We start from the raw sequence: 144,179 nt of genomic DNA on the forward strand, positions 1-144,179 counted from the left end.
CATCGGGCCCTTCGAGGCATCTGATGCTTCTGGATTTGGAGTGTAATCCTCTCCTTCTTTCTCGTGATGATGTATCTCTTTATCTGTTGGTGGCCATCCCTCCACACGTCTTCATCTTCTGAGGAGATGCTTTTGTGTCCATCACACAGCTATCTCTTACTATTGGACAGAGTGGGGAGGAGGCAGCCAATGTGTTTCCCTTTTTAAGTTGTTTCTCAGTGGCATACACTCCCACTGCCTCCTTCATTTCCTCTTCCTCTCTATTCCGTCTCTTCAGGTCGAGGTTGCTGTGTGAACTAAAGGGAGAGGCTTAATAGGCTGGGGCTACTTTCTCTGTAGCCTCGGAGGCTGATTGGTGACCTGATAGAAGTTTATAAGATCATCCGTGGAATGGATAGGGTAAATAGTCAAAGTCTTTATTCTATGCTAGGGGAGTCCACAACAAGAAGGGCAGAGGTTTAAAGAGAAATTTGATACCTTCAAACGGAACCTAATTTGTATTTTCCACATCATACTCCATTTGCAGTCTCTTTACGAATTTGGTTAACCTGCCAATATTTCTCTGTAGACGGTTGGTAATCCTCTTGCAAATCTTCAACTCCACTTTCTTTCTGTCGTCTTCAAACTTGCCTACGGTAGATCCATCTTCTTCCTCCAAGTCATAAATATCTTGTAAGCAGTTGTTTGCCCTGTGAAAACCCAATGATCACGAATTGCCAATCCTAAACAGATTCATTTTACCCCCCCCCCTGTTTCCTGTCCATTATCCATATCGTATCCCCACTGATGTACTACCTCGAACACAGTGGGGTTTTATCTTCTGATTTAACCGTTTGTGAGGTACCTTTTACAAAATTTCCAGGCAGTCCAAGTTAAATATATCTGCTAGCTCCCCCCATACACTGTAGTTGAGATTTCTTCAGAAAAACCTTATAAATTAGTCAGACATGATTTTATTTTCCTGATTTCACTGCTTGACCTTCTCCTGTGAATCCTTCCTTATCTCCCCGTTTCTATTTTCAATCCCAACGTGTTTACCTTGAACGACAAGAGTGTTGAACTACAGCGATAATGAATTCTTGTCTGGAGCCAGAGTGCAAACAGAACAGTGGCCAAAACCTGGTTGACGAGGGGAGTTAGAGGTAGTAATGGATGTAAAACAAGCCGAAGAAACAAATAGAGCTCTGACAATTGGGATCACTTTAGATGTCAGCAAATGAGGAGAAAGGGTTTGATTAAGAAGAGGTAGAATGGAGTGTGAGAGTAAGCTGAGATCATATCAAAGTAAACTTTTCTCGATAAGGTTCTATCAGTATTCAAAGAAAACAAAATTGTTGAAAACCAACATAATTCCTTGACATTCAGAAATGGGCAAAAGTACAATGTGGAGAAAAGAAGTGACTGAGAAACTAAAATCAGGCTTTGAGTCATGGGATCATAAACATGTACAGTACAGAAACAACTCGGTATAACACATCGATGCCGACCACATATAATAAATTAACCCAGTCCCATTTGGCCGATATCCCTCTAAAGCGCTCCTGTTCATATACCCATCCAGATATCACAAAGGAGATCATGACTATCATACCCAAAACAATGGAGAAAGCAGGTGATAGAACCTTCGCTTCTTTTTGTTTATATTTTCATTGAAACTGGTGTGAACTGTAAACTTCTGTCCGAAAATAACTTGTGGCCTTTGAGACAGCTTGTGGCCAAGGGAACAGACCAAAACAGATGTATTTGTTTGCAAGGACAGAACCGGAGGCTAATCGTAGGATCAGATTGATTTTTATAAACAGAGAGACCACCGAGAAGAGTATTGTTTTTTAGCAGATAGCAGAAGGAGGCTGTTAATGAGATCCCACAGACAGGGGAATAGGTTCTCGCAATTCTGGACGGTACCGTATGCTGAAACAGATGGTAATCTTTGAGTTGCGATTGAATCCGCAGGAAGATGTTGGCTGTCAGGGTGGAGCCAGACATTAGTTAAATTCCGTTGCCGTTCAATTTTCTCTGTGCTGAAGTTATCGTGCATTTAATAAATAGTTACTTTTTTTGTTAAGATATAGAATGGGCATCTGGTATTTAATTACTCGAAAGTACTGGAACTGATGTCTTAAAATCTGATTCAGAAATATTCGCGTAATTACTGGTTTCTTGCCCCACACTCTTGTCTTTTTTAATTTGCCTAGAGTGTTCCGGGTGTGTAGGCTAGATGCATTATCTAGAGGAAATGTTGAGTAATTGCTGTAGGGGAGTGAGTCAGGGTTTGATACTCTTCAGAGGTTCGGTGTGAACTTGTTGGGCAAAATGGCCTGTTTGCCCACTGTATGGATTCTAATTCTTCAATTAAAAATAATTAATATATGTTCATATTAACTTCTATTAAAACACCTATATAAAATATTGGTATCCAATCAATTACATCTATAGTTTGTCGGTTAAATCCGTTATAATGTATCTGCTATTACAATCCTACGATCTGCAACATGTACGATGTGCAAATTAAGAGTCTGTAACATGAGACTCCAACGGAATAGTCTCATATTTTGTTTTTAGTTCGTTCCAAGAATGTAAGAAGATATTGATCTGTGTATGCAATGTCTCTGCCACATTGTTCATGACGTACACATTAAAATCGTGTCAAGCGAGTACCAAACCTAATAATACCTTTTTAATCATAGAGTTTTTTCTTTGACGGCTATTGAGTCTGTTTGAAAAGTGACCAATTGGCAGTTTCATTCCATCATCACCTTCCTGTAATAGCACAGCTCCAATCCCTGTGAGACGAGCTTCGATGGCAACTTTGAAGAGTTTCAAAATTTTCTGTGTAGCTAAAACTGAACGGTGGTGAACATTTTTCAAAACTGTCAAATACCTCCCGGCATTGTTCTGTCCACCGAAACACTGTTCTTCTTCAGCAAATCGGTTAACAGTGCCATGACACTGCTGACGCTTGCAGCAAACTTCCGGATGATGCCGCTTCATCCTAAACGTTGAAGCACGTCTTTTCTCGAGTTTGATTGGGCAAATTCCTCAACGGCCTTCACCTTTGCTTTCCTTGGGTTTGACATTCCGTGGCCGATGTAATGTCTGAAGAACGTCACTTCTGCTTTCGTGAATTCCGTTTTGTTTAAGTTTGAAACTAGTTTTGCTTCTAGTTTTGCTTCAAAGAGCTCTGCCAATTGTACAATGTGGTCTTTCCAGGACTCAGGAAAGATCACTGCATTGTGCAAATAGACTGCACAGGTTTTAACCCAGCCACAAATCTGTTCACGAATCTTTGGAATTTGACTGGTATATCTTCATTCCGATAGACATTGCTTTGAATTGATATCGCCCATTTGGGCAGACAAACGCAGAAATTTCTTTCACTGTCTCTGATAAAGGTACCTGCCATAACCACGCAGTATGTCCAACTTTGTGATTTAACTGGCTTGTCCAATTTTAGAACATAGAACATAGAACAATACGGCGCAGTACAGGCCCTTTGGCCCTCGATGGTGCACCTATCCATCCCACCTAACCCCACCTAAGTCTTATACAACTGCAACATGACCTCAGGACTCCGGAACTCAATTCCTCTGCCAATAAAAGCCAGTACGCCATATGCCTTCTTCACCGCACTATTTACCTGGGTGGCAACTTTCAGAGATCTGTGTACATGGACACCAAGATCCCTCTGCTCATCCACACTACCAAGTAACAGACCATTAGCCCAGTATCCCATCATTTTGTTACTCATACCATAGTGAATCACCTCACTCTTACCCAAATTGAACTCCATTTGCCACCTTTCTGCCCAGCTCTGCCGCTTATCTGTATCCCGCTGTAACCTGACACATTCTTCCTCACTGTGAACAACTCCTCCGACTTTTGTATCACCTGCAAACTTGCTCACCCAAACTTCGAGACCCTCCTCCAGGTCATTTATAAAAATGACAAACAGAAATTGTCCCAAAACAGATCCTTGCAGAACACCGCTCGTAACTGCACTCCAAGATGAACCTTTACTATCAACTACTACCCTCTGTCTTCTTCCAACCAGCCAATTCCTAATCCAAACCTCCAACTCACCCTCAATGCCATAACTCTGTATTTTTTGCAGTAGCCTACCATGGGCAACCTTATCAAACGCCTTACTAAAATCCATATCCACCACATCTACCGCTTTACCCTCGTCCACCTCCTTAGTCACCTTCTCAAAGAATTTAATAAGATTTGTGAGCCACGACCTGCCCTTCACAAAACCATGCTGACTATCCTTGATCACATTATTCCAATCCAGATGTTCATAAATACTATCCCTGACAATTCTCTCTAAGACTTTGCCCACAACAGAAGTGAGACTCACCAGCCTATAGTTACTAGGGTTATCCCGACTACCCTTCTTGAAGAAAGGAACCACATTTGCTATCCTCCACTCTTCTGGCACTATTCCTGTAGACAACGAGGACATAAAAATCAAGGCCAATGGCTCTGCAATCTCCTCCCTTGCTTCCCAGAGAATCCTAGGATAAATGCCATCAGGCCAAGGAGACTTATCTATTTTCACCCTTTCCAGAATTTCCAACACCTCTTCCCTACAGACCTCAAAGCCATCCATTCTAATTAATTGTGACTCAGTATTCTCGTCGGCAACAATGTCCTGTTCCTGAGTGAATACTGACGAAAAGTAATCATTCAGTGTCTCCCCAATCGCTTCAGCCTCCACCCTCAACTTCCCACTACTATCCTTGACTGGACCTATTCCTAACCTAGTTATTCTTTTATTCTTGACATTCCTATAGAAAGCCTTTGGATTTTCCCTAATCCTACCAACTAAGGACCTTTCATGTCCCCTCCTTGCTGCTCTTAGCTCTCTCTTCAGGTCCTTCCGGGCTACCTTATAACTCTCAATCGCCCCTATTGAACCTTCACTCGTCATCTTTACATAGGCCGCCCTCTTCCCTTTAATAAGGGATTAAAAATCCTTATTAAACCACGGCTCCCTCACACAACACTTTCCTCCCTGCCTGACAGGTAAATATTTAGCAAGGACACTCAATAGTTGCTACTTGAACAAGCTCTACATATCAATTGTGCCCTCGCCTTGAAGCCTACGTTTCCAAGCCACGCATCCTCAGTCGTGCCTCACCGCAGCATAATTTCCCTGCCCCCAGCTATAACACTTGCCCTTCAGTGCACACTTATCCCTCTCCATCACTCGAGTAAAAGTCACCGAATTGTGGTCACTGCCCCCAAAGTGCTCAACTTCCTCCAATTCTAACACCTGGCCTGGTTCGTTACCCAGAACCAAATCCAGTATGGCCTCACCTCTTGTTGGCCTGTCTCCATATTGTTTCAGGAAACCCTCTACACACATTGGACAAACACCGACCCATCCATTGAACTCGAGCTATAGCTTTCCCAGTCAATATCAGGAAAGTTAAAATCCCCCATAACAACCACCCTATTACTTTCACTCATCTCCTGAATCAGTCATTCTCGCAATCCTTTCTTCTAAGTCTCTAGTCCTATTAGGAGTCTTGTAGAAAACTCCTAACAGGGTGACTTCACCTTTCCTATTCCTAACCTCAGCCCAAACTACGTCAGATGGCGAGTCTTCATCCATCGTCCTTTCCACCGCTGTAATACTATCTTTGTCAAGCAATGCCACACCTCCCCCTCTTTTACTCCCATCTCTGACCCGACTAAAACATTTAAACCCTGGAACCTGCAACCGCCAATCCTGTCCCTGTTCTACGCAGGTATCCATAATAGCCACAACATCGAAATCCCAGGTACCAACCCACGCTGCAAGTTCACCTACCTTATTACGTATACTTCTTGCATTGAAGTATACACACTTCAAGCCACTTTCCTGTTTACAGGCACCCTCCTTTGAGATTGATGCCATATTCCTAACCTCCCTGCACTCCAGGTCTTGCATCCTAAAGCTACAGTCTAGGTTCCCATGCCCGTACCCCCCAGACCACAAGCAAACCTCCCCCCAAGGATACTGGTGCTCCTCAGGTTCAGGTGTAGACCATCCTGTTTATAGAGGTGCAACCTTACCTAGAAAAAACCCCAGTTATCCAGAAAACAGAATCCCACCCTCCTGCACCATCCCTGTCGCCACGCATTTAACTGTTCTCTCCCTATTCCTCGACTCTCTATCACGTGGCACGGGTAACAAACCAGAGACAACAACTCTGTTTGTTCTAACTCTGAGCTTCCAACCTTGCTGCCTGAAAGCCTGCCGAACATTCTCAACCCTCCTCCTACCTATGTCGTTGGTGCCAATGTGGATCACGACTTCGGGCTACACCCCCTCCCCATTAAGGACCCGGAAAACACGATCAGACACGTCAAATACCCTTGCACCTGGGAGGCAACATACCAAACGTGAGTCTCTCTCGCCCCCACAAAACCGCCTATCTGTGCCCGAACTATCGAGTCACCAAATAACTCTTGCCCTGCTCTTCTCCACCTTTCCCTTCTGAGTAACAGGGACAGGCTCCGTGCCAGAGGCCTGAACCCCATTGCTTACCCCTGGTAAGTCCCCCCCCGCCGATAAGTATCCAAAACGGTATATTTGTTCTTGAGGGGAACGGCCGCAGGGGGTCCCTGCACTGACTGCTTCCTCCCAGTTTCCCTTACTGTCACCCATCTGTCTGCAAGCTTTGGAGTTACTACTTCCCTAAAGCTCTGATCTTTGACCCCCTCTGCCTCCTGAGTGATCATAAGTTCATCCAACTCCAGCTTCAGTTCCCTAACACGGTCTTGGAGGAGCTGGAGATGGGTGCACTTCCTGCAAGTGTAATCAGCAGGGACGACCATGGCATCCCTCACCTCAAACATATTGCAAGAGGAACATTGCACTGCCTTCACTGCCATCCCTCTAATAGTAACCTGTATAAAAAAAACTAGGTCTAAAGAACAGATCAAGCAAAATGCAGCACTTACCAACTTACCACAACGGGTCTTATTATTAGGTTAGAGGAGGAGGGCGGGTGGGAGACACTACCACTATAGTGCCTCGGGTTCCTCTCCTCCGCCCTTTTATAGGGAAAAAACCCTACCCAGGTAAGCTTGCGCAACACCAGCTTTCGGGTCCTGGCTGCCCCTCTGGTCGTCGTCACTTCCCCCTGCTGCTCCCGTTCTTTCTGTAAAGAGACAAAAAAAAACACCGCTGCCCGCTACCAGTAAGTAATTTTAAAACAAACGGTCTTACCTTAGATGTCGCCTTCCAGGTTCGTTTAAACTCAGCTGCTGCTCGCAATCTCTACATTCCTACAATCTCACTGTTGGATACGAATTCAATTTTGTTAAAGCATTTAACTTCCTATAGTCTTCACAAAATTGTTGAATCCCGTCAGGTTTGCGAACTTACCTGATCAGTAACTCCACTCGCTCTGAACTTATCGATGGTAACTTCATTGAGCATCGCCGCCACTTCCTTCTGGACCTGTCTGGCTTTGAAAGGCTGGAGCTTATAGTGATGTTCTTTTCAGAGAACAGCATTTCCTACACCTACCTCATGTAAAGTAGCATTAGTCTTCTCTACTTATTAGTGCAAATGTCCTCATACTGCTCTAACAAACATTTCAACTGTTTTCTTGGCTCCTGAGACAGATAGTTTAGTCACCTGTCCAACTTCTCAAGAACGTCCTCATTATTTAATATATCTTGAGGCATATTAAATTTCTCAACACTTGGATTTGATTCCTCACTCTGTGGGGCAGTAAATAACACATTTTTCTCCAATTCCTTCTCTCTATTATGATAAGGTTTCAACATGTTCACATGACATACCTGACACGGTTTTTTCCCCATCTGGCATCTTTACCAGGCAGTTCACCTGACTCAGCTTTTTCTCAATTTGTTCAGGACCACGAAATCTGGTTTTGAAGGGATCTCTTATCGCTGGTAACATACTAATATGTCATCCCCTTGGGAAAAGATATAAATATCAGTGCTTTTATCTGCCACATGCTTCATTCTGTACTGTGTCCTCTGTACGTGCTATTTACCTCACTCACCTACTCACATTTACTCTCCCTCACCTCTGATACGTAATCCAAGTGTGAGATGTCTGACTTTGGTCCTGTCAATTTCTCTTTAATAAATGTGAAAGGGCCTCTCACTTCATATCTGAATATTCATTCAAAGTGAATAAACTTCATTTGGGGTATCTCTTATGGCAAACAGTACGAATAGAATACGGCTATCACAATAATTCGGGTAATCTTGAGAGTATGCTCTCAACAACTACTTCAGGGTCTGATGCCACCATTCTCAAGCTTCCTGGGATTCAGGATTATCCGCACTTGATTTAAAGTTCTCTATATCTAAGCTATCCATGACTTCCTTAAACAGCCTAGGAGTAAAATTAGACTCTTCTTCTGACTGAATCTCTCTGGGTCGCCCATATTGCATGAAGAATGCTAATAACTCCTCAACCACCCTTTTTGATGGAATACTCTGTAATGGAGCTGCCTCCAGAAATCTTGCAGACAAATCTGTTATGGTTAGCAGGAACTGGTTTTTCCACTTCGCTCTCCGGAGGGGACCCACACAATCAATCATTACCCACGTGATTAGTTCTCCAAATGCAGGAATTGTCAACAGAGTTGCTGGTTTTATTACTGCCTGTGGCTTACCTACCATTTGGCATGTCTGACATGTATGGCAAACGTTAACCATATTCTTGTACATTCCAGCCTAATAGGAATGCCTTTGTGCTTTAGCCTGAATCTTTCATACACATAAGTGACCTCCGACATTAATTCATTTATTTCCAGGAACAATTCCTCTTTGTATGGTTCTGCCAACACAATCTGTTTCATTTCAGCCCCTTTCTCCTCTGCACTAACCACCTCTCGTCTCAACTTACATCTTAGGATGCCATCTTTCAAATAATGACTCTCCGGAATATTCTCTGCTTCCTTGTCTGAGTACACATCAACATAAATGCATTTTATTGTCTCGTCTTTCTGTTGCAAGTTTCTGAGCCTTTCATTTCTTTCTGACCCTCTAACTGCCCAGGTATTTTCTGCAGCATTACGTCAAACAGGGTGTCTGCTAACTGAACCTCTTCTCCTTCATCTTTCTGTTTCGTTCTTGCTTCATGCAGTGACTCATGATAGTGGATTCTTGTTACTTCACCGTCTGAATAAATATACCAGAGCATTTTTCTTTTCACTCCTCAGTTCCCTGGTCTTTGTTGCGCTTCTCCACAATAAGGTGTATCATTTCACCTTAAACCCTGCGAAATCGGCAGCAATAGCAAACTGGATTCCTGATATTAACATTCCGTCAGTCACTCCCACTATTACTTCCCCAGTCGTGATTTGGCACTACAACCAGATGTTACACAGGGGAGTGCTATGTTTCTGTCCATCTATCCCATAGATTACCACTCTCTTGGGTAACAGGTCAGAAAGAGTGCAAATGCATTCATCTCTTACTATTAGAGACTGGTGACATCTTGTATCTCCCAAAATTACAACGTCTTTCCCTTCTATTTCTCTGTTTTTTTCTGACTAAACTTCACCCACAGAGGTGAGTACTTTATTGAGACCAGGTACTTATTCCATACTCTTTCCCTGCCGAGGCTCTGCATTGTCCTGCAGGTCCGAGACGTTTTTGGGGTATCCTTGACTACTTTTACTAATACCACAGGCTTTGCTTCTTCTAAAACATTTTCTCACAGTGCCATTCTTCAATGACCAGCACTGTGATTTTACATGTCCCGCTTTCTGGCAGTGAAAGCACCTTTTCCAATTGCTCTTCTGAAACCACCGTCACTGTATTTTGCGTGTCCCACTCTATTACAGTGAAAACACCGGCGGCCTTTCACCTCCTTTCCACCCTCTTGGTCTTCATCTTTTGACCTGTGGTAACAATTGCCAGTGTAGTCTATTCTTTGTTAGTGTAGCATCTCTCCTCCCAACATATGTCCCTCACAATGTACAATTCTTGCTAGAAGCTAAATCGTGTTTTATGCACCAATGTGTATTCATCTGTCATCTCTGCTGCTCTTCTCACTTTCTGAACATTCTGTTCATCCACGTAAATTCTGATAATCTCTGGAAGTGAGTTTTTAAACTCCTCCAGCAGAGCATCAAAGGTCTTAGCTATTTTGAAAGTCCGCACCCATCATTCAAAATGACCACATTTACTTATTTCGGTCTCAACATAAGTCCTTATCAACATAATTCCTTCTTTATGTTTCTGAACCGCTGTCAATAACTTTCTCGTACCAGAGTAGTTTCTTTAACCGCTTTATAATCGATTGCCCCCTCATCTCACCTGCTGAAAATAACGCACTAGCTCTGCCAAACATTTTAGTCGGAACCAGAATTACCCACACAACCTCTGACCACTCCGTCTGCGTAGCCAATTTTTCAAACGAAATAAATGAGGTTTCAACCTCTTTCTCATCAAAATGTAGCTGTTTTAACAATTTAAATATCACTGCCTTCTCTCTTCATCACCATCCTGTTAACTTTACTTACCTGTCTAAGTCACAACTTCTGACGTTCAAATTCTGGCTCCTTTTTCTCTTGCTTTTCTCCCTTTTTCTCTCTGCCTTTCTTCTCTCTTTTTGCTCAGCTCGGAACCTTCTCTCTCTGTCGTTTTCATCTCTCCTTCTTTCTTCTCGACGTCTTTATCTTTCTCTCTCCCTTTCCCTTTCCACTTCCTCTCTTTGCTTCTGATCTAACTACATTTTCCACAATTGTAATTTAAGTTTTTCTAAGTCTACTGCGCTTGTCTGTTTCTCTGACACCTTTAAGTGTTTGAGAAACTCCCTTAAAATTTCAGCTTTCCTTCTGTCCTTGGTCAAACTAAACTCTCTTGTCGTTGCTAATTTTAAAAGCATCGTATTTTTATGTCCTTCTAAACTTTCTTGGCAAATATGGGAATCTTCTTCAAACCCCAGAAACTCTTAAGCAATCCACAGAGCAAATTTTCTCACTTTTAATTTAACCAAACACAAGTCACCGAAATTAAACAATCTAAGACCGTAATCGACAACTGTCTCAATCTGCTGGTATCTTTTCTACCCTAAATCGGTTCAAATCTGTCCAAATCTCAGACTGGATCTGGCAAAAACGACGAAATACTGGACAAGCTCCCAAATTGTTACAACACAGTGGTGAACCCCTCTGCTAATTAAATCATACACCCAGAAAGGTTCACCCCGCCTCGTCATCTGCTCAAGTATGATTGACAACGAACTCACTTCCATGACTTAAAGATAATAAAAACCAATTTAGTCTTTAGCGCTAAAAATGAACATTAAATAACAATGATTTACAACTGTAAAGCTTCTTTCTCTTAAAAGCTTGTTATCCATCCCTCACTCTCCGTCAATATACTGATCCACAAAAAAAGATTTCCTATGAAAATCATGTCAATTTAACTTTCAAAACCAGGCAGGGTCTGTCATCGTCAGTGTCTATATTCTTTCAGCAGATCTCCCTGTGGAGCCTTCAGACATTTGCTGCAAAGATGATTCATGTGAAAAAGACACCTTTGGTAGAAAATATTTTGGATAGCAGTTTCTCTCTAGATGGCAGTTTGTCGCTATCGCTCTGGCTTGAACAATGTCTATTTTTTGTGTTTTCCCAAAAGATCAGATCCTCTTATTGGTTCAATGTTGCCAAAACATTAAAATTCAAATACTTCTGTATTTTAGTATTGTGTGACATAGTTTAAACTGATTGGTGAAACTTAAACTGTTGTGAACAACCAGCCAAATGTTACATATTTTCAATTTTCCCGTACACTCTGAGACGGCTGGTCAGTCACATGACAGTTGTCTGCAAACTCTCACTGCCAAAACAGCTTTCTCTCTCTCTTAAATGTACAGTACATGCGTTCAACTTGAAAACAAATAGGGAAAAACAAAAAACAATTCTGACAGGGCAGTTGAGAGTCGATGTCCATTTGAGTGCAGCACCGATTGATCAGAAAGATATCTGGACAGCAAGGGTTCAATGATGAGGGAGTGAAATGTTCCAAACCAAGAGTTGAACTCCTCTCATTTAGAAGTGTCTGAGATGCGTAAAGTTTTCAGCAGATCTGTAGTGATTGGAGCTTATGTCACCATTGAGGGTATTTTTCAGTGACTTATTTTAGTTCTTTCAATCATTACCTTAATTGGATAAGTTGTATTTGATTCAGAGGTTGTATGCATGCAAGGTGAGGAATTTTATTGCGATGTGGGATTTATTAAACCCAACAATTTGTCGTCTCCATCAACCAACCACCGTCCCTTCACAGAACAGCCATTGATAACCAGGGAAGCCACATCCCAGTGTTGAGGAGGACATTTCTCCGAGAGACTCTCAAAAACTGGAATTTAATTTCCAAATGGACCAAGGCAAGTGAAGGGTTGCACTGAAATAAAATGAGATTTCAAAGTTGGATAGATGGTGTTGGGGTATTATTGCTATTATATCTGTTGGAACAGTGTCTCAGTGATCAGACCTGCCACCTCATTGGGCCAGCAGGTGGGTTTGGGTGGGATACCCTTTGCAGGGTCGGTGTGGACTCCATAATAATGGACCTATAGATCTTCTTCCGCATTGTAAGGATTCCAAGATTTTATTCAACATGCATTTTCAAACGTTTGTCTTTGACTGATCGAGATCTGTATCATCCAATAAACCTTAGTTCTAAAAATACTCTTTGTCAACGTGGAGTTAACACACTGCTGTCACCTGTTTGCTGAAATTATTAGCTAAATGAATTGAACAACATTGTAATGTAGCTGTCCCCCAAACGATGCCAGCAGATATAAATGAAAGGCTTTGACATTATGTCACCTCGGTATTGAGTACAGAGAGTTTGCCTGCACAAAGAGATTCATGCAAAAAATGACGTTCTCAATTTATCGTTCCTGGGGAATATTTTACGTGCTAACTTGGTTTAACTGCCAGACTCTCCCAGAGATCAATTCACTGAAGTTTACGATTTCTTGCCTTACCTTGACACTCTTGTGTTCAAAGCCAGTGTCCTTCAAAGTGGAACTTTCTCCTACTTTTCACCCAAGTCGATCTATGGAAGCTTTTTGAGCTCTCTCTGGTTGCTACTCTCCCAACCCTGTGCTGGTTTTAGCCGCTGACAGTCCCCAGTTGATTTCCTATTGTGGATCTTTCACATTACAATTCACTGGGAGATCAAATTAGGACAGGTCAGGAAATGTGACAACAGTTGACGGTGTGAAGTGGAATTTCATTCTCCTGGGATCCCTGACTCAACAACCTGTGTTTCTGGAAAATTGCCAGAGATTTGGCAGAAAAGGAATGCCTATCTGAAGGTGACATGCAGTGAAACCATTTTCACCTAGAGGATGGTGGTGATCTGGAAGCTGCTGACCAGTTTGGTGGAAGAGAACCTCAATTTGTTTAAACGGATCTTGGATCAGCACTGAAAGTGCAATGATCGTAACAATGATTGTCACATGCTAGTGCTGCATTGGGATTTGAAATGACTGCGAGTGTCATATCCTAGACAAAATCCACTAAATGGTCTCAATCTGTAATGTAACCATTCTATGATGACATGGTACTCTCTACCCAACCTGCCCTAGCATCTGCAGTCATTGTTTTTACCTATGTCACATACTGTCTGAATTCACAGAGCAGGGCTGGGGCTCCATCCTCCCACAGATCACCCATTGTCTGATCTCACTGTGTGGTGGGGGGAGGGGGTGGACACACATGTCTGATCTCAATGGCAGGAGTCACACACTGTCTGCTCAGTTTAATTTTAATGAACCCCTTTTCCTGAAATCACTTTTTTCAGGAGTCCTGACCAGCTACTCTGTCCTACTATCAAAAACAGACTATTTTTATACGCAGGTTTACAAAGACGTTACTGTCACAAACACAAAAATTAACAGAACTTGACAGATAATAGCAAAGCTGAAAAGGTGTTGCTGGAAAAGCGCAGCAGGTCAGGCAGCATCCAAGGAGCAGGAGAATCGACGTTTCCGGCATGAGCCCTTCTTCAGGACAATAATTTAGGAGAGAAGTGAATGTCATACCGAGTTTTGTTCCAAGATCAGAAATAAACATTGTTTAATAATTTCACAAAGGAACAGCTGTGAATGTTATCACTCAGTATCATTTATACAGATTCGCTGATGTTAAGGCAAATGTTCTTAATTATCTTATCTTCCCTTGCCATACTAGTTTTTAGTGTGCAGCAGATGTTTTCTATAATTCAAAATTAATTCAGTCTAAATGTTTAAGGATAACTTTTAAGGCTATAAACTCTGATCTCACAGAGGCTCACACACTGATCTCACTGGGAGGGGGTCACACACTGATCGCACTCGGAGGGTCACAAAACGTCTGAAGTCACTATGGGGATCACACACTGTCTGATCACATTGAGGGAGGGTCACACACTGTCATTCTTGCTGGGTGGGGGTCACACACTATCTAATCTCATTTGGGGGACCTGATCACTGTCTGATCTCACTCTGTGGGGTGTCACAGCCTGATCTCACTGGACGGGTCACAGAGTGCTTGATCTCACTGGCGCAGTGTCATACTCTGATTTCATGGAGGAGGGGGCAAATTGTCTGAACACATTGGGGTTTCAGACACTGTCTGATTCTACTGGGGTGGTCACACACTCTCTGATCTCACTGGGTGGGGTGTCACACTCTGATCTCACTGGAGGGGTCACATACTGTTTGATCTCACTAGCGGGTCACACACTCAGTGTTGGAGCTCACTGAGGGGGTCGCACATTGATCAGTCTGGGGGGGCACACACTGTCCAATCTCACTGGGGGGGGTGGTCACGCACAGTCTTATCACACTGGCGAGGGCGTCACACACTGACTGATCTCAATGGGGGGGAGGTCACACAGAAAACTGTTTGATCTCACTGGGAGGAGGGATCGCACACTGATCACACTGTGGGGTGTCACACCCTGTCTGATCACACTGGGGAGGGGTGCCACACTGTCGGATTTCACCGCGGTGGGGTGATAGACTGCCTGATCTAACTGGAGACGGTGTCATCCACTGTTTGATCACATTGAGGGAGGGTCACACAGTGTCTAATCTCACTGGGGTGGGGGTTGCTGTCTAACACACTGCCTTATCACACGGGGGAGGGTCACACACTGATCTTACTGTAGGGGGTGTCACACACTGTCTGATCTCGGGTTGGGGGAGGCCATACACTGTCTGCTCTCATTTGGGGGGTGGGGGCGATCTCATACTGCCTGATCTCAATGGGGAGGATCACACACTGCCTCATATCACTGTGGGGGAGGGGGCTCGTCACATACTCACTCACTGTCTAATATCACCCGGGGGGGGGGGGGGAGGAGTGCACACAGTGCCTGATCGCACTGGGAGGGGGGTCACACAATGTCTGACCACATTGCGGGAGGGTCACACATTGATCTCACTGGGGTGGGGGTCATTGTCGAATCTCAATGGAGTGGGTCACACATTATCTTATCACCTAGTGAGTCTCACAAAGTCTGATCTGACTGGGGGGGTCACACACTCACTGACTGTCTAAACTCATGAGGGGGGTCACACAAGGTCTGATCTCTCTGGTGAAGTGGGTCACACTCTGTCTGATCACACTGGTGGGGGGGTCATAGTGTCTAATCTCACTGTGGGGTCAGTGTCTGATCTCACTGAGGGGAGAGATCGCACAGTGATGACACTGGGGGATGTCACATTCTCTGATCTCAGGAGTTGTCACACACGGTCTGATCTCACTAGTGGGTCACACATTCACTCACTGTCTAATCTCGGGGGGATCACACACTGATGTCACTGGCAGGAGGTTTGTCACACTCTTCTCACTGGGGGGCGTCACACACTGTGTGATCTCACTAGCGGGTCACACACAGTGTCAGAGCTCACTGAGGGGGTCGCACTCTGATCACACTGGGGGGGTGGTGTCACACACTGTCTGATCTCTCTGGGGAGGAGGTTGGTCACACACTGTTTGATCTCACCGGGGGAGTGGTGTCACACATCGTCTGATCTCTCTGGGTGGGGGTCACTTTCGAATCTCACTGGGCGGAGTCACACACTGTCTGACCACACGGGAGCATCACACACTGATCTTACTGGAGGGGGGTCACACACAATATTATCTGATCTCACTGGGGGGAGGGATCGCACACTGATCACATTGGGGGGATGTCACATTCTGTTTGATCTCGGGGAGGTCAAAAGCTGTCTCATCACACTGAGGGCTGGCGGGTCACACACCATCACATCTCACTGGGGGATGACACACAGTCTAATCTCACTGGGGGAGGGACACACACTGATCACACTGGGGGAGGAACACACACTGATCACACTTGGGGTGGTCACACACTGTCTGATCTCTCTGGGGAATGGTGACACAGTGTCTGATTGCACTGGGGGAGGGTCACACACTATTCGCACTGAGGATGGTCACACACTGTCTGATCTCACTTGGGGGGATCACACACTGATTTCACTGGGAGGGGGTTGGGTCACACACACTGATCACACTGGAGGCATCACACACCGTCTGATTTCAATTGGGGGTGTCACACACTGTCTGATCTCTTTGGGGGGTCTCACACTGATCTCAGGGGGTTTCACACACTATCTGATCACAATGGGGGTCGTAACACAACACTGTCTAAGCTCACTGGGGGGAGGGATCGCACACTGATCACACTGGGGAGTGGCACACACTGTCTGATCTCAGGGGGTGGGGCGATCACGCACTGTTTGATCTCACCCAGGGGGTCACACTCTGTCTGATCACAATGGGGAGGTGGGGTGTCACACAGCATCTGATCTCACTAGGCGGGGTCACACCATCTGATTTCACTGGGGGAGGGGGTCACATGCCGTCTGACCTAACTTGGGTGTAACACATGTCTGATTGCACTGGGGGGGGGTCACACACTGGCTGATCTTGTCGGGGGGAGTCACACACTGACTGATCGCACTGGGAGGGGGCATACACAGATCTCACTGGGGTGGGGGTCACTGTCTAATCCCAATGGAGGGGGGTCACACATTGTCTTATTATACAGGAGGCACACACTGATCTTACTAGGGGGTCACACACACACACGGACAATCTAATCTCACTGAGGGGGGTCACACATAGTTTGATCTCTCTGGAGGCGTCTCACACTGATCTCAGGGGTTGTCACACACTATCTGATCACAATGGGGGCGTTCACACAAGACTATCTGATCTCACTGGGGGAGGGATCGCACACTGATCATACCGGTTGGGTCACACAGCGTCTGATCTCACTGGGATGTGGGTTCACAACGTCTGAGCTCACCGAAGGCGGGGTCACATACAATCTGATCTAACTCGGGAGGGTGTCACACACCATCTGATCTCACTGTGGGGGGTGGGGGGGGGTCACACACTGTCTGATCTCATTGGGGGCGTCACACACATCTGATCACATTGGGGGGAGGGATCGCACACTGATCACACTGGGGCAGTGTCACATACTGTTTGATCTCGGGGAGATCAAAAGCTGTCTCATCACACTGAGGGGTAGCGGGTCACACACCATCTCATCTCACTGGGGGATGACACACAGTCGAATCTCACTGGGGGAGGGACACACAGTCTAATCTCACTGGGGGAGGGACACACACTGATCACACTTGGGGTGGTCACACACTGTCTGATCTCACTGGGGAATGGTGACACGTGTCTGATTGCACTGGGGGAGGGTCACACAGTATTCGCACTGAGGATGGTCACACACTGTCCGATCTCACTTGGGGGGGTCACACACTGATCTCACTGGGGGGGGGGGGATTGGGTCACACACTGATCACACTGGAGGCATCACACACCGTCTGATTTCACTTGGGGGTGTCACACACTGTCTGATCTCTTTGGGGGGTCTCACACTGATCTCAGGGGATGTCACACACTATCTGATCACGATGGGGGTCGTAACACAACACTGTCTAAGCTCACTGGGGGAGGGATCACACACTGATCACACTGGGGTGGTGTCACACACTGTCTGAACAAGCTGGGGGCGGGGTTCACAATGTCTCAGCTCACCGAGGGCGGGGTCACATACTGTCTGATCTAACCGGGGAGGGTGTCACACACTGTCTCATCTCACTGAAGGGGTCTCACACCGTCTGATCTCACTGGTGGCGGGGGTGTCATACTGTCTAATCTCACTGTAGGCTCACACACAACACTGTCTGATCTAACTGGGGGGAGATTGCACACTGATCAAACTGGGAGGTGTCACAAACTGTGTGATCTCAGGGGGTGTCACACACGGTCCGATCTGACAGAGGTGGGGTCACATACAGTCTGATCTGACTGGGGAGGGTGTCATACACTGCCTGATCTCATTGGGGGGTGGGGGGAGGCGGCGGGGGTCACATTCTGTCTGATCTCACTTGGCATTAGCCCACATCCTGTCTGATCTTACTAGGGTGTCACACACTGATCTCACTTGGGTGGGGTGACTGTCTAATCTCACTGTGGGGGTCACACAATGTCTGATCACACTGGGGGAGGGTCATGCACTATTTGCACTGAGGAGGGTCACACACTGTCTGATCTCATTTGGGGGGGTCACACATAGTCTGATCTCACTTGGGGGGGTTCACATAGTCACTGCCTAATCTCACTGGGGGGCTTACACTGTTTCATTTCACGGGGGGAGGGTCACATACTGTCTAATCTCACTGGGTGATCACATACAACATTGTCTGATCTGATTGGAGGGAGGGATCGCACACTGATCACATTGGGGAGTGCCACACACTGATCTCTCTCGGGGGGTGAGTCACACATTGTCTGATCACATTGGGAGGGGGGTGGGTCACAATCTAATCTCATTGGTGGTGTCACACACAACATTTTGTGATCTCACTGGGGGTAGGGATCGCACACTGATCACATTTGGGGGTGTTGCATACTGTCTGATCTTGGTGGGGGGGGTGAGGGGGGAGATCAAACACTGTTTCATCTCACCGAGAGGGTCACACACTGTCTCGTCACACTGGGGGGTGTTCACACGCTGTTTGATCTCACTGGTGGGGGGTCACACACTGATCACACAGGGAGGTCACACACTGATCACACTGGAGAGGGATTCATACACTGTCTGATGACACTGGGGTGGGGTCACACTGATCACACTCTAGGGGGTCGCACACTGTCTGATCTCATTTGTGGGGCTCATACACTGTCTGGTTTCACGGGGGGGTCACACACTGATCACACTGAGGGCGGGTCACACACTGATCACACTGAGGGGGTCACACACTGAACTCACTGAGGGGGGTCACACACTGAACTCACTGAGGGGGGTCACACACTGATCTCACTGAGGGGGGTCACACACTGATCTCACTGGGGGGGTCACACACTGATCTCACTGAGGGGGGTCACACACTGATCTTACTGATGGGGGACACACACTGATCTTACTGAGTGGGGGGCGTTATAAACTGTCGGATGTTTATAATTTAGCTCCAAAGCCGCACCCAGACCTCCCTTCGCAGTTCATGTGTTAAGTATAGAACATTAATGCAATATATCACCACAGTGTTAATCCAATAAACCATTCACACTGTCGCTCTAACTGTGAAGATTAAATACATTCCTCACCGTCACCAACGAACAAAATACGGAAGTGCTTCACCTCTGGTAACTGCGCATGCTCTAAGCATCGCGCGGGCTCAGCGGTTCTACTGTCACCACGCGAGCCGCACCGCCCACGGGAAACAACGGGGATCCGTGAAGATTTGGAGGTGCTGGTGCGGGACTCGCGTGGAGGAGGTTAAAAATCTGTACAGTGCGCATGTCCGCCAACACCCCTTGGACGCGCGGTACGGACAATGGGCGTTCCCGGAGCGAGTGTGCGTGAGTATAACCCACGACCTTTATTCATAAACAATAAGTTGATGAGGGGACATCTCGCCTGCGAGGTCTCAACATCAAGCCATAACGACCTTAAATCCTTATGCACCCAGTCACCCAAATATGACAGCAGGGTGCCTATTTGATATCTCTTCAGATCAAGGAGGTCCACCCCGTTTCCCCCACCCCATATCCTGCGGAAGTTGCAGCTTGGTAAACTTAATTAGGGGGCGCCTACGGCACTAAATAAAGGTTCCAAGCTAACTGATAAACCTCCACAGCAACTGTCTGGGTAACAACAACAGGAGCATCCTGATAGAATACAACAACTGAGGAAGAACATTCATTTTAATCAGAGCGATACCTCCTAGCCACGATAGTGGTAGCACCTCCCACCGCTGCAAGTCCTGCTTTATCTTATCAACCAATTGCACAAAGATAGCTCTGTGCAGCTGATGGAAGCCCAGAATGGGTTTTTCAGATTGCTCTGCCTTCTCCACAGTCTCTCAGCGTCTTTTCTAATCTCAAGTCACAAATGACTTTCTTCAGCTGACCCTGCTTTCAAGGATGTTTTGTCTGCCATTCCTTTTGTCTGGAGTATTAGATAAACTTTCCATGGTAGTTTTTATGGATTGATGGTGCTTTCTCTGAGAGATGAATGTTGTTCCCTCTTCAGATGGCAGTTGGCTCTCCACAATATTCCAAATATCGCGTTTTTATATCCTTGACGATCTATTAATTTCTTTACAATCTGATTGGTTTGAGGCAGTCAAAGCCATCAGATTTAAATTTAATCGGGTTTTGGAATAGAGGACCTAGTCTAAATTAATTGCGAATATTCAAGCTGGTTGCTGTAACATCAAGACAAGCCTAAGGTTTCCAATCACACAACCAAATAATACATGTCAAAACTGTGTGTAATCTGCAGCTGCTTGCAAATGCATTTTTCTGTATTAATCTCTAAGCTTAGAAAAGCACTTGACCTCTTAAAGGGGCCACACACTCTTTCCTCCAGTCTTTTTTACAACCAAATTCTAGCTTCCTGCCTTCTACTTCAAGGAGTACTCTGCATAACTTCATAATAGGCAGCAAATGCAATGTTAGCATTCATTTAAAGATAGCAAGAAAACAAGAGTTGAAACACACTGCTGAGGCTGGATAAGGCACTGGTTAGACCGTATTTGGAATATTGCGAACAGTTTTGTACCCTGTATCGAAGGAAGTCTGTGCTGGCATTGAAAATGGTCCAGAGGATGTTTACAAGAATACCACTTTCACCTACTTCCCATATTAAACTCTGCTACTGTTTCCACGTTTCAGCATCATTTTGAGGTTTAATGTGTCTATATGAGTATATATATTACCATAATGTGTCCACCAGAACTGCACACAGTACACCAGCTGTATCCTCACCAAAGTCCTGGAAAGCTCCAACATGACCATGATTGATATAGCATGTGTCCCGAGTGCCTTGTGAACTAATCTACTGAACTATCATGCCACTTTCAGGGATCTGTGGGCAAGCATCCCAAGATCCCACTGTTGCTCTGAGCTTTTCATTTAATATTTCCTTGTCGTGTTTAGTTAGCTTGACTTGGGTTTTTGAACCAAGCAACAGTTCAACTTTTAGGGTTTCTCGGGGAAATATACTGATATTTAGATCTTTTCCAGGTTCTCAGAAATACTCCATTGAATGCGATCTGTGCACCATGAATTGATGTAGGGTTCACTCAGCTATTTTCAGGAGAGGAAATGTCATTATGAGAAAGAGACATAGCCACAGCCTGAAGGGTACAGAAACACACCCACTCAGAGAAATAAACTCAGACTGAGATACAGGAACATACTGACAACAGAAACATACCCAAACACGCATGCAATCCCCCCACACACGCATACACGAACTCACACAAATCCACACAAAAACACACTCTGCCCACACGCAATCACACACAAACACACATACAGGCAAACATACACACTGAAACTACCCCCTTCCATCCCCACACATGCATGCAAGCACACACACACACACACTCACACACACAAACACAGAGACAAACTGTGAAACAAAGGGGAACACAGACACAGAAACACACCCACACACAGAAATACAATCAGACTGAGACATAGGAATATACCATGAAACAGGTGTGCACCCAAACCCACACACATATGCACACAGACACAGACACACACACACAAACACACACACACACACTCACACACACACAGATATGGGAACACACTAACACAGAAACACATTCACGCTCCCACAGACACACAGAGGAATACAAACATACTGCAGACTGCAAACACAGCAACACATAAACACATTAACGCACCCACACCTTCACACTCACACATAGAGAAACACAGTTATACTGAGATATAGGAACAGATGGGCACACACACAAAAAAAGTCATCCTCTATTATAGGAACACATTTATTCACAGACACTGAATCACACCCAGATCCTCACTCACATATAAAACATATATACTAAGAAACATTACACACCTACCTGCAAGAACTCACAGAAGCATTCCTGTACGCACACATGAGCACACAGACACAGCCACAGAACTATACACACTGTCAGATGCAGACAGAGAGCAACACTTTTAAACAAACACAGAGACGCACCCATAAAGAGGCATAGAGTGATCTTGCCAGAGGCACAAAAAGATCTTGACATGCAAACCAAAAGCCAAACCCCCCCCCCCCCCCCCCGCTCCCACAGTTTGAAAAATACATGCACCTACATAAACAGGTGCACAGCCAGGCAGAGACACACCCTGCATTCACGCAATAATACACCTGCACTCAACAACAGGCACACATCGAGGAACCGAACCAGTATGACACGCTGACACACACAAGCACAAACAGCATATACTGTGCACAGGTAGAAATGCAACATAGACAAAATGCAAAACATACATAATACACACAGCAACATAGCCAAAGAGAAAAACTGAGGAACATGCACACAGTGACATCCCCACAAAGGCAATGCAATATACCCACACATAGACATAGACACACATCCTCACACAATCGAAGAGAAATGCACAGAAACACACACACATGCACACGTAGATGTAAACAATCAAAGTGCAGGAGGTGGAGGGACAGTGCACTCACAGAACTGTAATGAGTATTGTGACAAGATATTGCTGACGGGGTCCGTGCATTTTTTCTTTTTGCAGAATTACATCCTGGGGTAAAATCAGAGAATGTAAGGATCAGGAATGGATTTGAACCAATGCACATGAATATATACAAGTATCTGACATAGTCGATGATAGCAAGATTTTTCAACAAACACAGATACGCACCCATAGAGAGGCACAGAGACATAGAGAGAGACAGAGGTAGACAGAGAGAGAGAGAGAGAGAGAAAGAGACAGAGGAAGAGGAGAGCAAGAGAAAGACAGACAGGCAAAGTGAATAAGAGTGGGACAGAGAGAGAGAGAGAGAGAGAGATAGAGACAGTGAGGCACACAAACAGACAAAAATTCAGAGATGGGGAGAGAGAAATACGGAGACAGAGGAAGAGAGGAAGGCAGGGACAGACACAACGATACACAGAATGAGGCAGAGGAATAGAGAGAGGGCAACGTCCTTGTGATGGGAGGAGCCAGGAGCTGGGCTCAAGAAACTCTCTCAAAAATAAAGAAAAGTGAACGAAATAAAAACCAACTCAGATGAGGGGATCACCAGCAACAAGAGACTGTCTCTTGTTGGAATAAGGTGTTTATTGTGAGCTAACAGAGAGAGTCTGACAATCATCATGGTTCAGGAGGGACAGTTTCTGACCCTCCCTCTCCTCTGCTGCAGGGGAAATGCAGAGATCCCTCCTGCCGGTCTTTAACACTCATCCACAGGGCAGTCAGTGAAGACCCAATGTTCCAGCTGAACCCATCACTCACAGCCAGTCGGTCATTTTGAATCACTCCTGCAGCCTCTTTCCATCCCGCCCTGCCCCCGACAATCACCTCTTTCTCCCTTACCCGCTGTCCCTTTGTCACGTCCTTCAGTATTGGTGGAGGTGTATAATTTTTTTTCAGATCTTTGGTGGTGGGTATGTGAGTTGGTTGTGGATAGTCCTCAAGTGCACATGGAAATGTAGGTTTGATGTTACACTTGGATAACCTGAGATCTTCTGGGCTGGCAGGAGGACCAGACTCGAATGGCTGAATGGCCTCCTGCTGCTTATTGTCTGTGTGTCCCCGTGTGTCTCAATCCATCAGTCAATTAGGGATAGCAGTGTGTTCCTGAGCATGGTGAATGGTGACCCATCCTGTTCCCCCCTCCCCATCCACAGCTGGGTGTTGTAGTCAGATCCATGTGATTGTGCTGATCGAATCCTGGCCGTACATATGCAATTCCTGCACTGGGAACACTCAGTTGTTTTGCTGAGTCATTAAGTGAAGAATTTACATGACGAGTTGGTGCACAGCATTCTTCACCTTCGCTCTGAATTTCGACAGAGTTACTGCATAAAATACTGTGTTTGTGCTGCAGCTGAAATCCTTGAGCATTTCTCCGGCCCACGTAAATTGGGTTAGAGACCTGCTCCTCCAACGATCTACTCCTTTAATGCTAAAATACAAAATGTTTGCACCGTGCATTATCCACAGAAGTATAAAGCTGATGGATATGGTGAAGAGGGAAATTACTGACTTCTTTCGACTCTCCATCTCTGCGTCTTTGTGACTCTCTGCTTTCCTCTGACCCCTCAGGCTCTTGCGGACTCGACTGCTCACTAAAATGTACCTGACCGTCAGAGTGTTCATCAACAGGATTAACACGAACGGGATGAAAGGGGTTAAAATGATACCAAACCACTTAAACCCGAGCCACCTGGGATCAGTAAAATAACTTGACCTTATTTGGCAAAACCATCGAATATTGCCAATTATCCTCCTAGGTTCAAACCGAAAATAGAAAGGAATGTTTTTTGAACAGAGCAAAATGCCAGTTGTAGCCAGAGCCACAGCCAAGGTCTTCTCTGTCCAATATTTTCTCTTCACTTTCAGGCAGCAAATGGCCACAAAACGATCAAAGGAGAAAAGAACAGTGAACCAGACAGAACAGTCTGTGGCTGCACTAACCAAGACAAAAATAGCACTACATGCAGCGGTTCTGTCCAGATAATTCCATTGATAGTAAAGGTCTTTGAGTCGCCACAGCATGATGTGCATGATAATGAACAGTACATCCGCCATTGCCATAGCCAATAGGCAGCGCGTTGTGCAGTTAGAGAGGCCGCACTTTCCCCGGGACAGAACCAAAATCATCAGGAAATTAACTGAAAGAGACAGGAGGTAAAATACAAATCAGAAATTACTGATGAAACATTCTCTGAATCTGCTCAGAGAGCAATGGAAGATCTTCATATTCACATTGGGCATGGACTTGACAGATGGCAAGGAGGCATACTTTTTCAGGTGGAAGGTTAGAAACTGGAGTGGATTTGAGGAAAAGGCTTTCACCCAGAGTGTGGTGGGTTCTGCTAATTCAGTGCTTGGGACAGTAGTCGAGGCAGGAAACCTCACAACCTTTAAAAACTACTTGGGACGAGATTAGATTTTGTCTAGTTTTGATCGCACAAGCTTGATGGACCGACAGTCCTCTTCTGTACATTCAGGTTCCATGCTTCTATGAATTACATCTGGGAGGTAGGTTGGGATGTGAAAGATTTTGATGTGATAAATCAAAGGCTGGGGATACTGGAAATATGAAACAGAAACAGAAATAGCTGGTGAAAGTCAACCGGTATAGTAGTATCTGTGGAAAGAGAAACAGAGTTAATGCAACCGTTCTTCAACAGACCACCTTTGTGTGAACACTTGTCAAGGAACTCAAAATATCAACTCGGTTTTCACTTTGCACATGGCCCTATCATTGAAAACAAAGTACAAGGATTGACTTCTAAAAGGGAATTGAGAATGAAAATGTTGATATTACTCTACAATGGAACATTTGTTTGACTGCTCTTAGCATAATGGGAGTAGTTAGAGTCATAGAGATGTAGAGCATAGAAACAGACCCATTTTTCCAACTCATCCAAATGACCAGATATTCTCACCTAAACTCTTCCCATTTGCTCCCATATCCCTCCAAACCTTTACTCTTCATTTATCCATCCAGATGCCTTTTAAATGTTGTAATTGTATGAGGCTCCATCATTTCCTCTGGCAGTTCATTCCATACATTCGCCATCCTTTGCGTGAATAAAGTATTACCTTAGGTCCCTTTTAAATCTTTCCCCCCTCACTGTAAGCTTATGGTTTCTATTGCTGGGCTCCTCCATCACACAGGGCAAAAAACTTGTTTATTTATCCTATCCATGCCCCTCATGATTTTATAAACCTCCGCAATGTCACCCCCTCAGTCTCCAACGCTTCATAAAAAACAGACCCAGAGTCTGCTGAAACCACTTCTGCCTAAAAACATACCCAGCCAATTTAGCCTCTCCCTATAGCTCAAACCCCCCAACCCTGGCAAGGTCCTTGTAAGTCTTTTCTGAACCCTTTCCAGCTTCACTTACCCTGTAAACGTCTGCCCCCCAATCAACTCTTGAAAGTTCTTGCTCATATTATCAAAATTGGACTTCATCCAATTTAGATCTTTAACATTTAGATCAGTCTCTACTTTTTCATCACTATTTTAAACTAGCGGTATCCTCATCTCTGGCCCCCACCTCCGCCTCCGTCACTTGTTCTGCAATATTTCCTAAGAGGAAGTCAAGTTTTGCACGTGCTATTGTAGGTGTATCTACATACTGAATCAGAAAATTACCACGTACACATTTAACAAATTCCTCTCCATCCAAACTCTTCATAATGTTGTAGACCCCGTTTGTGCTTGGAAAGTTAAAATCCCCTACCCTACCACCCTATTAATCTTACAAATAAGTGAGATCCCCTGACAAACTTGTTTCTCAATTTCCCACTGACTATTGAGAGGTCGAGAGTGCAATCCCAGTGAGGTAATCATCCCTTTCTTAATTCTCAGTTCCACCCAAATGACTTCCCTGGATCTATTCCCAGGAATATCCTCCCTACGTTTAGCCATAATTTTTTCCCTGATCAAAAACGCAACTCCCCCTCTTCTCTCATCCCCTTTCTTTCCTCCCAACAGCATTTCTATCCTGCAAGTTTAAGCTGCCAGTCTTAGATTAGATTAGATTACATTACAGTGTGGAAACAGGCCCTTCGGCCCAACAAGTCCACACCAACCCACTGAAGCGCAACCAACCCATATCCCAACATTTACCCCTTACCTAACACTACGGGCAATTTCGCATGGCCAATTCATCTGACCTGCACATCTTTGGACTGTGGGAGGAAATCGGAGCACCTGCGGAACGTGCAAACTCCACACATTCAGTCGCCCGAGTTGGGAATTGAACCTGGATCTCTAGCGCTGTGAGGCAGCAGTGCTAACCACTGTGCCACTGTGCCAGTCTTGCCTATCCGTGAGCCACATCTGTGTAATTGCCATGATATGCCAGTCCCATGTTCCTAACTATGCCCTCAGTTTATCTGCCTTCCCTGTTTGTCCTCTTATCTAGGAATAAATGCAATTTAAATTGTCACTCTTGCCTCATTCTCTGCTTTGTTCCTAACTCTCCTGACTGTTTGACCTGCTGCTTTCTCTTTTGGATTCCAACGATCCAAAAATGTGAACCATTCTGCCCTGCACCAGTTCCTAGGCCATGCATTCATCAGCTCTGTCTTCCTATTCCTATCCTGACTAGATCAGAGCTCCTGCAGTAATCCAGATATTACTATCCTCGAGAACCTCCTCTTACTTTTCTATCTAACTTCCTGCTTTCCCCCTTTAGAATCTCATTCTTTTCCCATGCAATGTTGTTAGTTCAGACGTGTACTATGAATTCCTGCTGGTCCCACACCCCTTTGAGAATATTCTACACTCTCTCTGTGATATCCTTGATCCTGTCATTCTGATTTCTCGCTGTTGGCTGCAGACATACCTGCCTGTGCCTTTGACGAGAAAGTCCTGTATCAGAACTGATCATTCGGAACCTGACATAACCTCAATGCATTCAAGCAAAACTTGGTACCAGAAACTTGGCTGTTCCTGCTACGTTCCGCTGAGATTCCATCACCCCCTACATTTTCCAAACTAGCATATTTGTTTGAGATGGGAATAGCCACAAGAGACTCCTTCAGTATCAGCCTCTCCTACCTTTCTTGGAAGTAACCTAACCGTATCTGAGATTTTTCTCTCTTACTATAGCTGCTATCCATCACACCCTCGAGCTCCTGTAAATCCCTAATTGCCTGTCACTGTTGCTCCAACCAATCCATGCGATGTGGTAGGATTTGCAGCCAAACAAACTTACTGCAAACATAATCATCAGTAACGTGGAAGCTCTCACTAATCTGTCACATCCGACCGGAAGAGGACATCAGTCTAGTGAAGGCTATTTTTGCACATGAATTATCTACAGGCACAGAAAATACCACTGTCTTACTGCTCTAAAAGACACAGCTCCAGGCTAATGTAGTGCCTACGCTTTATATTTTTACATTTTAATCAAGAGACAGATCTCAATAAAACCTATAACCAACAAGAACTCACTCTACTCCCTATTGTAGATTTACACAAAACATGTCAGCAAGGTTACACTTAAAAACCACGCACTTACCTGCTCTGTGCTGTGAACTCTCCCACACAGGTTCCTCCAGGGTCAGCTGTGATTTTTGCTGTTTGTTAATTTTTCTCAGGTGCACACCGATGCCCAGAAGTACATGAACTCAAGCAGCAAAAGCAGTAGCTGTGCAGATTCATGGGTGTGTCCAACAGCAGTGTCAGTTTCTTTCTCTTCTCTCTGTCTCACTGATCATGTGCTCTCTAACAATCTCTCTTCCTTCTTTTTAAACTGTTATTGCTTTGATCTTTCTTTTCCCCAAATTTCCAAAACAATGCACAGTTTATAAAACAATGATTACTCTTCCAGGAATTAATGGAAATCATCTCTGATACCTAAAATACTGCAAAAACGAATCAGCTCTAACAGCCACAATCGTTTCTGGTCTTCCAATTAGAATTATTGAGAATCGCTTGCGCACTATATTACAAAAGCATGAGTTGTTGCCCTTGAGAAAATGTAATTATTTGTTAGAAAATGTAAACAGAGCTGAGAGAGCTTTGTTTCCTCATTAAAGGTACAATCCTTGATCTAAGCCTTCTCTGTGAAGGTAAACTGATGAACGGTTAACTCACTGAATCCCACATAGTTTATTTTGGAAAATGAAAATTCCTTGCCATGTTTTAATTTTGCTTGTACATTCAGTCAACAAATAATGCAAAATGCAAGTAGGGCGATGTGACTTTTTTTTCTTGCATTCTCTGACTTAAATAATTCTAGAATGTGCTTGGTAGTATTTTATGAATAAGCTACACACTGCAAAATAAAACAGGCAGTTCACTACTGCAACTACTGAATGTGACAGCTCCAATCCATTGTATAACAAAAGGTGATCTGATAAAAATCAGGTCTGTCTGACTCTCTGTTGTGTTCTGATCATGTTGGGGCAATTAACGTTTAAAGCGCTAATCCGAATACTCAGCAGTTCGTAGTCAGTATAAAGTTCCTCAATACTTCTTTTTTAAAAATGAACACTATATTTTGTGAAGAGAACAGCTAAACAAGGCAAGCAATATTAACCTAATGAATTGATAAGTGCTTATGTTCTAAACTTAGTCATTATTATTCCTCACCATGTAAATATTTTTATGCATTGTAAAACTATGAAACTACAAACACTTCTTCAGGGAACAACTGGAAGGTAGCCATAGCCCTCTGGAGCTTACTCTTAAAATCCACAGTGTTCCAGTGTTGGAAAGATACAACACAGAGACAGGCCATTCCGCCCACCAAGTGAATTCACATTAATGTTCCTCTGTTATTCTACAAACCCAAAGAACCGCAGGAAGGTTATGACACTGAACGAGGTCATTCATGTCAGCATCAACTGAATAAACTAGCTATCTGCTCTGATCCCATTTTCCAGCACCTGGTCCACAGAGTTGAAGGTTTTTCTACCTCAGGTGCAGATCCAAGTTCCCTTTAAATGAGTTGAGGGTTGCCACCTGAAGACACACCCACCCAAACTGGGCAGTGAATTCCAGACACACCATCACCTTCTGAATGAAAGGGTGGGCCTCGTCCTCAATAATCCTTCCATCAGTTTTTCTCACTCTGTGTCTCCTGGTGAATGGTCCTGCATTTGGGGTGACAGGTTTCCATCTAAGACCTTGATTATTTTGTACATCTCAATCATTGTCAACTCTCATTCACATCTGTTCTAGGGAAACTTCCCTCAATGTTGCAGTAATTTCCACATACGAACTCCATTCGTGTAAATCTCTTCTATACTTTCCTCAGTGCAATTCTGTCTTCTCGATGAGGTGATGACCAGGACTGTACGCAAAACCGCAACTGTGAGCCACACAGTGTCTCATGTAGTTCCAGCGTTACAGGTCTGGCAGGGGATGAGGGAATTTGTTTGGCATTGGCTCTGGTGCAGAGTGACAGAGTAGCAGAGTAATAACTTTGGGAGAGGTAATATGGAATTACATCTCAGTGTGGATGGCTGATCAGGGTCTAGGACACCTAATGGATCTGGACGGATGTCGTTGGGGCGCAATCTATTTGACGTGTGGGGTTACTTTACCAGTTTAAGGAGTCAGTCTAAATGTTTAATAGCTGAAAATGTGTTGGTGGAAAAGCGCAGCAGGTCATGCAGCATGCAAGGCACAGGAGAATCAACGTTTCGGGCATAAGCCCTTCTTCAGGAATGGGGGGCTGAAGAAGGGCTTATGCCCCGAAACGTCGATTCTCCTGTTCCCTGGATGCTGCCTGACCTGCTGCGCTTTTCCACCAACATATTTTCAGCGCTGATCTCCAGCATCTGCAGTCCTCACTTTCTCCTCGAAGATTTTAACCTACTGCGAATCCTCTTACAAGGATGCCTTCCTTGAAGAAGCTCTCTTCCTCCCTTTCCTGAAGAAGGGCTAATGCCTGAAACATCGATTCTCCTGTTCCTTGGATGCTGCCTGACCTGCTACGCTTTTCCAGCAACACATTTTCAGCTCTAATCTCCAGCATCTGCAATCCTCACTTTCTCCTTAATGTTTAATAGCCACACGTCTGTTCTGACACAGGCTGATTAATTACTGAACAAGTCAGATACTAGCCCGAAATCCAGCTTAATGGGATCATAACCTTATTTGTTTTGATTTAACAAATTGATCTCGTGAATCACTGCAAATATTGCTTCCACAACAAAACAGAAGTTTATTGCAAATGAAATGATACAATAGAATAAACCAAACTCCATACTAAGACTGCAGATTCACAGGCAATGAACACGCAGAAAATGTATAATTCTCATTAACCTCAAAACAATGCATAAATGAAATGAAAGAATACAACTTTTATACATAATATAACTCCCGACTCCAAGTGCCATTCAAAACAAAATAATCCTCATATAATATTCACCCCAGAATTCCTGAATCGAATACTTGGTTAAATGACTTGTGACTGCCACTTCTGAACTGGAACTGCAGTAAATTTCCTCCTGGAGCTACCGCGTACCTCACCTTTAAACAACCTCTTCAGAGATTTTTTTTGTCCCAACACCTCTGTCTGGGACCAACACACTTTCATTCCAAGGCAATGTAATTTATTAAAACTCTTCCTTCCTTCACATGAGCACAGCTTTGTACATCCACTCAGTTCCACGGTCTTACAGGAACTAAAAGAAATGAGAAAAATGATAAAAATAAAAGTAAAGCTTTCTCAGCTCAAAGTCTCTTCCTTAATCACAAATTTCAGAACTCTGCAACAAGTCTTTCAGGCTCCATTAATACTATGCTGGGTTGCAAACATCAAAAATAATCAAAGGTTCACTCGTGCACAAAGCCATTCAGCCTGTCGCCAATCCTCAACTTATCTGCAGTGTAAGTATGGAGTTTAGTTTATTCTATTGTATCATTTCTTTTGCAATAAACTTCTGTTTTGTTGTGGAAGCAAGTTTTGAAAAAAACATTTCTGTGATTTATAGACATAACTCCAAGTTAGCCGTTAACTTCAGATGCACAGAGAAGCCCATTGCTTATTCACTGAACAAACCAGAACCAAACTCAAAGTGAATGATTTTGCACTCTTTATATCAAAATACCGTTGCTTATCTATTTTTCCAAAGTGATCCCTTTTCTTAATTCCATCGAAATTCTCTGCAGTCTCCATTTGAAATGGAGAACTTTGGAACGTTCCCAGAAGATATGAATAATTTCCCAGGCAGTTCCTGCGGAATCAGCGATGATGGGGATTCCATGGGGTCTCTGTAATCTGAGACTACATGACTGATTCTCTGCCACTGTGTGACTTTGGGGCACAACATGCCCATGTATCATTGCCAGTGGCAGAGCGAACCAGCAGAGAATCCTCACACAGATTTACACAAATTCAATGGTACAAGGCACTTACCAGGAATTGTTACAAATGGAAGGATCGTGTAAAATATTTTCCGCACATGATGAATTGAGAACGTCATTTTCTGCCTGAATCTCTTTGTGCAGGCAATCTCTCTGTACTCAATGCCGAGGTAATACAATCTCAAAGCCTTTCCTTTATACCTGTTGCCAACGCCTGGGGGACTGTTACATTACAATGTGGTCCAATTCATTTATTTAAGAATGTGAGCAAATGGGTGATGGCAGTGAGTTAACTCCCAGTTGTCAAAGAGTATTTTTAGAACTGAGGTATATTGGATGATACAAATCTCAATTTGTCAATAACAAACATTGGAAAATGCTTATTAAATAAAATCATAGAACTCTTACAAAGTGGAAGCCTGCCAATGGGCCCATCGAGTCCACACCGACCCTGCAAAGGGCATCCCACCCAGACGCACCCGCTGGCCCTGTAAGGCAGCGGGACTAACCACTGAGTCACTGTGTCACCCTGTATACGAGCACTGACACCCCAACACAGTAATCTAATTTTATTTCAGTGACTATTTGGAAATTAAATTCCAGTTGTTGAGTGTCTCTCTGAGAAATGTTCTCCTCAACACTGGGATGTAGATTCCCCAGTTATCAGCAGCTGTTCTGTGAAGGGCTGATAGTTTGTTAATGGAGATGACACATTGGAGATTTTAATAAATCCCACATTGTAATAGAATTGCTCACCTTGCATGTATAAAACATTTGAATTAAATGTAACTTCTCCAATTAAGGTAATGATTGAAAGAAGTAAAACAAGTCACTGAAAAATAGCTTCATAAGCTTCAATCAATACTGATCTGTTGAAAACTTTACTCATCTCAGACCATTCTAAATGTGAGGAATTTAACCCTGTGTTTGGAACACTTCACTCCCTCATGATTGAACCCTTACTGTCCAGATAGCATTCTGATGAATCGGAGCTGGACTCAAACGGACATGGGCTCTCAACTCCCCAGTCTGTTTTTCTTGTTTTTCCCTATTTCTTGTAAAGTCAAACGTGTGTATTGTACCTTTAAGAGAGCGTGAAGTCCATTTTGACAGTGAGAATTTGGAGGCACCTGGCATTTCACTGAGTAGCAGTCCCAGAAAAGTCTCTTCAGACAAGACTACCAGTAGAAAATTGAAGATATGTAACATTTGGCTGCTATGTTCACAATGTTCGTAATTTAACCAGTTTAAATTATACACGAAAGTACTAAAATACAACTGTATTTGAATTTTACTGTTTTGACAACATCGAACTAATAAGACAATCTGATGTTTGGGGTAAATAAAAAAAACAGACATTTTGAAAGCCAGAGAGATAGTGACAAGCTGCCATCTAGAGAGGGATTGCTGTTCAAAACATTCTCAATCAAAGGTACACTTTTCATATGGAAAATCTTTGCAGCAAGAGCCTGAAGGCTACCCAGGGAGCTCTACAGATGAAAGAGTATAGACACTGACGATTGCAGTTGTTGCCTGGGTTTTGAAAGGTAAGTTGAGGTCATTTTAATAGGGCTATTTTGTGGATCAGTATATTGTTATAGAGTGAGAGGTCGACAAGAAGCATTTAAGAGAAAGGAGGCTTGGAGTTATAAATCATTGTTGTTTAGTGTTTATTTTTAGTGCTAAAAACTAAATTGATATTTCTTTCTTTAAGAATTGGAAGTGAGTTTGCTGTCACTCATACATTAGCAGATTATGAGGTGAGGTGAACTATCCTGCGTGTTTGGTTTAATTTGCAGAAGAGTTCAAGCTGTATTGTAACAGTTTGGGTGCTTGACCAGGATTGAATCGATTTAGACGGATCAAGTCTGAGATTTGCACAGATATGGGGTAGAAAACCCCCCCAGCATATTTAAACAGTTGTCGACGAGTGTCCTAGAGCTTTAAATAAAACGCAGGTGAGACAATTTGTTTAATTTCAGTGACTGGCGTTTGCTAAAATTGAAAGTGAGAAAAATGGCTCTGAGGGTTGCGAAAGAGGTCCTGGGGTGAGAAGAAGATTCCCAAATTTGCCAAGAAAGTGTAGAAAGACAGAAAAAGATCATTCTTTTAGAATCAGCAAATAGGGTAGAATTAGGTTTGACCACGGACAAAAGTAAAGGTGAAATTGTTAGAGAGTTACTCAACCACTTAGGGGTGTCAGAGCAACAGACAAGTGCAGTAGACTTAGAAAAAGCTTAAATTACAATTGAGGAAAATGGAGTCAAAATATAAGCAAAGAGACAAAGAAAAAGAGTTAGAGAAGAAAGAGAGAGAGAAAAAAAAGAAAGAGAGAGAAGGTACTCAGCTGAGCAAAGTCAGAGAGAAGAAAGGGAGAGAGAAAAAGAGAGAAGAGAAAAAGGAGAGAGAATTTGAAGGTCAGAATGTGACTTAGTCAGGTAAGTCAAGTTAACAAGATGGAGATGAAGTGAGAAGGCAGTGATATTTAAATATATTAAAACTGCTACATTTTGACGTGAAAGATGTCAAAAATATCTTTATGTCTTTTTAAAGATTGGCCTGACAGATAGTGGTCAGAGGACTCGTGAGTAATGCTGGTTCAGACAGCTGGTAGGCAGAGCTAGTGAGGTATTTGCCGTGCTGTCAGATGAAGGGGCAAGAGATTATGAAGAAGTCAAACAGGCTGTATTGAGTGCTTATAAACAGGTACCAGAAGCATATAGACAGTGGCTCAGAAACATAAAGAAGGAACCAAGTCAGACATATGTTGAGAAGGAAAGAGGTAAATGTGGTAATTTTCACAGATGGGTATGGAACTTCAAAATAGTTCTATGAGAGATTATTCTGCTGGATGAGTTTAAAAACTCACCTCCAGATGTGATCAGAATTCATGTCGAAAGAAAGTTCAGGAAGTGCGAAGAGCAACAGAGATGGCAGATGTATACACATTGGTGTATAAGTCACAGTTTCTGGCAAGAATATTACCCTGTGAGGGACAGGAAGTTGGGAGAAGGAGAAATGCTACACTAACAAAGAGTAGAGAATGCCGGGAATTGTTTACCAATGGTTAAAAAAACAAGACCAAGAGGGTGGAAAGGAGGTGAAAGGCCTCAGATGTTTTATTTGTAACAGAGTGGGACACACAAAACTACAGTGATGGTGGTTTTAGAAAGACACTGAGAAAAGGAGTTTCACTGCCAGAAGGTGGGACACGTACAATCACAGTGCTGCTGGTTAAAGGGAGGCACTGGGGGAAAAGATTTGATTGTGGAGGTCCCCTCCTGAGAACTAAATGTGGAAACCAGTTATTGCTAACCATAATAGATGTGTCTGCAAGATTTCTGGAGGCAAAACCATTACGGAGTATTGCATCAAAAGGGTGGAAGAGGAGTTAGTAGCTTTCTTCACGTGGTATGGGAAACCGAGAGAGATCCAGTCATATCACGGGTCGAGGCTGTTTAAAACAGTCATGGATAGCTCAGGTAGCGAGAACGTTAAATCGTGTGAAACATCCTGAATCCCAGTGAGCTTTAGATTAGGTTCAATTCCCTGCAGAGTGGAAACAGGCCCTTCAGCCGAACAAGTCCCACACTGAACCTCCGAAGACCCATTTCCCTCTGACTAATGCAGCTAACACTGCGGGCAATTTAGCATGGCCAATTCACCTGACTTCCACATCTTTGGAGTAAACCCCCGCAGACGCGTGGAGTATGTGCAAACTCCACACAGACAGTCACCCAAGGGAGGAATCAAACCTGGGACCCTGAAGCTGTGAGGCAGAAGTGCTAACCACTGAGCCACTGTGCCACCCCTTTAGAAAGGTGGCATCAGAACCTGATGAACATGTTGAGAGCATACTCTCAGGATTACCCAAATAATGGGGAAAATGGTATTCCATTTACATTGTTTGTCATTGGAGATGCCCCAAATGGAATCTACTCACTTTGAGTTAATATGCAGACACGAAGCGAGAGGCCCTTTGAAATTAATTAAAGAGAAATTGACAGGACCAAAGTCAGAGATCTCGCATTTGGATTATATATCAGAGGTGAGGGAGAGATTAATTCAAGTAGGTGAGTTAGCTAAACAGCACCTAAAGAGGGCACATTATAGAATGACAAAGGGTCAGTTAGACTCGAAAAGTCAGCTCTTTTCTCTGCTGCCAGTCCTGCTGAGATTTTCCAGCATTTTCTCTTTTGATTATAGAACGAAACAGGTAGCAGATAAGAACACTGAGATTTGGATGTTTTCCCGAGGGCAAGATATATTAGTATTGTTACCAGTGATAGGAGATCCCTTCAAAGCCAGGTTTAGTGGTCCCTAGCAAATTGAGAAAAAGTTAAGTCAGGTTAGCTGCCTGGTAAATATGCCAGCCAGAAACAAAAATCTATCAGATATGTCATATTGAAACCTTATTATAACAGGGAGAAGGATTTGGAGTAACAGGTGTTAGTCACTGTCCCACAAAGAGCAGAATCAAATCCAGGTGTTGTGGAACTTGACATGCCTCAAAATATATTAAATAATGAGGAAGCCCTTGAGAAGTGGGTTAGGATTATAAACTCTCTGTCTCGGGAACAAAGAACACAGTTTAAATGCTTGTTCCAGCAGCATGAGGTCACATGCAGGAATAAGTAGGGAGGACTAATGCTATTTTAGATGATGAAGATGTCGGAAATGCTGTTCTAATAAAAGAACGCCACTATAAGCTTAATCCTTTCAGAGCCAGGCGATACTCAATGAAGATATCATCGAACCATGTCAGAGCGAGTGATCACTGATTGTGTTAGTTCCCAAATCCAACGGGACTCAACAATTTTGTGTGGACTATCAGAAGATCAATACTGTAACAAAATTGGATTCATATCCAATACTGATATTGGAGCACTGTAGAGAGAAAGTTGGACAAGCCAGTTACATCACAAAGTTGGACTTACTGCGTGGTTACTGGCAAGGACCTTTATCAGAGACGGCAAAAACAATTTTTGCATCTGTACCCCCAAATGAGTGATATCAATTCAAAGTGATGCCCGTTGGAATGAAGATGCACCAGCCACATTCCAAAGACTCATGAGCAGAGCTGTGGCTGGGTTAACAAACTGTGGAGTCTATTTGGACGACGTATTGATCTTTACTGAGTCCGGGAAAGATCACATGGTAGAGTTGGCAGAGCTCTTTGAATGACTACGAGAAGCAAAACTAGTTCTAAACTTAAACAAAACTGAATTCGCAAAAGCAGAGGTGACATTCTTCAGACATAACATCGGCTGCAGAAGTTTATCCCCTCAGGATCGAAAAATGAATGTGATCGAGGAATTTTCACGATCAAACTTGAAGAAAGACGTGCTTCGCTTTTTGGGACGTAACAGATTCTACCGAAAGTTTGCTCCAAGCTTCAGCAGTTCAGTGGCACTGTTAACAGATTGTTAACTGTTAACTGAAGAACAGCACAGTGTTTTGGTGGACAGAACAATGCCAGGAGACATTTGACAATTTAAAAACAATATTAAACTCAGCATCAGTTTTAACAACACCGAAATTTTATCCCCTTCAAAGTTGCCATCAATGCTCCTGACACAGGGGTTGGAGCTGTGCTGTTACAGGAAGGTGATGATGGAATCAAACTGCCAACTGGTTACTTTCCAAAGAGACACAACACCCACCAAAGAAAATACTCTACGGTTGAAAAAGAATGATTGAATTTGGTACCGGCCTGACAACATTTTAATGGTTATGTCACGAACAATGTGTCAGAGACATTTGTGCACACAGGTCACAATCCTCTTACATTCCTGGAATGAATTAAAAACAAGAATATGAGAGTATTTCATTGGAGTCTCATGTTACAGACACGTAATTTATAAATCGTACATGTTGCGAGCCGTAAATTGTAATAACAGATATGTCATCACGGATTTAACCAACAAAAAGGCAGATGCGATTGGGTAGAGACCAATGTTATGTGTATGTATATATATATATGTGTGGACAGAAGTTAATATGAGCTTAGATTAATTATTTTTAATTAAAGAATTAGAATCCCTACAGTGTGGAAACAGGCCATTTGGTCCAACAAGTCCACGTCGATCCTGCAAAGAGTATCTCACACAGACACACTCCCCTACACCTGTTATTCTACATTTCCTCGAACTAACGCACCTAGCCTATGCACCCCTGAACACTCTGGGCAATTTCACAAAGACACCAGTATGAATGAAGCCATCAGTACGAATCCAACGTTTCTGAACAAGATTTTAAGTAATTAATCCTAGTATATGTGAATAATTAATTTCGAGACATCCAGTTTACATCTTTAAAAAGGACTTAACTGTTTAATAAATGCACAACAACATTAGCACAGAGAAAACTGAACAACTTAGTAATTTAATTAATGTCTGGCTCGAACTTTACAGATAACATCTTCGCGAGGATTCAATTATAACTCAATGACTGCCATCTGTTTCAGCATAGGGTACCTTCCGATGGGTATATGAACAGGAAGGATTGAAAGGGTTATGGGCCAAATGGGACTGGATTAATTCAGGGTGTCTGGTCGGCATCAGTGAGTTGGATCAAATTGTTTCTGTGCAGTGTATGTCTATGATTCCATGACTCAAAGTCTGAATTTAGTTTCTCAGCCATTTCTTTTCTCCCCACTGTGCCGTTTTCTGGCTGTGAAGGCCATATACTGGCTTTCAGCAATTTTGTTTTCTTTAAATACAGATTGAATCTGATCCAGAAATGTTTACATTGATATGATCTCTGCAAGCTTACTCTCAGCCACAGAAAATGGGGGAGATACGAAATGAATATTTTGCACCAGTATTTACTGTGGAAAAGGATATGGATGATACAGACTGTAGGGAAATAGATGGTGACATCTTGCAAAATGTCCATATTACAGAGGAGAAATTGCTGGATGTCTTGAAATGGTTAAAGGTGGATAATTTCCCAGGAACTGATCAGCTGTACCGGATAACTCTGTGGGAAGCGAGAGAAGTGATTGCTGTATCATCGATCGTCACAGGTGAGGTGCTGGAAGACTGGAAGTTGGCAAACGTGGTGCTACTGTTTATGAAGGGTGGTAAAGACAAGCCAGGGAACTATAGACCGGTGAGCCTGACCTCGGTGGTGCGCAAGTTGTTGGAAGGAATCCTGAGGACAGGATGTACGTGTATTTGGAAAGGCAAGGACTGATTCGGGATAGTCAACATGGCTTTGTGCATGGGAAATCATGTCTCACAAACTTGATTGAGTTTTTTGAAGAAGTAACAAAGAAGATTGATGCGGGCAGAGTAGTAGATGTGACCTATATGGACTTTGGTAAGGTGTTCGACAAGGTTCCCCATGAAGACTGATTAGCAAGGTGAGATCTCATGGAATAAAGGGGGAACTCGCCATTTGGATATAGAACTGGCTCAAAGGTAGAAGACACAGGGTGGAGGGTTGTTTTTCAGACTAGAGGCCTGTGACTAGTGGAGTGCTACAAGGATTGTTGCTGGGTCCTCTACGTTTTGTCATTTACATAAATGATTTGAATGCGAACATAAGAGGTACAGTTAGTAAGAATGCAGATAACATGAAAATTGGAGGTGTAGAAGACAGCGAAAAGGGTTATCTCAGATTACAACAGGATCTTGACTAGATGGGCCAATGGGCTGAGAATTGGCAGATGGAGTTTAATACAGATAAATGCGAGGTTCTGCATTTTGAGAAAGCAAATCTTAGCAGGACTTATACAGTTAATGGTAAGGCCCTAGGGAGTGTTGCTGAACAAAGAGACCTTGGAGTGCAGGTTCATAGCTCCTTGAAAGTGGAATCGCAGTTGATAGGATAGTGAAGAAGGCGTTTGGTATGCTTTCTTTTATTGGTCAGGGTATTGAGTACAGAAGTTGGGAGGTCATGTTGCGGCTGTACAGGACATTGGTTCGGCCACTGTTGGAATATTGCATGCAATTCTGGTCTCCTTCCTATCAGAGAGATGTTGTGAAACTTGAAATGGTTCAGAAATTATTTTCAAGGATGTTGCCAGGGTTGGAGGATTTGAGCTATGGGGAGAGGCTGAACAGGCTGGGGCTGTTTTCCCTGGAGTGTTAGAGGCTGAGGGGTGACCTCATAGAGGTTTGAAGAATTATGAGGGGCATGGATAGGATAAATAGACAAAGTGTTTTCCCTGGTGTCGGGGAGTCCAGAACTAGATGGCATAGGTTTAGAATGAGAGGGGAAAGATATAAAAGAGTTCTAAGGGGCAACTTTTTCACACAGAAGGTGGTACGTGTATGGAATGAGCTGCCAGACGAAGTGGTGGAGGCTGGTACAATTGCAACATTTAAGAGGCATTTGGACGGGTATATGAATAGGAAGGGTTTGGAGGGATATGGGCCTGGTGTTGGCAGGTGGGACTAGATTGGGTCCGGATATCTGGTCGGCGTGGAGAGGTCAGACTGAAGGGTCTGTTTCTATGCTGTACATCTCTTTGACTCCATGACTTCAATCTTTCCATTCTTAATCAACTCCTTGGTCCTCCTTTGCTGACTGCTGAAGTGTTCCCAATTGTCAGAGCTATGTTTGTTTCTTCCACTTTATTTTACAAACATTACTAACTCTAATTTCCCTCATAAGGCAGCTTTTGGCCACTGTTCTGTTTGCACTCTGGCACCAAACAGGAATAGATAATTGTTGCAGTTCAACACTCTTACAGAAGTTCTTCAAGAGAAAGACATTCGTTTTGGAATTAGAAACGGGTAGACAAGGGAGGATTCACAGGAGAGAGTCAAGGAGAGTTAGATTGGCATCATGAAAACGAAATCATGTCTGACTTATTTAATAGGGATCTTGGAAGAAATCTCAACTGGAGTGGATAGAGCGGATACAGCAGATGTGTTGTGTTTGTACTTCCAGAGGATATTCAACAAGGTACCTCACAAAAGGTTAAATCATAAAATTAAAGTCCACGATATTAGAGGTAGTTCATCAGTGTGGATAAAGAAATGAACAACGGAAAGGAAACAGTGAGTGGGGATAAAGGAGCCAGAGGAAGTCAGTGATTTCCCTCTTTAACGTATCCATCAGCTTTATACTTCTATGGGGAGTGAAAGGTGCAAACATCTTATATTTTGACAATAAAGGAAGAAATTATGAGAAGTACTATTTTCTCGACATTCTTATATACATCGGAGATATGCTGAAAGATTTCAGCTGCAGCACAAACAAATTATTTTGTGCAGTCACTCTGTCCAAGTTCAGGAATGTTGTGCAAGAATTGGTCATGTAAATTCTTCATTGAAGGATTCAGCGAAACAACTGAGAGAGCTCCAGAGGCAGCTGCTGTGTTCCCAGTGCAGACAGGATTCCATCAGCACAATCACATGGATCTAAGTATAACACCCAGTGGTGGATGGGGTTGGGGAAAAAGGATGGGTTGACATTCACCACACTCAGGAATACGCTGCTATCCCTGATTGACTGACAATTGACACACACGGGGACACACAGACAATGAGCAGCAGGAGGCTATTCAGCCATTTGAGTGTTGTCTTCCTGCCAACCTAAAGGATCGCGGCTCATCCAATTGTAACATCAAATCCAAATTCCGTGTCCACCTGAGGACCATCCACATCTAACCCGCGCACCTACCAATGAAAACATGAACGAGAATTTATTCACTTCCACCTTCAGCAATATTTTCTGCAACATTCGCGAGGGCGTTAACATTAATTGCAAAAATTCTGGCTAAAATTTCCTTTCCCAAAATGCAGCACCTCGCATTTATCTAAATTAAACACCATGTACAACTTCTCAGCCCATTGTCCAATCTGATCAAAATTCTGTTGTCATCTGAAGTAACCCTCTTCACTGTCCACGACATCTCCAATTTTAGTGTAATCTGCAAACTTGCTAACTATACCTCTTCTGCCCAAATCCAAATCATTTATATAAATGACGAAAAAGAGTTGACCCAGCACCAATCCTTGTGGCAGTCCACTGATCACAGACCTCCAGTCTGAAAATGAATCCTCCAACATCACGCTCTGTCTTCTACCTTTGAGCCAGTTCTGAACCGAAATGGCTAGTTTTCCCTGTATTCCATGAGATCTAACTTAGCTAACCTGTTTCCCATGGGGAACCTTGTCGAGCGCCTTACTGAAATCCATAGCGATCACGTCCACCATTCTGCCCTCATCAATCCTCTTTGTTATTTCTTAAAAAAACTCAATCAAGTCTGTGAGGCATGGTTTTACATACAAAAAGGCATGTCGACTATTACTAATCAGACCTTGCCTTTCCAAATAAATGTACATCCTGTACCTCAGGATTCCCTCCAACAATTTGCCCATCATCGACCTCAGGCAATCCGTTCTATAGCATACGGGCTTGTCCTTACCTCCCTTCTGAAACGGTGGAACCACGTCAGCCAACTTCCAATCTTCCAGCACATTGATGACACAAATTCCTCAGCAAGGGGATCAGCAATCACTTCCCCAGCTTTGCACAGAGGCCTAGGGTACTCCTTTTCAAGTCCTGAGGATTTATCCACTTTTATGCATTTCAAGACATCCAGTACTTCCTCCTCTATAATGTGAATGTTTTCAAGGTGTCATCATCTATTTCCCTACATTCTATATCTTCCGTGTCCTTTTCCACAGTGAACACTGTTGCAAAATACTCGTTTAGTATCTTTCCCATCTCCTGCCATTCCACACAAAGCCTTCTTGCTCATCTTTGAGGGGGCCTATTCTCTTCTATTTACCCTTTTGTCCAAAATGTATTTTTAAAAGCCCTTTGAATATTCCTTAATTCTATTTGCCAAAGCTATCTCATGTCTCCCTTTTTCCCTCCTGATTTCCCTCTCAAGTGTACTCCTTCTGCTTTTATACTCTTCTAAGGATTCATTCGATCTATCCTGTCTATACCTGGCATATGCTTCCTTTTTCTTCTTAATGAAATTCTCAATTCGTTTAGTCATTCAGCATTCCCTCCACCTACCAGCCTTTCCTTTCACCCGAACAGGAATATATTTTCTCTGAACTCCCGTTATCTCATTTCTGAAGACTTGCCATCTCCGAGCTTTGCCTTTACCGCTGAACTTCTGCCCCCAAACAACTTTTGAAAGTTCTTGCCTAATACCAACAAAATTAGCCTTCCTCCAATTTAGAATGTCACCTTTTATATTTGGCCTCTCCTCTTCCATCAGTAATTAAAACTAATAGAATTATGGTCGCTGGCACCAAAGTGCTCCTCCACTGACTCCTCAGTGACCTGCCCTGCCTTATTTCCCATAGTAGGTCAAGTTTTGTACCTTCTCAAGGAGTTACATCCACATATTGAATCAGAAAATTTTCTTGTACCCACTCAGCAAATTCCTCTCCATCTAAACCCGATTACATTCTAACACTCTGCATTTCATCATTTTTCTATTTCCCATTATTTACTAATCTCTATTACCCTGTATGTAATTCACACTCTTCCCCAGTGTTTAATTCTCTCCTGATTACTCTGTCTTTCACTTGTTTCTCTCTCTGTATTTAAGCCTTTATCTGTGTTCCATCCCCACTCCTCACTCTCTTGTAATTACTCCTCTCTCTACCAGACTGAATTGAGCCTCCACTATTATTCTTTACTCAACCCGATCACTATCTGTGTTGATGTTCTCTATTTCCTTGTAGTTAACCATCTCCCTTTCTTTGTATTCAATCCTTTCCCTGTTACTCTCTTTTTAATGCTGTTCCGAATTTTATATTCTCACACTTACTCTCGATTGCACCCGATCTATTTAAACTGCACACATGCCAACCATTAATCTTTACTCTGTATTCAACTTTCTCCCTATTACTCTCTAATTCGCCCTCTCACTATTGTTCTTTGTTTTATCCTCCACGCTCTGGAATTAGCCATTTCTGTTCCCCTGCATTTAACCCTGTCCCTGCTATGCTGTATTCAATGTTCTCTTCATTAGTATATGTATTTCTTTTTCTGTCACTCAATGTTAACGCCCCTTTGTTTTTTTCCTTATGTAATGCCCCTGTGTTCAACTCTCTCCCTCCTATTCTGCATTATATCGTCTCAAGTTCCGCAAAGGTGGTAATCCATCATCAAGTCACTCTGAATTCACACTTGCATAATACATGCTGCTGACCCAGCCAATACAAAGCTGGCTCATTGAGTGAGAATTATCCCTGACAGTCCTATTTATGTCTGTCAGCTATGAGTCCCTGATGTTAACAGGGTAACAGTCCCAATCAGGGGACTCATATTCAATGAGATCCACCTGGCTGACTTCGTTACAATCCCTGCAGCCTGCCCTGAGTTAACCTTCTTCCTGTGTCCCTGTAATCTGGACTCTTCCGCTTCTTACATGTATACTTCTGCCCCAATTAATTTCTATTAAATGCTCTTCCTTTTCTGTCTTTAACCCTCCCCCTTTTCCTGCATTTAATCCTCTCCCTATTATTCTCCACTTTACTCCCTTCCGTCGTCTATTAATTCTCTCCCCATTATTCCCTCCCTATTGCAATTTTAACCATCTCTATATCTGTATTTATCCATCCCTCTTTTCCAATTGCTCTTTAATTGTTACCCTCCACCCTCACCTCCATTCCAGTATATGTGTTTAATCTCTACGATTACCAGAGATGGTTTTCCCGACATGATCATTTCCCACAACCGCGAAAATGCGACTGCCACTGCTATATGATGCTGCCCCTCTGCCCAATGCTGGGACTGCAGATCCATCACAAAGTGCTGCAGGAACTCAGCAGCTGCCCCATACCATCAGATACAGTGTGACTGATGGGAAGTACAAAGGCACAACTGTAACACGAACAATTGCGGTGTTGATGTATAAATAGGAACAGCTACAATAAACAACAGGATTTACATAAAAACCAGGAACAGTTGTAATATGCAAAATATTTCAATATAAACTCAAACATCTTCAATACAAACAATATTTAAGTTCCAATGCACAATAATATTCCATGTAAACACAATCAGCTCCAATACACAACAACATTTGTCCAGACAAAACAAGCTTCAATATATCAAATGAAATAATGTGTATATGAAGGACTTGCAGGAATGCACTGTTGCTAACTTTGCAGATGACCCAACAAAATGCATGGGAAGGCATGTTGTGACATTGTATGTGCTTTCTTAGGTACACGGCTGGTGGTGGTCTTCTTGAAGGAGATGTTAACTTCAGCTTGTTGGAGGGAGAGTAAGAAGATGTCGGTGAATTTCTCCACCAGTTGCACAGGATCTCAGCACAAGGCCACGGACTCCATCCAGGCCTGTCGCGTTCCTTGTGGTGCCTCTCAGTAAAACTGTTTTTACATGTGCAGCAGTGACCGAAGGAACAAGTGTGTCTGGGGCTTTGGGGGCAGGCGTAACTGCGCCACTGGCATTCTGCTCAAACAGAGCAGAGAAAGTATTGAGCGCCTCAGGGAGGAATGTGCTTTTGTCTGCTCTCTTTCTCTGCTGTATTTTTCATCCAGTAATGTTCTTTAGTCCTTACCATAGTCGGCAGTATCTGTTTAGTAGTTATGGGCTTCTCACGTCTGGTACTCCCTCTTAACATCCCTGATGGCCCTGTGAAGATCAGACTTGGATTCCCTATTTAAGTCTGGCTCTTCCCACTTAAATCTTGCCTCTCTTGTCTTCAGTTGGGAGTGGATTTCCTGGTTCACACAAAGTCACACTTGTGGAACACTCAGATTGACTGATTCAATATGCAGTCTTCCACGCATTTGCGAATAATGTCCGTGACAGTGGTTAAGCATCCAGGTTTTCTTCTTAATACTTGAACAAGGTCCAGTCCACCGATTCTAAGCAGTCCTGTAGACTGTCATTCACAACCTCAGATCGGCATTGCACTTCTTTTAGTGAAGCATCCCCCCATTTCATTTTCTGCTTGTAACATTTCCACATGTAGGAGAGACTACAACCTGAGGGCACAGCCTCAGAGTGAAGGGACAAGCTTTGGAAGTGAGATGAGGATTAATTTCTTCAGCCAAAGCATGGCTAATCTAAGGACATCATTGCCATAGAGGGCTGTAAAAGCCAGGACATTGAGTGTGTGATGATGCTGCTCCTTTTCTCAGGCTTTGATGTCCTTGGGGTTTTTTCTTAGAATGTTTCTAAATGCAGCGCTTCTGGGATGTAGAGTTTGCATGGGTTGGAGGGCCAATGTCATGTTAACTAACAGATAGTGCCGCAGGCAAAAGGCTTTCAAGTGTAAAAACAATTATTCCAATGAAAACGGAGTGGCAAATTCTCCCAGCTCAATCAAATTTAGATTCGTTTGGTGATAGCAAGCTGTAAGGTTTTTTTAGACTGTTGTTCAAAGTAACAGCTGCATGGAAGAAGTTGTACCATGCTGAATCTCTCTCTGACATCTCTCCTGTAAGACCCTGTGTTTGATTTTACCTTATGTGGCAAACGGTGCTTATGGGGATTGTTGCAGGAATTTAGAGAAATCATGAAGTTGAGGTAGTCTGTTGGGTTTTCTGATAGGTTAATTATTCTATATTCTATTCTCTTTTGTTTCTATTCTCTTTTGTTTGTGTTTTATTTGGCAATCTGTGAAGAAATCCTGTTTTAATTAAAATTGAGGAATGTTGAACAGCTCCATCACTCCTGGAATATCTACTGTACACCTGCGCAAAACAAGACGAAATGTGAGGATCTGGGCCTCCATTTTGAAATGTTTTGAGATCATCTGGCCTGGTGCATAACAAATAAATTAAAACTAGAGATGTATAGGTTCCTGATTGGCAAGTGAATCGGAAGTTATGGGGAGATGGCAGAAGAATATAATTGAAAAATAGATCCTACATGATGAAATGGCAGAGCTGACTCAGTGGGCGAAATGGCCTAATTCAGCGCCTACATTGTATTGCCTCATGATCCAAGAAGTAACAAAATTTATGTGTGGACACGAAAAGCTCCGACATATTAAAAAAAATATTCGTTGCATCCTTGGTTCAAACATGGATAAAATAAATCGAATCCTGCCTTTCACTGAATATTATTCTGTCTTCTTTCGGTCATTGGGCTTAGGTCATTGAATTGAAGTAACAGTTCAGCTATCAGGGTGCAGGAGGTACATATACTGATATTTCCATATTTCCCAGGTTGCCAGAAAAATGCCATTGAAATCAAATTGTGCATCGTGACCTGCTGAACTGCTCATTTGCGATTTATTCAGGAGAGGGAGTCTCATGATCAGACAGAGACAGAACCACACCGTAGATTGTCCTCAGGCACGCAGTGTAGAAAACAGCAGCTGCAATTCTCTAGGCTAGCAGAAGGACCAGACTCGAAGAGCGGAAAGGCCTCCTGCTGCTCCTTATCTGTGTAAGCTTGTGTCTTTCAATTCGCCAGTTAATCAGGGATAGCATCGTGTTCCTGAATGTGGTGATTTGTGACCCATCCTGTTTCATCCATTCCCATCCACTGCTGCGTGTTTCTCCTCAGACGCATGTAATGGTGCTGATGGATTCTTGGCCGTACATATACAATCCCTGCACTGGGAACACTGCGGCTGCCTCTGGCTCTCTCTCAGTTGTTTTGCTGAGTCATTAAGCGAAGAATTTACGTGACCAGTTGGTGCACTGCATTCATGAACATCGCTCTGAAACACAGGGCGAGAAACAGAGGGGCTGAAACAGAGGGCGAGAAACAGAGGGCCTGCATAAAATAATGTGTTTGTGCTGCACCTGAAATATTCCAGCATTTCTCCGACGTACGTAAAAACGCCGAGATATCTGTACTTTCCACCATTTGTCTCTTTAAAGTTCAAGTATAAAATGTTTGCACCGTTCACTGACCACAAGTATGAAGCTGATGGATAGAGGGAAGAGGGAAATCACCGACTTCCTTCGGCTCTGCATATCTATGTCCTTGTGACTCTCTCCCTTCCTCTGACCTTCAACATCTTTCGGACTCGACGGGCCACCAAAACGTGCCTGACCGTCAGAATGTTCTTCAAAACAATTAACAGAAATAGGATGAAAGAGGTTAAAACGATATCGAACCACTTAAATCCCAACCACCATGGATCAGTAGAATGACTTGAGTTTATATCGCAATACCATGGAACATTATCAACTGGCCTCCTAGCTTGAATATGAAAATAGAAGTGAATATTTTTTGAACAGAACAAAATGCCAGTTATAGCCAGAAATGCAGCCAAGGCTTTCGCTGTCCAATATTTTCTCCTCAGTTTCAGGCAGCGAAATGATCAAAGGAGAAAAGGACAATGAACCGGACGGAGCACTCTGTGGCAGCACTGACCAGCACAAATATAACGCTGTACACAGGCGTGATGTCCAGCAAACACCTTGGAAAGTCAAAGCGGTTGACTGCCCCAATGAACAGAAGATCCGACGTTGCCACAACCAACAGGCAGCAAATTTTGCATTTAGAGGGGCTGCACTTTCCCCATGAGGGAACCAGAATTGCCAGGAAAATAACTGGAAGAGACAGAAGGTAAATGGAAATTGAAATTACTGATCAAACAATCTCTGCTCTGCCCAGACAGCAATGGAAGATGTTAGCACCTAACTGGGTCAGGAGGGAGGGATCAGATGTCACATTTAAACATGACAGCTACAAGCGTGATTCGTTTCAAAGCTGATCACTCCTGGCTTTAACTAATTGGGCAGAGGCAATTGACACGACGAAAAGACACATAATTTTAAAGGTGAAAGGTAAGCGGTTTCGATTGGCGGAAAACGCTTTCAACCAGAGAGTGAGAGGCATCTTGTGATTCAATGCTTCAGACTTTACCCAGATGAACATTTGAAGTTTCATAACATTCAAGATGATGAGTATGATTCCAAGAATTGCTGCTGGGTGTCAACTTGGGAACTGATATATTGTAATCAAATCAATCACAGAACCGTGTTTTCTAATAACATGAAACCGAATAACAAGTAACTGGTTAAACTCAGCAGGTACGGCAGCATCTGTGGAAAGATAAACAATGTGACCAGAATCACTCTTAATCAGGACATCTGCACCTGAAAATGGGTAACCGGATTCTAAACATCATCACAAATTTCTCTAGGCACAAGATCCATTCGTTGCAAACAAAGGAGAGGTATTCATTTCAAAAATTGACTTGAGTTTCAGAGTGTTGATATTCATCTACTATGAAACATTTGTTCGATTGCACTTAGCATACCGGGATTTGGTCTGGGTGCTGTATTACAAAAAAAGCTGAGTTTTTGGACTTGAGAAGATGTCATTATTCGATGGAAAATGCGAACACAGCTGACAAAGTTTTGTTTCATCACTCAAGGCATCAAACACGATCTAAGCCCTCTCTGTGATAATAAAGTGAGGAACTGTTAACTGACAGAATCCCTCATGGCATGATTTGGAAAGTCAACAATTCCTTATAATGTTTAGCAAATATTCTAAATTTGCGTGGAAATTGAGTCCACAAAGAGTACAAATTTCAAATAGGGAAATATAACCTTTCTCTTGTATTTTCCGCATTGTCTGACTGATTTTTTTAAATTGGCTTGTTGACGTTTCTTCAATAAAGTACACAATGCAAAACAAACAGGCAGTTCACTATTGCAAATCTTGAATGTGGTTGCTCTAATTCGTGTATAATAAAGTATAATATGATACAATTGTGAACTCTCTGACTCCCAGTTGTGTTCTGGTCATGTTAGGAGTAATTATAATATAAACTGATAAATACGAATACCTAGCAGTTCATGGATAGAACGTGATTTCAGAACATTTCTTAAAAAAAATCTACGGTTTATAATGTGAAAGACTGAACAAGGCAAGCAATATTAACCTAATGATGAAATTGATAGATTCGTGTGTTCTAAACTCTGTTAAAAGTGTTCGTCCTCTTCATGCATTGTAAAACTCAAGAGGCTGCAGTCATTTCTTCAAGGAGTAGCTGGAAGGTAACCACAACCTGTGGAATTCACATTAAAAACACACAATGTTCCAAGCATTCTTTAGAACTGCTGGAAATGTACAGCAGAGAGAGAGGCCATTCAGCCAACGAAGTGAATTTGCTATAATGCCCCTCAGCCTTTCTACAATCCCAAACAACCGCAGGTTAGTTATGGCATTGAAAGATGTCATTCATGTCTGGATCGACTGAATAAGCCATCTACCTGCTCTCAGGAGAATCGATGTTTCGGGCATAAGCCCTTCTTCAGGAATGGCTTATGAAGAAGCCTAGCAGGATAAGATAAAAGGAAGGGAGGAGGGACTTGGGGAAGGGGCATTGGGAATACGATAGGTGGAAGGAGGTTAAGGTGAGGGTGATAGGACGGAGAGGGGGTGGGGGCGGAGAGGTCAGGAAGAAGATTGCAGGTCAAGAAGGTGATGCAGAGTCTGAGGATTGGGACTGAGAAAAGGTGGGGGGAGGGGAAATGAGAAAGCTGGAGAAATCTGCATTCATCCCTTGTGGTTGGAGGGTTCCTAGGCAGAAGATGGGGCGCTCTTGCTCCAGGCATCGTGTTGCCATGGTCTGGCGATGGAGGATGACAAGGACCTGCATGTCTTTGGCAGAGTGGGAGGGGGAGTCAAAGTGTTCAGCCACGGGGCAGTTGGATTTGTTGGTGCGGGTGTCCCAGAGGTGTTCTCTGAAACGTTCCGCAAGTAGGCGGCCCGTCTCCCCAATGTATAGGAGACCACATCGGGTGCAGCGGATACTGTAAATGATGTGTGTGGAGTTGCAGGTGAATTTCTGATGGATTTGGAAGGATCCCTTGGGGCCTTGGAGGGAAGTGAGGGGGGAGGTGTGAGCGCAAGTTTTGCATTTCTTGCGGTCGCAGGGGAAGGTGCTGGGAGTGGAGGTTGGGTTGGGGGGGAGGGGGTTCTGACGAGGGAGCCCCGGAGGGAGTGGTGTTTATGGAATGCTGATAGGGGTGGGGAGGGAAATATATCCTTGGTGGTGGGGACTGTTTGGAGGTGGGGGAAATTGCGAAGGATGATATGATGTATCTGGAAGTTGGTCGGGTGGTAGATGAGGACATGTGGGGTTCTGTCCTGCTGGTAACTGGAGGGGTGAGGTTCAAAGGTGGAGGAGCGGGAAGTGGAGGAGATGCGATGGACAGCATCGTCAACCACATCTGAGGGGAAATTGTGGTCTTTGAAGAAGGAGGCCATCTGGGTTGTTCGGTATTGGAGTTGGTCCTCCTGGGAGCAGATGTGGCGAAGTCGAAGGAATTGGGAATATGGGATGACGTTTTTACAGGGGGCAGGGTGTGGCCATCCCTCCCAACTCTACCCAGTTTCCAATTGAAAGGGAGATTTCCCGAAATTTCCCAGAAGAACTGAAAAGTTATGCAGAAGAAAGTTCAAATTTCCAGGCAGTAACTTCGGTATCCGCTGTGATGAGGATTCCGCAGGGTCGTTGGAATCTGAGACTAAGTCACCAATCACCTGCCCTTGTGTGAAGGGGGCCTCAACATGCCCAGGTATCATTGCCAATGGTGGCGTGAAACGACAGAGAATCCTCAGACAGATTCACAATAATTCAATTCTGAAAACCACTTAGCAGGATTTGCTACAATTGTAAGGGTTGTGTAAAACATTTTCTGCACATGATTAATATAAAACATCATTTTCTTCCTGAATCTCTTTGTGCAGGCAATCACTCTCTACTCACTGCTGAGGTGATACAATCTCAAAATCTTTCATTAATACCTGCGGACATCGCCTGTGGGACTGTTACATGACAATGTGGTTCAATTCATTTAAAAAACAATTGAACAAGCAGGTGACGATGAGTTAACTCCCAGTTGTGACAGAGTACTTTTAGAACTGAGGTTTCTTGGTTCTAATCTCAATTACTCAATGACAAATATTGTAAAATGCATATTGAGTAAGTTGAAGATGTCTCTACAGCATGGAAGAAGGCCGATCGAGGCGACTCTGACTCAACAAAGGAATCTCACTCATACCCAGCCCCTGACACTGTGAGGCAGCTGAGTGTCACCCTATATGTCATTGACAAAGCAACACTGTCCAGCCCACTTTACAATCTCCTTTTAGTTCAGTTCATCATTCCCTTGCCTTGGACCATTTGGAAAATAAATTCCGGCTGTTGAGTATCTCTCTGAGAACTTTCTCATCAACACTGGAATGTGGCTTCCCTGGTTATCTGCGGCTGTTCTGTGAAGGGATGAGAGTTGGTTAATGGAGATAATACATTGCAGGTTTTAACAAATCCGACATCGCAATAGAATTCCTCACCTTGCATGATTACAGCTTCTCAATCAAACATAACTCATTCAATGAAGGCAAAACTTGAAACAAGTAAAATATTCACTGAAAATTGTCCTCAAAGGTTACATAAATTCAAATCAATACAGATCCTCACACCATGACGAGACTATCCTGGAGATGTTTGCGATCTGACTCTGACACAAACACACGATCTATGCAGCAGCAGATAGGCGTGATGGTAACCTGCAGTGTACTGCACGTGTATAGTGAAGAAACCTAAAGCGTCTGACTGAAGATGCGATGGCACTATTTGAAAGGAGATGGAGAGGTGAGGTCAGGGTGAGATTTGCACATACACGGGTGCAGAAATGTCAAATTCCAGAAATGTTTGTTCGGGAGTTAGTACTGTGTATGAGGCCTGAAGTGATGGGGAAATGGGATATGGTGTGTAAAGATAACGGAGAGAAAAAAGAGAGCAGGTATAAATATATCATTATCAGCTAGTCAGGTAGGTATTCGTGAGTCCCACAGGGACTGCTACTTGAGACACAGTCATTGAAGTTCTCTCTCAATGACTGAGACGATGCAATCATGTGTTACATTGACTGACATAATATTCGGTGTGACATTAAAAGACAAGGGGGACATAAGATAGTCGATCAGGGGAGGTGATGGTTCAGTGAGTGAACGAGCACAAAATAGGCCGTGCAATATAATGTGGAGAAATGTATTGTTCCTTTATTTCAGTCTTGGAAACCTTTCGGACCATTGATAAATGTATAGATTGTTAAGTTAGTTCTAATTCAAGAACAAACAAGAAACCTCTCTGTCCATTCAGTTTGAGTAAATCCCAATATTCTCTTTAAATGATTATTCCTCTCAGATCTTTCTAAATTTGAGGAGCAGCACAACACTGGGTTTGTGCCATTTCACTTCGTCGTCATCAAACCCTTGCTGTCCTGCTATCATTCTGGTCAACCAATGTTGCACTCAAATCGACATGGACTCTCAATTCCCCAGGTGTTGTTTTTTGTTTTCCCCTTTTCATAAAGTCAGGATCGATGCTGTGCTAACATCAAATGGCAGCAGTGGACAAACCCAAAATAGCTGACTGACTCAGAATCCTCTGTCCTGACTTGACAGAGTACAGGATGAAATATTGCCTCAACAGTGTCCACGGTTATGGACCTCACAGAACAAATTCAGCACATCTTGCATGTGGAGTAGGCGTGGGGTGAGAAAGGGACAAGAGCTGGATAGTGTGGAATGTGAAGACCGAGAGGTTCTGATCGGCATTTTCACCAGAATTGTTTGGCAACGTAGTAACCCTTCAAAGTCCAGCATCCTATCATAAATCACTTTCATTTCACAAAATGCTTTCAGTGAGTCAGGGATTCAGCATCTCAATATCCCTGACATTCACCCTATGACATCAGCTCGGTCTCCCTGATTGGACCCAAGTAACAGCACCAGTCAGGAACACATATCCCTTGTGATCCTGATGACTGACCTCATTATGATGATAAATAGAAACAGGAATGAATTTTTGTAAGTAAAAGTCTGCTAATCGGGGAAGAGATTGAAAAGCTGATCCCCAGTTACTGTGTGTGCTCATTGAGGCTGATGAACGTATGGCAAGAAATGTTGGTTCCAGGAAGAAGGGCTGTGGACATCTCAATTATTGCTGATGTGTCGGGGACAGGCGCAATTTGAATACATCGGAAACGTGACTTTCTGTTTACTTGGATGGGGATTGTTATTCTTCTGGGGAGATATGGTTCCGCCATTATGGAATATTAGATCAAATCTGTCAGAGGATTGGGAACCTGGGATCAAACAGAATTAACAGGGATGTGAAGCTGGGCATGGGAAGTTGACAATCTGCGAGTGAAAGCGGTAAGCAGCAGAAACACGTTCTGGATCTGGAAAGATGTTCTGCAAAAGAATCCTGGTCTTCCGCATCAAACACTGCCCTCACATGTCTCACAGATTTGGGAACAGGATTCCTTCTGGAGCGTTTTTTTTTAAATTTTCGGGAGATCCTCAACAACATATGAATTAAGTGATGCAGGTACTGTTGACAGCTCACCATTATTATTTATTAGTTGTGATGATGCGTGAGACATTTGATCAGAAACAGATTGGAAGAACATGTCAAAACCATGAACTGCTTATAATTCGTCAAGACCTTAAAGCCACATGGCACATTGAAATGACTAATTCCAGGGTGGCCTGGTAGTTCCGTGGTTTGCTTTGCTGCCGGGACCCAGGACCCAGGTTGCGATTCCAGCCTCGGTTCTGTGATGTGCTTATACACTCTCCCTGTGTCTCTGCGGGTTGCCTCAGATTTCTTTCCACAATCCAAAGGTGTGCAAGTCAGGTGAATTGTCCATGCTAAGTTGCCCAATGTGTTCAGGTGCACGAGGTTGTTTGCATGAGCTCTTGGAATGTGTTTGGTTGTGATGCTCTTGGACAATTGGTCTGGTCTTGTTGGGCTGAAGGGTCTGTTTCCACACTGTAGGGATTCTAATTCGTCACATCTTGCAGCACTGAGTCAATACAAGAGCACATGTGCAAGCAGGGAGCAATTTTTCATTCTTTCTTGAAAAATTATGAACACCATGCGATAGTATTATTGTGTTGGGAACAGTGATATCAGAATCCTCGTTATTGTTAAGATGGAGAATGAAGTAATTAATTCTGAAACCCAGCTCCTGAATCTAAATAAAGAGAACAACAAGGAATTGATGCATAAACGGGCAATGATGGATTGAGCAATCTCACGAAGAATGTCGTCAGCTCGTCGACATGAGGTAAACAATAAGAAAAGGACAACAATTATTCACTGCCGTCTCGAGCACAAGCAAAACAGGAAAGGAGAGAGTGAGCAGCACTGCCTGACTCTAAATCTGATCAGAAAACTTTGTGACTCCCATCCATGTATTGCGACTGCACTAACGATGTTGATGTAGAGCAGTCAGACATATTCGCAGGTTCCATCTGCAAAGACCAGTTTGGAGATGTGCGATATCTTATGAAAAGCCTTCTCTTCGTCTAGGTTCACGAAGCAGGCGTTCACCTCCCCATCCAGCACATGGATGATCCTATCCATTAGGAGCACGAGAGTCTCACAGGTAATTCTACCCGCGACAGTTGACCTTGGACAGGATTCTGGAAATTGTATTTAGCAGTGAAGCACGTTTCATCAGTCGTTCCTCTCCCCCTTCTGATTGTAGATGAGGTGGATGATACCTTAGCTCATGGGATCACACAGTCTACCTGTTTGAAGCAGACTATTGTACACTTTCAGAAAGTTCTGGTCAATAAGTCCCACAGAGGTAAATACAATTCGGCCGATAAGCCATCACTTCTGGGAATTTTACTCATTTCTAAGGACTCAAGGGCCATGGTCAGCTCATGCAGAGCTGGTTAAGCCTCTTCTGTGGGCTGTTGGCTAAGAACTCCATGATAGAGTACCGGAATGACTGGGATGGCTGTGCGGTCTGTGGGCTGCATGCCATGTAGTCTGGCATAAAAGCATTTGCTGATCCTCAGGATGTTAGATTGGGATTACTGAGCCATGTTCTTCTTTTAGGCTGTCTAGCACAGAGCTCTCCCTTTGTATCTTCTGGATGAAGAAAGGTGAGCAAGTCTCATCCTGCTCTGCACTGGGAGATAATCTTGGAGACTTTTGAGCTAAGAGTGAGGCTGACAGGCGCTTCACCTTCTGGAGATCGTCTGTGACATCGATCCCCATCGTCTGTAACAGGAGCACGCTCCGCATGCTTTACTGGAGTTTGGACAGTTTTCCCCGTCTCTGCCACATTTCCAACATCTTTGTAGATAAAGAACCTCTTGTTGTCCCTCTTGACCGTTTCCCACTCGTCTAATATAGCCTCAAAGATTGGCTTCACAGTTCTCCAAACCATGAAATCCATTTTTCTCAACGGTTTCTGGTTTCAGCAGTTTTACGTTAAGATTCCGCGTTCCCTTGATAACCAGTAGATGGCAGTGGTCAGAGAAGAGCGTCGCCTTGAAGTGGAGGGATCTGAGCGAGAACACAGGGGAAAGTGCGGACTGCAGATGCTGGAGATTAGACTCAAGATCAGAGCGGTGTTGGAAATGCACAGCAGGTCAGGAAGCATCGGAGGCGCAGGAAAATCGACGATTCGGCAACAGCCCTTCATCAGGAATTGTTTCAGGGCAGAGGATAATAGGTTGCAGTGAGAGAGACACTCACTGAGGTCTTTGCAGGGAGAGGGGGAGAACTTCCTCAAGTTTGACAATCCTTGTAAGAGGATTCGCAGTAAGGTTAGAAACAATTAGGTGAAAGTGAGGACTGCAGATGCTGCAGATCTGAGACATGATGAGAGTGGTGCTGGAAAAACACAGCAGGGTCAGGAATCCTGATGAAGGCCTCCTGCCGAAAACGTCGATTTTCCTGCTGCTCGGATGCTGACTGACCTGCTGTGTTTTTCAGCACCACTCTAATCTTGACCCTGTTCGAGAATATGCCTGTAACAAACAGGAAATCTATCCTTGAGCAGATAAATTCGGCTGGCCAAGACCAGGTGTATCCAGGCTGTGCTCCATCTGCAGCGGCGGGCTGAAGTTATCATGCAGCTTTAACCATTTACATCAGGAATCTGGACGTAGTATCTGGTTTGTTGTCAGCATCGTCCATCTGCATCAATGATGCAGTTGAAGTCTCTGTCCAGAATGACTGGCCTGGGCATCACCAGCAGCAGTGGGAGCGGCTGCAGGACATCCAGCTGCGCACTCTTTCCCATTGGGGCGTACACATGAATTAGTCTCAGGGGAGTGTTCCTGTACGAAGCCTCTGCAACAAGGAGGAGCCCCATTATCACCGCCTCCTGAACCTCGGAGATGGAGAAGTTGACATCTCACAGCAGAATGCACAGGCCAAAGGAACGGTATTGTGTTCCCCTGATCAGATCGAAGATCTGTTGAACAATAAGCTCGACCCTTTCCTGGAGCTGGTGCGGTGGTGAATCCTACACCTCTGCAGAACCAGGAGGTCCGCCTTCAAGTTGGCCAGGTGAAACCAGCAATTTCAAACCCCATTTTGGGAGTATTTAGAATTACCATGAGACCCAAACTCTGTTCACCCACAGTCTGGTCACCAGGGGACTTGCTGCATCCCAGTGGTATTTAGCTGAAAGCTTAGACAGTCGCCAGACTGAGGCTGCTGTCTCGCGGGGTGGTGCTCTGGTCACCGGGAATCTCCCGGTGTATTCCCTTGGTGTGTTGGCAAATGTTGGAGTCTGTCTGCATTGCGGTTGATGTCTCTCGGAGTGGTGTTCTGGTCATCAGGGGACTCCTGCATCCTCGTGGTGTGCGTGAACTTTCCGAAAGAGTCCACATTGAGGTCACTGTATTCCGGAGGGGGTGGGGGGGTGGTGGTGGTGGGCTCTGGCCACCGGGGGACTCCTTGTATTCCCGTGATTTGGGGGTGAACGTTCGGACACTCTCCACACTGATGCAGCTGCCTCCCGGGGTGGGGCTCTGCTCCCTGGAGGACTCTTTGTATCCAAGTGGCGTGGGGATGAAAGTTCTGAAACTCTCTGCACTGAGGTAGCTGTCTCCTGGGCTGGCTGCTCTGTGCCAGTGTCACCTGGATAAGAATGAAGCCGGGTGTATTCCGACTCTGTGTCAGACAGAGGGACAGCCGTGTTCTCCTCCGGATTCGGAGCATCCCAGCTCCCAGTTTCCCTGACCGGTGGTGCAGTGGGAACAACCTGGATCACGATGCTGCTGGTTGGACTTCATTTGGCCCCTCGGGACATCTGATGTTTCTGGATTTGAAGTGTAATCCTCTCCTTCTCTCTCGTGGTGCTGTGTCTCTTTAACTGTTGGTGACCATCCCTCCACACAACTTCATCTTCTGAGGTGCTGCTTGTGAGTCCATGTCACAGCTGCCTCTTTCTGTTTTACTGTTGAACAGGGTGGGGAGGTGGCAGCCAATGTGTTTCCCTTTGTCAGTTGTTTCTCAGTGGTATGCACCCCCCCCTCCCCCCGCCTACTTCATTTCCTCTTCCTCCATTGATTCTGTCTGTTCAGGTCGAGGTTGCTGTGTGAACGAAAGGGAGAGGCTGAATAGGCTGGGGCTACTTTCCCTTCAGCCTCAGAGGCTGAGTGGTGACCTTATAGAAGTTTATAAAATCATCAGTGGGATGGATAGGGTAAATAGTCAAAGTATTTTCCCGAGGGTAGGGGATTCCAAAACTAGAAGGGCAGCGGTTTAAAGGGAGAATTGATACATTTAAAAGGGACCTATTTTGTATTTTCCCACATTATACTCCATTTGCCATCGCCTTACACATTTGCTTAACCTGCCAATATCTCTCTGTAGACTCTTGGTAATCCTCTTGCAACCTGTCATTTCACTTATGTTCTGTCGTCTGCATATTTGCCTATCGGAGCTCAATTTTCTTCCTCCAAGCTGTTTGCCCTGTGAAACTCCAATTATCACGAGTTGCCAACCTGTCACAGATTCATTTATAACCCTCACTGTTTCCTGTCCATTATCCATAGCCGTATCCACACTGATGGACAACCTCGAATACCATGGGATTATATCTTCTGATATAACCTTTTGTGAGGTACCCTTTACAATATACTCGGAAGTCCAAATTAAATATAGCTGCTGGCTCCCCCCATCCACTCTACTTGAGATTTCTTCAGAAAAAATCTTATAAATTAGTCAGACATGATTTTATTTTTCTGGTGCCAATCTGCCTGCTTGACCTTCTCCTGTGAATCCTTCCGTATCTCCCTGTTTCTATTTTCAAACCCAATGTCTTTACCTTGATCGACAAGAGTGTTCAACTACAGTAATTGTCTACTCCTGTCGGACGTCAGAGTGCAAACAGAAAAGTGGCCAAAAGCTGCTTGACGACGGAAGTTAGAGGTAGTATTGGTTGCAAAACAAGTGGAAGAAACAAGTACAGCTCTGACAATTGGGAACACTTTAGAAGTCAGCAAATGAGAACCAAGGGTTTGGTTAAGAAGGGGTAGAATGGAGTATGAGAGTAAACTGGCAGAGATCATATCAAAGTAAACTTTTCTGCATAAGGTTCTATCAGTATTCAATGAAAACAAAATTGGTGAAAACCAACATAATTCATTGACAGTCAGAAATGTGCAAAAGTACAATGGGAGAAAAGAAATGGCTGAGAAACTAAATTCAGACTTTGAGTCATGGAATCATTTACATGTACAGCACAGAAAGAACTCGGTATAACACATCGATGCCAACCAGATATCCTAAATTAATCCAGTCCCATTTGGCTGATTCCCTCTAAACCGCTCCTGTTCATATACCCATCCAGACATCACAAAGAAGAGCATGAATAACATACCCAAAACAACGGGGAACACAGGTGATAGAAACTTCACAGACTTTTTTTTTCATTGAAACTAGTGTGAACTGTAAACTTCTGTCCGAAAATAACTTGTGGCCTTTGAGACAGCTTGTGGCAAAAGGAACAGACCAAACCAGATTTGTTTGTTTGCAAGGCCAGTAACGGAGTCTAATTGTAGGATCAGTCTTGACTCGCGTCGACGAAGAGACCACCAAGAAGAGCATCGTGTTTCAGCAGATAGCAGAAGTTGGCTGTTAATGAGATCCTACAAACATGAGAATAGGTACTGGCAAGTCTGGAAGGTACGCTATGCAGAAACCGATGGCAGTCATTGAGTTGTAACTGAATCCTCAGGAAGATGTTGCATGTCAGGGTGAAGCCAGACATTAATTAAATTACTTTGCCGTTCAATTTTCTCTGTGCTGAAGGTATTGTGCATTCAATAAATAGTTAAGTTATTTGTTTAAATATACAATGGGTGTCTGGTAATTAATTACTCGAAAGTGCTGGGATTGATGACGAAAAATCTGATTCAGAAACATTCGTGTAATTACTGGTCTCTTCGCCCATAGTGTTGGCTTTAATAATTTGCCCATAGTGTTCAGGGTGTGCAGGCTAGTTGCATTAGTTAGAGGAAATGTGGAATAATAGGTGTAAGGGAGTGTATCTGGGTTCGATACTCTTCAGAGGGTCGGTGTGGACTTGTTGGGCCAAATGGCGTCTTTGCCCACTGCAAGGATTCTAATTCTTTTATTCAAAAATTAATCTATGTTTATATTAATTTCTGTCCATACATATATAAAACATTGATATCTTATCAATTACATCTCGTTTGTCGGTTAAATCCGTGATAACGTATCTGCTATTACAATCCTACGACCTGCAACTTGCACACTGTGCAAACTAAGAGTCTGCAACATGAGACGCCAAAGAAATAATCTCATATTCTTGTTTGTAATTCGTTCCAAGAACGTAAGAGGATTATGATCTGTGTACGCAACCATTACCGCCACATTGTTCGTGATATAAACATTAAAATGCTGTCAGGCCAGTACCATACCCAATAATTCTTTTTCGATTGTAGATTATTTTCTTTGATGGGTTTTGAGTCTGTTTGAAAAGTGACCTACTGACAGTTTGATTTCATCATCCCCTTCCTGGAGTAACACAGCTCCAACCCCTGTGTGACGAGCGTTCAAAATTTTCTGTGCAGCGAAAACTGCACGGTGGTTAACATTGTTTAAAATTGTCAAATGCCTCTTGGCATTGATCTGTCCACCGAAATTGTGTTCTCCTTCAGCAAATCTGTGAACAGTGCCATGACGCTGCTGAAGCTTGGAGCAAACTTACAGATGAATCCGCTTCGTCCCAAACATTGAAGCACGTCTTTCTTCGAGTTTGATTGTGCAAATTCCTCAATGGCCTTCACCTTAGCGTTCCTTGGGGTTAACCTTCGATGGCCGAGGTATTGTCTGAAGAACGTCACCTCTGCTTTCGTGAATTCAGTTTTGTTTAAGTTCGCAACTAGTTTTGCTTCTTGTAGTCGTTTAAAGAACTCTGCCAATTGTACCACGTGGTCTTTCCAGGACCCAGTAAAGATGACTGAATTGTGCAAATAGACTGCACAGTTTTTTAACCCAATCACAACTCTGCTCATGAGTCTTTAGAATTTGACTGATTTATCTTCATTCCAATTGGCATCACTTTGAATTGATAATGACCATTTGGGGCGGCAAACGCAGAAATGTATTTTGCTGTCTCTGATAAAGGTACCTGCCAATAACCACGCGGTAAGTCCAACTTTGTCATGTAACTGGCTGGTCCAACTTTCTCTCTACATTCCTACAATCTCACTGCTGGATATGAATTCACATTTGTTAAAGCATTGAACTTCCAATAGCCCACGCAAAATTGTTGAGTCCTATCAGGTTTGGGAACTAACCCGAACAGTGAACTCCACTCGCTCTGACACTGTTTGATGGTAACTTCATTGAACATCACCTCCACTTCCTTATGGACCTGTCTAGCTTTGAAAGGATGAAGCTTATAGGGGTGTTCTTTTCAGAGAACAGCATTTCCTACACCTACCTCATGTAAAATAGCATTCGTCCTGTCTACGTATTCCTGAAATGCCCTCATACTGCTGTAACAAACATTTCAACTGTTTTCTTGGCCCCTGAGACAGATAGTTTACTCATCTATCCCACTTCTCAAGAATCTCCTCATTATTGAATATATCTTGAGGCATATCGAATTCCACAACACCTGGATTTGGTTGCTCACTTTGTGGGGCAGTAAATAACACCTGTTTCTCCAATTCCTTCTCCCTATTATGAGAAGTCTTCAACATGTTCACATGACAGACCGGATACTATTTTTTTTCCATCTGGCGTCTTTACCAGGCAGTTCACCTGACTCAGCTTTTTATGAATTTGTTCAGGACCACTAAACCTGGTTTTGATGGGATCTCTTATCGCTGGTAACAGTACTAATATGTCATCCCTATGGGAAAAGATATGAATCTCAGTACTTTTATCTGCCACATGCTTAATTCTATACTGTTCCCTCTTTAGGTGCTATTTACCTAGCTCACCTACTCAAATTTATCTCTCCCTCACATCTGATACGTAATCCAAGTGTGAGATCTTTGACTTTGATCCTGTCAATTTCTCTTTAATTAATTTCAAAGGGCCTCTCACTTTATATCTGAATGTTAACTCAAAGTAGGTAGATTCCATTTGGGGTATCTCTAATGGCGAACAGTAAGAATGGATACTCCTATCGCAATAATTCGGATAATACTGAGAGTCTGCTCTCAACATGTTCTTCAGAGTCTGATGCCACCTTTCTAAAGCTTCCTGAGATTTAGGATTATCCGCACTTGATTTAAAGTTCTCTATACCCAAGCTGTCCATGACTTCTTCAAACAGCCTTGGACTAAAATTAGTCTCTTGGTCTGACTGAATCTCTCTGGGTTGCCCATATTACATGAAGAATGCTATTAACCCCTCAACCACCCTTTTTATGGAATACTCTGTAATGGAGTTGCTTCCAGAAATCTTGTGGACACATCTATGATGGTTAGCAGGAACTGGTTTTCCAATTTAGCTCTCCAGAGGGGACCCACACAAACAATCATAACCCGCGTGATTATTTCTTCAAATGAAGGAATTGTCAATGGAGTTGCTGGTTTTATTACTGCCTGTGGCTTACCTACAATTTGCATGCCTGACATGTATGGCAAACGTTAACCGTATCCTTGTGCATTCCGGGCTAATCGAAAAGCTTTTGTGCCTTAGCCTGAGTCTTTCGTACACCTAAATGATCTCCTATAGTAATTCATTTGCTTCCCATAACACGTCCTGTCTATATGGTCCTGGCAACACAATCTGTTGCACTTCGGCCCATTTCTCCTCTGCACTCACCTGCTGTCGTCTCCATTTTCATTTTAGGATGCCACCTTTCAGATAATAAACCTCCGGAATATTATCTGCTTCCTTTTCTGAGTGCACAGGAACATAAATATATTTTATTGTCTCGTCTTTCTGTTGCAATTTTCTTAGCCTTTCAGGACTAACCGCTTCTCTCTGACCCTCTAACTTTCCAGGTATTTCCTGCAGAATTACGTCAAACGTGGCCTCCGCTAACTGAACCTCAAATCCTTCATCTTTCTATTTAGTTCTTGCTTCATGCTGTGACTCATGATAGTGGGATCTCGTTACTGCACACTCTGGAAGAATATTTCCAGGGTATTTCTCTTTTAACTCGTCAGTTCCCTGGTCTTTGTTGGGCTTCTCCACAATAAGGTGTGTTACTTCCACCTTGGACCCTGCTAAATCTTTCCCAACCACAGCCTGGATTCCTGACACTGACACTCTGTGGTTCACTCCCACTATTAGTTCCCCAGTCCTGAGTTGGGGCTCCAACCTGATGTTACACAGGAGACTGCTGAATTTCTGTCCATTTATCCCACAAATGACCACTCTCTTGGGTAACAGGTCAGAAAGACTGCAAATGCGTTCATCTCTTACTATTAGAGACCGGTGACATCCTGTATCTCCTCAAATTACAATGTCTTACCTTTCTATCTCTGTTTTTTTTTCTGACTAATCTTTACCCACAGAGGCGAATTCATTATTGAGCTCAGGCACTGACTCCACACCCAGCCCCTGCCAGGCTCTGCATTGTCCTGCAGCTCCAAGACTTTCTTGTGGTTTCCTTTACTCTTTTCAGGAATTCCACTGGCTTAACTTATTTTAACACATCTTTTTCCACAGTTCCCTTTTTTTAATGGCCAGCACTGTGATTTTACGTTTTCCACTTTCTGGTAGTGAAAGCACCTTTTCCAAGTGCTCTTCTGAAACCACCGTCACCATAATTTTGTGTGTCCCACTCTATTACAGTGAAAACACCGGAGGGCTTTCACCTACTTTCCATTCTCTTGGTCTTTTTGTTTTTGACCTGTGGTAAACAATTACCAGTGATGTCTACTCTTTGTTACTGTAGCATCTCTCCATCTCACAATTCCTGTCCCTCACAGGGTGAAAATCTTGCCAGAAGCTAAATCGTGTTTTATGCACCAATGTGTATTCATTTGCCATCTCTGCTGCTCTGCTCACTTTCTGAACTTTCTGTTCATCCACGTGAATTCTAATCATTTCTGGAAGTGAGTTTTAAACTCCTCCAGCAGAATAATCTCGCGTGGAGCCTCATAAGTGTCAGCTGTTTTGAAGGCCCGCACACATCTTTCAAAATGGCCACATTTACTTCTTTCGGTCTCAACATAAGTCCTTATCAACATAGTTCCTTCTTTATGTTTCTGAACCGCTGTCAATACGTTTGGGGTACAAGTTCATAAGCACTCATAATAGTTTGTTTGACCTCTTCATAATCAATTGCCCCCTCATCTGACCTACTGAAAATACCTCACGAGCTCTGCCGACCAGCTTTGTCTGAACCAACATTTCCCACAAATCCTCTGACCACTCTGTCTGCCTGGCCAATTTTTCAAACGAAATAAAGAAGGTTCCAACATCTTTCTCATTATAATGTAACTGTCTTAACAATTTAAATGCCTTCTCTCTTCACCTCCATCCTGTTAACTTTACTTACCTGAATAAGTCATAATTTCTGACGATAAGATTCTGTCTCCTTTTTCTCTTGCTTTTCTCTCTTTTTCTCTCTGCCTTTCTTCTCTCTGTTTGCTCAGCTCGGAACCTTCTCTCTCTTTCATTTTCCTCTCTCCCTCTTTCTTCTCTACATCTTTTTCTTTCTCTCTCCCTTTCTTTTTCCACTTTCTCTCTTTGCTTATGTTCTAACTTCATTTTCCACAATTGTAATCTGATTTTTTCGAAGTCTACTGCCCTAGTCTGTTTCTCTGATACCTTTAAGTATTTGAGAAACTCCCTTAAAAGTTCAGCTTTACTTCTGTCCTTGGTCAAACCCAACTCTATCTTCGTTGCTAATTCAAAAACTATGGCATTGTTATGTCCTTCTAAACACTCTTGGCAAATATGGGAATCTTCTTCAAACCCCAGAAACTCTTTAGCAATCCTCAGAGCCATTTTTCTCAGTTATAATTTAACCAAACACAAGTCAACGAAATTAAACGATGTAGGAACGTTATCGACAACTGTTTAAATCTGCTGGGATCTTTTCTCCCCCAAATCTGTTCAAATCTGTCCAAAGCTCAGACTGGATCTGCCTAAAGCGACCAAATCCTGTACAAGCACGCAAACTGCAACAACGCCGTCTGCTAATTAAATCAAACAACCAGAAAAGTTCACCCTCCGCCCCCCCCCCCCCATCATCTGCTGGAGTATGAGTGACAACGAACTCACCTCCACGACTTAAAGATAAAAAAATCAATTTATCCTTCAGCACGAAAGGTGAACATTAAATAGCAACGATTTACAACTCTAAACCTCCTTTCTCTTAAAAGCTTTTTATCTACCTCTCACTCTATGACAATATACTGATGCACAAAAAAAGATCTCCTCTTCAATTACGTAAACTTACTTTTCAAAACCAGGCTGCGGCTGTCATCGTCAGTGTCTGCATTCTTTCAGCAGATGTACCTGTGTACCCTTAAGGCTTTTGCTGCAAAGATGTTTCATGTGAAAAAGGTACCGTTGATAGAGAATATTTTGGATAGCAGTTTCTCTCTAGATGGCAGTTTGTCGCTATCTCTCTGGCTTTCACAATGTCTGTTTTTTTTATGTGTTCCTCAAAGATCAGACCATCTTATTGCTTCACTGTTGTCAAAACATGAAAATTCAAATACGGTTGCATTTTAGTATTGTGGGGCATAGTTTAAACTGGTTAGTGAAATTAAAACTTGTGAACAAAGCAGCCAAATGTTACATATTTTCAATTGTCCAGTGCACTCTGAGACTGCTGGTCAGTCACATGACAGTTGTCTGCAAACTCCCACTGCCAAAACAGCCTTCCCTCTCTCTTAAAGGTACAGTACATGCGTTCAACTTGAAACCAAATAGGGGAAAAAAAAACTACTGGGGCGTTGAGAGTCCATGTCCATTAGAGTGCAGCGTCCATTGATCAGAACGATGTCTGGACAGTAGGGTTCAAAAATGAGGGAGTGAAATGTTTCAAACCCAGGGGTGAATTCCTCAAATTTAGAAGGGTCTGGGATGCTAAAGTTTTCAACAGATCTGTACTGATTGGAGCTCATGTAACCGTTGAAGGTATTTTTCAGTGACTTATTTTACTTATTTCAATCATTACCTGAATTGGAGAAGTTATATTTGATTCAGAAGCTGTATGCATACCAGGTGAGGAATTCTATTGCGATGTGGGATTTATGAAAACCAACAATGTGTTGGCTCCATTAACCATTTATCATCCCTTCACAGAGCAGCCGTTGATAACCAGGGAAGCCACATCCCAGTGTTGACGACAAAATTTCTCCGAGAGACACTCAAAAACTGGAACTTATTTTCCAAATGGACCAAGGCAAGGGACGGATGACACTGAAGTAAAATGAGATATCAAAGTTGGATAGATGGTGTTGGGGTGTCAATACTATTATATAGGTTGTCACAGTGGCTCAGTGGTCAGACCTGTCACCTCATCGGGCAAGCTGGAGGGTTTGGGTGGGACACCCTTTGCAGGGTCAGTGTGGACTCGATGGGCCCAATGATCTGCTTCCACATTGTAAGGTTTCTATGATTTTATTCAACATACATTTTACAATGTTTGCCTTTGACTGATTGAGATCTGTATCATCTAATAAACCTGAGTTCTAAAAATACTTTTTGACAACTGGGAGTTAACACACTGCTGTCACCTGTTTGCTGAAATTATTAACTAAATGAATTGAACCACATTGTAATGTAACAGTCCCCCCGGCGATGACAGCAGATATAAACGAAAGACTTTGAGATAATGTCACCTCGGTATTGAGCACAGAGAGATCGCCTGCACAAAGAGATTCAGGCAAACAATGACGTTCTCAGTTCAACATGTGCGGAGAATATTTTACGTGGCACTTCCAATTGTAACAATTCCAGGTAAGTGCCTGGCACCATTGAAGTTGTGTGAATCTGTGTGAGGATTCCGGGTTCACTCTGCCACTGGCACTGAAACATGGGCATGTCGTGCCCAAACGTCACACAGTGGCAGAGGATCAGTAATTTAAGCTCAGATTAAAGACATACCGTGGAAACCCCTTCATTACAGATTTCGTAGGAATTGCTTGGGAAGTTGTTCATTTCTTCTGGGATCCTTCCAGAGATCTTCATTTATATCAGACACTACGGAGAGTTTCGGTGGAATTAAGAAAGGGACTCAGTTTGGAAAATAAAAGCGGTGGTATTTTTATGTCGCGAGAGCAAAATCGTTTAGCTTGAGGTCTTTTTTGAGTGAGTAAGCAGTGGGCCTCTTCTCTTTGCATCTGAAATTAATGGTTAACTTGGAGTTACTTTTCTAATCACAGAAATTTGTTTTAAAAATTGCCTTTGAGAATTGGTAACAGGCTGATTGGCTTTGTGCATGAGTGAATCATTGTTTATTTTTGATGCTTGCAACCCAGCACGGAATTAATGGAAACTGAAAGATTTGTTGGAGAGTTCTGGAATTTGCGATTAAGGATGAAACCTATAACTGAGAAAGCTTTACTTTCCCTTCAATCATTTTTGTCATTTCTTTCAGTTCCTGTGAGACCCTGAAACTGAATGGATGAATAGATCTGTACTCATGCAAAGTAAATGAGAGTTTCAGTAAATTACATTGCCTTGGATTGAAAATGTTTTGTTGGTCCTAGACAGAAGTGTTGGATAAGAAACAGCTCTGAAGAGATTGTTGAAAGCACAGTATATTGGCAGTCCAGTGTGCGGTAGCTCCATGAAGGTATTTACTGCATTATCAGTTTCGAAAAAGCAGTCGCAAGTCATTTTACAAAGTGGGAGATCCCGGGATTCTGGTGTGAATACTATATGAGGGTTGTTTTCTTTTGGAACGGCACTGCGAGTCATGTTTTGTTTAATACATGAAAGTGATGTTCTTTTGTTTCATTTATGGATTGCTTTGAGGTGAATGAGTATTATGCATGCACTGCGTGTTCATTGCATTGGAATCAGCTTTATAAGTACGTAGTTTGATTTGTTCTAGTTTATCGTCACTTCCTTTGCAATAAAACTGTTTCGTTGTGGAAACCCCAATATTTGCATCATTGCATGTGAGCGATTCAGTAAGCGTTCACTGTGTTAAATCAAGACAAATCAGGTAATCATCCATCAAGCTGGATTTCTGTCTAGTTTCTAGTTTATTCTGTAATTAGTCAGCTGGTGTCAAAACAGATGTGATGCTATTAAACACAGACTAACTCCTGAGGAACTGATGAACTCACTAACCCCACTCTTCAAATAGATTGTACCCGAACTATATCTGTCAAGGTCCATTATATGCCCCAAATCCTGATCAGGAATCCACACTGAGAAGTAATTCCATATTAGCCCTCCCAAAGTTACGACCCTCTAACTCACACAGACAACACAAAACAAGTTCCCTCACCACCTGCCAGACCTGAAATGCGGAAACTATATAAAACAGTGGGTGGCTTACAGCTGTGAGGACAGAATTGCACTGATGAGAGTTTAGAAGAGATTTAGGAGAATGGTAGTTTTATTTTCCCGAACCCGGGGCAAAAGATATTTGATGTGATTGGGATAGACAGAATAAAAAGGGTCTTCGATGGAGACTTGTCTCCCCGACACAGAATGAGAACAATTGACGGGAGGATGATCGAGAACATGAGGCCTACTCTTCCATTCAGAAGATGATGGTACGACTGGAATTCACTGCCCAGTTTGGGTGCTAGCTTGAGGTGACCAAACTTAACTCATTTAAAGGGAACTCGGATCTGCACGTGAGGTGTAGAAACCCTCAAAGCTGTGGACCAGGTGCTGTTAAGTCGGATCAGAACAGGTAGCTTGTTTATTAAATGATGCAGGCATGAATGACCTGTTAAAGTGCCAGAAGTTTCGTATTGTTCTGCGGGATTGCAAAAAGACTGAGGAGTGTCAAAGTGAATTTGTTTGGTTGGTTAACTAGCCTGTTTCTGTGTTGTCCATTTTCCACCACTGGAACACTGTGGATATTTAAAGTGAGTTCCAGAGGGCTGTGGTTATCTTCCAGTTGATTTTTGAAGAAATGTTTGTAGCTTCACAATTTTTACAATGCATGAAGCAATTTTACATGGGGAGGAATAATATTGACTAAGGTTCGAACATAAGGATTTATTAATTTATTAGGTTAATATTGCTTACTTTTTTGAATTATTTGCATAATAAACATAAAGGATTTTTCAGAGAAGTATTGTGAAATCTTGTACCGTCTGTGAACTGCTGATTATTCGGATTATCACTTCAAATGTTAATTGCCTCTGATTTAAGCTGAACAGAGAGACCGGATTTTTATCATGTTGTAATTTATGATACAATGGATTAAAGCTGTCCCATTCAGTACTTGCACTAGTGAACTGCCTGTTTCGTTTTGCATTGAGGAATTTATTCACAAAATATCAACACATTCCAAAATTATTTGAGCCAGATAATGCAGAGAATGCAATAAAAAAGCCACATTTCCCTACTTGTGTTTTGTAGTATTTGCTGACTGAATGTACAAGCAAAATTAGAACATTTGCTACACATGAAAAGAATTGTTTACTTTGCAAAACAAATTATGAGAGATTCAGTGAATTGTCAAATCCTCAGTTTATCATCACAGAGGCAGGCTTAGATTGTGGTTCGTTCCTTTCATAATGAAATAAACGTTTCTCAGCTTTGTTAGCATTATCCTTCAAACAATAATGACATCTCAATTGCAGCAACTCATGGTTTTTGTATTACATTGACCAGTCGATTCTCGGCAATTCTATATGGAGGGCAGGAAAAGATTGTGGCTATGAGAGCTGCTCCTTTTATGCGCTATCCTCAACTGCATATCCGGTGAACACCCTCTCCCTCGCCTCTGTCCAAGACCCTAAAGGAGCCTTCCACATCCATCAAAGCTTTACCTGCTCTTCCACAAATGTCATTTACTGCATCCGTTGTTCCTGATGCAATCTCTTCTACATTGGGGAGACAGTCCGCCTCCTCACAAAGCACTTCAGAGAACTTTTCTGGAACAACCACACCAACAAACACCACTGCCCTTTGGCCAAATACTTCAATTCCGCCTCCCACTCTGTCGAGGACATGCAGGTCCTGGGCATGCACCATTGCCACTCCCTTTTTACCTGACGCCTAGAGGAGGAATGCCTCAGCAACAACCAATCCCATATCATCAATGTGGAGTTCACCAATTTCCTCATCCCAGTTCCCCACAACCTTATCCCAGTTCCAGCCTTCCAGGTCAGCACGCCATCCTGTCCTACTTGTCTATCTTTCTTCCCACCTATTCATCCCATCCTTCCTTCTGACCTATCACCTTTACGCCCACCTCCATCCATCTATTGCACTTTCAGCTACCTTCCTCCCGTCCCACCCCCTTCCCATTTATGTCTCCACCCCAAGGCTCCGAACCTCATTCCAGATGAAGGGCCTTTGTCTGAAAAGCCGCTTTTCCTGCTCCGCGGATGCTGCCTGACATGCCGTGCTTTTCCAGCATCACACTCTCGACACTATTCCTCGGAATGCGTCCTGGGAAGTTATTTGGGTTGAACTGAGGAATAAGGAAGCAATGATCATCTTATGGATTGTATGGCAGAACCACGCCACCCACCCCCACCCCCCCCCCCCCCACCCGGCCCAGGAACACAGTAGTCAGCGGCAATTTGAGAAAACACTTTTTAAAGAGATCTCAGTTATCTGTAATAATAATAGTGTGGAATGGGAGGTAATTTTAACTTTCCAAACACAGACTCAGACTTCTGTCGTGTTTAGGGTTTAGATGGAGTGGAATTTGTTAAGTGTGTAGAAAAAAATTCCTGATTCAGTTTGTGGATGTACCGACTCGAGAAGGCTCAACACTTGATCAACTCTTCGGATATAAGTCAGGATAAATGATTGAGGTGTGAGTGGTGGAGCACTTTGGGTTCAGCGAGAATAATTCTATTCGTTTAAATATTCTGATGGTAAAGGATAGACCAGAACTAAAAGTTGAAGATCTAATTGATAGGAAAGCCAATGTTGATGGAACCTGGCAAGAACATTCAAAAGTTGACTGGGGCAGATGTTTTCTGGTGAAGGGACAGGTGGAGAATGGGAAGCCTTGAAAAATGAGGCAACGAGTTCCTGTTTGGGTGAAAAGCAAGGCGGGTAGCTTTCGGGAATGCTGGATGATGAGAGAAATTGAGGTTTTAGTAAGAAAGGGAAGGATGCATATGTCAGATAGAGACAGCAAAAATCGAGTGAATACTAGAAGTGTAAAAAGGTTGTAAGAGTATACTTAAGAGGGAAATCAGGAGGTCAAAAAGGGGACATGAAATAGCTTTGGCAAATAGGGTTCAGGAGAAACCAGTGGGGTTTCATATATACATTAAGGACAAAAGGGTAACTCAGGAGAAAATAGGACCATTTAAAGATCAGGAAGGCAGCCTGTGTGTGGAACTGAAGGAGATACTAATTGAGTACTTTTGCATCATTATTTACTGAGGAGAAAGACATGGAAGATACAGAATGTGGGGAAATAGATGGTCACATCTTGAAAAATAACCATATTGCGGAGGAGGCGGTGCTTTATGTCTTTAAACGTACAAAGGGGGATAAATCTCCAGCATCTGATCAGATGTACCCTAGAAATGTTTGAGACATAGGGAAGTGATTGCTAGTCCCAATGTTGATATATTTGTATCATCGCTGGCGGTGGGTGAGATGCGGGAAGACTGGAGCTTGGCTCAGGTGGTGCCACTACTTTAGACGTGTTGTCAGGAACCGCCAGAGAACTCTGGACTGGTGAGCCTAACGTCGGCGGGCAAGATGTTGGAGGGAATCCTCAGGGACAGGAGTTACATGTATTTTGATTGGAAAACACAGAGTAAGCACTGTCAACATGGCCTTGTGCGTGGGTAATCATGTCTCACTAACTTGATGTGTTTTTTGAGGACGTTACGAAGAGGATTGATGAAGGCAGAACGTTGGACGTGATGTATATGGACTTCCGGAAGGCGTTGAACCAGATTCCTCATGGTAGATTAGTTAGCAAGGTTAAATCACATTAAACTAAGGGAAACCCAGCCTTTGGGTCAGAAGTGGCTTGAGGTAGAAAACAGAGGTTGTTGATTGAAGTTTGCTTTTCCAACTGGAGGCCTGTGACCAGTGATGTGCCACAAGGATCAGTGCTGGATTCACAGCTTTTCCTCATTCATATAGATGACTTGGATGTGAACACGGGATATACAGTTAGGAAGTTTGTTGATGACACCAGAATTAGAGTGGGAGTGGGGAGCGAAGAAGGTTCCCTCAGTGTACAACGGGATCTTAATCAGATGGGCCAATTGGCCAAGGAGTGGCCAATGGAGTTTAATTTAGACGAATGTGAGGTGCTGCTTTGGAATGGCAAATCAGAACAGGACATATACAGTTAATGGTAAGGTCCTGAGGAGTGTTGCTGAACAAAGAGATTTTGGAGTGCAGGTTCATAGTTCCTTGAAAATGATGTCTCAGGTAGACAGGATGGTAAGAAGACGTTTGGTATACATTCCATTATTCGTCACAGCATTGAGTATTGGAATTCAAAGACAATGTTTTGGCTGTACAGGACATTGGTTCGGCCACTTTTCGAATACTGTGTGGAATTCTGGTCTCGCTCCAGAAGGAAAGATGTTTTGAAACTTGAAAGGATTCAGAAATGATTAATCAGGACGTTGCCAGTTTTAGAGTACTTGAGCTATAGTGAGAAGCTGAAAAGGCTGGGGCTTTCCTCCGTGGAGTATCAGAGGCCGAGGAGTGACCTTGTGAAGGTTTATCCAATCATAAGGGGTAAGGACAGGGTAAATAAACAAGTTCCTTTCCCTGGGTTGTGGGGAGTCCAAAGTTAGAGCGGATAGTTTTCGGGTGAGTGGAGAAAAAAGTGGAGGAGACCTAAGGGGCAACTTTTTCATGCAAAGAGTGGCGTGTGTATGGAATGAACTGCCAGAGGAAATTTTAATGGCTGCTGCAATTGCAACATTTAATAGGTACCTGGATGGGTAAATTAATACAAAGTGTTGAGAGCGCTATGGGTGCAAATGTGAGCAGATTAATTTCCAATATCGGGTCAGCATGGACAATTTGAGCTAAAGGGGCTATTTCTGTGTTGTACATCTTAATTGCTCCAACTATGCCCCAATATTCACCGACTATGGAAAATTTGGTAGAGCAGTCTAATAAATATTACATAGTATGTGAATATCAACAGTTTAAATCTCAATTCCTTGTTTGAAATGAATCCCTGTCTTTTGCTTGCAATGATAGGGTCTTGTGCGGGAAGATACCTGCGATGATGTTTGAGTTCAGTGGTCCATATTCAGATGACGATGTTCTGATGAAAAGTGATTCCACGAACTCTGTTTCTCTCCCCACAGATGCTGCTATACTTGTTGGCTTTTGCCAGTTATTTCTGATTCTATCTCATGTTTTCATCATTCTAATATATTTCATTTATTTTTTGAAAACGATTCGCTTTCCAACCTGCTTCCCCGAAGGAATTCTTACAAAGAACCAGAAGACGCCCTGCGTTCCATCCAGTTTGTGTTGTCAAATCAATACAAAATCATGACTCATCCCAGCTTCTCGCACTAGTCTCGTAGTATCGAATGTTATGACGCTTCAAGTGTTCATCCAGGTAGTTTTTATAGTTTGAGAGTTTTCCTGCTTCCACGACCCTCCCAGGCACTAATTTACCAGACCCTCACAGCTCTCTGTCTGTAAACCTCTTCCTCAGATCCCCTCAAAACTTCTTCCCTTTCATCAGAAAACTTATGCCACCCTGTCATCTGTTTTTCGCTTGCCAACACTTTGTCAAACCCAGGAGTGAGCAGTTTTGAAATGGGTCAGGCCACTTCAGCTGCCCTTTTCAAACTCGACATCGGAAACCTCCCAACTGACACAGTTGGGTGCTAAGATCTTCCACTGCTCTCTGGGCCGATGGAAGAACGTTTGATCATTCATTTATGATTTGCATTTTATCTCCTGTCTCTTTCAGTTAATTTTCTGGTGATTCTCGTCTTCACACGTGGGAATTGCGGTCTCTCTAAATGCACAACGCGCTGCCTGTTGGCTATGGCAACATCAGATATCGTGTTCATTCTCACAAAGATCATACTGTGGGAACTCAATAATTTTTACTTTCCAAGGTGTTTCCTGGACCTCACCCCTGTGTGCAGTGCTGTCTTTGCCCTGGCTCGTGCAGCCACAGACTGTTCGGTATGGTTCACTGTCCTTTTCTCCTTTGATCGTTTTGTGGCCATTTGCTGCCTGAAAATGAAGAGGAATTATTGGACAGAGAAAGTCTTGGCTGTGGTTCTGGCTACAACTGGTATTCTGGTCTGTTCAAAAAGCATTCCCTTCTATTTTCGGTTTAGACCCGGGTGGATAACTGACAATGTTCTGTGGTACTGTCAAACAAAGTCAAGTTATTGGTCTGATCCCAGGTGGCTGGGGTTTAAGTGGCTTGATATCATTTTAACTCCTTTAATCCCATTTGTATTAATTCTGTTGATGAACACTCTGACGGTCAGGTACATTTTAGTGGCCAGTCGAGTCTGCAAGAGCCTGAGAAGTCAGAGGAAGGGAGGGAGTCACAAAGACGCAGAGACGGAGAGCCGGCAGAAGTCAGTGATTACCCTCTTCACCATATCGACCAGCTTCATACTTCTGTGGGTAGTGCACGGTGCAAACGTCTTATACTTTAACATTAAAGGAACATATCGTTGGACGGACAGTACTCTCATCGTTTTTACACGCATTGCAGAAATTCTGAAGGATTTCAGCTGCAGCACGAACACATTGTTTTATGCAGTGACTCTTCCCAAGTTCAGAACGAGGTTCAGGAATGCGGTACATCACCTGGTCAATTGAAGTCTTCACTAAATGACTCAGCAAAACAACTGAGAGAGCCCCAGAGGAAGCTGCAGTGTTCCCAGTGCAGGAATTGCTCATGTATGGTCAGGATTCCATCAGCACAATTACATGGATCTGAGTATAACACCCAGGGTTTTATCAGGTGGTCAGGTAACAGGATGGCTCAGGAACAGGCTGCTAATCCTGATTGACTGAAGGATTGATACACACAGGGACACACAGACAATGAACAGCAGCAGACCATTCAGCCCTTCATATCTGATCCTGCTGACGGCCCAGAAGATCGTGGCTCATCCAATTGTACCATCAAACCGGCATTTCCCTGTGCACCCGAGTAGCCCCACTGCCCGCCACATCATCACCCAAAATTTGAATAATATTCCATCTACATTCGCCTTTAACAATACTGAAGTAGTTGAAAAGGGACAGCAGGTAAGGCAGCAAGAGGTGCCTGTCAGGGGCAGGGCAAGATTTAAAGAGGCTGCAAGAATGATTCTAAATGGCTGACTGGCTGTGAGAGATGGGTTCAGCTGGAACATTGGGTCTTCACTGACTGATCTGTGGATGAGTGTTCAAGACCAGCAGGAGCGGACTTTGCATTTCCTCTGCAGAGGAGGAGGGGGAGGGACAGAAACCCTCCTGCACCATGATGAATGTCAGACTCTCTCTGTTCAGCTCATAATAAACACTTTATTACAACAAGGGAAAGGCTCCGGGTTCTGATGATATCCTCATATCAATTGGTTATTGGAGATGCACGTTTGCTTTTGAAAGAGTTTATTGAGTCCACATTCTGTCTACTCCATGCACAAGGATATTGTTTTCTGTCTCTCTCTGCCTCTTTCTCTCTGTCTTTGTCTTTTCCTCTCTTTCTCTCTCGTGCGCTGCCCCACTTCTCAGCTTCTTGCTCAGTCTCTCTCACACTTTGTTTGTCTCACTCTGTGTGTTTCCCTGCCTGTATCGTTCTGTCTGTGTCTCTCTCTCTCTCTCTACTTATCTGTCTGTTTGTCTGTCCCTCTGTCTTCCTCTCTGTTTATCCTTCTTCTCTCTGTGGCTAGCTCATTCTCTGTCTGTCTTTGTCTCTCTCTCTCGCGCTGTCTGTGTTTTTTTCACACATTGTCTCAGTTAAGTACGTACTCACTTGCATTGACTCAAATCCCTTCCTGATTCCTTCATTCAATGATCCATAGCCAGGAATTGATTTTGGAAAATACAAAGTACGCAGATACAGCCTACAATACTTTGACACATTAAGTAAGTCTTCTGAACTTTGATCATCCCCCTTTGCTCTCGCTGTGGATGGCTGGGAGGTGTGTTCCTGTGTTTCCCTATCATTGTGTGAGGGACACTGCGTGTCTCTCTGTGGGGGTTTCATTGCTTTGTGGGGATGTCACTCTTTGTGTCATAGAGTCACAGAGGCATAGAGATGTGCAGCATGGAAACTGACCTTTCAGTCCAACCTGTCCATGCTGACCAGGTATCCCCATCCAATCTAGTCCCACCTGCCTGCACCCGGCCCATATCCAGTCAAACCATTTCTATTCATAAAGCATCCAAATGCCTCTTAAATGTTGCAATTGTACCAACTTCCATCAAATCCTTTGGCAGCTCATTTCAAACACGTACCACCCTCCATGTGAAAAGGTTGCCCCTTCGGTATGTTTTATATCTTTCCCCTCTCACTCTAAACCTACGCCCTCCAGTTCTGGACTCCCTGATCCCAGGTAAAAGACTTTGTCCATTTATCCTATCCATGCCCCTCATAATTCTGTAAACCTCTATAAGTTCACCCCTCAGCCTCCGAACCTCCAGGGAAAACAGCCCCAGCCTGTTCAGACTTTCTCGATAGCTGAACTCCTCCAAACCTGACAACATCCTTGTAAATCTTTTCTGAACCCTTTCAAGTTTCACAACATCTGTCCGATAGGAAGGAGACCAGAATTGCACGCAATATTTCTACAGTGGCCTAACCAATGTCCTGTACAACCGCAACATGACGTCCCAACTCCTGTACTCAATACTCTGACCAATAAAGGAAAGCATACCAGACGCCTTCTTCACTATCCTATCGACTGGCGACTGCACTTCCAAGGAGCTATGAAGCTGCACTCCAAGGTCTCTTTGTTCAGCAACACTCCCAATGACAGAACCATGAAGTGTATAAGTCCTGCAATGAGTTGCTTTCCCAAACTGCAACACCTCGCATTAATCTGATTTAAATTCCATCTGCCACTTCTCAGCCCATTGGTCCATCTGGTCCAGATCCTGTTGTAATCTGAGGTAACCCTCTTCGCTGTCCACAACACCTCCAATTTTGGTGTCAACTGCAAACTTACTAGCTGTACCTCTTATGCTCGCATCCAAATCATTAATATAAATGACAAAATGTAGAGGACCCAGCATAGATCCTTGTGGCACTCTACTGGTCACAGACCTCCAGTCTGAAAAACAACCCTCCACTAACACCCTCTGTCTTCTACCTTTCAGCCAGTTCTGTATCCAAATGGCTAGTTCTCCCTTCATTCCATAAGATCTAACTTTGCTAACTAGCCTCCCATGGGGAACCTGGTCGAACGACTTACTGAGGTCCATATAGATCACATCTACTGCTCCGCCCTCATCAATCCTCTTTGTTACTTCTTCAAAAAACTCAATCAAGTTTGTGAGACATGATTTCCCACGCACAAAGCCATGTTGACTATCCCAAATCAGTCCTTGCCTTTCGAAATACATGTACATCCTGTCTCCCAGGATTCCCTACAACAATTTGCCCACCACTGAGGTCAGGCTCACTGATCGATTGTTCCCTGGCTTGTCTTTACTGCCCTTCTTAAACAGCGGCATCACGTTTGTCAACCTCCAGTCTTCCTGCACCTCACCTGTGACTATCGATGATTCAACTATCTCAGCAAGAGGCCCAGCAATCACTTCTCTTGCTTCCCACAGAGTTCTCAGGGAAACCTAATCTGGCCCTGGGGATTTCTCCACCTTTCACCGTTTCAAGCCTCCAGCACTACTTCCTCTGTAATCTGGACACTTTGGACGATTTCACGATCTATTTCCCTCCAGTCTAAATCTTCCATATTCTTTTCCAAAGTAAATACTGATGCAAAATATCAATTTAGAATCTACCCCATTTTCTAGAGCTCCCCACAAAGGCCGCCTTGCAGATTTTGAAAAATCATACTCTCTCCTTAGTTTCCCTTTTGTCCTTAATACATTTGCAAAATCCTTTTAGATTCTCCTTAATTCTATTTGCCAACGCGATCTCATGTCCCCTTTTTACCCTCCTGATTTCCCTCTTAATTATACTCCTTCCTTTATACTCTTCTAAGGATTCACTCGATCTATCCTGTCTATGCCTGAAATATGCTTCCTTCTTTTTCTTATCCAAACCCTCAATTTCTTTAGTCATCCAGCATTCCCTATAACTACCAGCCTTCCCTTTCACCCTAACTGGAATATATTTCCTCCGGATCCTTGTCATCTCATTTCTGATGTCTTCCCATTTTCCAGCCGTCCATTTACCTGCGAACAACTGCCTCCAATCAGCTTTCGAAAGTTCTTATCTAATACCGTCAAAATTGTGTGTGTGTGTCCCTGTTTTTGCCGTTGGAGTGTGACACATTATGAATGTGTTTATGCATCTGTGTGTGGGTTTCTATTTGTTCGTATCGGGAAGCATTTCGGTGATTTCACATTCATGTGTTCATGTGTTTGGGAATGTTATTCAATCTGTCTGAGGGGGTTTCTGTGAAGTTGAGTTTTTTTTATGTGGGTGTACGTTAGTGTGCCGATGTGTTTGTGTGTCTCTGAGTGCCAGTGTATTATTGTGGGAGTCCGGGGTGTCTCTCTGCCTGGCTGTGCTCTTGTTTAAGGAGGTGTGTGTATTGTTCAGAGTGTACTTGGCTATCTGTCCGTGTGTAAAGTTCTTTCTGTATGCCCAGCAGGATGTCTCTGTGCCTCTCTGTGGGTGTGTCTCTGTTTGCTTGTGAGAGTCGCTCTCTTTCGATATTTAATTGTGGCTTGCTTCAGGCACTGTTTGAATGTTCTTCTGTATATGTATAAGATATTTCTGTCAATTCTTGCAGATTGATGTGCAATGTCTCTTACTCTGAGTTTGTTTATGTATGTGTGTGAGGGTGTGGATGTATTTCTGTGTCTGTTTGGAGATGTGTTTCTCTAGCTCAGTATGAACGTATTTCTGTGTGTGTGGATATGTGTGCATTCGGTATGCACATAGGTGTGTTCCGACCTCTGTCAGTATTTCTGTAATTTTGTATGTGCAGCTTGGTTTCTCTCTCCCAGTATGACTGTATTTCATTGTGTGTAGATGTGTGCATTCTGTCGATACATGAGTGTGATCCTATATGTCATAATATGTCTATGTTCATGCGTTTGTGTGTGTGTGTGCACGCATGTGTGAGCATGCGTGCCGCCTTCTGCACTCTGATTGTATTCCTGTGAGTGGTGTGATGGTGTGGAAATGTTTCTGTAGTGTTTGTGAAGGTGTGTTCCCACATTTCAGTTTGACGGTATTATTTTGTGTGTGTGTTTGTATGTGTGTGTGTATATATTTGTGAGTTGAATGTGTGGGCGTGCCCATGTGCTTTTTTTGTCATTGTGTTCCAATATCTTACTTCGACTGCATTTCTGTGTGTGGGTGTGCTTCTGCTTTTATGTGCATGTGTGTGTGTGTGAGGGCGAGGGTTTGTTTCTGGATCTCTCTCGGTGTGGTTATGTGTCTGTTTGATCATGAAACTCCTCCTGAAAATGGACAAGTGAACTCTTCAGTGGATCACGGTGCACAGCTTGCTCTCAATTGCGTATTTTGGTAACCTGGGAAAAATCTAAATATCAGAATCTGTACCTCCTGCACACTGACAGCTGAACTGTTACTTCAGTTCAAGGACCTACGTACAATGAATGAAGCAAGACAGGGGAATTTTCAATGAATGGCAGGATTCCAGTTGTTTCGTCAATGTTTCAACAAAGAATGCAATATATACATTTTTTTCATGCTGGAGCAGTTTGTGTCCATATATAAATGTTGCTATATATTGGATCAAAACGCCATGCAATGTAGGAGCAGAATTAGGCCATTCAGCCCACCGAGTCATCTCTGCCATTTGTTCGTGAAGGAACCATTTCTCAATTCTATCCTGCTGCCTTCTTCCCATAACATTTGATTCCCTCATCAATCAGGATCCCATATTTCTCTATTTTTAATACATTGATTATGAACCAGGCCGGACCCTCTCAAAATGTTTCAAGATAGTTGCCCAGACCCGAGTTTTTCTACTGGTTTTGAGCAGGTTTAAAATTGATATTCACGCAGTGATGGAGCAGGTCAACATTTATCGGTTTTAAGTAAAACAGAGTTTATTGACAGAGTACCAAGTAAAACACAAACAAAAGAGAACAAAATATGAAATAACTTAATATATCCGAAAACCCAACAATCGACCCCAACTTAAATATCGTTTCAAGTTCCTGCAACAATCCCTATAAACGCCACAAGGCAAAATAGGCAAAATCAAAAACACACTAGTACAGGAGAGATATCTGAGAAAGATTCAACATGGAACAACTTCTTCCATGTCGCTGTTCCTTTCACCAGCAGTCTGAAAAACGGACTGATTGGTAACACCAAACCAAACTAAACTAGACCAGAGAAGTTGATCAAAAAGAATTCCCACTCCCCTTTCATTGTACATGCTTTATCATTTGAAAGTCCTTTTCCTGAGGCAGTTGTCTGTTAATTATCATGCAATTGGCCCTACAACCCATCCAAACAAGGCACGCCAGTACCGATGAATGACAAGCACTCTGTGAAATACACCAAGGACAACACAACCTTTGTAAAGGAGCAGCACCATCACACACCTAATGGCCTGGCCTCCACAGCCGTCTGTGACAATGATTTCCACAGTTTAACCATCCTTTGGTTGAAGAAATTCATTTCCATCTCAGTTCCAAAGGTGGTCCCTTCACTCTGAGGCTGTGTCCTCAGGCTCTAAGTTCTGCTGCATGCAGAAACAGCACACAAGCCCAAGCTGAAATGGTAGGAATCTTCACAAAATGAAGTACAATGCTGCTCTGCGGCTGTGAATGATAGGTTCTGGGACTGCTTGGGATTGGTAGACTGTACCGTGTTCAAGTATCGAGCGGAAAACCTCAATGAGCACACCACCACCATCACGGATATCATGGGCAAATGCGTGGAGGATTGTGTATTGAAGAATTTAATCTGATTCTTCTCCAAGCATAAACCTTGAGTGAACCAGGAAATCCATTTCCTACTGGAGACCAGACGGGCAACATCCAAGTTGGAAGAGCCAGGTATATACAGCGAATCCAGATCTGACCTCCACCGGGCCATCAAGATGCCAAAATGGAGTACCAACCAGATGAGAGGCCCATACCTACCAAACAGATTCCCGCTGCCTATGGCAAGGTTGAAACAACATTACAGGATACAAAATGAAGCAGAGAAAGGCAGCAGACAAAGGCATATTACTCCCCCTGGGCGTTCAATGCTTTCTCTGGTTTCTTTGAGCAGAGTGCCAGTGTTGCAGTGACACCTGCCCCAACAACCTCAGACGTACCTGTTCCCTTGTTCACCACTGCACATATCAGCATGGTCTTGCTGAAAGTCAAACCAAGGAAACCGGCGGGCCTGGATGGAGTCACTAACCATGCACTTAGATCTTGCACGGACTAACTGGTGGATGTATTCACCAATAACTTCCACCTCTCCCTGCAACAAGCTGAAGTCCCCATCCTCTTCGAGAAGACCACCATCCCTGTACCTAAGAAAACACATGAAAATTCCCAACTTGCCTTTCAACCTACATTTGGGTCAACTGCAAATTTTGCAACAGTGCATTCACTTCCTTCCTGCAAGTCCTTCATATCCTCATTATTTCGTGTTTTATGTGTATATTATTCATATGTATTGTTAAATGTTGGAGCTGTTTGTGCCTGTACAAATATTGTTGTGCATTAGAGCTGACTGTGTTTACATGCAATATTATTGTGCATTGGAACTGAAATTTTGTTTACATTGGAGATATTTGAGTTTATATATAAATATTGCTGTACGTAGAACTGTTCATGTTTGCATGTAAATACTGTTGTATATTGTATGTGTTACTATTTCTACATCAATACTGTATCCGTTCATGTTAAAATTCTCCCTTTCATCTTCCCATCAGTATATCTGTATATGACCGTGTAGGTGTGCTGCTGAGCTCCTCCAGCATTTTGGGATGGATGTGCAGTCTCAGCGCCGGCCGGTGGTCGGCAGCACGGAGCAGTACCAGTTGTGGGGATCGATCAGACAAGAACAGCCGGTCTCTGGTTATTGTAGAGTGTAAGCACATACTCTGGATTGGGAATGTTGGGAGGAGGTGTCAGGATTGTAATGAGGGTAGCCATATGGATCTCAGTGAGTATAAGTTCCCTGACTGGGGATGTCAACCTGGTACAATGAGGGAGTCCTTGCTGACAGATATAAACAGGAGTGTCAGGGATTCAGCTCACTTTAGGAACCAGCTTTGTGCTGGGTGAATAATAGGGATAAAGGTGAATACAAAATGAAGGTTAATGATTGTCATATGCGATGATCCAATAGAGCGGGTGCAATGGAGAATAATTGTAAGAAGATAAAATGGAAAATATTAGGGACATGATTAAACAGAGAGTAACGGAGAGAGTTGAAGACAAATGATGAGAGATGGTTTAGTAGAGGAAAATAGCGAAGATCATATACAGATAACGATCTGGTTAAATAAAGAATAGCAGTGGAGGCTAAATACAGACTGAAAGTGAGCTTTGTAAATAAAAGAAGTGAATAGAGGGGATGGAATACAGATAAGGGTTTATACACAGAGAGAGTCAGAGACAGAGACAGAAAGAGACGGCGAAAGTGAAAGACAGAGTAATCTGGAGAGAATTAAACGCTGGGGAAAAGAATGGATTGCAGAAAGGATAATAGCGAAAGGATGAAATGCACAGTAATAGAAATGATTTCCAGCATTTGTCAGTTTTGGCGGGAGGAGCATTGCCTTCTGATGAGCTACTTACAAGTATTCTCATCGTTTCAAATTCTCAAGAGTCAACATTGAGCCTTGCTCTCACTCTGACCATTGACACAATTACTTGCCTCCCTTTTGTACTGCCTCCCAGGATCACTTCTCTCCACCTCACCGACTATTCCACATTTCCAATACAATTGTCATTGAATCTCAGACAAATTCCCACTCCTCATGCCTTCCCTTTCACATGTGCTTTGGCTTTTTCAAGTAGAACAGCGTGGACTGACATAATGCCCATCTGCTGTTCTTGTCCACTCATGAGAGGGGATGAATGGTATTCTGCAGTTCCCCATTACCATCTCAAAATGAGTTAAATTGCCTCCTCCAATTCCTTTGTTCACGTTTCAAGAAGGGGTTTCGCTACAATAGTATGTCTCCCCAGCTGGGTCGCAATCCTCATACAATTAAACAAAACGAACGCAATATATTCAGATCACGATAGCCTCAGAAACATTTCCAATAATTTAAATGTCCGAAGTCCTTCCCCTGTAACCAATGTTTCCCAGTCACACGTTCTTCGAACTAATGAGCACTCGGAGTCATCCATGGATCAGCTGTTCGATTTCGTTCCCGATTTGTTAATTTCTACCTTCAGAAACTCATTGCTTTTCTCCTGGTAATGATTGTCATGAGGTCAGCTTGCTTGACCTTTTTGGATATGAAATCCCTGATTGCGGCTTAATACAGGATGCAAGACACTGAAGGGTTATTTCACCACCAAATCTTGTTTGTGCCAATGTGGACTAGGACCTCGGCCTTTTTCACTTTACACATTTTCTCGTTACCACCCCTGCCCCACACACAGTCCACCTCTTCCCTAAAAATGTGCTGAAGTTGTTCTGAAACATCCTTCAGGCTGGGTACTGTCGAAGCTATTTTCATTCTGGATTCTGTCATGTCAGGACAGATACTTCTAAAAGAGTCAAAAGCAATGTTATCCTCTGCTGTCACTTGATGTTAACAAAGCAGTCGCTTGAATTTGCAGAAAGGAAATAACAACAAAAGAATGCGGAATGGGGAGTCCAGGTCTATTTGAATGCAGCTTTGATTGACCAGAATGACAGCTGGAAAGACAGGGTTCATTGATGATGGACTGAACTGACACAAATGCTGGTTTGTATTCCTTCAATTTAGAAGGATCCAATGGGAATAAATGTTTTAAACAAAATTATGTAAATCGCTGACACTGAATGAACAGAAAGAACACTTGTTGTTTCTTTATTTAAGACATGGAAAAGCATTGAGAAATTTATTGATGCCTGAAATCTTTGCAAGGCTGAAATGAAGGGAAAATGCCTCACATTTCTCCACAATATTTTGGTCAGGCTATGACTTGCTCACTCACACTGAACCTTCCCTTTCTCTTCTCAGCATTTCCATGTCTTCCTTGTGTTTTACTGATACACCTATCATTGCGTAATCAGCAAACGTCACACGCAATCTCATCATGTCAGTCATTGAGAGAGGTTACAAATAGCATATCTTAAGCAATGTTTCACAAATACCAACCTGTGAATGTGAAAATGAAAAGTTGTTCCGAGTCCCTGTTTCCACTCCTTCAGCAGTCCTCACAAGAAGAGACATTTCTCCATCACTGCAGGACATAGTGACAATATTGGCTACCGCTCAAACGTTCCAGGAAATTAGCAAAGCTCCACCTTTATCTCTCCCTGGCCATCTTCACAACTCCCTTCAAACTATTCCATCAATTAAGTTGTCAACAATCTTAAGTTCCTTCACTGCACATGTGCAGGACACTGCAGGAAACAGAGAATGACTCACCTGTGTCTGCTGCTGTACAGCTCCCGTGTCCCTTGGAGTCAGCTGTGAAATATCTCCAGGACCCTCTCATACGGATGCGTATTGATTGGAGCTCATATAACCGTTGAGGATCAAACTCATTGAAGACGAAAATGAAGCACCTATGGGAAATAGAATATCTGTGAGTGAATGAGAAAATCAACAGAAACCATTTCTATCTGCAACAAGATGCTGTGCTTCAGAATCCTAGTCTTAAGGATCAAGCACTTCCCTTACATGCCCCACAGATTCAGGGGCAGAGTTCTTTCGGGAGCTCTACACTTTGAATTTGAGGAGATACTCAGATATGGATGTGTTCAGAGACACAGTTACCGTCGAAAGGTCACCTTCATGATTTATGTTTTGTGATGCTGTGTGAGGTATTCCGACAGAAATACCACTTTGAAAGGGTAATCTTATTATATCGCACAGTATTGAGTTTATACAAGAGCACAGATGTAAGCATGTAGCGATTGAATATACTTTCTGCAAAAAATACAGACGCAATGTAATAGCATAATTTCAGCAATATGCAGAGGATTATCTGGCATTCAATTATCTGAATTTTGGATTGCTGTCAAGATTGTAGGGTCCAAATTGTTGGGTCAACTATGTTATTCGGCATTCGACTATCTATCTAACAATATATTTGTACTGTGGAAGAGTGATCATAAATTGTTTATCAACGTCGAGAATGAAGAAAATGGGTCAGTAAATCGGGTCCTGAATCTAAATAATGAATTGATGTGCAACTGTGCAACGATGGATGAGGGACCTTCGTTAAAGAGGTTCTCAGTAAATAGACAATGGCTAATGAGGAAGAAACGTTTGAATGAATTACAACAATTATTCAGGTGCCTCCAAGTCAACAATAAAAAAGGAAAGGTGAGAGTAGGCAGCCCTGCCTGACTCCAGAATTGATCGCGAAGCTTCTGATTCCCAACCTTTGTTTGAGGCTGCACGAATGACGTTACTGTAGAGCAATTGGGTTGGTTCACAAATTCCATCTGCAAAGCCCATTTCGGGGATCGCATCGCATTTGTAGGTAAGTGATATCCTGTCAAAGGCCTCATCCTGGTCCAGGCTGGTGAGGCAGGCTTCCAACTCCCCCTGCCCTGCACATAGGCAATCGTATCCCTAAACAGTATGAGGCACTCAAGATCATTCTGACCAGTACAGGTAAGTGTATTCAGGGAAAATCACTGATTCTAAAGTAGACGTGTCTGGCTATTGATGACCTGAACAGGATTTTTTAAATACATACTCATCAATGAAATTGGTCAGCAGTCGTCACTTTCTGATCATCAGGACGGTCACAACTTCTTTCTTCTTTTCTCTCACGTCTTCAGCTTGGTCTTCTGTTCCTTGTGGCGGTGACGGTGGAAGAAGACGCCATCAGTGGTGTCTATAGCAGTAGCGTTGTGAACCTGGAACACGAATCCTGGTGTTGGTAGTTTAGTCGGTGTGGTAGGCCCAGGTACACAATCCCATATTCTTGATTGATTACATTGAACCAGTGTTTATAAGACAGTGGAACTGAGTTTTTAAACCAGGAAGCTCGCAGCATTCATTGTCAAATTCAATCAAACCAGACTGATACACAGGCCTTCATATTGATTGCCCATTGAATGGGTTGTTGAGGAGACATGGTCACAGTATTTGGGGTGGACCAACTGATTTTCAGTTGAACTGTTTTTGAGATGGCAATTAAAAAGAGTAACTTAAAATACCAAAAACTGTCTTATGTAACATCCTTCCTGAAATAGAACCTGAATTTAAATTATGCAAATTACGTTGTTATATTCACATATTCTAAGCTAAAGCATTTGCAAATGACCTGAATAACTAGCTCAAAGAAGGTCAGAAATCACACGAAATCATGTGGTTTCAAATAAATTGTACGATAACCTGGTGCTGTGTGATTTCCGACCTTGTCCAGCCAAGTCCAAACCAGCACCTCCACATCATCGCTCAAAGAAGCCACTCACATCAGAGAGATCCGCCACACACTCCAGAAAATATGTGGACAAAGAAGGAGGAACCTTGGGAGGGTGAAGAACAGCCCCAACTCATGTTTGATAAGAAGTAATTGAGGATTTTAAACTAGTGTTTGGGCATAGACATTTCAGAACTGGTATGTTACTCGGGATATTCCAGGGAAAGACTAGTTTTGTAATGGTGGACGTTTATCTGTCTTGTATTTCAAAGATAATAAACAACGTTTCACGAGTGGTTAGTGTAAAACGAGACCAAATAAGTATATAAGTCGATCAGATCATTCGGAAATGAAGCTTACAGGAGATATTGTCAATGTGTACAGGGAAATGGTCAACACGCTGATGAATTATTTTACCTCAGTATTTTCCAGTTGGAACTATCAACAAGTAAAGTTTCTCTGATGTCCACTGGGGAAGTAAACTACCATCCTTACCTGTTCTGAGCTGTTCGTGACTCCAGCAATGTGGTTGACTCTTAACTGCCCTCTGGAATGGGCATTAAATGCTGTTATGACAGTGAAATTCTCATCCTCTGTAAGGCCACAGACGTTTTGCTGCAGTTATAAAAAAACCTGTTTGAAATCTCACTTGAAATACTGTGAGCGGAAAGAGCCAGGCACGACAGCTTTGGAAGGCGAGATTGGCCTTGCAGAGAGTACAGCATAGATTTGTAAGAGTGATATCTGGCCTGAAGGGATTTTGTTATTAATGGAACCGTACAAATCAGTCTTTGTTTCTCCACAGACTAGGAGACAAAGTAGATAAGGATAAACTATTTCCATTGTTTGGGGCTTCCCAAACAAAGCGAAATAGTCTGTGCATGTGAGCCTGTGTGATCAGGAGCGATGTTGGGTAGCACTCCTAGTCTGAAAAGCTGGTGGAGTTTGTAATTCTCTTGCACAAACAGCATAGACTCAATCAGTTGTTAATTTTAAATCTGATTTAGATTTTTTTGTGAAGCGTAATATTAAGGGATAAGGCAGAAGTACAGGTGTATGATGTTAACTTACAGATCAGCCACTGCTTGCCAGAACAGGCTCGTGGGGCTGAACGGCCTGTTGTTATCTCCATATGACGATGAATGTCCTGCCAGAGCCTTGCCAAGGCATTATCATCCTTCCAAAAGTGTAATGATCAGAAGGGGCAGAGCTCAGTTTTAATCCATTACAAGCGTTTCGCTTTCTAAGAGTTCAAATCAGGTCTCCTTCCCTCAACTGTGCCTGAAACAGTGAATTATAAAGGTTTCACAACATTTCCCTGACCTTTGTGTTCTAATTGGACTTTGTGTGGCTTTTTACATGCCTACCCAATTTAACACTTCCCAAAAATAAAAGTAGATCTCCAATTCTTGATATTAATATATCCTTGCCAGAATAGGGCCACTTTAGTGGTATTAACTCTCCTTACCATCCTGATCAAAGCTTTCTCACTGCATATATGATCTGCCGTTTGCCTGTCCCTTTCACTGGTTAACAGGATAACATGCATCCATAAATATCCCACGAAGAGTAATAGCTGCAATACTTCGAAAAATGCAAGCAATTCTTATTTAAAGTACTGTTCAACAACGTAACTTAAAATACCAAGAACAGTAAGTAGCAAGAGTCTTGAAAATTTCATTTTAAATCATGTTTTTAATTCAATGGACAAACCATTGCTTACTTTTCAATGATTGAATGAGTGTACTGTTAGCATAGACAAAAGCAACACACTGGAATAGTAGGAGGCCATTCAGCTCATTATCTGTTTGTCCCATAGGTACAGGCAGCCATTCAGCTGTGATTTTTCTCCACAGCTGCAACAAGACTTGCTGAACTTTCCCAGCAATTTTTGTTTTTGTTTCTGATTTACAACATCTGCAGTTCTACTGGCTTTTTCTGAGTCCCTTCTCCAGCCTGTTACACAGGAAGAGGTCATTGAGCAGGGGGAAGCAATGGCCGAGTGGAATTATCACTGGACATGTTCATGAAAGCGTCCAGGTAATGTTCTAGGGAATTTGAATTCAATACAAGCCTGGAAATAAAAAGTGCAAGGATGACGACAAATCCAATGCTGATTATCCATTCATTTGCATCCTTCAGAGAGGGCTACTACAATTCTTACCTGGTCTGGATGACATGTGATTGCATACTGGTAAAAATACGATTGAGTCTTAACTGCCCTCTAGAGTGGGCATTAAATGCTGTGCTGACTGTGAAACTCTCATTCCACATAAGCGCACAGACGTCTTGCTGCTGTTACAGAAAAGTCATTTTCGTTCTCACTTGAAGTACTTTGAGCGGATTCAGGCACCTCAGTTAAGGAAGGATATTTTGGCCTTGGAGGGAGTGCAGTGCAGAATTGCAAAAATGATACCTGGACTTTAGGGATTTAGTTATGCGGCCGTACAGTATAAATTAGGCCTTGTTTCTACAGAAATTGGGAGAAAGAGTCGATAAAGGTCAACTATTTCGACTGTTTGTGGATTCCACAATTATGTGGCTCAGTCTGTAAATTTGAGCCATTGCGATCAGGAGAGATGTTCAGAAGCACTCCCACACAGATAAGCTGGCAGAGTTTGAAACTCTTTTGCACAAACGACATGGATTCTGGATCAGTTATTAATTTTAAATCTGGTATACTTTTTTTGGTTAAGCGTAGGTATTAAGGGGTAAGGCACAAGTGCAGGTGTATGAAGTTAGCATGCAGATCAGACATTGACAGCTGGAACAGGGCTCGTGGGGCTGAATGGCCTGTGGTTATCTCCATATGACGATTAATATCCTGCAAGAGGCTTACCAAGGCATTAACATCCTTCCTAAAGTGTAGTGCTCAGAAGTGGGCTGAGCTCAGTTTTAACCTATCACAAGCCATTCTCCGTTCAAGAGTTCAAATAAGGCCTCCTTCCCCAACCTATGGCTGAAACAGTGAGATATAAAAGTTTAGGAAAATTTCCCTGACCTTTGCATTCTAACTGGAATTTGTATGGTTTTTTACAAGGCTACCCAACTGCCCAGTCACTGCCCAAAAATAAAAGTCCATCCCCAATTCTTGATCTTAATGTGTCCTCTCCAGAATAGGGCCACTTTATTCATATTATCGCTCCTTACCAACCAGATTAAAGCTTCCTCACTCCCTAAATGATATCTGCCATTTGCCTGCCCCTTTCATTGGTTAACAGTATAAGATGCACCCATAAATATCCCACTAACTGACAGTGAATTGCTGCAATATTTAGAATACTGCAAGCAGCACTTTTCTAAAATACTGTTCAAAAGGAGACCAGATAGCCAGAGACTTGAAAATTTCACTCCAGATTTTGTGTTTAATTCAATTGACAAAGCATTGATTAATTTTCAGTGATTGAACAACTGTGCTGTTGGCTTAGATATACCCAACAACACTGGAAAAGGACGAGGCCATTCAGACCGTTCTTTGCCATTTCCACTGGAACAGTCATCCATTCATCTGCGATTTTGCTCCACGTTTGCTGAAGACTGGTTGAGCTTTCCCAGCATTTTCTAGTTTTTGTTTCTGATTTATAGTATCTGAAGGTCTTCTGGTTTTCATTCAGTCGCTTCTCCAGCCTCTTACACAGGAAGAGGTCATTCAACAGGAGGAGGCAATGTCCGAGTGGAATCATCACTGGACTGTTCATGAAGGCGTCCAGGTCATGTTCTGGGGAACTTGAATTCAATACAAGTCTGGAAGGAAAGAGTGCAAGGATGACAACAAATCTGCTGAGTGTCAATTCATTTGTGGTCATAGCCTTTAGAGCAGGCTACTGCTGTCCTTACCTTGTCAGGACAACATGTGACTCCATACCGACAATAATGTGGTTGAAAGTTAACTGCCCTCAAATAATTAGGGATGGACAATAAATGCTGGCACAAGCCAATGACTCCCTCATCCCATCAATGAATAACAAAGCCCGTTTTAATGATCAATACAGAGTAAAGAGAGGAGGCAATTAAGTTTAATTTCAGAAAGTAAAAAGGAACAGCAGAAAGCCATTTGTCCCCGCTCATGTGAGTCCAAGACAGTAGAGCGGCTATACATCAGTCCACACTGCTCTCCATGAAAAACACGAAGGCAGCAGAGAAAGGGTAAGTATGAGGAGTGGGGGGTTATATGAGGTGCAATGGCAATTGGATGGGGAATGAGGAAGTGGGCAGATATCCCAACAGAATCCAGTTCCACCTGCCAGCATCTGGCCCATATCCTTCCAAACACTTCTTATTCATACACCCATCCAGATGCTTTTCAAATGGTGCAATTGGACTAACCTCCACCACTTCCTCTGTCAAATCATTCTGTGCACACAGCACTCTCTGTGAAAACGTTGCCCCTTAGGTCTCTTTTACATCTTTCCCATCTCACCCTAAACATTTGCCCTCGAGTTTTGGACTCGCCCAGCCCAGGGAGGCGACTTTGACTTTTTATCCTATCCATGCCCCTCATGATTTTATAAACCTCGATAAGGCCACTCCTTAGACTCCAGGGAAAACAGCCCTAGCGTATTCAACATTTCCTTATAGCCTCCAAATCATCCACACCTGACAATATTCATGTAAATCATTTCTGAAGCCTTCCACATATTGCAACATCCTTCTGATAAGACGGAAACCAGAAATGCATACAATTTTCTAAAAGTGGACACAAAAGTGTCCTTTACGGCCGCAACGTGACCTCCCAAATATTGTACTCAATACTGTGACCAATAAAGGATGCATACTCATAGACTTCTTCACTGTCTTTTCCACCTGTGACTCCACTTTCAAGGAGTTATGAACCTGCACTTCAAGCTATCTTTGTTCTGCAACACTCCCCAGGATCTTAGAATTAATTGAATAAGTCCTGCTAAGATTTCCCAAAATGCAGCACCTCGCATTTATCTAAATTAAACACCATCCTCCACTTCTCAGCCCATTGGCGAATCTGATCAAGATCCCTTTGTATTCTGAGGCAACCCTCTTCGTTGTCCACTACACCTCCAATTTTGGTGTCATCTGCAAACGTATTAACGATACCACTTCTGTCCAAATCCAAATCATTTATATAAATGACGAAAAGGAGTTGACCCAGCACCAATCCTTGTGGCAGTCCTCTGGTCACAGGCCTCTAGTCTGAAAATGAAACCTCCAACATCACCCTCTGTCTTCTCCTTTCAGCTCGTTCTCAATCAAAATGTCTATTTTTACCTGTCTTCAATGAGATCTAACTTATCTAAACAGTTCCCCATTAGGTACCTTGTCGGACGCCTTACTGAGGTCCATATTGATCACGTCCACCATTCTGCCAGCATGAATCCTCCTTTGTACTTCTTCAAAAAACTCAATCAAGTCTGTGAGGCATGATTTTACACACACAAAGCCATGTCGACAATTACTAATCAGTCCTTGCCTTTCCAAATACATGTGTCTGGATAAGAGTGGTGCTGGAAAGGCACAGCAGTTCAGGCAGCATCCGAGGAGCAGGAAAATTGTCGTTTCGGGAAAAAGCCCTTAATCAGGAATAGAGGCAGGGTGCCTGCAGGGTGGAGAGATATATGAGAGAGGTGTTGGCGTGGGGGAAAGTAGCATAGAGTATAATTGGTGAATGAGGGGCGGAGATGCAGGTGATAGGTTAGAGAAGAGGGTAGGGAAGGTAGCAATGAGGAGTACAATGGGTGAATGTAGGTGGGGATGGAGGTGAATGCTCAGACAGGAGGGTGGAGTGCATAGGAGGAAAGGAAGCTAAGCAGGTAGGACTGGTCATCGGGACGGTGCTGAGCTGGAAAGTTGACATCAATGTGGATTACACCAGTTTCTTAATTTCCCCTTCACCACCTCACTCCAGCTCCAGCCTGCCAGCTCAGCACCATTCCCATGACCTGTCCTACCTTTCTATCGAACTATCCCCTCCCCCTCCTCTCTGACCTATCACCTCCATCCCCACCTCCATTAACCTATTGTACTGTCTGCTAGATTTTCCCCACCCCCACCCTCTCTAATTTATCTCTTCACACTGCAGGCACGCTGCCTGTATTCCTAATGATGGGCTTTTGACCGAAACGTCGATATTCCTGCTCCTCAGATGCTGCCCGACCTGCTGTGCTTTTCCAGCACTACTCTAATCTTGAGTCTGGTTTCCAGTTTCTGCAGTCTTTGTCTTTTTTCCTTTTCCAAATACATGTGCATCCTGCCCCTCAGGATTCCATTCAACAATTTGCCGACCATCGACGTCAGGCTCACCGTTCTGTAGTACACTGCCTTGTCCTTACCACCCTTCTGAAACTGGCACCACGTCCGCCAACTTCCAGTCTTCCAGCACATTGATGACGCAGATTTCTCAGCAAGGGAATCAGCAATCACTTCCCAAGCTTTTCACAGAGGTCTAGTGTACAACTTTTCAAGTCCTAAGGATTTATCCACTTTTATGCATTTCTAGAGATCGAGTACTTCCTCCACTATAATGTGGACATTTTCAAGTTGTCGCCATTTAGTTCCCTACATTCCATATGTTCCATGTCCTTTTCCACAGTGAACACTGTTGCAAAATACTCGTTTAGTTTCTCCCCCATTTCCTGCAGCTCCACACAAAGGCTGCCTTGGTCATCTTGGAGGGGCCCTATTCCCTCCCTAGTTACCCTTTTGTCCTTAACATATTTGTAAAAGCTCTGTGGATTCTCCTTAATTCTATTTGCCAAAGCTATCTCATGTCCCCTTTTTGCCCTCCTGATTCCCCTCTCAAATATACTCCAACTTTCTTTACACTCTTCTAAGGATTCATTCGATCTATCTTGTCTATATATGGCATATGCTCCCTTGTTCTTCCGAACCAAACTCTCAATTTCATTCGTCATCCAGACTTCCCAATACCTACCAGCCTTTCCTTTCACCCGAACAGTAATATACTTTCTCTGAACTCTCGCTATCTTCTGTCTGAAAGCTTCCCATTTTCCAGGCTTTCCTTTACCGCCAAACATCTGCCCCCAAGCAGCTTTTGAAAGTTCTTGCCTAATACCATCAAAATTAACCTTGCTCCAATTTAGAACTACAACTTTTAGAGCTGGTGTCAGTATTTAAAAGTAATAGGATTCTGGTCGTTGGCGCCAAAGTGCTCCTCGTCAGCGACCTGCCCTCCATTATTTCCCAAGAGTAGGTAAAGTTTTGTACCTTCTCTCGTCGGGACATGCACATACCGAATCCGAAAATATTATTGTACCAACTGAACAAATTCCTCTCCATCTAAACCTTGTTGCACTCTATTACTCTGCATTTCATCATTTTTTCTATTTCCCATTATTTAATAATCTCTATAACCCTGCATGTAATTTACTCGCTTCCCCAGTGTTTAATTCTCTCCTGATAACACGGTCTTTCACTTCTCTCTCTGTCTGTATTTAAGACTTTATCAGTGTTCCATCCCCACTCTTCACTCCCTTGTAATGACTTCTTTCCCTTTCAGCCTTAATTTGTACTCCACTATTATCTTTACTCAATCCAATCGTTATCTATGTTTGATCTTCTCCATTTTCTTGTAGTTAACCTACTCCGTTTCTTTGTATTCAACCCTTTCCCTTACTGTGTTTTTAATGGTGTTGTGAATTTTATATTCTCACACTTACTCTCGATTGCACCCGGTCCATTTAAACTGCACACATGCCCAACATTAATCTTTACTCTGTTTTCAACTTTCTCCATATTACTCTCTAATTCGCCCTCTCACTATTGTTCTTTGTTTAATCCACCCCACTCTGGACTTAGCCATTTCTGTTCCTGTACATTTAACACTGTCCCTGCTACGCTGTATACAACGCTCTCCTGATTAGTCTCTATGTCTTTCTTTATCTGTCACTCAGTGTTAACGCCCCTTCCTTTTCTCCTTCCGTAACTCCCGTGTGTTCAACTCTCTACCTCCTATTCTGTATTATATCCTCTCAAGTTCCACAAAGGTAGTAATCCATCATCAAGTCACCCTGCATTCGCACTCTCATAGTACATGCTGCTGATCCAGCCAAGACAAAGCTGGTTCAATGATTGAGCATAACCCCTGACAGTCCTGTTTACATCTGTCAGCCAGGACTCCCAGATGTTAACAGGGTAACAGACCCAAACAGGGGTGTCATATTCAATGAGATCCATCTGGCTGACATCAGTACAATCCCTGTAGCTTGCCCTGAATTAACCCTCTTCCTGTGTCCCTGTAATCTGGAATCTCCCGCTTATTCCATGTATACTTCTAACCCTATTAATTTATTTTAAATGCTCTCCCTTTCTGTCTTTAACCCTCGCCTTTTCCTGCATTTAACTCACTCCCTATTATTGTCCACTTCACCCCCTTCTGTAGTCTATTAATTCTCTCCCCATTATTCTCACCCCATTGCAATACGTAACCATCTCTCACTCTGTATTTATCCATCCCTCTTTTCCAATTGCTCTTTAATTATTGCCCTCCACCCTCACCTCCATTCCAGAATATGTGTTTAATCTCTATGATTACCAGGGACGGTTTTCCCAACATGATCATCTCGCACATCCGCTAAAACGCGACCGTCACTGCTCTGTGCTGCCACCCCTCTGCACAATGCTGGGACTGCAGATCCTTCCCAAAATGCTGCAGGAGCTCAGCAGCAGCCGCACACCATCAGATACAGTATTACTGAAGGGAAGTAGAAAGGCACAAAATTAACATGAACTAATACAGTGATGATGGTGTATTAATAGGAACAGCTACAATACACAACAGGCTTTACAACAAAAACAGGAATAGTTGAAATGTTCAACAATATTTCGATATAAATTCAAAAGTCTTCAATACACACTTCAGATCCAATGCACAATAATATTCCATGTGAACACAATCAGGTCCAGTACACAACAATATCTGTCCAGACACAAAATGCTTCAACATATCACATGAAATAACGTGTATATGAATGACTTGCAGGAAGTACGTGAACACATTCTTGCTAAATTTGCAGATGACACAAAAAAATAGGTGGGACGGCAAGTTGTGATATTAGATGTGCTTGCTAAGGTACAGGGATGGTGGTGGCATTCTTGAAGGAGATGTGGACTGCAGCTTGTTGGAGAGAGAATTAGAAGATAGCAGTGAATTCCTCCACCAGTTTCACAGGATCTAGTCACATGACCAGGACTCCGTACAGGCCCGTCGCATTCCTTGTGGTGGCTCTCAATAAAACTGTTTTTATATGTGCATCGGTAACCAAAGGAACAGGTGTGTCTGGGGCTTTTGGGGCAGGCATGACTGCGCCACTGGCATTCTGCTCAAACCGAACAGAGTAAGGATTGAGCGCCTCAGGAAGGGATATGTTTTTGTCTGCTATCTTTTTCTGCTGTATTTTGCATCCCTTAATTTTTTTTTTGGTCCTTGCCATAGTCGGCAGGATCTGTTTAGTAGGTATGGGCTTCTCACGTCTGGTACTCCCTCTTAGCATCCCTGATGGCCCTGTGATGATCAGGTTTCGATTCCCTATTTCGGTCTGGCTCTTCCCACTTGAATCTTGCCTGTCTAGTCTTCAGTCGGGAGTGGATCTCCTGGTTCACACAAGGTCACACTTGGGGAACACTCTGGTTGACTTATTCAATATGCAGTTTTCAACACATTTGCGAATAATGTCCGTGACGGTGGTTAGACATTCAGGTTTTATTCTTAATAGTTGAACACGGTCCAGTCCACAAATTCCAAGTTGTCCTGGAGTTTGTCATTCACAGCCTCAGATTGGTATTGTAATTCCTTTTGTGAAGTGTCCTCCCATTTCAGCTTCTGCTTGCAACTTTTCCACATGTAGGAGAGACTACAGCCTGAGGGCACAGCCTCAGAGCGAAGGGACCAGCTTTTGAATTGAGATGAGGATTAATTTTTTCAATCAAAGGATGGCGAATCTAAGGTCATCATTGACATAGAGGGCTGTCGACGCCAGGACATTGAGTGCGTGATGCTTCTGCTCCTTTACTCAGATTTTGTTGTCTTTGGGCTTTTTCTTAGATTGTTTGTAAATGCAGTGCTTCTGGAATGTCGAACTAGGATGGGTTGGTGGGCCAATGTCATGTTAGCTAACAGATACTGCCGCAAGAAAAAGGCTTTCAAGTGTAAAAACAATTTTTCCAAAGATGGGAGAGTGGCCAATTCTCCCAGCCCAGTCAGATTTAGATTCTTATGGTGTTCGCAAGCTGTGAGTTTTCTTTAGACTTTTGTTCAATGTAGCAGCTGCATGGAAGAAGTATCTCCATGCTGAAACTTTCCCTGACATCTCTCCTGTAAGACCCTGTATTTGATTTTACTTTCAGTGGCACGCAATGTTTATGGAGATTGTTGTAGGAATTTAGAGAAATCATTAAGTTGGTGCAGTCTTTTGAGTTTTCCGACAGGCTAATTATTCTGTGTGGTATTCTCTTTTGTTTGAGTTTTATTTGGTAATCTGTGAATAAATCTTGTTTTCAATAAAATTGGGAATGTTGAAAAGCTCCATCACTCCTGGAATATCGACTTTACACCTGCTCAAAACAAGTCGAAATGTTAGTGTCTGGACTACTATTTTGAAACGGTTTTGAGAGGGTCTGGACTGGTCCATAACAAATGCATTACAACTAGAGATATATGGGGTCTTGATTTGTCAGGGAATCAAAAGTTATGGGGAGACAGTAGAAGAATAAAATTGAAGGAACAGTTCTGCTCTCAGGGTGGAGGAGGTATAGATACTTATATTTAGATATTTCCCAGATTGCCGGAAATACGCAATTGAGAGCAATCTGGTTACTGTGACATGCTGAAGGGTTCACTTGCACTTTATTCAGGAGAGGGAGTCTCATGATCAGAGCGACAGAACCACACCCACAGGGACACAGAAATATATCCACACCCGCACAGGCACAGATACACATGCACGCAGAAGCACACCCACACAGACCTGCAGTCAAAGTGAGATATAGGAACATACTGACAAACGAAAACACACGTACAGAAATACACATGCAACTCAGACACATGTACACATGCACAATAACACAGTCAAACTGAAATGTGGGAACACATCTACACAGACTACAGAAACATTCCCAAACGCTCTCAAAACGCACTGGAATACAATCAGACTGCAGAAGGGGGCACACCTACTCACACGCACATGCACATACATAGACGGACATGAAAACAGACATGCTGAGATGTATAGGAGCATATCTATGTACCGATAGAATGCAGACACAACCGTACATAAAGAAATACAGTCACACTGAGATATCGGAACTAATCTACACACACACACACTCGCACCCACGTAAACACAGACATACTGACAAAGAAACGAACACATGCATGCACATACCGAATGCACACATACCCATACACAGAAATACAGTTATACTGAGGTCTCGCAACAGACATAGAATCACACACATAACCTGGCACACATATATCAGCTTACTCAGATTAAGAAGCATTACACTCCAACCTGCAAGAACTGTCAGAATCTTCTTATGCACACACACAAGCACATTCATACACAGTGACGGAACCACAACCACAATGAAATATAGACAGAAAGTAACGCTCAGAAACAGAGACGCACCCACAGAAAGGTACAGACAGATTCCGCTGGGGACACAGAAAGATCTTGACACACCGACAGACAGCCAAACATAGGCTGAAGAACACACTCACATGCTAAAAGAAGAGCACGGCCAGGCAGAGGCACACAGCACACTACACAATAATACACTGATACTCAGAGTCACACACATGTGGAGTCACGAATTATCATAATGTGCTGATGTAACACACACAGACACACAGACAGACAGACACACACACACACAGAGTGTGAAATTACTGATCAAACAATCTCTGCTCTGCCCAGAGAGCAATGGAAAATGTGAGCACCTAACTGGGTCAGGAGGGAGAGATCAGATGCCACGTTTAACAGCATACTCTCAGGCACAAACACAACAGATGCACATGTGCAGAACACACACAGAAACACAATCTCACAGGCACAGTAGCATCGACCCACGTACAAGCAATCACCTGCCCGGAAACACTCTCATACGGACTGAATAACAATCCATCATACATTAGCATTTGAATCTGATGTCACCAAAATAGTTGCCAATACACACAAAGGGAAGCCGACAAATACGGTCTGCGACATATCCACCCACAAAAACCTGAGGGACGCACAGACAGACTGACATCTCCACGAAGGCAATGAAGCCCCACCTCCCCACACAGAGTTCCCCACACAGTACTTCAATACTGTTGATGGCGGAGGTGGATAGACTCCTTTTCCGGTTTTTTATCGTGGGAGTCTGGAGTGCACGTGGTTTGTCCTCAGGTACGCATGGTAAAAAAAACATTAGCTGCTATCTTCTGGTCTGGGAGGAGGCCCAGTCATGAAGGGCGGAAAGGCCTCCTGTTGCTCATGTCTGTGCAACTCCGTGTATGTCAATCCATCAGTCAATCAGGGATATCAGCGTGTTCCTGAGAATGGTGAATGGTGACCCTTCCTGTTTCACCCCTTCCCATCCACCGCTGTGTGTTACACTCAAATCCATGTAATGGGGCAGCTGGATTCTTGGCCGTACATATACAATTCCTGCACTGTGAACACGGCGGCTGCCGCTGAAACTTTCTCAGTAGTTTTGCTGAGTCATTAAGTGAAGAATTTACATGTCCATTTTGTGCACCGCATTCCTGAACTTCGCACTGAACTTGGGCAGATCCATTCCATATAATAAAGTGTTTATGCTGCAGCTGAAATCCTTCAGCATTTCTCCGACGTCCGTAAAAATGTCTTGATATCTATACTTCCCACCAGTTGTTCCTTTAATGTTAAAATATAAAATGTTCGCATCGTCCACGAACCACGTGTATGAAGCTGATGGTTATGGTGAAGAGGGATATCACTGACTGCCTTCGGCTACGCACCTCTGCACCTTTGTGACTCTCTCCCTTCCTCTGTCTTTCGGACTTCACTGGCTACTAAAATGTGCCTGACCGTCAGAGTGTTCATCAAAAGAATTAACAGGAATGGGATGAAAGGGGTTAAAAAGTTATCAAACCACTTAAACACCAACTACCCTGTATCAGTGAAATTACTTGAGTTTATATAGCAGCACCATGGAATTTTGTCAACTGTCCTCCTTGCGTGAAACCGAAAATAGAAGAGAATATTTTCTGAACATAACACCATGCCAGTTATAGCTAGAAACACAGCCAAGGCTTTCTCTGTCAAAACATTTCTCTTCAGTTTCAGGCAAGAAATGCCCACAGAACGATCAAAGGAGAAAAGGCGAGCCAGACGGAACACTCTGTGGCTGCACTGACCAGAACAAAGATAGCTCTGCACACGGTTGGGTTGTCCAGGAAACACCTTGAAAAGTAAAAGTGTCTGAGTGGCCACAGTATGATGTTGGTGACAATGGACAGTTGATCCGACGTTGCCACAGCCTACAGGCAGCATGTTGTGCAGTTAGAGAGGCTGTCCTTTCCCCATTAAAGAAACAAAACCACCAGGAAATTAACTAGAAAAGACAGAAGGTAAAATGGAAATTGGAAATTACTGATCAAACAATCTCTGCTCTGCCCAGAGAGCAATGGAAAATGTGAGCACCTAACTGGGTCAGGAGGGAGAGATCAGATGCCACGTTTAAACGTGACAGCTCCAAGCCTGACTCGTTTCAAAGCTGCTCACGCCTGACTTCAATTAATTTGGATGAGACAATTGACAGAGGAGATGGGGGCTTAATATTAAAGGTGGAAGGTAAGCGGCTTTGAGCGATTTGGAGGAACGGACATTCAACCAGAGAGTGACGGGGATCTCGTAATTCAGTGCTTCAGATATTACCTGGCTGAACACTTGAAGTGTCATAACATTCAAAATGATAAGTATAATGCTGAAATCTGGAACAAGTGTTGATATAGTGCACCTTCGGAAACAAAAACTTGATGGACCGAAGGACCTCTTGATAGGTTCCATGATTACAAGAATTGCTGCTGGGAGGCAGCAACTGAAATATTGGAATTAAATCAATCAAAGAACGGAGGTTGCTGAAAGCATAAAAGAGAAACAAAAGAAACTGTTGAAACTCAGCAGGTATGGCAAAATCTATGGAAAGAGAAACAGTGTTACCAGAATGACTTTAATTAGAATATCTTCATCTGAACATGGGTAACTAGAATCAAAACATCATCAGAGCTTTCTCCCCCCACAAGACCCTATCCTTTTAAACAAAGGAGTGGTGTTCATTTCAAAGAGGGAATTAAGAGTCAAAGTTTTAATATTCATCAGCTATGGAACATTTGTTCGACTGCTCTTCCCATACTCGAGGTTACTCTCGGTGCTGTATTAAAAAAAATGAGTTGTTGCACGTGAGAAAATGCAGTTATTCAAAGGAAAATTCGAACAGACCTTGCAAAGTTTTGTTTCATCATTCAAGGCAGCAAGAATCATCTAAGCCCTCTCTGTGATGATAAAGTGAGGATCTGCTAACTTACTGAATCCCTCATGGCATGTTTTGGAAAGTCAACAATTCCTTTTCACGTTTTGCAAATATTCTAAATATGCTTGTCGTTTGAGTCAGCAAAGAACACAACTTTCAAATAGGGAAATATGACATTTCTATTGCATTATTTCTGCATTGTATTACTTAAAGTGTTAAAATTGGATTGTTGACGTTTCTTGAATAAATTACATTATGCAAAACAAACAGGCAGTTCACTCCTCCAATTACTGAATGTGACTGCTCCCATCCGAGTATAATGGAAAATAATATGGAATACTTCCAAACTTTTTGACTCCCAGTTGTGTTCTGATCATGTCAATAGTAATTATAATTTAAACTGATAAATCCGAATACCCAGCAGTTCATGACAGAACGTGATTTCACAATATTTCTTTAAAAAAGACTTCCATTTTCATGTGAAAAACTAAACACGGCAAGCATTGTTAACCTAATGATCAAATTGATGAATTCTTGTGTTCTAAAATCAGTTCAAATTGTTCCTCCCCATGAAGAATGACTTCATGGATTGTAAAAAATGCAAAGCTACAGTAATTTCTTCATGGTGCAACTGGAAAGTAACCACAGCCTCTGGAATTCACATGAACAATCCAGTGTTCCGGCCATTCTTTAGAACTGCCGGAAAGTTACACCAGAGAAGCAGGCCATTCAGCCCAGTAAGTGAATTCGCTTTAATGCTCCTCAGCTTTTCTACAATCCCAAACAACCGCAGGTTAGTTATGCCCTTGAAAGAGGTCATTCATGTCTGGATCGACTGAATAAACCATTTAATTGTTCTCATCCCACTTTCTAGCAGATTGGCCCTTGAAGATAACTTCACTTCAGGTGCAGAACCAGGTTTGTTTTAAACCAGTTGAACTTTTCCCGCTGATGCATCCCCTCCCCATGAAACTGGGAAGTGAATTCCAGTCTTACATGCACCCTCTGCATGACAGGATTAATCCTCATGTCCCCTGTCACCCTTCCATCAATTAGTATCCCTCTTGGAACTTGAGGAATGATCCTCCGTTTGGTAACAGGTCTCCATTCAAGATGATAATTATTTGAACACGTCAATCACATCTCCTCTCTTTCTCCTCTGTTCTGGGAAAATGAAACTAAGCTATCCATCTTTCCTCAGTGCTGCGGTAATTACCACATAGTCGCAACAGTCTTGGAAAACTCTTCAGTCCTCTCCTCGGTGCAAGTGTGTCCTCACTATGAGCTGGTGGTCAGAACTGTGTACAAAACTGCAGCTGTTAGCAATCCAACGTCTCATGTACTTCCAGTGTTATTGGGCTGGCAGGGGGAGAGGAAGATGGGTTGACTCTGGTACAGGTTGACAGGGTAGTAATTTGGGGAGGAGAAATATTGTACTCTCCGCAGTTTCCAATTGAAAGGGAGATTTCTCGAAATTTCCCGGAATAGCTGAAAAGTTCAAATTCCCAGGCATTTCCTTCAGAATCCGCTGTGATGGGGATTCTGCAGGGTCCTGGGAATCTGAGACTAATTCACCAGGCAAATCTCCCTTGTGAAAAGGTGGCCTCAACAGGCCTATGTATCACTGCCAGTGGCAGCAGGAAATTGCAGCGAATCCTCAGACAGATTCACATCAATTCAATCATGAAAGCCACTTACAAGGAATTGCTACAATTGGAACAGTCGTAATAAAACATTTTCCGCACTTGATTAATATAAAACATCATTTACTGCCTGAATCTCTTTGTGCAGGCAATCCCTCTGTACTCAGTGCTGAGGAGATACAATCTTAAAGCCTTTCATTAATCCTTGCTGACGTCGCCTGGGGGTCTGTTACATTACAAAGTGGTTCAATTCATTTTTAAAATAATTGTGCAAACAGGTGATGTCGGCGAGTTAACTCCCAGTTGTTACCGAGTGTTTTTAGGACTGAGGTTTATCGGTTCAAATCTCAATCAGTCAAAAGCAAACTTTACAAAATGCGTATTGTGTAAATTCAAAACATCACTGCAGCGTGAAAGTTGGCCAGTTGGCTACCCTGACCCGACAAAGGGATCCCACCCTGACACTGTGAGACTGCAGAGTGCCACCCGTGACACCAGCATTGACCAAGCAACGCAATACAGCCTACTTTGAAATCTCCTTTTAATTCAGTTCGTCCTCCACTTGGCTTTGACCATTTGGAAATTAAATTCCAACTTTGAGAACTTTCTCATCAACACTGGGATGTGCCTTCCGTGGTTATCAGCGGCTGTTCTGTAAACCGATGACTGTTGGTAATGGAGATGACACATTGCATGTTTTAACAAATGCAGTTTCGCAATAGATTTCCTTAACTTGCACGGATACAGCTTCTAAATCGAACATAAGTTCTTCAGTGAATGCAATACTTGAAACAAGTAAAATACTCACTGAAAATTGCCCTCAAAGGTTACGTATACTCAAATGAATACAGATCCTCTTACAGATCACTACAGATCCTGCAGTGGTGGGGAAATGGGACTTGGTGGGAAGACTGATAACGGGCAGAAAATAGAGAGCAGGAATAAATATACCATTATAAGGTAGTAAGGTCGGTATTAGTGAGTGCTACAGGGACTGCTACTTGAGACACACTCATTGAAATTCTCCATCAATGACTGAGGTGATGCGATGATGTGTTACGTTGGCTAACATAATGTTGGGTGGGACAAGGAGTACTTAAGATCGGTGAGAAGAGGAAGCAAAGTTTCAGTGAGTGAAAGAGCACAAAATAGTCTGTGCAATATCATGTGGAGAAATATGAGGCATTGTTCCTTCATTTCAGTCTTGGAAAGATTTCGGGCCAATGATAAATGTATAGATTCGTAAGTTAGTCCTAAATCAAGAGTCAACAAGAAGCGTCTCTGTCCATTCGGGGCGAGTGAATTCCAATATTCTCTTGAAATGCTTATTCCGCTCAGATCTTTCCAAATTTGAGGAACAGAACACTAGATTTGTGCCATTTCTCACCTTCCTGTCCAGTGGTCATTCTGGCCAATCAATACTGCACTCAAATAGACATGGACTCTCAATTCCTCAGGTTATTTTTCCCCCTGTTTATAAAATCAGGGTCGGTGCTGTGTTAACATCAAATGACAACAATGTACAATCCCAAAATAGTTGTCTGACTTAGAATCGTCAGTTCTGATTTGACAGAGTCCAGGATGGTGTATTGCCTCAACAGTGTGCAGTATGAAGGACATCACAGAACAACTTCAGCACATCTTGCGTGTGGAGTGGGATTGGGGTGAGACAGGGACAGGAGCTAGATAGTGTGCAAAGTACCAGCCATCCTGGTCCACATTGGGACCGGCAATGTTTGGAAGCATAATAACCCTTCAAAGTCCAGCATCCCATCATATATCACCCTGTAATTCGAAATGCATTACCTTTAACAATAGCCTTTCACTGATTCAAGGAATCAGCATCACAGTGTCCCTGCCATTCACCCTTTGCCATCAGCTCTGACTCCCTGATTGGACCTCATATTTTGTGGTGTCCAGCTGGCTGACCTCCTGATAATGACATGTAGAAACAGCAGTGAATTCCTGTCAGTAAAATTCTGAAAATCGGGGAAGAGAATGAAAAGCAGATCCCCGTTTGCTTCGTGTGAACATTCGGGCATATGAACGTATGGCGAGCAATATTGGTTCAAGGAGGAAGGTTTGTGGTGATCTCGATTACTGGTGAAGTTTCGAGCCTGGCGCAATCTGAATGCATCAGAATCGTGGGTTGCTGTATAACTGGATGCGGATAGCCACTCTTCTGGGCAGCTATGCCACCACTGTTATGGAATTTTAGATCAGATCTGTCAGAGGGTTAGGAAACTGGGCTGCTACTTGGATGCTGCCTGAACTGCTGTGCTCTTCCAGCACCCCTAATCCAGAAACTGGGATTCAGCTGAGTTAGCAGGGATGTGAAGCTGGGCATGGAAACGAAACAATCTGTGAGTGAAAGGGGAAAGCAGCAGAAACCCGTTCTGGATCCGGAAAGATGTTCAGCTTCAGAAGTGTGGCCTTCCACATCAAACAATTCCTTCACGTGTCTCACAGAGTTGGGACCAGGGTTCTTTCTGGAGCATTTTATGTTAATTATCGGGGGATCCTCAATAACGTAAGCATTAAGTGATAAAAATACTGCTGACAGCTCACCATTATTATTTATTATTTGTGATGATGCGTGAGGCATTTGATCAGAAACAGATTGGAAGAACATGTCAAAATCTTGAACTGCTTATAATCATTCAAGACCTGAAAGCCACATGGTACACTGAAATGACTAATTCCAGCGTGGCCTGGTAGTTCCGTGGTTTGTTCTGCTGCCACAAAGCACCCGGGACCCAAGTTGTGATTCCAGCCTGAGGTAACTGTCTGTGAGGTGCTTGCACATTCTCCCTGTGTCTCTGCGGGTTGCCTCAGGTTTCTTTCCACAATCCAAAGGTGTGCAGGTCAGGTGATTTGGCCATGCTAAGTTGCCCAATGTGTTCATGGGCACGAGTTTGTTTGCATTGCCTCGTGTAATGGATTTGGGTGTGATGCTTTCTGGAGGGTTGTTATGGACCTGTTGGGCCGAAGGTCCTGTTTGTACACTGTAGGGTTTCTAATTTGTCACATCTTGCAACGCTGAGTCAGTACAAAAGCAAAGATTCCAACATTGAGCCAATTTTTCAATCCTTCTTCAAAAATTATGAACACCATGAGATAGCATTATTTAAAAGTATTATTGTCTTGGGATCAGTGATCTCCGCATCCTCGTTATTTTTAAGATGGAGAATGAGGAAATTGATTCTGAAATCCAGGTCCTGAATCTAAATAAAGAGAACATCAAGGAATTGATGCATAAATGGCCAATGCAGGATTGAGCAATCTCACTAAAAATGTAGTCACTGCATAGGCATTAGGTAAACAGCAAGAAAAGGACAACCATTATTCACTGCCTTCTCGTACAACAATAAAATAGGAAAGGAAAGAGTGAGTATCCCTGTCTGACTCTAAATCTGGTCAGGAATCTTTCTGATACCCATCCATTTAATGAGACTGCACTACCGATATTGGTGCAGAGCAGTCAGATACATTCGCAGGTCGTTTGCCAAAGCTCAGTTTGGAGAGCACATTCCTCATGGAGGTGTGCAATATCCCGTAAAAAGCCTTCTCTTCGTCCAGGCTGATGAGGCAGACGTACACCTCCCCATTCTGCACATGGACGATCTTATCCCTGAGGAGCACGAGGGTCTCACAGGTCATCCTGCTCGCTACAATGACCTGAGACAGGATTCTGGAATCTGTATTCATCAGTCGTCCCTCTCCCCGTGCTGATTGTAAATGAGGCGGATGTTAACTTTCCTCATGGGATCACACAGGTTACCTGTTCAAAGCAGGCTATTGTACACTCTGAGGTGGTCCTGTTCAATCAAATCCCACAGAGTGGAATACAACTCGGCCGAGAAGCCATCACGTCCGGGAATTTCACTCATTTCTAAGGACACAAGGGCTATGGTCAGCTCATCCAGATGCTGGTTAAGCCTCTCCTGTGGACTGTCGGCTAAGAACTCCATGATATAGAACAGCAATAACTGTGAGGCTGTGCAGTCTGTGGGCTGCATGTCATGCAGTCTGGCAGAAAAGCGTTTGGTGATTCTCAGGATGTCAGACTGGGTTTACTAAACCATCTTCTTCTTTCACGCTGCGGGGCACAGATCTCTCCCTATGTACCTTCTGGAAAAGAAACGTGAGCACGTCTCATCCTGCTCCGCACTGGGAAATTATCTTGGTGGCTTTTGAGGTAAGAGTGAGGCTGACAGGCTCTCCTCATTCTGAAGATCGTCTGTGACATCGATCCCCATCGTCTGTAACAAGAGCACCCTATGCACTCTTTTCTGGAGTTTGAACAGTTTCCCCAGGCTCTCCCAAATTTTCAACATCTTTGTGCATAAAGAACCTCTTGCTGTTCCCCTTGACCGTTTCCCACACGTCTAATAGAACCTCAAAGAAAGGGTTCACAGTTCTCCAACCTTTGAAATTCATTTTTCTCAACGTTTTCTGGGTTTCGCAGTTTTATATTCAGATTCCACGTTCCCTTCGTGGCATGTAGCTGACAGTGGTCAGAGAATAACGTCAGGTTGAAATGGGTGGTTCTTAAAGAGAACATAGGCGAAAGTGAGGATGCTGGAAACCACAGCAGGTCAGGCAGCATGCGAGCAACAGGAAAATCGACGATTCAGCAACAGTCCTTCATTAGGAAGTGTTTCAGGGCAGAGGAGAACACGTGGGGGTTGCAGTGAGAAAGACACTCACTGAGATCTTTGTAGAGAGAGGAGAACTTTTTCAAGTCAGGCATCCTTGCAAGAGGATTCGCAGTGCTGTGAAAATCAACTAGGCGAAATTGAGGACTGCAGATGCTGGAGATCTGAATCTAGATTAGTGTGGTGCTGAGAATGCACAGCAGGACAGGAATCCTGATGAAGGGCTCCTGTCCGAAACGTTGATATTCCTGCTCCTGCCTGACCTGTTGTACTTTTAAGCACCACTCTAATCTTGACCCTGAGTGTGAACATGGCTGGCCAAGACCAGGAGTATCCAGGTTGCGCTCCATCAGCAGCGAGCAGCGGAAGATATCATACAGATTTAAACTTTTGCATCAGGAATGCATCAGATTTAAACTTTTGCATCACGTAGTGCCTGGTTTGCTGTCATCATCGCCCATCTGCATCAATGATGCAGTTGATGTCACTGCCCAGAATGACTGGCCTGGGCATCGCCAGCCGCGGTGGGAGCTGCTGCAGGACATCCGGCTGCTCACTATTTACCATCGGGGCGTACACATTAATTAGTCACAGGGGAGCGTTCCAGTTTGTAGCCTCAGCTACAAGGAGGTGCCCCATTACCACCACCTCCATAACCTTGGAGATGGTGATGATGCCTCCTCACAGCAGAATACACGGGCCAAAGAACAGTATTGTATCTCCCCGGCCAGATTGAAGGCCTGCTGACCCTTTCCTGGAGCTGGTGGGGTGGCGAATCCTACACTCCTGCAAAAGTGGAGGTCTGCCTTCAGCTTGGCCATGTCATAGCGGCAATTTCAAACCCCATTTTGGGAGTACATCGAATTACCAAGAGAACCAAACTCTGTTCACCCGCGGTCTAGTCACCAGGGGACTGACTGCATCCCAGTAATATGTGGGCGATCGTTCAGACACTCTCTGCACTGAATCAGCTGTCTCCCGGGGTGGTGATCTGGTCACCGGGGAGTTGTCTGTATTCTCTTGGTGTGTGTGGGCAAATATTGGAGCCTGTCCTCACTGAGGTAGCTGTCCCTCCGTTGGTGCTCTGGTCACGAGGGGATTCCTTGTATTCCCGTGATGTGGGAGTGAACGTTCTGACACTTTCCACACTGATGTAGCTGCCTCCCAGGTGGTGCTCTGGTCCCTGGAGGACTCTCTGTATCCCCATGGTATGTGGGAGAACGTTGCAAAACTCTCCACACTGAGGTATCTGTCTCCTGGGGCCGATGCTCTGTGCCAGTGTCACCTGAACAAGAATGAAGCTGGGTATGATCCGACTTTGAGTCAGACAGAGGGACGGTCGTGCTCTCCTCCGGATATGGAACATCCTAGCTCCCAGGTTCCTAGATCTGTGGTGCAGTGAGAACTCCTTGGATCACGATGCTGCTGGTTGGGCTTCACTGGGCCATTCTGGACATCTGTTTCTTCTGGATTTGGAGTATAATCCTTTCCATCCCTCGCGGTGCAGTGTCTCTTTATCTCTTTCTAGCCATCCCTACACATATCTTCATCTTCTGAGATGCAGCTCGTATGTCCATCACAGAGCTGTCTCTCTTTGCTTTACTGTGGAACAGGGTGGGGTTTTGGCAGCCAATGAGATTCCTTTTTCCAGTTTCTCAGCGGTATGCTCTACCCCCCGCGCCCCAGCATCCTTCATTTCCTCGTCCTCCATTGATCCATTTGTTCAGGTCGAGGTAGCTGCTTGAAGTATAGGGAGAGGCTGAATACGCTGGAGTATTTTCACTGGAAGCTCAAAGGCTGAGCGGTGACCTAATAGAAGTTTATAAAATTATCAGTGGGGTTGATACGGTAAATAGCCAAGAACTTTCCCCGAGTGCAGGGGAGTCCAAAACTGGAAGGGCAGCGGTTTATGGTGAGAATTGATGCATTTAAAAGGGACCTTATTTGTATTGGGAGAAAAGAAATCGCTGAGCAGCTAAATTCAGACTTTGGGTCATGGAATCATAGACATTCACAGCACAGAAACAATTCGGTCCAACGTATCGATGCTGACCGAATATCCTAAATTAATCCATTTCCATTTGGCCTATTTCTGTCTTATCCGCTTCTGTTCATATACCCATCCAGACATCACAAAGGAGAACACGAATAACATTCCCAAAATAACGGGAAGCACATGTGATAGAACCTTCACTGACTTTTTGTATTTTTTTCATCCAAACTGGTGGGAACTGTAAACTTCTGGCTGAAGATAACGTGTGGCCTTTGGGACAGCTTGTGGCAAAAAGAACAGACCAAACCAGATTTATTTGTTTGTTTGCAACGCCAGGTCTGGCGGCTAATTGTAGGCGCAGTCTTGATTTCCGTAGACAGAGCGACCACCGAGAAGAGCATTGTTTTGAACCAGATAGCAGACGTTGGCTGTTAATGAGATCCCACAAACATGAGAATTGATTCTGGCAATTCTAGAAGGTACCATATGCTGAAATAGATGGCAGTCATTGAGTTGTAATTGAATTCTAGGGAAGATGTTGCCTGTAGGTGTGAAGACAGATATTAGTTAAATTACTTTGCCATTCAATTTTCTCCGTTCTAATGTTATTGTGCATTTGTTAAATAGTCAATTTTTTTGTTTAAGATTTCAAATGGGTGTCTGGAATTTAATTACTTGCAAATACTGGGATTGATTACTTAAAATCTGATTCAGAAACATTCGAGTGATTACTGGTGTCTTGTCCCATACTGGTGTATTTGCTAATTTGCTCATGCTGTTCACGGTGTGGAGGCTAGGTGCATTAGTTAGAGAGAATATTGGCTAATAGGTGTAGGGGAGTGGGTCTGGGTGGGATACGCTTCAGAGGGTCGGTGTGGACTTGTTGGGTCAAATGGCCTGTTTCCTCAATGTAGGCATTCTAATTCTTTAGTTAAGAATAAATAATCGAAGTTCATATTAACTTCAGTCCACACACACATATAAAACCTTGATGTCTAATCAGTTGCATCTATAGCTTGTAGGTTAAATCCGTGATAACGTGTCTGCTATTACAATCCTACGACCTGAAAAATATACAATTTGTAAATTAAGCGTCTGTAATATGAGAGTCCAAATAAATAACCTCATATTCTTGATTGAATTCGTTCCAAGAATGTAAGAAGGTTGTGTTCCGTGTATGCAATCGTCTCCACCATATTGTTCATGACATAAACATTATAATGGCAAGTACCAAACTCAATAATTCTTGTTTGATCACAGAGTAGTTTCTTTGTTGTGTGTTGAGTCTCTTTGAAAAGTGACCAACTGGCAATTTGATTCCATCATCACCTTCCTGTAGCAGGACAACTCCAACCCCTGTGTTACGAGCATCGATGGCAAATATGAAAGGTTTCAAAAAATTCCGTGTAGCTAAAACAGGTGCGGTGGTTGACATTGCTTTTAAGTTGTCAAATGCCTCCTGCCTTGTTCTGTCCAAAAAAACATTGTGGTAACAACAATGACTGCAAATGCTGGAAACCAGATTCTGTATTAGTGGTGCTGGAAAAGCACAGCAGTTCAGGCAGCATCCGAGGAGCAATAAAATCGACGTTTCGGTCAAAATCCCTTCATCAGGAATACAGGCAGAGTGCCTGAAGGGTGGAGAGATAAAAGAGAGGAGGGTGGGGCGGGGAGAAAGTAGCATAGAGTACAATAGGTGAGTGAGGGAGGGGATGAAGTTGATAGGTCAGGATGGAGGATGGAGTGGATAGGTGGAAAAGAAGAGAGGCAGGTAGGACAAGTCATGGGAACAGTGCTGAGCTGGAAGTTTGGAACTGGCATGAGGTGGGGTTAGGGGAAATGAGGAAACGGTTGAAGTCCACATTGATGCTCTGGGATTGAAGTGTTCCGAGGGGGAAGATGAGGCGTTCTTCCTCCAGGCGTCGGTTGGTGAGGGAGAGGCGGTGAAAGAGGCCCAGGACAGATTGTCTGCTCCTGAGACAGATAGTTGACTCACTTATCCCACTTCTCAAGAACTTCTTCATTATTTGAGAGATTTTGAGGCATAGAAAATTCCACAACACCTGGATTTGATACCTCACTCTGCGGGGCAGTACCTAACACTTGTTTCTCCAATTCCTTCTCCCGATTATGATAAGGTTTCAACATGTTCACATCACGTACCCGAAACAGTTTTTTTTCTATCCGGCATCTCACCTGGCTCAGTTTATGTGTACTTTGCTAGGGTCCACTAAACCTGGTTTTGAAGGGATGTCTTATGATCCTTTCAATGCTAATATGTCATCTCTTCGGGAAAACATCTGAATCTCAGTGTTTTTTTCTGCCACCTTCTTCATTCCATAACTGCCCTCTTTAGGTGCTGTTTACCTAACTCACCGACTGAAAGCAATTCCGCCCTCACCTCTGATACATAATTCAAGTGTTAGATCTCTGACTTTGGTCCTGTCAATTTCCCTTTAATTAATTTCAAAGGGCCTCTCACTGCACATCTGAACATTATCTCAAAGTGAGTAGATTCCATTTGGGACATCTCTAAAGGTAAACACTACGAATGGGATACAGCTATCCCAATAATTCGGGTAATCCTGACAGTATGCTCTCAACGTGTTCTTCGGGGTCTGATGCCACCTTCCTAACATACAACGTATTCTGGATGATACGCACTTGAGTTAAAATGCTGTATACCTATCCATGACTTCCTTAAACAGCCTAGGAGTAAAATTAGACCCTTGGTCTGACTGAATCTCTCTGGGTCGCCCATACCACGTGAAGGACGCTACTAACTCCTGAACCTTTTTTGATGGAATACTCCATAATGTAATTGCTTCCAGAAATCTTGCAGACACATATATTATGGTCAGCAAGAAGTTTTCTCCACGTTTAGTTCTCAGGAGGGACCTACACAATTAATCATAACCATCTTTAAATGTGGGTATGGCAACATTGATGCTGGTTTAATTACTGCCTGTCGCTTCCCTACCAGTTGGCATGTATGACACGTATGGCAAATGTTAACCACATCCTTGTGCATTCCAGGCAAATAGAAATACTTTTGTACCGTAGCCTGGCTCTTTCATATACCTGAGTGACCTCCTACAGGTGATTCATGTGCTACCGTAACACTTCCTGTCTGTATGGTACTGGCAACAGAATCTGGTGTACTTCGGCTGTGTGTGTGTGTGTGTGTGTGTGTGTGTGTGTGTGTGTGTGTGTGTGTGTGTGTGTGTGTGTGTGTGTGTGTGTGTGTGTGTGTTGGAAAGAATACCAGGGTATCTTTCTTTTAACTCCTTAGTCGTCTGGTCTTCGTTGAGCTTCTTCACAACAAGGGGTACCACTTCTACTTTGGACCCTTAAAAAATCGTTCCCAAGAGCAAACTGGGATCCCTTTAGCTAACATTCTGTCAGTCAGTCCCACTGTTACTTCCCTGTAGTTCGCACTAAAATGTGATGTTAAACCGGGGATTGCTATATTTCTGTCCATCGATCCCGCACATTCCCACTCTCTTGGGGAACAGGTCAAGGTAACAAATGCTTCAATATCTTACTATTATCCCAAAGTTGCAACTTTCTTTTCCTTTTCCCTCTGTTTTTTTTTTCTCGTAAACCTGACCAACAGAGGCGAGTTGTTTATTGAGATCAGGCACTGATTCCATACCCAGCCCCTGCCGAGGCTCTGCATTGTCCTGCAGCTTCTCCACCTTTTCGGGGTAGCCTTTACTACTTTCACTAATACCACTGGCTTAGATTCTTTTAAGACATATTTTCGCACAGTTCCGTTCATTAATGACCAGCACTGCGATTTTCCATGTCCCACTTTCTGGCACCAAAACCACTGAAACCACTGACACTATAATTTTGTGTGTCACAATCCATTTCAGTGAAAATACCAGAGACCTTTCACCTCCTTTCCACCCCTTTGGACTTCTTTTATTGACATATGTTAAACAATGACCAGTGTTATCTGCTCTCTGTTTTTGTATCATCTCTCCTTCTCCCTGTCCCTCACAGGATGAAATACTTGCCAGAAGCAAAATTGTGTCTTATGCACAAAGGTGTATTCATCTGCCATCTCTGCTGCTCGTCTCACTTTCTGAAATGATTTTTAACCCACGTGAATTCTAATCATCTCTGGAAGTGAGTTTTTAAACTCTTCCAGCAGAATATTCTCTCATGGAGCCTCACAGATCTTAGCCATTTTGAAGGCCTGCACCCATCTTTCAATATTCTACATTAACTTCTTTCGGTCGCAACAGAAGTCCTTTACGACACATTTCCTTCTTAATGTTCCTCAACCGCTGCCAATAAGTTTCTGGTACCAGTTCATAAGCTCTCACAGTGGTTTCTTTGACCTCTTCATTTTCTCTTCCCCTCCCCCCGCTCATCTGACATGCTGAAAACACCTCACTCGCTCTGCTGAACAGCTTCGTCCGAACAAGCATTACCTACAAGTCCTCTGATCACACCATCTGCCTGGCCAATTTTTCAAACTGAATAAAGAAGTTTTCAACATCTTTCTCATCAAAATGTAACAGTTTTCACAATTTAAACATCACTGTCTTCTCTCTTCATCTCCATCCTGTTAGCTTGAATTACCTAATAGAACCACAAATTCTGTCCTTCAAATTCTTTCTCCTTTTCTCTTGCTTTTCTCTTTCTTCCTCACTCCCTTTCTTCTCTCTCTCTTTGCTCAGCTAAGTACCTTATCTCTCCTTCGTTTTCCTCACTCCTTTTTTCTTTTCCACCTGTTTTTGTTTCTCTCTCCCTTTCTTTTACCACTTTCTCTCTTTGCGTATGTTCAAACTCCATTTTTCTCAAAGGTAATTTTAGTTTTTCGAAGTCTACTGCACTTGTCTGTTTCTTTGGCAACCCAACGTAGTTGAGTAACTCCAATTAAAATTCAGCTTTACTTCTGTCCTTGGTCAAACCCAGAAACTCTTTTGCAATCTTCAGAGCAATTTTTCTCACTTTTGATTTAACCAAACACAAGTCACCGAAATTAAACAATTTAGGACCGGAATCGACTTCTGTTTAAATCTGCTGGAATTTATTCTCCCCCAAATCTTAGACTGGATCGGCCTAAAGAGTCCAAATCCTGCACAAGCACCCAAACTGTTACAGCACAGTAGTGCACCCCTCTGCTAATTAAATCAAACACCCAGAAAAGATCCCCCCGCCTCGTCATCTGCTAAAGTATGAGTGACAATGAACTCACTTCCACCTCTTAAAGATAAAAGATATCAATTTATTCTTTTGTGCTGAAAGTGAACATTAAACAACAACGATTTACAATTCTAATCCTACTCACTCTTAAAAGCATGTAATCCAAATCTCACTGTATAATAATGTACTGGTCCACAAAAAAAATCCTGTTAAATTACATCAACCTACCTTTTATAACCAGACAGCGGTTGTCATCGTCAGTGCCCATGTTCTTTCAGCTGCAGATTGCCCTGAGTAGCCTTCTGTCATTTGATGCAAAGACGTTTCATGTGAAAAAGGTACATTTGCTAGAGAGTATTTGGGACAGCATGTTTTTCTCTAAATGGCAGTTTATCGCTTTCTCTCTGGCTTTCACAATACCTTTATTTTATACTCCTAAAAGATTAGGTCATCTTATGGTTCAATGTTGCCAAAATATTAAAATTCAAATACGGTTGTATTTTAGTACTGTGGGACTTAATTTAAACTGATTGGTGAAATTCAAACTGTCATGAACGTAGCCGGCTAATGTTACAAGTTTTACTTTTCCAGAAAACTCTCAGACTGCTCGTCAGCCACATAACAGTTGGCTGCAAGCTCTCTCTGCAAAACAGCCTTCACTCTCTCCTTAAGGTAAAATACATGCGTTCAACTTGAAAACAAATAGGGAAAAACAAAAAAAAAACATACTGGGGAGTAAAGAGTCCATGTCCATTTGAGTGCAGCATCAATTGATCAGATCGATATCTGGACAGCAAGGGTTCAATGATGAGGGAGTGAAATGTTCCAAACACAGGGTTCAATTCCTCAAATTTAGAATGGTCTGAGATGCGAAAGGTTTTAACAGATCTGTATTGATTGGAGCTTCTGTAACTGTTGAGGGTATTTTTAGTGACTTATTTTACTTCTTTCAATCATTACCTTAATTGGACAAGTTATATTTGATTCAAAAGCAGTATGCGTGCAAGGTGAGGAATTCTATTGCGATGTCGGATTTATTAAAACCAAAAATGTGTCTTCTCCATTAGCCAACCATCATCCCGTCACAGAAAAGATGTTGACAACTAGGGAAGCCAAATCCCGGTGTTGAGAACATTTCTCAATAACTGGGATTTAATTTCCAAATGGACCAAGGCAAGTGCAGGAAGAAACTGAAATAAAATGAGATTTCAAAGTTGGATAGATGGTGTTGGGGTGCCAATGCTATCATATAGGTTGGCAATGTGGCTCAGTTGTCAGATCTGCCACCTCATCGGACGAGCAAATGGGTCTGGGTGGGATACCCTTGGCAGGGTCGGTTTGGACTCAATGGACCCATTGATCTGCTTCACATTGTAAGGATTTTATGATTTTATTCAACATGCATTTTCCAATGTTTGCCTTTGACTGATTGAGATTTGTACCATGCAATAAACCTCAGTTCTAAAAATACTCTTTGACAACTGGGAGTTGACTTACTGCTGTGACCTGTTGCTCAAATTCTTGAATAAATGAATTGAACTGCATTGTGATGTAACAGGCCCCCAGGTGATGCCAGCAGATATAAATGAAAGGCTTCGAGATTAACTCACCTCGATATTGAGTCCAGACAGATTGCCTGCACAAAGAGATTCACGCAGAAAATGACGTTCTCAATCCGTCATGTGCGGGGAATATTTTACGTGACACTTCCAATTGTAACAATTCCCGGTAAGTGCCTGGCACCATTTAAGTTGTATGAATCTGTCTGAGGATTCTCTGCGGGTTCACTCTTCCACTGTCACTGAAACATGGGCATGTTGTGCCCAAACATCACACAGTGGCAGAGGACTGTAGGTGGCACGGTGGCACAGTGGTTAGCACTGCTGCCTCACAGTGCGAGAGACCCCGGTTCAATTCCCGCCTCAGGCGACTGACTGTGTGGAGTTTGCACATTCTCCACGTGTCAGCGTAGGTTTCCTCCGGGTGCTCCGGTTTCCTCCCACAGTCCAAAGATGTGCAGATCAGGTGAATTGGCTACGCTAAATTGCCCGTAGTGTTAGGTAAGGGGTAGATCTAGGGGTATGGGTGGGTTACCCTTCGGCGGGGCAGTGTGGACTTGTTGGGCCGAAGGGCCTGTTTCCACACTGTAAGTAATCTACATCTAAATCAGTAATTTAGGCTCAGATTAAAGTCACACCGTGGAAACCCGATCAACGCAGATTCCACCGCAATTGCTTGGGGAATTGTTCATTCCAGAGTTTGCCATCTCAATTGGAGCCTACGGGGAGTTTAGGTGGAATTAAGAAAGGGACTCAGTTTGGAAAATAAAAGCGGTGGTATTTTTATGACGAGAGAGCAAAATCATTTATCTTGAGGATTTTATTGAGTGAATAAACAGTGGACCGCTTCTCTGGGCATCTGAAGTAAATGGTTAACTTGGACTCACCTTTCTAATCAAAGACAGTTGTTTTAAAAATTACGTTTGAGGTTTGGCTGCAGGCTGATTGGCTTTGTGCATGAGTGAATCATGCATTGTTTATTTTCGATGCTTGCAACCCAGCATGGTATTAATGGAGACTGATAGATTTATTGGAGAGTTTTGGAATTTGTGATTAAGGAAGAAACCCATAACTGAGAAAGCTTTACTTTCCCTTCAATCATTTTTGTCATTTCTTTCAGTTCCTGTGAGACCCTGGATGAATCGATGAATAAATTCGTGTTCATGCAAAATAAATCTGAGTTTCAGTAAATTACATTTCGTTGGATTGAAAATGTTTTGTTGGTCCTAGTCAGAACTGTTGGATAAGAAACAGCTCTGAAGAGATTGTTTAAAGCACAGTATATTGGCAATCCAGTGTGCGGTTGCTCCATGAAGGAATTTACTACAGTTCTAGTTTAGAAATAGCAGTCACAAGTTATTTCACAAAGTGAGACATACCGGGATTCTGGTGTGAATATTACATGAGAGTTGTTTTCTTTGGAACGGCACTGCGAGTCATGTTTTGCTTAATATATGAAAGTCGTGTCCTTTTGTTTCATTTATGAATTGTTTTGAGGTTAATGAGTTTTCTGCATGCACTGCGTGTCATTGCATTTTAATCAGCGTTATAAGAACGTAGTTTGATTTGTTCTAGTTTATCGTCACTTCCTTTGCAATAAAACTGTTGTTGTGGAAACCCCAATATTTGCAGCTTTGCGTGTTAGCGATTCAGTAAGCGATCACTGTGTTAAATCAAGACATATCAGGTAGTTGTCCATCAAGCTGGATTTCTGTCGAGATTCTAGTTTATTCTGTAATTAGTCAGCTGGTGTCAGAACAGATGTGATGCTATTAAACACAGGCTAACTCCTGCGGAACTGATGAACTTACGCCACTATTCAAATGGATTGTGCCCGAACTATATCTGTCAAGATCGATTATATGCCCCAAATCCTGATCAGGCATCCACACTGAGAATTAATTCTATATTAGCCCTCCCAAAGTTACTACCCTGTCACTCACAAAGACAACACAAAACAAGTTCCCTCACCATTTGCCAGACCTGAAATGTGGAAACTATATAAAACATTGGGTGGCTAACAGCTGTGATTTTGTTTGCAGTACTCATTATCACCAAGCAGTGAGGACAGAATTGCACTGATGAGTGTTTAGAAGAGATTTACGAGAATGGTAGTGTTGTTTTCCCGAAACCGTGGCAAATGATATTTGATGTGAGTGGGGTGGACAGAATAAAATGGGTGTTCGATGGAGTATTGTCTCCTCGATCGCGGGACCATTTACAAGGAAATACAGTGTGAGAACAATTGACGGGAGGATGATCGAGATCATGAGGCGTAGCCTTCCCTTCAGAAGATGATGGTACGACTGGAACTCACTGCCCAGTTTGGGTGCGAGCTTGAGGTGACCAAACGTAACTCATTTAAATGGAACTCGGATCTGCACGTGAGGTGTAGAAACCCTCAACGCTGTGAACCAGATGATGGAAAGTCGGATCAGAACAGGTAGCTTGTTTATTCAGTTGATGCAGGCATGAATGAGCTCTTTAAGTGCCAAACCTTTCGTACATTTCTGTGGGATTTCAGAAAGACTGAGGAGTGTCAAAGTGTATTTGCTTGGATGGTTAACTAGCCTGTTTCTGTGTTGTCCATTTTCCACCACTGGAACACTGTGGATTGTTAAAGTGAGTTCCAGAGGGCTGTGGTTATCTTCCAGTTGTTCCTTGAAGAAGTGTTTGTAGCTTCACAATTTTTACAAAGCATGAAGCAATTTTACATGGGGAGGAATAATATTGAATAAGGTTCGAAGAAAAGGATTTACCAATTCATTAAGATAAAATTGCTTACTTTTTTGAATTATTTGTATAACAAACTTAAAGATTTTCAGACAAGTATTGTGAAATCTTGTTCCGTCTGAGAACTGCTGAGTATTCGGATTATCACTTCAAATGTTAATTGCCCCTGACTTAAACTGAACAACAGAGTCAGAGATACCGGATTTTTATCACATTGTACTTTATTATACAATGGATGAAAGCTGTCACATTCATTACTTGCACTAGTGAACTGCCTGTTTCGTTTTGCATTGAGGAATTTATTCACAAAATATCAACAAACACAGTCCAAATTTATTTGAGCCAGATAATGCAGAGAATGCAATAAAAAAGTCACATTTCCCTGCTTGTATTTTGTATTATTTGCTGACTGAATGTACAAGCAAAATTAGAACATCTGCTACACATGACAAAGAATTGTTTACTTTCCAAATCAAATTATGAGAGATTCAGTGAGTTATCAAATCCTCAGTTTATCATCACAGAGGCGGGCTTAGATTGTGGTTCGTTCCTTTCATAATGAAATAAACGATTCTCAGCTTTGTTCGCAATATCCATCAAACAGTAATAACATCTCAATTGCACCAACTCATGGTTTTTGTATTATACTGACCAGTCGATTCTCAGCAACTCTATATGGAGGGCAGGAAAAGATTGTGGCTGTGCGAGCTGCACCTTTTATGCGCTATCCTCAACTGCATGTCCTGTGCACACCCTCTCCCTCACACATGTCTAAGACTCCAAAGGAGCCTTCTACATCCATCAAAGCTTCACCTGCTCTTCCACAAATGTCATTTCCTGTATCCGTTGACACTGATGCAATCTCTTTTACATTGGGGAGACAGGCCGCCTCCTCACAAAGCACTTCAGAGAACATTTCTGGAACACCCGCACCAACAAACACCACTGCCCTTTGGCCAAATACTTCAATTCCCCCTCCCACTCTGTCGAGGACATGCAGGTCCTGGGCATGCACCATTGCCACTCCCTTTTCACCTGACGCCTGGAGGAGGAATGCCTCAGCAACAACCAATCCCATAGCATCAATGTGGAGTTCACCAGTTTCCTCATTCCAGTTCCCCACAACATTATCCCAGTTCCAGCCTTCCAGGTTAGCACGCCCTTCTGTCCTCCTTGTCTATCTTTCTTCCCACCTGTTCATCCCATCCTTCCTTCTGACCTATCACCTTTACGCTCACTTCCATCCATCAATTGCACTCTCAGCTACCTTCCCCCCATCCCACCACCTTCCCATTGATGTCTCCACCCCAAGGCTCCCAACCTCATTCCTGATGAAGGGCCTTTCTCTGAAAAGTCGCTTTTCCTGCTCCGCTTATGTAACCTGACCTGCCGAGCTTTTCCAGCATCACACTCTCGGCTCTATTCCTTGGAATACGTCCTGGGAAGGTATTTGGGTTGAACTGAGGAATAAACAAGCAATGATCATCCCCCCCCCCTCCCCCCAAGGAACACAGTAATCAGCGGGAATTTGAGATAAACATTTTTTAAGGAGATCTCAGTTATCTGTAACAATAATAGGGTGGGAATAGGAGGTAATTTTAACTTTCCAAACACAGACTCAGACTTCTGTCGTGTTTAGGGTTTCGATGGAATGGAATTTGTTAAGTGTGCAGAAGAAAATTTTCTGATTATGTATGTGGATGTACCTACTAGAGAAGGCTCAACACTTGATCAACTCTATGGAAATAAGTCAGGATAACTGATTGAGGTATGAGTGGTGGAGCACTTTGGGTTCAGCGAGAATAATTCTATTCTTTTAAATATTCTGATGGTAAAGGATAGACCAGAACTAAAAGTTGAAGATCTAATTGCGAGGAAAGCCAATGTTGATGGCACCTCGCAAGAACTTTGAAAAGTTGACTGGGGCAGCTGTTCTCTGCTGAAGGGACAGGTGGAGAATGGGATGCCTTGAAAAATGTGGCAACGAGAGTCCAGAGACTGTATGTTCCTGTTTGGGTGAAAAGCAAGGCGGGTAGCTTTCGGGAATGCTGGATGATGAGCGAAATTGAGGTTTTGGTAAGAAAGGGAAGGATGCATATGTCAGATATAGACAGCAAAGAGCGAGTGAATACTAGAAGTGTATAAAGGTTGGAGGAGTATACTTAAGAGGGAAATCAGGAGGCCAAATAGGGGACGTGAGATAGCTTTGGCAAATAGAGTTCAAGAGAAATCAGTTGGGTTTATATATACATGAACGACAAAAGGGTAACTCAGGAGAAAACAGGATCCCTTAAAGATCAGGAAGGCAGCCTGTGTGTGGAACTGAAGGAGATACTAATTGAGTATTTTTGCATCATTATTTACTGTGGAGAAAGACACGGAAGATACATAATGTGGGGAAATAGATGGTGACATCTTGAAAAATAACCATATTGCGGAGGAGGCGGTGTTTTCTGTCTTTAAACGTACAAAGGGGGATAAATCCCCAGCATCTGACCAGATGTACCCTAGAAATATTTGGGACATAGGGAAGTGATTGCTGTTCCCAATGTTGAGATATTTGTATCATCGCTGGCGGTGGGTGAGATGCGGGAAGACTGGAGCTTGGCTCAGATGGTGCCACTACTTTAAAAGCATTATCAGGAAACTCCAGAGAAATTTGGACTGGTGAGCCTAACGTCGGCAGGCAAAAAGTTGGAGGGAATCCTCATGGACAGGTGTAACATGTATTTTGATTGGAAAACACAGAATAAGCACTGTCAACATGACCTTGTGCGTGGGTAATCATGTCTCACGAACTTGATGTGTTTTTTGAGGAAGTTACGATGAGGATTGATAAAGGCAGAACTTTGGACGTGATGTATATGGACTTCAGGAATAGTTGAAACAGATTCCTCATGATAGATTATTTAGCAAGTTTAAATCACATTAAACTAAGGGAAACCCAGCCTTTGGGTCAGAAGTGGATTGAGGTAGAAAAGAGAGGTTGGTGATAGAAGTTTGGTTTTCCGACTGGAGGCCTGTGACCAGTGATGTGCCACAAGGATCAGTGCTGGATTCACAGCTTTTCCTCATTCATTTCGATGACTTGGATGTGAACACGGGAGATACAGTTAGGAAGTTTGTTGATGACACCAGAATTAGACTGGGAGTGAGCAGCGAAGAAGGTTCCCTCAGTGTTCAACGGGATCTTAATCAGATGGGCCAATTGGCCAAGGAGTGGCCGATGGAGTTTAATTTAGACGAATGTGAGGTGCTGCATTTTGGAATGGCAAATCAGAATAGGCCATATACAGTTAATGGTAAGGTCCCGAGGAGTGTTGTTGAACAAAGATATTTTGGAGTGCAGGTTCATAGTTCCTTGAAAATGATGTCTCAGGTAGACAGGATGGTAAGAAGACGTTTGGTATACATTCCATTATTCGTCACAGCATTGAGTATTGGAATTCAAAGACAATGTTTTGGCTGTACAGGACATTGGTTCGCCCACTTTTCGAATATTGTGTGCAATTCTTGTCTCACTCCAGAAGGAAAGATGTATTGAAACTTGAAAGGATTCAGAAATGATTAATCAGGACGTTGCCAGTGGTAGAGTACTTGAGCTATAGTGAGAAGCTGAAAAGGCTGGGGCTTTCCTCCGTGGAGTAGAAGAGGCTGAGGAATGACCTTGTGAAGATTTATCCAATCATTTGGGGTAAGGACAGGATAAATAAACAAGTTCCTTTCCCTGGGTTGTGGGCAGTCCAAACCTAGAGCGGATAGTTTCCTGATGAGTGGAGAAAAAATTAGAAGAGACCTAAGGGGCCACTTTTTCATGCAAAGAGTGGCGTGTGTATGGAATGAACTGCCAGAGTAAACTTTAATGGCTGCCGCAATTGCAACATTTAATAGATACCTGGATGGGTAAATTAATACAAAGAGTTTAGAGCGCTATGGGTGCAAATGGGACTAGATTAATTTAGGTTCTCGGGTCAGCAAGGACAATTTGAGCTAAAGGGTCTATTTCTGAGTTGTACATCTTAATTGCTCCAACTATGCCCCTATATTCACCGACTATGGAACATTTGGTAGAGCAGTCTAACACATGTTTCATACTATGTGAATATCAACAGTTTAAATCTCAATTCCTTGTTTGAAATGAATCCCTGTCTTTAGCTTGCAATGATAGTGTCTTGTGCGGGAAGATACCTGCGATGATGTTTGAGTTCAGTGGCCCATAATGAAATGAAGATGTTCTGATGAAAAGTGATTCCACTAACTCTGTTTCTCTCCCCACAGATGCTGCTATACTTGTTGGCTTTTGCCAGTTATTTCTGATTCTCTCTCATGTTTTCATCATTCTGATATATTTCATTTATTTTTTGAAAACGATTCGCTTTCCAACCTGGTTCCCGGAAGGAATTCTTTTAATCAAAGAACCAGAAGACACCCTGCGTTCCATCCAGTTTGTGCTGTCAATTCGATACAAAATCATGACTCATCCCAGCTTCTAGCACTAGTCTCGTAGTATCGAATGTTATGACGCTTCAAGTGTTCATCCAGGTAGTTTTTAAAGTTTGTGAGATTTCTTGCTTCCACGACCCTCCCAGGCACTGATTTACCAGACCCCCCCCCCCCCACCACTCTCTGGGTGTAAACCTCTTCCTCAGATCCCCTCAAAACCTCTTCCCTTTCATCATAAAAATTATGCCACCCTGTCATGTGTTGATCGCTTGCCAACACTTTGTCAAACCCGGGAGTGAGCGCCACTGGAGCTGCCCTTTTCAAACTCGACATCGGAAACCTCCCAACTGACACAGTTGGGTGCTAAGATCTTCCATTGCTCTCTGGGCCGACGAAAGAACGTTTGATCAATCATTAATTTATGATTTGCATTTTATCTCCTGTCTCTTTCAGTTAATTTTCTGGTGATTCTCGTCTTCACATGTGGGAAGTGCGGCCTCTCGAAATGCACAACGCGCTGCCTGGTTGCTATGGCAACATCAGATATAGTGTTCATTCTCACAAAGATCATACTGTGGGAACTCAATCATTTTTACTTTCCAAGGTGTTTCCTGGACCTCACCCCTGTGTGCAGTGCAATCTTTGCCCTGACTCGTGCAGCCACAGACTGTTCGGTCTGGTTCACTGTCCTTTTCTCCTTTGATCGTTTTGTGGCCATTTGCTGCCTGAAAATGAAGAGGAAATATTGGACAGAGAAAGTCTTGGCTGTGGTTCTGGCGACAACTGGTATTCTGGTCTGTTCAAAAAGCATTCCCTTCTATTTTCGGTTTAAACCGGTGTGGATAACTGACAATGTTCAGTGGAAATGTCATACAAAGTCAAGTTATTCTTCTGATCCCAGGTGGCTGGTGTTTAAGTGGCTTGATATCTTTTTAACTCCTTTAATTCCATTTGTATTAATTCTGTTGATGAACACTCTGATGGTCAGGTACATTTTAGTGGCCAGACGAGTCTGCAAGAGCCTGACGGGTCAGAGGAAGGGAGGGAGTCACAAAGTCGCAGAGATGGAGAGCCGGCAGAAGTCAGTGATTACCCTCTTCACCATATCGACCAGCTTCATACTTCTGTGGGTAGTGCACAGTGCAAACGTCTTATACTTTATCATTAAAAGAACATATCGTTGGTCGGACGGTACTATTATGGATTATACACGCATTGCAGAACTTCTGAAGGATTTCAGCTGCAGCACGAACACAATATTTTATGCAGTGACTCTGCCCAAGTTCAGAGCGAAGTTCAGGAATGCGGTGCATCACCTGGTCAATTAAATTCTTCACTAAATGACTCAGCAAAACAACTGAGAGAGCCCCAGGGGAAGCTGCAGTGTTCCCAGTGCAGGAATTGCTCATGTATGGTCAGGATTCCATCAGCACAATCACATGGATCTGAGTATAACACCCAGGGTTTTATCAGGTGGTCAGGTAACAGGATGGCTCAGGAACAGGCTGCTAATCCTGATTGACTGAAGGATTGATACACACAGGGACACACAGATAATGAACAGCAGCAGACCATTCAGCCCTTCATATCTGATCCTGCTGACGGCCCAGAAGATCGTGGCTCATCCAATTGTACCATCAAAACCGCATTTCCCTCTGCACCCGAGTAGCCCCACTACCCGCCACATCATCACCCAAAACTTGAATAAGATTCTATCTACATTCGCCTTCAACAATACTGAAGTACTTGAAAAGGGACAGCAGGTAAGGGAGCAAGAGGTGACTGTCAGGGGCAGGGTAAGATTTAAAGAAGCTGCAAGAATGATTCAAAATGACCGACTGTCTGTGAGAGATGGTTTCAGCTGGAACATTGGGTCTTCACTGACTGATCTGTGGATGAGTGTTCAAGACCAACAGGAGCGGACTTTGCATTTCCTCTGCAGAGGAGGAGGGGGAGGGACAGAAACCCTCCATCACCATGATGAATGTCAGACTCTCTCTGTTCAGCTCACAATAAACCCTTTTTTACAAAAAGGGAAAGGCTCCGGGTGCTGATGATATCCACATATCAATTGGTCATTGGAGATGCACGTTTGCTTTTGAAAGAGTTTATTGAGTCCACTTTCTGTCTACTCCATGCACAAGGATATTGTTTTCTGTCTCTCTCTGCCTCTTTCTCTCTGTCTTTGTCTTTTCCTCTCTTTCCCTCTCGTGCGGTGCCCCACTTCTCAGCTTCTTGCTCAGTCACTCTCACACTTTCTCTGTCTCATTCTGTGTTTCACTGCCTGTATCGTTCTCTCTCTCTCTCTCTCTCTCTCTCTCTCTCTCTCTCTCTCTCTACTTATCTGTCTGTTTGTCTGTCCCTCTGTCTTCCTCTCTGTCTATCCTTCTTCTCTCTGTGGCTAGCTCATTCTCTGTCTGTCTCTATCTCTCTCTCTCGCGCTGTCTGTGTCTTTTTCACACATTGTCTCAGTTAAGTACGTACTCACTTGCATTGACTCAAATCCCTTCCTGATCCCTTCATTCACTGCTCCTTCGCCAGGAATTGATTTTGGAAAATACAAAGTACGCAGATACAGCCTAAAATACTTTGACACATTAAGTAAGTCTTCTGAACTTTGATCATCCCCCTTTCCTCTCGCTGTGGATGGCTGGGAGGTGTGTTCCTGTATTTCTCTTTCATTGTGTGAGGGACACGGCGTGTCTCTCTGTGGGGGTTTCATTGCTTTGTGGGGATGTCACTCTTTCTGTCATAGAGTCACAGAGTCATAGAGATGTACAGCATGGAAACTGACCTTTCAGTCCAACCTCTCCATGCTGACCAGGTATCCCAATCCAATCTAGTCCCACCTGCCTGCACCCGGCCCATATCCAGTCAAACCATTTCTATTAATACAGCATCCAAATACCTCTTAAATGTTGCAATTGTACCAACTTCCATCAAATCCTTTGGCAGCTCATTTCAAACACGTACCACCCTCCATGTGAAAAAGCTGCACCTTAGGTATGTGTTATATCTTTCCCCTCTCACTCTAAACCTACGCCCTCCAGTTCTGGACTCCCTGATCCCAGGTAAAAGACTTTGTCCATTTATCCTATCCATGCCCCTCATAATTCTGTAAACCTCTATACGTTCACCCCTCAGCCTCCGAACCTCCAGGGCAAAAAGCCCCAACCTGTTCCGACTTTCTCGATAGCTGAACTCCTCCAAACCTGACAACATCCTTGTCATTCTTTATGAACCCTTTCAAGTTTCACAACATCTTTCCGATAGGAAGGAGACCAGAATTGCACGCAATTATTCAACAGTTGCCTAACCAATGACCTGTACAACCGCAACATGACGTCCCAACTCCTGTACTCAATACTCTGACCAATAAAGGAAAGCATACCAAACGCCTTCTTCACTATCCTATCTACTGGCGACTGCACTTCCAAGGAGCTATGAACCTGCACTCCAAGATCTCTTTGTTCAGCAACACTCCCAATGACCGTACCATGAAGTGTATAAGTCCTGCAAAGATTTGCTTTCCCAAACTGCAACACCTCGCATTAATCTGATTTAAATTCCATCTGCCACTTCTCAGCCCATTGGTCCATCTGGTCCAGATCTTGTTGTAATCTGAGGTAACTTTCTTCGCTGTCCACTACACCTCCAATTTTGGTGTCATCTGCAAACTTACTAGCTGTACCTCTTATGCTCGCATCCAAATCATTAATATAAATGACAAAATGTAGAGGACCCAGCATAGATCCTTGAGGCTCTCTACTGGTCACAGGCCTCCAGTCTGAAAAACAACCCTCCACTAACACCCTCTGTCTTCTCCCTTTCAGCCAGTTCTGTATCCAAATGGCTAGTTCTCCCTTCATTCCATGAAATCTAACTTTGCTAACTAGCCTCCCATGGGGAACCTGGTCGAACGCCTTACTGAGGTCCATATAGATCACATCTACTGCTCCGCCCTCATCAATCCTCTTTGTTACTTCTTCAAAAAACTCAATCAAGTTTGTGAGACATGATTTCCCAAGCACAAAGCCACGTTGACTATCCCAAATCAATCCTTGCCTTTCGAAATACATGTACATCCTGTCCCCCAGGATTCCCTACAACAATTTGCCCACCACTGAGGTCAGGCTCACTGATCCATTGTTCCCTGACTTGTCTTTACTGCCCTTCTTAAACAGCGGCATCACGTTTGTTAACCTCCAGTTTTCCTGCACCTCACCTGTGACTATCGATGATTCAACTATCTCAGCAAGAGGCCCAGCAATCACTTCTCTTGCTTCCCACAGAGTTCTCAGGGAAACCTAATCTGGCCCTGGGGATTTCTCCACCTTTCACCGTTTCAAGCATCCAGCACTACTTCCTCTGTAATCTGGACACTTTGGACGATTTCACGATCTATTTCCCTACAGTCTAAATCTTCCATATTGTTTTCCAAAGTAAATACTGATGCAAAATATCAATTTAGAATCTCCCCCATTTTCTAGAGCTCCACACAAAGGCCGCCTTGCTGATTTTGAAAAATCATATTCTCTCCTTAGTTTCCCTTTTGTCCTTAATACATTTGCAAAATCCTTTTAGATTCTCCTTAATTCTATTTGCCAACGCGATCTCATGTCCCCTTTTTACCCTCCTGATTTCCCTCTTAAGTATATTCCTTCCTTTATACTCTTCTAAGGATTCACTCGATCTATCCTGTCTATGCCTGAAATATGCTTCCTTCTTTTTCTTATCCAAACCCTCAATTTCTTTAGTCATCCAGCATTCCCTATAACTACCAGCCTTCCCTTTCACCCTAACTGGAATATATTTCCTCCGGATCCTTGTCATCTCATTTCTGATGTCTTCCCATTTTCCAGCCGTCCATTTACCTGCGAACAACTGCCTCCAATCAGCTTTCGAAAGTTCTTGTCTAATACCGTCAAAATTGTGTGTGTGTGTCCCTGTTTTTGCCGTTGGAGTGTGACACATTATGAATGTGTTTATGCATCTGTGTGTGGGTTTCTATTTGTTCGTATCGGGAAGCATTTCGGTGATTGCATATTCATGTGTTCATGTGTTTGGGAATGTTATTCACTCTGTCTGAGGGGGTTTCCGTGAAGTTGAGGTTTTTTTTATGTGGGTGTACGTTAGTGTGCCGGTGTGTTTGTGTGTGTGTGTTTTATTGTCAGCATGTCATAATGGTTCTGTGACCCCATGTGTTTGTGTGTCTCTGAGTGCCAGTGTATTATTGTGGGAGTCCGGGGTGTCTCTCTGCCTGGCTGTGCTCTTGTTTAAGGAGGTGTGTGTATTGTTCAGAGTGTACTTGGCTATCTGTCCGTGTGTAACGTTCTTTCTGTATCCACCGCAGGATGTCTCTGTGCCTCTCTGTGGGTGTGTCTCTGTTTGCTTGTGAGAGTCGCTCTCTTTCGATATTTAATTGTGGCTTGCTTCAGGAACTGTTTAAATGTTCTTCTGTATATGTATAAGATGTTTCTGTCAATTCTTGCAGATTGATGTGCAATGTCTCTTACTCTGAGTTTGTTTATGTATGTGTGTGAGGGTGTGGATGTATTTCTGTGTCTGTGTGGAGATGCGTTTCTCTAGCTCAGTATGAACGTATTTCTGTGTGTGTGGATATGTGTGCATTCGGTATGCACATAGGTGTGTTCCGACCTCTGTCAGTATTTCTGTAATTTTGTATGTGCAGCTGGGTTTCTCTCTCCCGGTATGACTGTATTTCTTTGTGTGCATTCTGTCGATACATGAGTGTGTTCCTATATGTCATAATATGTCTATGTTCATGCGTTTGTGTGTGTGTGCACGCATGTGTGAGCATGCGTGCCGCCTTCTGCACTCTGATTGTATTCCTGTGAGTGGTGTGATAGTGTGGAAATGTTTCTGTAGTGTTTGTGAAGGTGTGTTCCCACATTTCAGTTTGACGGTATTATTTTGTGTGTGTGTTTGTATGTGTGTGTATATTTGTGAGTTGAATGTGTGGGCGTGCCCATGTGCTTTTTTTGTCATTTTGTTCCAATATCTTACTTCGACTGCATTTCTGTGTGTGGGTGTGCTTCTGCTTTTATGTGCATGTGTGTGTGTGTGAGGGCGAGGGTTTGTTTCTGGATCTCTCTCGGTGTGGTTATGTGTCTGTTTGATCATGAAACTCCTCCTGAAAATGGACAAGTGAACTCTTCAGTGGATCACGGTGCACAGCTTGCTCTCAATTGCGTATTTTGGTAACCTGGGAAAAACCTAAATATCAGAATCTGTACCTCCTGCACACTGACAGCTGAACTGTTACTTCAGTTCAAGGACCTATGTCCAATGAATGAAGCAAGACAGGGGAATTTTCAATGAATGGCAGGATTCCAGTTGTTTCGTCAATGTTTCAACAAAGAATGCAATATATACATTTTTTTCATGCTGGAGCAGTTTGTGTCCATATATAAATGTTGCTATATATTGGATCAAAACGCCATGCAATGTAGGAGCAGAATTAGGCCTTTCAGCCCAGCGAGTCATCTCTGCCATTTGTTCGTGAAGGAACCATTTCTCAATTCTTCCTCCTGCCTTCTTCCCATAATATTTGATTCCCTCATCAATCAGGATCCCATATTTCCCTATTTTTAATACATTGATTATGAACCAGGCCGGACCCTCTCAAAATATTTCAATATAGTTGCCCAGACCCGTGTTTTTCTACAGGTTTTGAGCAGGTTTAAAATTGATATTCACGCAGTGATGGAGCAGGTCAACATTTTTCGGTTTTAAGTAAAACAGAGTTTATTGACAGAGTACCAAGTAAAACACAAACAAAAGAAAACAGAATATGAAATAACTTAATATATCCGAAAACCCAACAATCGACCCCAACTTAAATATTGTTTCAAGTTCCTGCAACAATCCCTATAAACGCCACAAGGCAAAATAGGCAAAATCAAATACACGCTAGTACAGGAGAGATATCTGAGAAAGATTCAACATGGAACAACTTCTTCCATGTCGCTGTTCCTTTCTGAAAAACTGACTGATTGGTAACACCAAAACAAACTAAACTAGACCAGAGAAAAGTTGATCAAAACGAATTCCCACTCCCCTTTCATTGCACATGCTTCAACATTTGAAAGTCCTTTTCCTGAAGCAGTTGTCCGTTAGTTATCATGAAATTGGCCCTACAACCCATCCAAACTAGACACCCCAGTACCGATGAATGACATGCACTCTGTGAAATACACCAAGGACAACACAACCTTTGTAAAGGAGCATCACCATGACACACCTAATGTCCTGGCCTCCACAGCCGTTTGTGACAATGATTTCAACAGTTTAACCACCCTTTGGTTGAAGAAATTCATTTCCATCTCAGTTCCAAAGGTGGTCCCTTCACTCTGAGGCTGTGTTCTCAGGCTCTAATCTCTGTTGCATTTGTGAACAGCACACAAGCCCAAGCTGAAATGGGAGGAATCTTCACAAAAGGAAGTACAATGCTGCTCTGAGGCTGTGAATGAAAGGTTCTGGGACTGCTTGGGATTGGTAGACTTTACAGTGTTCATGTATCGAGCGGAAAACCTCAATGAGCACACCACCACCATCACGGATATCATGGGCAAATGTGTGGAGGATTGTGTATTGAAGAATTTAATCTGATTGTTCCCCAAACGTAAACCTCGAGTGAACCAGGAAATCTATTTCCTACTGGAGACCAGACGGGAAACATCCAAGTTGGAAGAGCCAAGTATATACAGCGAAACCAGATCTGACCTCCACCGGACCATCAAGATGTCAAAATGGAGTACCCACCAGATGAGAGGCCCATACCCACCAAACAGATTCCCGCTGCCTATGGCAAGGTTGAAACAACATTACAGGATACAAAATGGAGCAGAGAAAGGTAGGAGACAAAGACATATTACTCCCCCTGGGCGTTCAATGCTTTCACTGGTTTGTTTGAACTGACTGCCAGTGTTGCAGTGACACCTGCCCCAACAACCTCAGACGTACCTGTTCCCTTGTTCACCACTGCACATATCAGCATGGTCTTGCTGAAAGTCAAACCAAGGAAAGCGGCGGGCCTGGATGGAGTCACTAGCCATGCACGTAGATCTTGCACGGACCAACTGGTGGATGTATTCACCAATAACTTCCACCTCTCCCTGCAACAAGCTGAAGTCCCCATTCTCTTCGAGAAGACCACCATCCCTGTACCTAAGAAAGCACATGCAATTTCCCAACTTGCCTTTCAACCTACTTTTGTGACAACTGCAAATTTTGCAACAGTGCATTCACTTCCTTCCTGCAAGTCCTCCATATCCTCATTATTTCGTATTTTATGTGTATAATATTCATATGTATTGTTAAATGTTGGAGCTGTTTGTGCCTTTACAAATATTGTTGTGCATTAGAGCTGACTGTGTTTACATGCAATATTATTGTGCATTGGAACTGAAATTTTGTTTACATTGGAGATATTTGAGTTTATATCTAAATATTGCTGTACGTATAACTGTTCATGTTTGCATGTAAATACTGTTGTATATTGTAGCTGTTACTATTTTTACATCAATACTGTATCCGTTCATGTTAAAATTCTACCTATTATCTTCCCATCAGTAAATCAGTATATGACCGTGTGGGGGTGCATCCTTTAATGTTTGTTTCAACCTTGCCATAGGCAGCGGGAATCTGTTTGGTGGGTATGGGCCTCTCATCTGGTGGGTTCTCCATTTTGACATCTTGATGGCCCGGTGGAGGTCAGATCTGGATTCGCTGTATATACCTGGCTGTTCCAACTTGGATGTTGCCCGTCTGGTCTCCAGTAGGAAATGGAGCATTTTGGGATGGATGTGCAGTCTCGGCGCCGGCCGGGGGTCGGCAGCACGGAGCAGCACCGGCTGTCGGGATCGATTAGGCAAGAACAGCCGGTCTCTGGTTATTGTAGAGTGTAAGCACAAACTCTGGATTGGGAATGTTGGGAGGAGGTAGCCAGATGGATCTCATTGGGTATAAGTTCCCTGACTGGGGATGTCAACCTGGTACAATGAGGGAGTCCTAGCTGACAGATGTAAACAGGAGTTTCAGGGATTCAGCTCACTTTAGGAACCAGCTTTGTGCTGGGTGAATAATAGGGATAAAGGTGAATATAAAATGAAGGTTAATGATTGTCAAATGCGATGGTCAAATAGAGCGGGTGCAATGGAGAATAATTGTGAGAAGATAAAATGGAAAATATTAAGTACATGATTAAACAGAGAGTAACGGAGTGGGTTGAATACAAATGATGAGAGATGGTTAAGTCGAGGAAAATAGCGATGATCATATACAGATAACGATCTGATGAAATAAAGAATAGCAGTGGAGGCTAAATACACACTGGAAGTGAGTATTGTAAATAAAAGAAGTGAATAGAGGGGATGGAATACAGATAAGGGTTTAAACACACAGAGAGACAGAGACAGAGACAGAAAGAAACGGCGAAAGTGAAAGACAGAGTAATCTGTAGAGAATTAAACACTGGGGAAAAGAATGGATTGCAGAAAGGATAATACCAAAAGGATGAAATGCAAAATAATAGAAATGATTTCCAGCATTTGTCAGGTTTGGCGGGAAGAGCATTGCCTTCTGATGAGCTACTAACAAGTATTCTCATCCCTTCTTATTCTCAACAGTCAACATTGAGCCTTGCTCTCACTCTGAACATTGACACAATTACTTGCCTCCCTGTTGTACTGCCTCCCAGGATCACTTCTCTCCACCTCACCGACTATTCCTCATTTCCAATCCAATGGTCATTGAATCTCAGGCAAATTCCCACTCCTCATGCCTTCCCTTTCACATGACCCTTGGCTTTTTCAAGTAGAACAGCGTGGACTGACATAATGCTCATCTGCTGTTCTTGTCCTCTCATGAGAGGGGATGAATGGTATTCTGCTGTTCCCTTTTACCATCTCAAAATGAGTTAAATTGCCTCCTCCAATTCCTCTGTTCCCGTTTCAAGAAGGGGTTTCGCTACAACAATAGCATGTCTCCCCAGCTGGGTAGCAATCCTCATACAATTAAAACAAAATGAACGCAGTATATTCAGATCAACATAGCCTCAGAAACATTTCCAATAATTTAAATATCCAATGTCGTTCCCCTGTAACCAATGATTCCCAGTCACACGATCTTCTGACGAATGAGCACTCAGAGTCACCCATGGATCAGCTGTTCATTTTTGTGCCCAATTTGCTAATTTCTACCTTCAGAAACACATTGCTTTTCTCCTGGTAATGTTTGTCATGAGGTCTGCCAGCTTGACCTTTTTGGATATGAAATCCCTGATTGCAACTTAATACAGGATGCAAGACACTGAAGGGTTATTTCACCACCAAATATTGTTTGTGCCAATGTGGACTAGGACCTTGGCCTTTTTCACTTTCCACATTTTCTCGTTCCCACCCCTGTCCCACACACAGTCCACCTCTTCCCTGAAAATGTCCTGAAGTTGTTCTGAAACATCCTGAAGCCTGGGTACTGTAGAGGGTATTTTTCATTCTGGATTCTGTCATGTCAGGACAGATACTTCCAAAAGAGTCTATGAGCAATTTTGTCCTCTGCTGTAACTTGATCTTAACAAAACAGTCGCTTGAATTTGCAGAAAGGAAATAACAAAATAGTGAGGACTGGGGAGTCCATGTCCATTTAAGTGCAGCTTTGATTGACCAGAATGACAGCTGGAAAACCAGGGTTCATTGATGATGGACTGAACTGCCACAAATACTGGTTTGTATTCCTTCAATTCAGAAGGATCTAATGGGAGTAAATGTTTTAAACCAAATTATGGAAATCGTTGACACTGGATGAACAGAAAGACCTCTTGTTGTTTCTTTATTTAAGACATGGAAAAGCATCGAGAAATGTATTGATGCCTGAAATCTTTCCAAGGCTGAAATGAAGGGACAATGCCTCACATTTCTCCACAATATGTTGGTCAGGATATGACTTGCTCACTCACACTGAACCTTCCCTTTCTCTTCTCAGCATTTCCATATCTTCCTAGTGTTTTACTGATACACCTAACATTGCGTTACCTGCAAACGTAACACGCGATCTCATCATGTCAGTCATTGAGAGAGGTTACAAATACTATATCTCAAGCAATGTTTCACAAATACCAGCCTGTGAATGTGAAAATGAAAAGTTGTTCCTCGTCCCTGTTTCCTCTCCTTTAGCAGTCCTCACAAGAAGAGACAATTCTCCATCACTACAGGACATCGTGACAATATTGGCTACCGCTCAAACGTTCTATGAAGTTAACAAAGCTGCACCTTTATCTCTCCCTGGCCATCTTCACACCTCCCTTCAAACTATTCTCTCACTTAATTGGTCAGCTATCTTAAGTTCCTTCACTGCACATGTGCAGGACACTGCAGGGAACAGAAAATGACTCACCCGTGTCTGCTGATGTACAGCTCCTGTGTCCCTTGGAATCAACTGTGAAATAAATCCAGGACCCTCTCATACGGATGCGTATATATTGGTGCTCATGTAACCGTTGAGGATCAAACTCATTGAAGACGAAAAGGAAGCTCCTGTGGGAAATAGAATATCTGTGAGTGAAAGAGAAAATCAACAGAAACCATTTCTGTCTGCACCAAGATGTTGTGCTTCAGAATCCTAGTCTTCAGGATCAAGCACTTCCCTTACATGCCCCACAGATTCAGTGGCAGAGTTATTTCGGGAGCTCTACACTTTGAATTTGAGGAGATACTCAGTAATGGCTCTGTTCAATGACACAGTTGCCGTCGAAAGGTCACCTTCATGATTTATGTTTTGTGATGCTGTGTGAGGTATTCCGACAGAAATACCACATTGGAAGGATTATCTTATTATATCGCACAGCATTGAGATTATACAAGAGCACAGATGTAAGCATGCAGCGATTGAATATACTTTCTGCAAAAAAGACAGACACAATGTAATTGCATAATTTCAGCAATATGCAGAGGATTATCCGGCATTCAATTATCCGAATTTTGGATTGCTGTCAAGATCGTAAGGTCCAGATTCTTGGCCTAACGATGTTATTCGGCATTCGACTATCTATCTAACAATATATTTGTACTGGGGAAGAGTGATCATAAATTGTTTATCAAAGTGGAGAAGGAAGAAAATGAGTCGGTGACTTGTGTCCTGAATCTAAATAATGAATTGATGTGGAACTGTGCAACGATGGATGAGGGACCTTAGTTAAAGAGGTTCTCAGTGAACAGACAATGGCTAATGAGGAAGAAACGTTTGAATGAATTACAACAATTATTCAGATGCCTCCAAGTCAACAATAAAAAAGGAAAGGTGAGAGTAGGCAGCCCTGCCTGATTCCAGAATTGATCGGGAAGCTTCTGATTTCCAACCTTTTTTTGATGCTGCACAAATGACGTTAGTGTAGAGCAATTGGATTGGTTCACAAATTCCATCTCCAAAGCCCATTTCGGAGATCGCATCGCACTTGTAGGTAAGTGATATCCTGTCAAAGGCCTCATCCTGGTCCAGGCTGGTGCGGCAGGCTTCCAACTCCCCCTGCCCTGCACATAGGCAATCGTATCCCTAAACAGTGTGAGGCACTCAAGATCATTCTGACCAGTACAGGTAAGGTTATTCAGGGTAAATCACTCATTCTAAAGGAGACGTGTCCGGCTGGCGATAACCTGGACAGGATTTTTTAAATACGTACTCGTCAATGAAATTGGTCAGCAGTCGTCGCTTTCCCCTTTCTGATTGTAAATCGGGGTGGGGATGATGACAACGTTCTTATGGAATCACACTACCTACCTGTCCGAAGCACACTGTCCTCCACCACTAAAACGTCCTGGGCCAATCAAGGCCCTTAGAGGTGAACACAACTCGGCTAGTAAGGCATCACTTCGGGGAAATGTAGTATTATCTGAGGACTCGAGTGCTTTGGTCGTCTTATTCAGCGATAATGGCTGGTTCATCATCTCCCATGTGCAGTTGCCTTTGACCACTGTGAGAGAGGGCTGGAATGACTGAGGGGCCACACTATCTGTGGACTTCATGACCCACAGTCTGGCAGAAAAGCATTTGCTGATCATGAGGTATCTCAGCCTATGGAGATGTCATTGAGCCATCTTCTCTCTTCAAACTGCTGAGCACATTGCTCTCCCAGTGCACCTCCAAGAAGAAGAAACATGAGCACGTCTCATCTTTCTCCGCAATGTGGAATCTGGATAGGGAGATTATCTTGGATTCTTTTGAAATAAAGAATGAAGCTTACTGGTTCCTCACCTTCTGGAGATCATTCATGACATCAACCCCAACCTTCTGCAACAGTAGTGGGTTCTACACACTTTCTGGAGTAATCTCCATTTCTCTCACTTCTTTATACAACCTTTGTGAACAAATGTCCTCTTGATTTTCCCCCTTGGCAGAGTTCCACAATCTAATGGAGACTCAAAGAGGGGCTTCACGTTTCTCAAACTTGTGGAATCCCTTTTTTATCTCCTCCATTTTTTCTGGGATCCAGCACTCCAACAGGCGGCAGTGGTCAGAGAAGAACACTAACATGACATCATTGGATTATCTGAAATCAAATCCAGCCTCTCTAGTGTCAATTCACAGTGAAACACTCGGGTCCTTGGGAATCTCCCTTGTTGTCTTCCAAGAGAATTTTCTTTTTCAGCTGGCGCCGGAGGCAGGGTAGACAGTGTTTAGACCCCTGAGTCCGTTCGCTTCTGATCATCAGGACGGTCACAACTTCTTTCTTCTTTTCTCTCTCGTCTTCAGCTTGGTCTTCTGTTCCTTGTGGCGGTGACGGTGGAAGAAGACGCCATCAATCGTGTCTATAGCAGTAGCGTTGTGAACCTGGATCAGGAATCCTGGTGTTGGTAGTGGAGTCGGTGTGGTGGGCCCAGGTACACAATCCCATAATCTTGATTGATTACATTGAACTAGTGTTAATAAGACAGTGGAACTGAGGTTTTAAACCAGGAAGCTCGCAGCATTCATTGTCAAATTCAATCAAACCAGACTGATATACAGGCCTTCACATTGATTGCCCATTGAATGGGATGTTGATGAGATATGGTTACAGTATTTGGGGTGGACCAACTGATTTTCAGTTGAACTGTTATTGAGATGTTTTGTTACCAAAAACTGTCTAATTCTCCTTCCTGAAACAGAACCTGAATTTAAATTATGCTAATTACATTGTTATATTCTAATATTGCTAAGCGAATGCATTTGCAAATGACCTGAATAACTGGCTCAAAGAAGGTCAGAAATCACACGAAATCATGTGGTTTCAAATAAATTGTACGGTAATCTGATGTTGTGTGATTTCCGATCTTGTCCACCCAAGTCCAAACCAGCACCTCCACATCATCGCTAAAAGAAGCAACTCACATCAGAGAGATCCCCCACACACTCCAGAGAATATCTGGTCAAAGAGGGAGGAACCTTGGGAGGAGGAAGAAAAGCCCCAACTCCTGTTTGACAAGATGTAATCGAGGATTTTAAACTAGTGTGTGGGTATAGACATTTCAGAACTGGAATGTTACTCGGGATATTCCAGGGAAAGACTAGTTTTGTAAAGTTGGATGTTTATCTGTCTTGATTTCAAAGATAATAAACCACGTTTCACTATTCGTGTAAAACGAGACCCAATAAGTATACAAGTCGATCAGATCATTTGGAAATGAAGCTTCCGGGGTTTATTGTCAATGTCTACAGGGAAATGGTCAACGCGCTGATGAATTATTTACCTCAGTATTTTCCAGTTGGAAATATCAACAAGTAAAGTTTCTCTAATGCCCATTGGGGAAGTAAACTGCCATCCTTACCTGTTCTGAGCTGTATGTGACTCCAGCAATGTTGTTGACTCTTAACTGCCCTCTGGAATGGGCATTAAATGCTGTTCTGACAGTGAAATTCTCATCCTCTGTAAGGCCACAGACGTTTTTCTGCAGTTATAAAAAACCTGTTTTAAATCTCACTTGAAATACTGTGAGCGGAAAGAGCCAGGCACTACACCTTCGGAATGCTATATTGGCCTTGCAGGGAGTACAGCATAGATTTGTAAGAGTGATATGTGGCTTTAAGGGATTTTGTTATTAATGGAACCAGACAAATTAGTCTTTGTTTCTCCAAAGACGAGGAGACAGAGTAGATAAAGATAAACTATTTCCATTGTTTGCTGCTTCCCAAACAAAGAGAAACAGTCTGTGAATTTGAGCCTGTGCAATCAGGAGCGATGTTGGGCAGCACTCCTCGACTGAAAAGCTGGTGGAGTTTGTAATTCTCTTGCACAAACAGCATAGACTCAATCAGTTGTTAATTTTAAATCTGATATAGTTTTATTTGTGAAGCGTAATATTAAGTGATTAGACAGAAGTACAGGTGTATGATGTTAAGTTACAGATCAGCCACTGATTGCCAGAACAGGTTCCTCATGGTAGGCTTATGCGGAAAGTCAGGAGGCATGGGATAGAGGGAAATTTGGCCAATTGGATAGAAAACTGACTAACCGGTCGAAGGCAGAGAGTGGTGGTAGATGGTAAATATTCTGCCTGGAGCCCAGTTACAAGTGGAGTTCCGCAGGGTTCCGTTCTGGGTCCTCTGCTGTTTGTAATTTTTATTAATGACTTAGATGAGGGAGTCGAAGGGTGGGTCAGTAAATTTGCAGGTGATACGAAGATAGGTGGAGTTGTGGACAGTGAGGAGGGCTGTTGTCGAATGCAGAGGGAAATAGATATGATGCAGAGCTGGGCTGAGGAGTGGCAGATGGAGTTCAACCCTGCCAAGTGTGAGGTTGTCCATTTCGGAAGAACAAATAAGAATGCGGAATACAGGGTTAATGGTAGGGTTCTTAGCCAGGTGGAGGAACAGAGGGATCTTGCGGTCTATGTGCATAGATCTTTGAAGGTTGCCACTCAGGTGGATAGAGTTTGTAAGAAGGCCTATGGAGTATTATCGTTCATTAGCAGAGGGATTGAATTCAAGAGTCGTGAAGTGATGTTGCAGCTGTACAGGACTTTGGTTAGGCCACAGTTGGAGTTCTGTGTGCAGTTCTGGTCGCCTCACTTTAGGAAAGATGTGGAAGCTTTGGAGAGGGTGCAGAGAAGATTTACCAGGATGTTGCCTGGAATGGAGAGTAGGTCGTACGAGGATAGGTTGAGAGTTCTCGGCCTTTTCTCGTTGGAACGGCGAAGGATGAGGGGTGACTTGATAGAAGTTTATAAGATAATCAGGGGAATAGATAGAGTAGACAGTCAGAAACTTTTCCCCCGGGTACAACAGAGTGTTACAAGGGGACATAAATTTAAGGTGAAGGGTGGAAGGTATAGGGGAGATGTCAGGGGTGGGTTCTTTACCCAGAGAGTGGTGGGGGCATGGAATGCGCTGCCCGTGGGAGTGGTAGAGTCAGAATCATTGGCGACCTTTAAGAGGCATTTGGATAGGTACATGGATGGGTGCTTAATCTAGATTAGACGTTCGGCACAACATCGTGGGCCGAAGGGCCTGTTCTGTGCTGTATTGTTCTATGTTCTATGTTCTATGTTCTAACAGGATCTTGGGGCTGAATGGCCTGTTGTTATCTCCATATGACGATGATTGTCCTGCTAGAGCCTTGCCAAGGCATTAACATCCTTCCAAAAGTGTAATGATCAGAATGGGCAGAGCTCAGTTTTAATCCATTACAAGCGTTTCGCTTTTGAAGAGTTCAAATTAGGTCTCCTTCCTTCAACTGTGGCTGAAACAGTGAATGATAAAGGTTTCACAACATTTCCCTGACGTTTGTGTTCTAATTGGACTTTGTGTGGCTTTTTACATGCATACCCAATTTCCCATTTCCGAAAAATAAAAGTACATCTCCAATTCTTGATAGTAATATATACTTACCAGAATAGGGCCACTTTATTTGTATTATCACTCCTTTCCAACCTGATCAAAGCTTTCTCACATCCTACATGCGTCCATAAATATCCCACGAAGAGTAATAGCTGCAATATTTCGAAATATCCAAGCAATCCTTATTTAAAGTCCTGTTCAACAGCGTAACTTAAATTACCAAGAACACTAAGTAGCCCGAGATTTGAAAATTTCACTTTAAAACTTGTTTTTAATTCAATGGACAAATCATTGCTTAATTTTCAATGATTGAATGAGTGTACTGTTAGCATAGACAAAAGCAACAGGACTGGAATAGTAGGAGGCCATTCGGCACATTCTCTGTCCTGTCCCATAGGTACAGGCAGCCATTCAGCTGTGAATTTTCTCCACAGCTGCAACCAGACTTGCTGAGATTTCCCAGCAATTTTTGTTTTTGTTTCTGATTTAAAACATCTGCAGTTGTACTGGTTTTTATTCAGTCCCTTCTCCAGCCTGTTACACAGGAAGAGGTCATTGAGCAGGGGAAAGCGTCCAGGTAATGTACTGGGGAATTTGAATTCAATACAAGCTTGGAAATAAAGAGAGCAAGAATGACGACAAATCCAATGCTGATTTTCCGTTCAGTTGCATCCTTTAGCGAGGGCTACTACAATCCTTATCTGGTCTGGATGACATGTGATTGCATACTGGTAAAAATATTATTGAGTCTTAACTGCCCTCTAGAGTGGGCATTAAATGCTGTGCTGACTGTGAAACTCTCATTCCACAGAAGGGCGCAGACGTCTTGCTGCTGTTACAGAAAAGTCTTTTTAGGTCTCACTTGAAGTACTGTGAGCGGATCCAGGCGCCTCAGTTAAGGATGGATATTTTGGCCTTGGAGGGTGTGCAGTGTAGATTTGCAAAAATTATACCTGGACTTTAGGGATTTAGTTTTGAGGCGGTACTGTACAAATTAGGCGTTGTTTCTCTCGAGATTGGGAGAAAGAGTTGATAAAGGTCAACGATTTCCACTGTTTGTGGATTCCACAATTATGTGGCTCAGTCTGTGAATTTGAGCCATTGCGATCAGGAGAGATGTTCAGAAGCACTCCCACACAGAAAAGCTGGCGGAGTTTATAACTCATTTGCACAAACGACATGTATTCTGGATCAGTTATTAATTTTAAATCTGATAAACTTTGTTTTGGTTAAACGTAGGTATTAAGGGATAAGGCACAAGTGCAGGTGTATGAAGTTAGCTTCATCAGACATCAATACTGTCTTACTTTTATTTTTGGGCAGTGACTGGGCAGTTGGCTAGCCTTGTAAAAATTTCCATACAAATTCCAGTTAGAAGACAAAGGTCAGGGAAATGTTCCTAAACCTTTATATTTCACTGTTTCAGCCACAGTTGGGGGAAGGAGGCCTGATTTGAACCCTTGAAAGGAGAATGGCTTGTGATAGGTTAAAACTGAGCTCTGCCCACTCCTGAGCACTGCACTTTAGAAAGGATGTTAATGCCTTGGTAAGGCTCTTGCAGGAGATTCATCGTCATATGGAGATAACAACAGGCCATTCAGCCCCACGAGCCTGTTCCAGCTGCCAATGTCTGATACATCTCCATTTTTGGTGTCATCTGCAAACTTATTAACGATACCACTTCTGTCCAAATCAAAGTCATTTATATAAATTTAAAAAATGAGTAGACCCAGCACCAATCCTTGTGACAGTCCACTGGTGACAGGTCTCTAGTCTGAAAATGAAAATTCCAACATCACCCTCTGTCTTCTCCTTTGAGCCAGTTGTTAATCAAAATGGCTACTTTTCCCTGGCTTCAATGAGATCTAACTTATCTAACCAGTTCACCATTGGGTACCTTGTCGGATGCCTTACTGAAGTCCATATACATCACATCCAACATTCTGCCCTCATGAATCATCCTTTATACTTCTTCAAAAAACTCAATCAAATCTGTGAGGCATGATTTTACACACACAAAGCCATGTGGACAATTACTAATCAGTCCCTCCCTTTCCAAATACATGTGTCTGGATTAGAGTGGTGGTGGAAAAGCACAGCCGTTCAGGCAGCATCCGAGGAGCAGGAAAATTGGCGTTTAGGGAAAGAGCCGTTCTTCAGGAATAGAGGCAGGGTGCCTGCAGTGTGGAGAGATAAAGGAGAGAGGTTTTGGGGTTGGGGAAAGTCGCATAGAGTACAATGGGTGAATGTGGGTGGGGATGGAGGTGAATGGTCAGCCAGGATGGTGGAGTGGAGAGGTGGAAAGGAAGCTAAGCAGGTAGGACTGGTCATCGGGACGGTGCTGAGCTGGAAGATTGACATCAATGTGGATTGCACCAGTTTCTTAATTTCTTCTTCCCACACCTCACTCCAGCTCCAACCTGCCAGCTCAGCGCCATTCCCATGAGCTGTCCTACCTTTCTATCCACCTATCCACTTCCCCATCTCTCTGACCTATCACCTCCATCCCCACCTCCATTCACCTATTGTACTGTCTGCTAGATTCTCCCCACCCCCACCCTCTCTCATTTATCTCTTCACACTGCAGGCACGCTGCCTGTATTCCTAATGATGGGCTTTTCACGTCGATTTTGCTGCTCCTCAGATGCTGCCCGACCTGCTGTGCTTTTCCAGCACTACTCTAATCTAGACTCTGGTTTGCAGTACCTGCAGTCTTTGTTTTTATGCTTTTCCAAATACATGTACATCCTGTCCTTCAGGATTCCATTCACCAATTTGCCGACCATCGACGTCAGGCTCACCTTTGTGTAGTACACTGCCTTGTCCTTACCACCCTTCTGAAACAGTGGCACCACGTCAGCCAACTTACAGTCTTCCAGCACATTGATGACACAGATATCTCAGCAAGGGGATCAGCAATCATTTCCCTAACTTTTCACAGTGGTCTAGGGTACACCTTTTCAAGTCCTAAGGATTTATCCACGTTTATGCATTTCAAGACATCTAGTACTTCCTCCAGTATAATGTGGACATTTTCAAGTTGTCGCCATTTAGTTCCCTACATTCTATACGTTCCATGTCCTTTTCCACAGTGAACACTGTTGCAAAATACTCGTTTAGTTTCTCCCCCATTTCCTGCAGCTCCACACAAAGGCTTCCTTGGTCATCTTGGAGTGGCCCTATTCCCTACCTAGTTACCCTTTTGTCCTTAACATATTTGTAAAAGCCCTGTGGATTCTCCTTAATTCTATTTGCCAAAGCTATCTCATGTCCCCTTTTTGCCCTCCTGATTCCCATCTCAAATATACTCCGACTTTCTTTACACTCTTCTAAGGATTCATTCGA

Source organism: Chiloscyllium punctatum, chromosome 47 (genome assembly GCF_047496795.1).
Source record: "Chiloscyllium punctatum isolate Juve2018m chromosome 47, sChiPun1.3, whole genome shotgun sequence".
Classification (NCBI taxonomy): Eukaryota; Metazoa; Chordata; class Chondrichthyes; order Orectolobiformes; family Hemiscylliidae; genus Chiloscyllium; species Chiloscyllium punctatum.